Source organism: Pelobates fuscus, chromosome 4 (assembly GCF_036172605.1).
Source record: "Pelobates fuscus isolate aPelFus1 chromosome 4, aPelFus1.pri, whole genome shotgun sequence".
NCBI lineage: Eukaryota > Metazoa > Chordata > Amphibia > Anura > Pelobatidae > Pelobates > Pelobates fuscus.
In genome coordinates this window covers 220783132-220927310 of record NC_086320.1, presented here as the reverse complement: position 1 = coordinate 220927310, position 144179 = coordinate 220783132, and the positions used below count along the sequence as shown (strand labels likewise).

General features: G+C 41.6%; 1 protein-coding gene across 1 annotated transcript; it reads right to left on the bottom strand.

The window, feature by feature from the left end:
• Nucleotides 1-38803: 38803 nt before the first annotated feature.
• On the bottom strand, nt 38804-136624 carry ICE1 (interactor of little elongation complex ELL subunit 1). Its single transcript, XM_063453085.1, has 24 exons — nt 136545-136624; nt 134881-135026; nt 133876-133934; nt 126842-126876; nt 126558-126576; nt 126150-126261; nt 125120-125196; nt 121354-121391; nt 117702-117784; nt 117487-117526; nt 117307-117366; nt 114392-114475; nt 112598-112639; nt 105854-106086; nt 101047-101290; nt 100031-100195; nt 95600-95970; nt 90189-94442; nt 66923-67091; nt 63566-63726; nt 54463-54653; nt 47642-47748; nt 42761-42859; nt 38804-39924 (listed from the first exon to the last, which is right to left on the bottom strand). Exons 2-24 carry the CDS (start codon nt 134965-134967, stop codon nt 39755-39757), a joined length of 6900 nt encoding a protein of 2299 aa, XP_063309155.1. The 5' UTR covers nt 134968-135026; nt 136545-136624; the 3' UTR covers nt 38804-39754.
• Between the last annotated feature and the right edge of the window lie 7555 nt (nt 136625-144179).

Sequence of the window (144179 nt, the reverse complement as noted above, 5' to 3'; positions counted from 1 at the left end):
CACAGGAGTTTAAATAACTCCTAATTACACAAACAAAACAACAGTACAATTGAAATACAGTGCATGCATCACAGTTCAAATGAAATCAACAATAATCCCTTTCCTTTACTCGTGTGCTTACTCCAAAGTCACCTCCCTCAATCCCGTAGTATCTTACTACCAGCGGCCAAGGATAACAGCTAACACCGGTCCGAAATCCATATGCCTCCCTCGTCACAGCAGCCCACTAATAGTGTCTGCGCTACCCTCACTCTTGTAGTGCCCCTATAAAGACCCACTTTATAAGTCCCACTACTCCGTGGTGATGAAGACAGCAATGCCTGCCCGAATTCACACACCACCAAATAAAAATTGGAATGGCTCCAGCTCAGCGCTCAAAGCTGGAGGGTACCACCACTCTGCAAGCAGAGTAACGTGCACAGAGAAGCTAGCTAGGCTATCAAAGTGACACAAGAAGGATCCCCAGGAAACTATGAGTCTACACAATCTCCACAGATCCAACACACCTCTTTTTCCCTACAGCCCCAGCCACGAGGCTCCTAAAAGAGTTAAACAGGAAAAGATGACCCCCAGGAACACATCCACAGGTCAACCCCCCTTTTTCCCTACAACCACAGCACCGTGGTTCCTAAAAGGGGTAAAACAGGCAACAGAAGACCCAGGCAAATCCCCTCAGGTCCACCCCCCTTTATCCCAAAAGGGGTAAAATACAAACAGATAGACAGATATACTGAAGACCCAGGCAAGTCCCCTCAGGTCCACCCCCCTTTATCCCAAAAAGGGGAAAACAAGCAAGACAGAACCCCAGGCAAAACCCCTGCAGGTCCACGCCCCCTTTATCTCAAAATGGGGAAACAGGCAAACAATTCAAACACACCCAGGCAACAGATAGACTAAAATGCAGGTAAACAAGTGAGTAACGAGACACCGGGCAAGATATTACCTGTCTTTGATGTCCTCCCGGGAAGCAGTCACAGACACGTGGACGGGTCAATCAAAGGGGCCGGAACATACCGGTGGCTCTGCAGAAGTCTCTACCGTGTACTTGGAGGTGATCAGTCTCCCTTCCTACCCCCAGGATTCCCCCGTCCAACAGCATCTTCCTTAGGACGGCTCACCGGCCAGAGGCCATAGCCCGATGCCCCACGTTGGGCGCCAAATTGATGTAGATTAATTTAGAAATAAACAAATATGTTTAAATGTCTATCTGTTCCTGTCCAAATCTGAGATGATTAAATTGCGTATACGCAGAAGTAAGCTCACACTGACACATGGAGTTCAGGTTAAAAGCACTTCAGAAAATTTAATACAATCTGGTTGGAAAACAGTTGTGCAGATCTTTTTAAAAGCAAAATGACATCATCATTGAATATCAGATAATAACTAATAAACATCATTGATTGGATTAAACATTATGTGACTAACTTCGTGTCCACCCACCAATATTATTAATTGGCTCAGGGGTTTGAGTGACCAGCTAGGTGTCCTCCCACCGGGAGGTGGTATTGTTCTGGGCAAGGGTGTGGACAGAAGGCTCAGGCGCCATCTTTCCCAGCATGAGGTTTACTCGGTGGAAAGGGGGGCTTGAGCGTCATTTTACACAGTCAGTGATATCAGGCCTCATGTCCAGGTGCAAGGTCTCTTATGAATAGAACATTTCATTACTACTGTGTTCTCGTGGCCTTCAAACTATACTATCTTACAAGTCCTAAGGAGTAGCCGGCAAGTCTTAAGGAGTAGCCAGCACCTCCTGGTACTTGTCCTTGTAGGAAACACGGTCTTTGTCTACTGTATTAATTGGGTTGGGAAATTCAGTCACGTAAGGTAGTTTTAAAATGAACAAGTTAAGTCATGAGGACAAAATGGAGGATTTGAAGAAGTCAGGTTAGGAGGACAAAATGGAGGATTGTCACAATATAAGGTTAAAATGGAGTTAGTACAATAATTCAATACAAGTACAATAATAATTTTTAATAATTCCACATCAATACTTACCTTAAGGTTGTCTTCCAGAAGGAGCTCCTCGAATGCCCTAGGTGACCCAGGGTCTGCCCCTCTGTGAGAAGAATGCTGGTGTAGCTCTGTGTTCTTGGAATCCAGCTTGCCCTGAATAGGAGCCTTGGTTCTATCTGTAAGAACCGCTTTGTATATGGCCAGACAGACGGCTCCTTCCTCTTCCTGCCTTTAACAATAATGTTTGGGTTAAAAATTTTCCTCATATTACTTTGGGCTTTATCCAATGCCATAAACTTGTGTACAAATGACCCCAACTCTTTAACAAGAGTCACCGAAAAGAAACCCTTTGACCTGGGCACCAGGATCATTAAGAGCTAAATTGGCCAGCTTTGGTAAAATTTTGAGAAAGATGGACTTGCAGCGCTCAGTAGCCAGCACAGTATTTACATTGCCAACCAGGCAGATAATTCATTGGATCCAACCATGGATGGTGTCTCAGTCCAAATGCAGGTCGTCTTCGCAGCAGGGCCTAAAATGTCCAGGACGTTACCCTGACAGTGGGTCGATGAGAAATCCAAACCCTTTCTGGGTTTTCATCCAGTTTTCCCCAAAAACGGAACAATATTTGGATCTACAATTGGCGTTTTACACACATCATCAGGGACAGTAGGGCGAGGGCATTCTGACCGTAACTTGTTCCATGTGGCCTTGTCCAAGGGCTTACGGACTTTAGAGGTGATGTATTTCGCATGTTCAGAAGGGCACCACTCAGCTGAACACGGATGTCTTAATTCCTCTGAATCAAACAGGGGTCAAACATTGTCGCAAAAGCCACGAAAGGACGCAAAATAAAAGTAACCGAGAAAATAAACCGGGCAAATACATAAGATATAAAACTGAGTAATTAAAGGAGAACCCCTCAGTCCCCAAATGGTTTTACTTAAAGGGACCAGGGTCAAAGACAAAAGCATAGAAAACAAAACTAATTACATAATTAAAATTAATAATACTGAATAAATATAAAACATGATAAAAATAGGAAGAGGAAGTGATCTAATGGTTACAGCCTAATATGCCAAGGACTGGATGCTGATTGGCTGTTCCGGTTACTAGGAAGATTGACCTCTGATGTTATATATATGTTGTTTGATGTTTTAATGTTATATCTCTTTGCTGCTGAGGGAAATAAAGAAAGCGTGCAGCATAATAGGAGCCTCAGTGTCTTAATAAAAACACAGTCCTAGGCACAGCCTTCCATATATATCTCAAAATACACATAATGTAATCATATACATGCATAATTATTATAAAATGCTTTAATTATTTTATAATATATTGTACATATATAGGAAATAAAAGTGTTTGTATGTATATATATATATATATATATATATATATATATATATATATATATTATATATAGGGGGGCGGGGCCTGATAGCCAAGATGGCCGGCCGCATAATCTCAGAGCTCCTGCTACATTAGACCAAAGAGCGGAGATACTGAGCGATCCGACACACGGTGACCAGCAAAGGGCACGGGACGACATAAGCTTTACAACGATGCCAACCCGGCACGCCGAAGAAAGGCTGAAACCAGCCATGCGGCCTATGCCAGAGCGGGACCTGTGGTCCGGGGGAAGTGGCCGGTCCCACGGCCCGGGACACGCTCACCAGCGAGAAAGCATAGCAGCCCTACCACCCCCCCCTATGGACCGGCGGGGGATATCCCGGTCCTCGCCGGGGGCGAATACCCCCATATCGCAGAGAACCCAAGCGACGAAAACCTCAAGCACCCAGAACCATCAGGGCCTAACCAAAATAGCGGCTCAGCGGCAGACTCAGACAAGGCACACACTCACCAAGCCGACCAAGCATATCCCGGAATTTTATAACCAGGTCTGTACCTACCTCTGGACGAAGCTGTGTGCATGGAGACAACTCTTCAGATAGGCAATAAGGGATGTGGAGGCATGCATCCGCCCAGCTTCCAGGCGCAGTCTGCGGTAAAATCTTACCCGCGACTATGGAGCAGCATCCCGACCGAAATGGAGCCGTAAAACTACAAATCGGGAAACGGCGCCATGCTCCCCAGGCAGCACTAGTCCTGTTTCCGGGCCTCAAAGCCAGACGCACTGCTGCACGCGACATGCTAATCACGCGGCAACCCCAGCAACTGCTAAACGGCAAGGCACTAACCCACATGGGGGAACGCATGGATCATACCGTGACATCGCTCGCGACACAGCAGGGTTGCTGACCAGAGAACTGGAAAGGCAAAGAGCTCATCCACGACCGGCCAGGGAAGGAACCGATGGACTTTGGTTACTCAATAGGACTGGTGCGGTGAGAGTGGGAATAGGGTGATCTGCACAAGGGAGACTCAGGCTGATGCCACTTTTGTCCCTTGCCACACCTGACAACACAGCCTGACTTGTGTCCCGATTGCCAGCCGTTGACACTCACTGCTTGTATACTCTACCACACATATGATACTCATATTCTCAGACCTGTTTATACTTTGTTTTTATGTTAAGCACTGCCTCTTGCCCCTATACCAGGCATAGTATACGCTGTAACCCAGCCTCAAATGCCCCAAATGGACCCACTCGAACCTCGGTTCCAATGTTTTTTGTGTTTTTTTTTTCCTTGTTGTTTCAATTACTGCCCATTTTTATGTTACCGGAGGCCTGACTAACACTCAAACGCAGCCATGAGTGACCCTGATGACATCCAACCTATCACTCACTAATCTATTATTGCCTTGCATCTGATACATGTCCTCTGTTTTATTCGTCTAAGTGAATCATCCCCAACCTGGTGGGGTAGTACTGTTAACATAGCTTATTTTACTTAAAAGCCTCTGTAACGCTAATGACCACTAGTAATCAGAGAGCTCTGCCCTAGCATGAATAACAACAGCTATTCTGCATTAGACTTTGGCCTCTATCTTAAATAACAAGGTCGTCACTTGGCATAGACTCCCTGCAAAGCTGTAGTGCATTTGCTGGATTACTGCCTCAGGGGGCTTCAGGTGTTCCCTTTAATGGCAGCACTGAGGGCAGGCCTGCTTCTCAGACCCCAGCAATATTAACTCCCCAGATACCACTGCAGAAAAAGATAACTGTTAATCTACTTTAGCTTTAACGTATTATTTAATAAGCCAGCATACATAATAAACGACGCACAACATCCATCATACCCAAACCATGTTAAATTCTAGCTCTGTGTTCATAGTGAGCATGTTATGTTAACCCCTTTCAGCTAGTCTAGCCTGTGTTTAATGGCTTGCAGTTCGTCAGCCCACTTTGAGGAAGTATAACTGGTACCCCCTCTCGGATAAGCAATGTCATGTGCCTCAGCATAATCTTAAGCGTAATTAACTTTACCGCATGCATGTCTAGCGTAGAATGTTTCCTATGTCTACTAATGTCACAAAGCCTGTTATTCTGCAGTTAACCAATAAGCCTGTTTAACCTTTAACGAACACTCGACTTGTATTAGCCTGTTAGACTCATACCAAATAGACGAAGCGGATTCTCAATCTTACGATTAACTATTAATATGCCTAAATACTTTAGCATGTTATATTATATATGCAATGGTTGCTAGCCTGTTATATTCGTTTTTAACAAAAAATGTGCAAATGTACAAAGCCACGAACATGTCTGCATGAACCTGCCTGTGTCTGCTGTCGTGGCTACACGGGCCTGCATGTAAAATCTTTTGCACCAAAAATAAAGAATAAAAAAAAATATATATATATATATATATATATATATATCTCAAAATCCAAATAGGTTATGGTGGGGAGAAATTGTGATTGAAAACCCCTTCCACCTGAAGTCTGTGAATCTGCACACCAGTCAAGCCATAAGACTTGCTTTTTCAACATATTTTTCTCATTTACCTAAATAATTGATGTAAATAACAGTCAGCATAATTCTCATGTTATCAACTATTAAGATTTCTATGGGAAAAGCAAGTCTTATGGCTTGACTGGTGTGCAGATTTTTGTTTAACATTGTATTAACTATATATACATATGCTAAGTTGTTGGCTACACTCACGGTCTTTCAATACAAAATTAACTTTTATTCCAAATATGTTAAAAACAGGATCAGTGTTTCAGTCCCCCTTAGAGACTTTCTTCAGGTTTATGATCATGAAGAAAGTCCCTGAGGGGGACTGAAGCGTTGATCCTGTTTTTAATGTATTTGGAATAAAAGTACATTTTTATTGAAAGGCTATAAGGGCAGCAATCTACTTAGCATTTTTGGATATTGCAGCCATGGTAGTGCACCAAGCCACATAGTTTTGCAGCCTGAGTGACAGATTGTGTCGGGTCCTCAGTCAGTGACCGAGGACCCGACACCAGTAGGGGGCCCGGCGGCTTGCTCAGTATGTCGCCGGGTGCGAGGCCCCTCCTGTCTGCCCGGCCAGCAATCACAGACACTGGTCTGCAGCTCCGCAGTGTGCAGAGCTACAGACCATGTGTCTCGCCAGAACTGGCCAATCAGAGCATTGCTGCAGGTTACCACGGCAACGCTCTGACAGGCCTCTCGAGATACATGGTCTTCAGCTCTGCGGAGCTGCAGACGGATATAATGGCCACCAGGCAGCCCACACTGGACCACCAGGGAATAAAAAAAAGGTATTTAGTCCCCCCATCACCCCTCTCTCCCCCACACTCATGGGCGTCCGCAGGAGGGGGCATGGGGGGGCACTTGCCCCCCCCTGGATTTTTCAGCTTGTTCTGCTAATTTTCGTGTAAGATTTAAAATGAACTGCAATACCGGCGCCGGCCAGTAGGTGGCGCTGTGTATGGAGAGAGACAGGGATAGGAAGCTGCATCTATCCCTGCTTCTCTCTGACTGACTGAAACCGCAGGGGAGCAACACATGCAGGCAACAGAGACAGACTACAGATCAGGTAAGTGAGGGATTGATACCGGAGAAACTGACGGAAGCCAAGCACAGAGAGATGGACACAGGTTTCTTCAGGAAGGAAGAGCTTCTTTATTCGATTCACCGACCGGGACTCAGAGGGACTAATGTCACCAAAAAACAGCAAAGTCTGAGTCCTGATCATACAGTGTAGGTCCCTTATATAGGCATGTAGCTCCTCCCATAATCAGTTCAACCTACACATACTCTTATCTAATCAACCGAATAGAGACTAAATTCCTGTTTGACCACATGGCTTGCCCAGCACAATGGAGGAGGGGAAATACTCGTATATCCTGTATTCCTACATATGCTCCTTACACTACTGATTGTATCTTAGCTACGTGTAACTGACTAACTGATACATCAACATATGCAAGTGCACATACCACGTGGCAATCTTGTCCTAGTAAAAAAATTTTTTACTGAGATTCCACCACATTCCCCCCTTTGATGCTTCTGATATTTCACAATTCTAGATGCATCACTTAACCATAGTTTGCTTACACCTCAAGTTGCCATGAACCAGACCAGACTTTGCGACTCCCTAAGGACATGAATCTCTCAACATTCCTCTTCCTGTACTAGTTCTCCCTGATTTAGAGCCTCATACCTATATATAGCCATTATCTGTGCAGCAGCCTTTCTCTCTGCTATATTTTCTATAATGCTCTGCACAGACCTAACTACCAAAGGAATAAGACATGGTAGGAGAAGACACCGCATCAAGATTAGCATGACTCCACCTACCAATGCCTTAAGTCCTCCAAACTGCTCATACCAATTACCAAACCAACTACTTGGATTATACCCTTTCCATACCTGAGTAGGCACATGCGCTAGTTTAACCATATGGCTAGTAAGCTCAGCTATTGCTTGCCCTTCATCATCTATTTGAAGACAACAATTGCTTAGGTTAAACTTCCCACATACACCTCCCTCTACTGCCAATAGGTAATCCAAGGCTAATCTATTTTGGTAAACGGCTGTCCTCATCCTAGTATTATGTTTCGCTAGGAGATTGAGCGCTTGCGATGTCTCGTTGGTAATTATCTCAACCACTGCCTGTAACCTTATAATACGGTTGAGCATATATATTGGGGTTCTATAACCAAAAGTACCATCCTCTGCCCACGTAGCTGGCCCATAATAATCTATAATACGTTGGGGAGGCCACTCATTATCTTCCCAGGTACCTATCTCTAGGGGTCCCCTTTTCTTCCTATGATTTACATCATATACCTTAACTCCCAAAGTCTCTATTGTTTCAATAGGCAACAAGAAGAAGGATGGTTTGAGCATACCTAACACACATGCCCCTTCCCAGTCCTGTGGTAACTCCGAATAGGCTTTCTTACCACAGATCCAGTACAAATTTGCTGGGGCTTTCCAACTAGATGTAGTAGATAGGTCAAACCAAACGTCCTTTAAATTGGTATAACTTGCAAACGGGTTAGGTGATTCTGAGACATTTGAAGCTGACCACCAAGTTGTATTCTTTGTATTATCATCATAAGCTTTTTGCCCTAGACAAGTCAATTCTCCTACAGATGTATTAAACATTATTCCTTTCCTTGCTATGCAAACATAACCTATAATGGAGGTCTTTAATCGCCACTCAGATTTACCTCTAACACTCATTTGATAATCGGCTTGAGAAGATGTTATCTGTTCAATTGTCTCAGAACCAGAATACATTACCTCCTTTGCTTCCCAGGGCCATTGGTCTCCCATATTATATGGTCTCCACACATAGCAGTTGGTCACATTAAGACTACCAGCAATACTCTCGGCTAGATCAATAAACAGGTTCTTAGCATTATGGGGGATCTTATTTTCTACACTCATCTCTTCATAAAAAGAATGGAAAACCTGATGAGTTTGGGATGCTACGGTATCGGTCTCTATCCCTATAAATAATATTGTCCCAGGATCCAAACCCGTCCCATATATCTGGAACCCAAATAAGTTTCCGAACCTATCTATAAACTGTTCAGGATTATTAATAAGTATATGGACTGGGTTACACTCCATAGACTTACAATATGGTTTGGTAGGCAACTTAGTAACAATCATATCCTTATCTACTGTCTGTCCCCAAGTTGCCCACCCTACACAAGACCAATATAGACAATAATTATAATTCTTATTTGGGCATTTTGGATCTATATACTTGTTCTTACTACTGGGGCAAATATACCTATCATTAGACCCATACGTTCTTTCCCATTTAAGATCCCCGCATACATTCCACGGTTTTCCATGCATCAAATAGCAGAACACCCGAAGAATGTATGGTTTCTAGTATTGTCTTATTTATTAGGGTCCCCTGTGAGTCTCCATTCCGAAGGGTCAACCAAATTGTACGGGGTTGATACTCTGGATTGAAGCACTTAGGTTCTCCTACTCCTAAATGGCATACACTATAATCTATACCTAAGTATCTACACCTAGATACATATCCTTTACACTCATATTGTGAATGCCAAATAAGGGTCTGGGAAATGTGATTACCTGTTTTAGTAGTCTTAATGCAAACCTCACAGCCAGGTGTGTCGGTACCTCTACCTTCCTGAATAATTAAAAACACAAATATATACACTATCAAATACATTTCTCCTGACATCTTTATCCTAATTCTTCGTCCGTGCGATGGCACCTCAGCTTCCAGGATGTAAGGGCTGCAAGGAATGGAGTCCTTCAAGTCCTCTCTTCCCTTCACAGAGGTCCCTTCAAGACACACTGGCTATGTAATGTGGGTAGGTGGTCAGGCTTTATTATGGCCGTCAAAACACCCACTTGCTGATCTCTTTGATTACTCTAGAAGTAATCTAATATCTCCTCGTCACTCCAACTGAGTTACATGCTTTAACCGGATCTTGCAGGAATTCTCTGGATCTGGTGTAGCTTGCCAAGAATCTACTGCTGCTGGTTTAACCCTGGAGTGATGAATCCACGGAGTCACTTCAGCCACCTTTATAGCTGTAGGGGTAGACAAAAGAACAACATAAGGACCCCTCCACTTTGGCCCTAACGGTACACTGTTCCACTCCTTTATCCAAACTTGATCTCCTGGATGATAACAATGGACAGGTGGATAAATATTCACAGGTAATCTATCTTGTACCCATTTCTGTACCTCCTCCATAGTTTTACCCAACTCTACAACCTGCTGCCGGGTAATTCCTTCTCCCAACTGACTTAAATCCCCCCTTAAGTTACCAAGTACAGGAGGTGGACGCCCATACATAATTTCAAAAGGTGAGAGACCCATCCTTCTGGTAGGTGTACTACGAATGCGTAACAGAGCTATTGGCAAAAGAACATTCCATGTAAGTTGAGTTTCTTGACACATCTTTGCCAATTGGTTCTTAATAGTTCTGTTCATCCTTTCCACTTTCCCAGAACTCTGAGGTCTATATGCCGTATGAAGCTTCCACTTAATACCAAGTATATGAGTCAGTTGTTGTAGGCACTGGTGAACGAAGGCTGGACCATTATCCGATCCTATAGAACATGGTAGTCCATATCGGGGTATTATTTCTCGCAACAGAAATCGCACAACTTCTCCTGCTTTCTCTGTACGAGTAGGACATGCTTCTACTCATCCTGAGTAGGTACACACAACTACTAGTAGGTAGCGATGTCCGCCGGATTTAGGCATTACCGTATAGTCTATTTGAAGATCGGACATAGGGAGTCCCCCCATATACTGGACTCCCGGTGGTTTCACTGGTCCTTGCCTTGCGTTATTCTTGGCACATATCACACATCTTCGTACAATGGCTTGAGTCAAGTTGGACAATCTTGGTATGTAGAAATGCTTCCTAAGAGATTCTTCCATACTATCTCTCCCGGAATGTGTCCCGTTATGATAATTCTGGACAATTTCTACAGCTAGCGATGCTGGAATAACTATTCTTCCATCTTCTAACTGATACCAATTGTTTTCCAGGTACTTCCCAGTTTCGGTCTTTAACCACTCTTCTTCTTGAGCAGTATAAACTGGAGTCCATTGAGACAGAGGGGTCGGTATGAGAGCAGCTATACGTTCCACATACTCCTGTTTTCCTGATTCAGCGGCACGCTTGGCTGCATTATCTGCCATCCGATTTCCTTTTGTTACATCACCATCACCTTTCAGATGCGCTCGACAATGTATGATACCAACTTCTTTCGGTTCCCACACGGCTTCCAGTAGTTGTAATATCTCAGCTGCGTACTTGATTTCTTTACCCTCTGAGTTCAGTAGTCCTCTTTCTTTATACAAAGCTCCATGGGCATGAGTGGTTAAAAACGCATACTTGGAGTCCGTGTAGATGTTCACCCTCAAACCTTCAGCCAATTGTAACGCTCGTGTGAGTGCAATTAGTTCTGCCTTCTGTGCCGATGTTCCTTTTGACAATGGCCGAGCTTCTATCACCTTGTCTATGGTTGTCACTGCATATCCTGCATAGCGAATCCCTTCTTTCACATAACTACTGCCGTCCGTATAGTACTGGACATCAGGGTTCTGGATGGGAAAATCACGAAGGTCCGGTCTACTTGAAAACACTTCATCCATCACCTCCAGGCAATCATGTTGACTCTCAGTAGGTTGTGGCAAAAGGGTAGCTGGATTCAAGGTGTTAACAGTCTCTAGATGCACTCTCGGGTTTTCACATAATATAGCTTGATACTTAGTCATGCGGCTATTGCTAAACCAATGATTGCCTTTATTGTCTAGCAACGTCTGTACTGCGTGCAGGACTCGCACGTAGAGTTCCTGACCCAGAGTGAGCTTATCAGCTTCGGCTACCAGCAGGGCGGCGGCAGCTACAGCTCTTAGACAAGGTGGAAGACCACTGGCCACTGCATCCAGTTGTTTGGACATATATGCAACAGGTCGTTGCCATAATCCCAAGTACTGTGTCAATACTCCCACAGCCATTCTTTTTTGCTCGTGTACATATAAGTAGAATGGGCATGTATGATCAGGTAGACCTAATGCTGGGGCGCACATCAATGCCTTCTTCACATCTTCAAATGCCTTCTGCTGTTCGGGGGTCCACAGGAAGGGATCGTGTTCTGTACCTTTTATAGCTGCATAAAGAGGTTTCGCCAATATCGCATAACTGGGAATCCATATCCTACAGAAGCCTGCTGCCCCCAAGAACTCTCGCACTTGTCTTCTATTCTTGGGTATTGATATTTGGCATACAGCTTCTTTTCTCTCTGGCCCCATTATCCTTTGACCTTCAGAGATATGGAATCCCAGATACTTGACAGTTGGCTGACACAACTGGGCTTTCTTCCTGGACACCTTGTATCCTGCCTTCCAAAGAATGTGCAGTAGATCATGTGTTGCTTGCTGACATATCTCTCTTGTAACTGCCGCTATTAACAAATCATCTACGTATTGTAATAGTACACATTCTCCTGGGATGGACTTGAAATCCAGTAAGTCTTGACTTAAAGCTGATCCAAATAGGGTAGGTGAATTCTTAAACCCTTGGGGCAATCTTGTCCAAGTCATCTGACGTTTCGTTTGCATGGGGGAAGTACAGAATTTTAGGATACCATACCTTATGAACTTATCCAAATAAGATTGTATGTTCTTCTTGGCCTTTTGTGGAATATGATATTGTCTCAGGCTTACTGGATAAACCCCAAGCTTTAGTTCAATATGAATTGGTGGGATATTACGAGAAAGTCCTGGTGGGTTATTCTCTGCCCACACTCCTGGTATATTGAACAAGGATTCATCACTCTTAGGGTTTTGGCTAGTCAACACTGTATAAAGTCGTCACTCTTCTTCCTTTGGTACAGATATTGTCATTATACCTGAGCGTCCATTGAACTTCAAAGATGTTGTTCCGTTAGGTAGAAATGTTATCTGTGCTTGTAATTTCGACAACAAATCACGTCCTAGCAGTTGGACTGGACATTCAGGCATATAAAGGAACTGGTGTTTCACTATGTGGCCTCCCAATGTACAGAGTCGACTTTTAAGAACCGGTTTAGCGGCACTCCTTCCAGTTGCTCCTATTACGGTGATAGTTCTTCCTGAAGGAGGAGCGACTAGGTCAGTCACCACCGAATGTTCAGCACCAGTGTCAATCATGAAAGCACTCCTTTTTCCCCCTATTGCTACATTGACCATAGGCTCCGCTCGGCCAAGGGGGATGGAGCCCGGTCGGTATCAATAGTCCTCCATGACTGTGTCAGCCAAACCCACAAAGTCCCTATCCTCTCTCTCGCGGGGTCTCTGCGCTGCTGGGTAATATCTATCTCCACTAACACTTCCTATATTATTCCCACTATTTCCTCCAGGACCTCCTCTACCTCTCGCTCTACCTCTATAATTACTGCTATATCCTGCCCTAGGTCTGTCTCTCTCATACCGTGGACACTCGTGGAACTCACTTCTCCAATGCCCTTCTTCCCTACAGTACGCGCATTGGTTCCTACTCAAAGGTTCCCCATTCCACTTACTCTCGCCTTTATCCGTTCCCCTATACACTTTCTTTTCCCTTCTATCTATGCCTGCGATAGCTACCGCTATCATATCTGCTTTCCTACGCATCTTTCGCTCTTCCTCCTTCTTCGTCTCTGTCTCCCTATTCATATATACCTTATTTGCTATTTCCATTAGTTGGGTTATAGACATCCCTACAAACCCTTCTAACTTCTGTAGCTTGCGCTTTATATCTCCGTAGGCCTGGCTGACAAAGGCAGAGTTAACCATTCGGGAATTCTCAGGAGCCTCTGAATTAAAGGGGGTATACAAACGGTATGCCTCCAATAATCGGTCATAAAAGACACTGGGCGATTCATCACATTTCTGTAATACCTCAGCCGTCTTAGACATATTAATCGCCTTTTTTCCTCCGGCTTTCATGCCAACAATAATAGCGTCCCTGTATGCTTTTAAATGGGCCATATCTGCGCCATTGACATTCCACTCCGGATCAGTATTTGGATAATGTGCTGCGGCCCATGCTGCTGGGTTGGCCTGATTTTGTGTACGGGCCACTTCTTCCAGCGCTTTAATTGCCGCTTGGTTTATCCTTGTCCTTTCCTCGTTATTAAACAATGTCATAAGCAGTTGCTGGCAATCAGCCCAAGTGGGATTATGTGTCTGGACTATGGAGGTAAACAAATCCGTCATGGCTTGAGGCTTTTCGGTGTATGAGGAGTTATGGGTCTTCCAATTAAATAGATCAGTAGTTGTGAAGGGAACATAGACGAATACTGGATCAGCATATTGTATCTGGCCGTCACCGTTAATGTGTGTCGGGCCAGGTGTCAGTCGAAGAGGCATTTGATAATGTCAGGGTTGGAGGGTACCGGTCAGTTGTCGGGTTAGTATGGGGCTTCGTTTAGGAATGTCAGTTAGGGGTTCTGGTCAGGGGTAGTAAGACAAGGGGATGGGGACGCTTTACTGAGGGGGAGATCAGTGAGTAAAATATTCCGGGCCGGGCTAGGAGGAGCCTGACCAGGAACTAGAAATGGCACCAAATCTGGGTAGGTGGAGTTAACAGAGGTAGGTACTGAAAGGGGAGGGTTTAAAACAAGAGGGCTGGGCTCTGAGCTAGAGGAGGGGGTAGGTGGGGACAACGGGGCAAGGGGAGTAGCATTACCAACAGCACCTCCTCTTCCTCTTCCGGTGGAGGAGGAGTAAGGGGGCGGCATTCAGGAGGCACTCAGGAGGCGTGTCCAAAATGGGCGTGATTACGGCCTTAGTGGACAGGCGAGTTCTGGCCACCATGAGGCGACATTGTTCCTCGTGGCATACCCGGATCCATTTTGGCAAGTCATTTACGGCCTGCTTCCAACAGTCAATATACGGAAACTGGCCGTAAAGTTCAGGCCTACCTGATACAGCCACGTGTACACGCTGTACCAGATTAGGATCCAAACTGCCACGTGGTGGCCATGCAGCAACCAAAGTAGGCCATTCCCTACTACATAAAGTAGTCAGGCGTGTTGGAGACATCTTTACCCCAAAATCATATACAGTGTATCCCTTTTTAAAGTTTTTCAACATACATCCTAAGGGATCCATCACCGTTGAATCTGACGCACCCATACCAACAATGAAGCGTCATCTCCAACAGAAACTAAACAAACACACTTCCAACAGTCACACCCGTTCCCTCGGCAACAGCACCACGTGGTACAGTTACTAAGCGAAATGCACACAACAAAACACTCAGGGAATTCCCTTACTCACACAGCTGTTACACCAATCACTAAATAACTAATACTGTGCCCTTTGGCGAAACTATACAGTCACCCAAGCTATAATTCCCTATATCTGAATTACCCGTCTATAACATACCCCAGTAACATCGTCTTTACAAACAGTAGTTATAGTACGGTTAGCATTGGTTAGAGTACAATTTAAAGTCACAGTTCAATTAGTAGTGGTTATGGTGTTAAACATACAACATAGACGACAGTTATTAGTAGTTATTTACAGTATCAGTAATTATATATGGTTATGGTACCGTGCGCTATAATACAGTTATACACTATTCACACTCTCGCTAGATGGCAGAGCTCACGCTATCTAGCAAGATATACACGCTACTACAACAATCTTTAACACATTTACAATTCCCAACTAATCTATTGGCCAGTACCTTGATGGACTACCTAAAACTATCTACATCCATTTTGGTTAGCCACACTACCCAAGCACCACATATAGCGAACTAGAGGGCGGAATTTACACAGAACCCTCTTAGTCTATATACTCTATCAAAAATCTAGTGGGTTCCAAATTTACACGCCTTCCCACTTAGCCAAGATAGGTTGAGATCTAGCGGACCGAATTTACACAGACACCGCTTAGTCTCCCTGTCCCTCCGACCTAGCGAACATAATATACACCCTAGAACGCTAGTCTAGACAAGACACCGGTGTCCGTCTTGGGCTATTTACACAGAACCCAGCCTGACTCCAAACCAAAATTAAACGGGCTGACTACATGGCGTTTAATTGAGCGGTGTGCCTTCGCTCCTTCCCTCCACTGGAGGGGGCAGATTCCATACACAAATAACCCCTTATGGGCCTACCGCACAATCGGTATCCAATACCCCTAGTGGGTCCACCGTCTAAAACAGTAGTCGTCTTACCTCCTCGTTCCTGAACCTGGGTTCACACTCATCGACGGGGGCACCCCAGCACTTACTACATAGAGGCCGATGATCTCCTGGACAACAGACCAGTGGCGCCAAGACGAAGGGAGGTCCACGCAGAAGTTCAGGGGTGCAGCCGTAGAGAGCGTGGGCAAAGATAGACCGTCTCACGCCTCTTCTTCTCAGCTACCGTTGAACGATGAGCTTCCCGGCCAATCGCACCAAATGATACCGGAGAAACTGACGGAAGCCAAGCACAGAGAGATGGACACAGGTTTCTTCAGGAAGGAAGAGATTCTTTATTCGATTCACCGACCGGGACTCAGAGGGACTAATGTCACCAAAAAACAGCAAAGTCTGAGTCCTGATCATACAGTGTAGGTCCCTTATATAGGCATGTAGCTCCTCCCATAATCAGTTCAACCTACACATACTCTTATCTAATCAACCGAATAGAGACTAAATTCCTGTTTGACCACATGGCTTGCCCAGCACAATGGAGGAGGGGAAATACTCGTATATCCTGTATTCCTACATATGCTCCTTACACTACTGATTGTATCTTAGCTACGTGTAACTGACTAACTTATACATCAACATATGCAAGTGCACATACCACGTGGCAATCTTGTCCTAGTCAATGTATTTTTACTGAGACTCCACCACAGGATGGGGGGTTTAAAATAGCCTATAGATTAGGGGAGTGAGGGATGGGGGGGGGGCAGCCTATATATTAGGGGAGTAAGGCATGGGGGGGCAGCCTATATATTAGGGGAGTAAGGCATGGGGGGGACAGCCTATATTAGGGGAGTAAGGCATGGGGGGGCAGCCTATATATTAGGGGAGTGAGGGATGGGGGCAACCTATATATTAGGGGAGTAAGGCATGGGGGGGCAGCCTATATATTAGGGGAGTAAGGCATGGGGGGCAGCCTATACATTAGGGGAGTAAGCCATGGGGGGGCAGCCTATATATTAGGGGAGTAAGGCATGGGGGGCAGCCTATATATTAGGGGAGTAAGGCATGGGGCGGCAGCCTATATATTAGGGGAGTAAGGCATGGGGGGCAGCCTATATATTAGGGGAGTAAGGCATGGGGGGGCAGCCTATATATTAGGGGAGAAAGGCATGGGGAGGGGGAGCCTATATATTAGGGGAGTAAGGCAAGGGGAGGCAGCCTATATATTAGGGGAGTAAGGCATGGGGGGCAGCCTATATATTAGGGGAGTAAGGCATGGGGGGTAGTCTATATATTAGGGGAGTAAGGCATGGGGGCAGCCTATATATTAGGGGAGTAAGGCACGGGGGGCAGCCTATATATTAGGGGAGTAAGGCATGGGGGGGCAGCCTATATATTAGGGGAGTAAGGCATGGGGGGCAGCCTATATATTAGGGGAGTAAGGCATGGGGCGGCAGCCTATATATTAGGGGAGTATGGCATGTGGGGGCAGCCTATATATTAGGGGAGTAAGGCATGGGGGGCAGCCTATATATTAGGGGAGTAAGGCATGGGGCGGCAGCCTATATATTAGGGGAGTATGGCATGGGGGGCAGCCTATATATTAGGGGAGTAAGGCATGGGGGGCAGCCTATATATCAGGGGAGTAAGGCATGGGGGGGCAGCCTATATATTAGGGGAGTAAGGCATGGGGGGCAGCCTATATATTAGGGGAGTAAGGCATGGGGGGCAGCCTATATATTAGGGGAGTAAGGCATGGGGGGGGGCAGCCTATATATTAGGGGAGTAAGGCATGGGGGGCAGCCTATATATTAGGGGAGTAAGGCATTGGGGGGGCAGCCTATAGATTAGGCCAGTGAGGCATGGGGGGCAGCCTATAGATTAGGCCAGTGAGGCATGGGGGGGAGGGGCTATAGATTAGGCAAGTGAGGCATGGGGGAGTATAGATTAGGCAAGTGAGGCATGGGGGGGAGCCTATAGATTAGGCAAGTGAGGCATGGGGGTGGGGGGGGGCTAAATGAAGAGTTAGCAAGGAGCCGGAAGGGTCTGCAAGGAGCAGGGGCAGCAAGGAGCCGGAAGGGTCTGCAAGGAACAGGGGCAGCAAGGAGCAGGAAGGGTCTGCAAGGAGCAGGGGCAGCAAGGAGCAGGAAGGGTATGCAAGGAGCAGGGGCAGAAAGGGACAGAAGGAGCACAAAGGTAAAGGAGCCAGAACGAATCAGAAGGAGCACAAAGGTAAAGTTGAAGAAGGAGCAGAAAGGGACAGCAAGGAGCACAAAGCTAAAGTAGGAGAAGGAGCAGAAAGGGTCTGCAAGGAGCAGAAAGGGCCTGCAAGTAGCACAAAGGAATCAGAATGAGAAAGGAGCAGAAGGGCGCAAAATAAGCAGAAAGGTAAAGGAGCAGAAGGAGCCAAATATAGAAGTGAACCCTCCACTTTATTCTGGACACCACATCATAAGGCTTTGGTACCAGGGGCTGGCAGGGAAACTCTGGACCTTCTCATCTCCCCAGGTAAAAAAAAATATCAGTGTTAATGTGTTCACTTTTATTTACTGAGTGTCAGGAAGCACAGAATGCCGCTGGGTAGGGGTGTTGCTGATTGGCTAGAGCGGTCAGCTGGCACTTTAAGCCAATCAGTAGCTCCCCATTCATAAAAAAGTAAAAAAAAAAAATATGAACTGGGAACTAGCGATTGGCTTAGAGCGTCAACTGTCAACTCTAGCCAATCAGCGGCACCCATGCCTGACGTAAGTCTGCACTTCCTGACACTCCGTTTCAGATGCCGAATACCACTGAGGGACCTAGAGCTGGAGGAAGCCTTTGGGGTTAAACCATTTGAGAGCCTTTTAACCCCTTCAAGAAAAGAGCACCCAGGGGCTTCCTGGCATCATAGCATTTTCATTTAGATGAAGTTGTTATGGTGACCAGAATGTTCCTTTAATTTGCTTAAAGGAACACTATAGTGCCAGGAATACAAACGTGTATTCCTGACACCATAGTTGTGAAAACGCTATTCACCCTGGCTTTATGTGATAATGACTATGCTCCTCCCCTTCATGACACTGTCAAAAAGGGGCCAAGCATAGATGTCATTACAATTATGCCCCCCCTGGAAAAATTTCTGCGGACGCCCATGCCCACACTGTGTGTTTCTGGACTTAAATCTGGACACATTGTTGCTGTGATACAAGTATTATTACTGTATCCATATTGAATTGATTTAATTTGCTTTTATATGTTTAATAAATATATTTTGTATATTTATACACTTATCTAGACTATCCCAGAGTTATTTATCTGATCTATATCAGTTGTGCTCAGCAGCTGCTGTTTTGGAGTACAGTGTTTAAGTGGTCATGATTTATCATTTGGAGCGCTCACATACCTTTGCTTGTTAATATCATATTTAGTAGTTTAGTTGCTCATCTGTATGTGACACAGCCCCCTACTTGTTCCTTCCTCCATCCACAGATTTATTGCTTATCCCACTTTCAGTTTCTTTTTATCTTAATTTCACTTGTGAGACCCCCATACACACAACACACTTCAAGCAGCTACCCCATACACATACGATCCCAGACAAAAACGAAGAGATACTCACAGAGACATACATTCACACACACAAGGATACTCTCTGTCAGACACACTCTCAGGCACATACACAGGTAAACTGTGCATCAATGTGTATATGTGACAGTGTGCTTCTTTAGGTGCTAAAAATTAAATTTGGTGCCTGCACTTCATATCTGAGAGTCAAATAGAACCGTCAAATACTGTGGTTACATCGCACTTTTTAAAATGCTAAATTTTTTGGTGCTAAATAGTACATTTGCTGCCTGTGGTGCATTTGCAGTAAAATAAACTAAAAAAAATAAAAATAATTTTGACTATTGGCGGTTACATTGTGGCCTGACATAAAACATCTGTTAGTTTGGTGGGTGAACGCAAAGAATGAGGAGAGCGTCAAATAAGGGATGTGGCACTGGTTGTGGTGCTGCTGGTGTTGGTGGAGCTCCTGTTGCAAGGAGAGGACGAGGTCGATCTGTGCCAGCTACACGCACAAGTGAAACACCTTCCTCAAGTGCGAGTACGCGACAGATCCTTCAGCGTTATATGGTAGGCCCGAATGCTGCTCTACGAATGGTGAGGCCAGAACAAGTACAGATGATAGTAGATTAGATGGCTGACAGTGCCTCCAGTTCCTTCACATTGTCTCCCACGCGGTCCCCTGCTGAAAGCTCAGAGTTGGCACCTGCAGCCCATGGCCATCTATCTTTAACCTCACCCCCTTGCAAATCAGCCAAGCAGTCTGAGCCACAAGTCATGCATCAGTCTCTTTTGCTTTTTGATGACTCTGCTGGTGGGGTTTCCGTGGGCCATCCACCTAGCCTTGCCCAAGAAGTGGAAGACATTGAGTGCACTGATGCACAACCACTTATGTGTCAGGATGTGGACATGCAAGGACCACCGCAGCACGTCTTTGATGATGACGAAACACAGGTGCCAACTACTGTGGCTTTCTGCAGTGTGCAGACCGGCAAGGAAGGCAGGGTTGAGGAGTGGGTGGAAGATGATGTGGAGGATGATGAAGTCCTAGACCCCACATGGAATGAAGGTCATGCGAGTGACGTGTGCAGTTTGGAGGAAGAGGCGGTGGTCGCACAGAGGCACCAGCACAGCATAAGAGGGAGCAGGGTGCTAAAACGGAGCGGCCGTCCCCTAGACAGTACACCTGCTACTGCCCACCGCACCTAGGGACCGAGCACACCAAAGCCAGCTCCAAGGAGTTCCCTGGCGTGGCAGTTCTTCAGACAATGTGCTGATGACAAGACATGAGTGGTATGCACGCTGTGCAATCAGTGCCTGAAGCAAGGCATAGACGTGCTAAACCTGAGCACAACCTGCATGACCAGGCATCTACATGCAAAGCATGAGCTGCAGTGGAGTAAGCACCTCAAAAACCAAGAAAGGTCTCAGGCTCCTCCTGCTTCCTCTTCTGCTGCTGTCTCGGCCTCTTCCTCCACCTCTGGAGTCACATTGGCACCTGCCACCCTGCAAACAGAGGATGTGGCAGCAACGCCACTACGTCCGCCACCGTCCCCAAGCATCTCCACACTGTCCCAAGGAAGCGTTCAGCTGTCCATCTCCCAAACACTGGAGAGAAAGAGGAAGTACCCCCCTAGACACCCGCGATCCCTGGCCCTGAATGCCAACATTTCAAAATCCGTGGCCTTTGAAATGCTGTCATTCCATCTGGTGGAGACGGACAGTTTTAAAAACCTGATGGCGGTGGCTGTCCCACAGTACGTGGTTCCCAGCCGCCACTACTTTTCCAGGCGAGCCATCCCTTTCCTGCGAAACCAATTGGCGGACAAAATCAGGTGTGCACTGCGCAACTCCATCTGTGGCAAGGTCCACATAACCACAGATACGTGGACCAGTAAGCACGGGCAGGGAAGCTATATCTCCCTAACTGCACACTGGGCAAATGTAGTGGTGGCTGGGCCTGAGGCGGATAGCAGTTTGGTGCATGTCCTTCCGCCACTGAGGATTGCAGGGCATTTCTCTTTGCCTCCTGTTGCCTCCTCCTCCTCCTACTACGCTTCCTTCTCCTCTACCACCACCTCATCCAGGCAGCGTAACACCTTCACCACCAACTTCAGCACAGCCAGGGGGAAACGACAGCAGGCTGTTTTAAAACTCATATGTTTTTGGGAAAAACGCCACACCGCGCAGGAACTGTGGACGGGCATGGAACAACAGACCGATGAGTGGTTGTTGCCACTGAGCCTCAAGCCCGGCCCGGTGATGTGCGATAATGGGCGAAATCTCGTAGCAGCTCTGGGCCTAGCCGTTTTGCCGCACATAACAACAAAACACCAAAAAGATGGCAATCTACAATACAGAAATAATAGAGACGGACATAGCGCAATACTGTTGCAAAATAATTATAATCGTAGTTATAAATAATTGCACTCACAAAACCAATTTGATTGAAGGCATATCAAAATGTGATGATGTGGATAATTCAAGACTTGTGGAGCATCAGAATCATGTATAGGAGGAAAAAGACAAATAATAGTGCAGAGTATCCAAGTAAAAAATGACACACTTTATTCACAGGTACACTTACAAAATTGCAGTGTCAAATAGGCACATCAAGGTTCAGGTGGAGTCACACATCCCAATGGAGAAATCCAGTGGAGCAGAGGAACCAGATGCATAAAAATAAATAAATAAATAAAACCAATAATGAAAATAAAAATGCTAATACTCTAGCACTAAAAACAAAGCCCTACGCGTTTCGTTCAGAAATGAACTTCCTCAGGGGCATCGAGCATACAATCATCCATATGCAAGCATGAAAATCAAGTCCAGAAACCTCCCTTTTAAATCCGTCCGGTTTGGCGCGAAAACGCCGGCTCAGCCGCTCACTTCCGGGTTCGGGCTACTTCCAGTTACGTCATGCGTTCCGGAGTTGCTGTCCAAGCCTCAATTTGATTTCGTTTATCAGTGCAGAGGTGGCACAGAGGGAGAGTTCCGTTTTATTCAATCGTTCATAAACACAAGTCCATGGTATAAAAAAACAAATATAGTACATGAATTAACAGCATATCATATATATAGCCAGAAACAATAAGGATAACATTATGAAGCCTATGACTGATGTGAAAACACCTTAGGGGGAATGGAACAAAAAGAAACATAAGTAAAATAAAAATAAAAATAAAATAAAATTAAAAATAAAGGTAAAGAATATAAAATAAAGGTAAAAATAAAAATAAATACAAATAAATAAATAAAAATAAATAAAAATAATATATTTTTTTATTTATTTATTTTTATTTATTTTTATTTATTTATTTTTTTTTTTTTTAATTTATTTTTTTATTTATTTATTTGTATTTATTTTTATTTTTACCTTTATTTTATATTCTTTACCTTTATTTTTAATTTTATTTTTATTTTACTTATGTTTCCTTTTGTTCCATTCCCCCTATGGTGTTTTCACATCAGTCATAGGCTTCATAATGTTATCCTTATTGTTTCTGGCTATATATATGATATGCTGTTAATTCATGTACTATATTTGTTTTTTTATACCATGGACTTGTGTTTATGAACGATTGAATAAAACGGAACTCTCCCTCTGTGCCACCTCTGCACTGATAAACGAAATCAAATTGAGCCTTGGACAGCAACTCCGGAATGCATGACGTAACCGGAAGTAGCCCGAACCCGGAAGTGAGCGGCTGAGCCGGCGTTTTCGCGCCAAACCGGACGGATTTAAAAGGGAGGTTTCTGGACTTGATTTTCATGCTTGCATATGGATGATTGTATGCTCGATGCCCCTGAGGAAGTTCATTTCTGAACGAAACACGTAGGGCTTTGTTTTTAGTGCTAGAGTATTAGCATTTTTATTTTCATTATTGGTTTTATTTATTTATTTATTTTTATGCATCTGGTTCCTCTGCTCCACTGGATTTCTCCATTGGGATGTGTGACTCCACCTGAACCTTGATGTGCCTATTTGACACTGCAATTTTGTAAGTGTACCTGTGAATAAAGTGTGTCATTTTTTACTTGGATACTCTGCACTATTATTTGTCTTTTTCCTCCTATACATGATTCTGATGCTCCACAAGTCTTGAATTATCCACATCATCACATTTTGATATGCCTTCAATCAAATTGGTTTTGTGAGTGCAATTATTTATAACTACGATTATAATTATTTTGCAACAGTATTGCGCTATGTCCGTCTCTATTATTTCTGTATTGTAGATTGCCATCTTTTTGGTGTTTTGTTGTTATTGTCTTGAGGATATAAGAGGAATCCTTTATCTACGATACAGTTAACTAAGGGTAATTTGTGTGTTTTTGTTTCACCTAATACCCACTAAGTGTGTCTGCTATCTACACACAGGTGAATGTACATTGTCTGTTTATTGATCATTGTTTTGCCGCACATCCCTTGCCTGGCGCATGTGCTGAATTTGGTGGTGCAGAAATTCCTGAAAAACTGTGAAGATTTTTCGCACAGGGTGCACAAAGGCCTAAGGCCGGCCCTGTGCGCAATGACTGCCGAGTTGCCCACATTCTAACTTGTGCTAAATACTGGGTGGCCACCCTGCTGGATCCCCGTTAGAAGGACAACATGCCGTCCTTAATTCCCTCACTGGAGCGTGATCGGAAGATGCACGACTACAAGCGCACGCTGGTAGACACGCTGCTGAGAGCATTCCCACCTGACACCAGGGGCTCAGTGGAAGCACAAGGCGAAGGCAGAGGAGGAAGAAGAGGTCGCCAATGCAGCTGGGGCACTGCCAGCACCTCAGAAGGCAGGGTTAGCATGGCTGAAATGTGGATAAGCTTTGTCAGCACGCCACAACAACCAGCACCACCATCTGATATGGAACTTCTTAGCAGGAGGCAGCATTTCAGCAACATGGTGGAACAGTACGTGTGCACACGCCTACACGTACTGACTGATGGGTCTGCCCCATTCAACTTCTGGGTCTCCAAATTGGGCACATGGCCTGAGCTTGCCCTTTATGCCTTGGAGGCCTGCCCTGCAGCCAGTGTATTGTCTGAACGTGTGTTTAGCACGGCAGGGGGCGTTATCACAGACAAGCGCAGCCGCCTGTCCAAAGCCAACGTGGACAAGCTCATGTTTATTAAAATGAACCAGGCATGGATCCCACCAGACTTGTCTGTACCTTGTGCAGAATAGACATTTATACCGGCTTCACCCAGCCATTGTTATACTCAAGTGCACTTATTCTTTGTTTTCTTTTTTTATACGGTATGTCCCAATATTTTGGGGGCTACTCCAATAAAAAAAAACTAAAAACTAAAAAACAGTGTTGGCTACCTTCTCCTCCTCCACTGCCACTTCCACTTCCACCTACACCGCCACAGTCACTGCCTCCTCAACCTATGGGTCATTTAGTATAAACCAATCAGAGAGTTATGAGTCAAATTACACAGTGTGGGAAAATTCCAAAGAACTTTCCCATGCTGTGTAAAATGACACAGAGCACTCTGATTGGTGGATTTCAAGCCAACAAATCAGAGTGCTGTGACAGGTAAATGTAGAGACTTACCTGTCACTCTCTTCATTTACCTGTGAGAGCACTCTGATTGGATGGCTTAAACCCACCAATCAGAGTGCTCTGAGCCTAATTGCAGGGCGGGGCAAGGCTTTATAAGCCTTCCCCTGCCCTGCAGCGCTCAGTCTGTGCAGAGCCCTCGCCGGGTGAAGATGGATTTTTTTTTGCGCTTGTTTTTTTTTTTTTATTGCGTTGGTTATTATGGATTTTTATTTGACCTTTTTTGGGGCTGAAACGATTTTAGAAGAAAGAAAACATTGAATGGTAATTTTTTTTTTTTTTTTTACAGGTACTTAGTTAAAGGTCCCCCCCTCATTATTTTTAGGGTGAGGGGGGTTGGTAGGGGGTTAATTTTTTTTTGGGGGGAGGGGGTAACTAGGGGTTTGGGGACCCCTAGTCACCTGGGGGGTAACATTTTTTTTAGGGCCCCCACCCGCCGCTCAGGGGTGGGGGCCAGGGGGGAGGACATTAGGTCCCCCCCCTTATTAGTATTTAGGGCCCCCACACACCGCGCAGGGGTGGAGGCCAGGGGGAGGACATTAGGTTTCCCCCCCTTATTAGTATTTAGGGCCCCAACCCCCACCGCTCAGGGGTGGGGGCCAGGGGGGAGGACATTAGGTCCCCCCCCTTAGTCCAATTTAGGGCCCCCACCCGCCGCTGGGTGGGGGCCAGGAGGGAGGACATACCATGAGAATTAGGGAGTTATCTACTAAGCGGCTGCAAGAGAAGTCCCGAAGTGCCAAAGTCCTGAAATGCCGAATTTCCGAAGTGTCGAAGTGCAAAAGTCCCGAATTTTGGAATGCCGAACCGAAAATTTTCACCATGCACATGCCTATTGTTTAGCACATGTGGAGGTTGAATGGTTGTTTGCAAAGTACTCACTCTACTATGTCTTCAGCAGTCATAGTACCCTCCTATTATTTCACTGATACACATTAAAATACCAGTATAATTGTGCAATGTTAAGAAATGGCAGATTTCCATCAGTTCTCAAACATCATAGAATAAAACATAATAAAATGACAAACATAGCAATTTCTTTGCCATTAGTATATGAGTAGAATATAGATTTCAGGGATGTGTAAATTATTTAGTCGAAGAGTTTAGTTAATTACCCTGCCAATGTCCAGGTCTAAGAAGGATCCCCAAACTTTGTAATTTTAAATTATTAAATGTGATATCCAATGGACTAAACTGGTAGTCTAATCTACTGGACAAGTACATTTTTTGTTTACATCTCCACACTCCACTCCTGGATGTATATGCGATACAAACGTACACAGGTATTAGACTGGATGTTGCCCATAGATCAAGTTGGTAAAAACAAAAGTAGATTTGACCTTTTGCTCAAGGTGGAATCTAAAGTATTGATATAAGGAAGCAAAGACCTAGAAGAACTTATTTATGAAGGGATGACTTGATACAGTCCATGCAGAATAAGAAATAGAACTGGGGCAAAAAAATCAGTGTGGCCTTTGTAAGGGGAGGTAAAATACCAAATAGGGCTACCTCCTGTACTATATGCAAGCCTGTTCCCAGTAATCACTTAACCAATAGTCAGACATCAGAATATACTTTTGTTTTTATAATTAATCACGTCTTGATTTATTTTTTTTCTCGTACAAATGTGCTATTTGTTCCCATTGATACTGCGATCTAGAGAGCATTAGGCAAATGTGAGATGCAACCTAGTTGGTTTGTGAACTAATTACAATATTTAAATTGCTTTACAGAATGGTAGTTTATTCCATCAATTAACAGAAAAGTGTGTGCAAGCTGAGCGAAACTCCAAAAATGGAAACTCAGAACCTGTATTACGACCCTGCGACACAGACTACCAGAAATGCTTTTTTCCAGGAGATGAGTTGAGATAAAAAGAGAATCAGGGGGGCGGGGCCTGGCCAGCATGGCGGATTGTCGCAACTCACAGGAGCTCCCAAGCACAATGCTCACCCAAGCGACGAATCGAGACTCCTGCCTCTCACAACCGGTCCCAAAATGGGTTATACCCGCCACAGACGACGACTGGAGTGTTCCGGTCCGGAAAAACGGAATGCCGGTTGCCAAAAGCATTAAAGAGCGGGTGCGTCCTAGCGAGGGTTATGGGTGGGAGTGGCGGCCGACCTCCTGTCCCGGACTCCCTCTCCCAGCAGGACCACACAGAGCTCCGTCCCCCCCCCCCGGACCGGGGGGGACATCCCGGTCCGTACTCCACTGCCTACAGAGTTGATCTCCCGGACCCCACTAGAGCCCTCACTTAGGCGGACTTTAACAAGCACCAGAAACTCCGGTAATTGCGGCCTACCAGGCAAGATGCCTACCTTATGAGTAAACGCCCCCACGCGGGCTCCCCGCCAGGAACCTATGGAAGCAGAGCCATGGCTAATAGAATGTGATAAAATCTGCGCCCGATTCTGGGCCAAGATGGAGAGGAGGCAAGCGGATACCATACCATGGGACCCACACGTCCAGGCTCAACTCAGGCCTAAGGGTAGCAAAGACCAAAGGAAGCACCCGACACAAACCTCACGCAGAGCCCAGACAGAGAAGAGGGTGCCACTGGTCCAACGACCAAAGCGGCAACGCCGACAGCCCAACAAGCCTCTCCACAGTAGCAACGAAAGACAGCACTCTGGTGAGCGCCGCTGCTCCAAGCGCAGATCACGCCACAGGAGGGTTCTTGTTCAGAGATGTCAGCCGCAAACGCCGCAGAGAGCCAGAAGCCACAACCCCGGCGAAGACAGGTACCGAAACCCGGACAGAACAACACGAGAGTACAGCGGTACCAGTAACTGGAGGGGCATCCACACGGGGCTAAACAGACTCTGGCTGTTATGCACCTGCAGCCTCCAAGCTCTTGGCATTGGCTAAGCAGCCCCCAAATACGCTCAAAACACGCATGCAATGCTTGCGGTACCCATATGTTGACACGACTAGCAACCCAGTGGTTATTTTTGGGTTTTTTTGTTACTTTTTCTGGGTTCTATGGCGAGTACCTAAAATTAACCAATGAGCCATGCTATAATTTATGTTTATGGTGCAATGGTGCAAGTCTCATTAAGTGCCCCCACCCTGTTTAGATGCATTATAGGCTATGCTGGTCTGTTGCCGGGTAGTGGGACATGACTAGCCTGCTTATATCAATATTGATCGCTTGCAATGTATGACCAACAACAGTAATAGGATCTCAAGCTAAATTGTTTTAAGCAGCATTTATAGCCAGACTGTTACTCCTATTTTGCTAAGCCTGTCCAAGCTTACCCTTGAATTTATCTATGCACTCTATTCTAATGACAAAACTGTTTAGCCAAGCTGATGATTGGTATAACTATATATATATATATAAAACTGCGCAATACTCAATACTGTTTATAAAACAAAAATGTGCTCGTTCTATCGTGTACCTCTATGTTTAACTGTTTTAATGCGCTGGAGGATTGCCTCTGGGGTACCTCACAAGCGAATGTTATAAGCTTACGCACAACAAAAATAAAGAATGGGGAAAAAAAGAGAATCAGAAATTTAAACTACTCACTGGGTGATTTGATTATATATATTTTATGGTGTTGCTGGAAAAAAAGTTAACTTTTTATTAGAATAAATGTTGGGATTATTACATTTGTTTATTTCCATGCTCACATCAGTGTCATTTAAATAGATCAGGAGGTTGAAGGCTTTAACAAGTCATGTTTATGTTCATAACAAGCTTCTAGTTAATTTTAAAAAAATATCTAAACTAATTTATATGAACCAGTTTATAGGATTTATTTATTCATTTAGGTGTAATATGCCAGCTTCGCCCTCTACTCACCAACTTCTAACTAGACAAGCATGGTTAGCCTGTTTAATTTTATTCTTATATATTTTATTCTACTGAAGCAATGTCCGTTAGGTTAGCCAAACAGCTAATTCTTGACACCATACTGATGTATTAACCATTCTGTTTATTGATCAGCGTGAATTTACTTTAACAAAACAAAAAACAACTGTGCAGTTATCTCCTTTACCATGTCAAAGTTATAAATGCTATGTAATTGAAATTGCTTGCCAATACTGTTGTGGTATCGCAGGTCTATTTGTAATCACATGCACCAAAAAATAAAAAAATAACTTGAGACGTTACAGGTTGCTCACTTAACTGTAAATTGGTTATTTTAGAATAAATTATATAAGAAACAAACTCTAAGAAACGAAATCCACTTCTGAAAACACCATATGCTTGGGTAAATCAGTACCACAGTTTTAAGGCAAAGCTGTTTTTGTAGTTAGGTTTTATATGCCTTAAATTGTATTTACTCTTAGTTTGTTTATATACATATTTAAAAGAATATATGATCTAGAGTTGAATAAGTATTCTTTATAAGAAAGCAAACATTGAAAGATCCTACTGAGGACCCAGGTGTAGAAGTTCTGAATCTGTTGCAGGTATTTGTGTCATGAACTACAGGGCTCTATCCTGTCCAATTTGTATTTCTAAATGACATATTAAACAGTGCAGCGTGTAACTTTATAAGCAGATTCATCATGATGAAGACTGATTCAAAGCATTTTTTCTAACAATTTCCACTACATCTTACTTTTTTCTCAAATTCCCATTGAAAGTGGTGATGCATATTTTGTCTATTTATATACACTGTCACCGCCAAGTATACATGTAAACCATATATTTTTTTTTTTTTAGAAAATACTATTTAAAAGAATTATTTTGATAAAAAGTATCCTAAAATTGTCAGCATATAAATTTTTATAATATTGCTCAAGAATGATCATAATCTAAAATACCAACACCCAATATGCAGCTAAGAAAGTGTTTCTGATGAACACCAGGGTCTATGTCCATGTAGAAGAAAAGAAAGATTTAGACTGTACAAAATTATGTAGATAGCAAATGCTCACTATGTGGACAACATACCGATGACCTTTTTCCACTAAATCTATTGATTTAAATTGCATGCATTGAATTTATATAAGTAGCACTTCCATCTCACTGGCTGGATGAGAATTGAAAAAAAAACTGTTGAGTGTTGGGAGGGGAAAAAAAAAATCCCCAACACAAAACAAAGACATTCTATTTATTGTTGTACCTAATGTGCATTAAATAAAACCAATATCTTTCTTTTAGGAAATAGATCCATTTTATGTAAATACAAGTAATACTACACTAAAAAAAAGTATATTTCTATGCCCCTCTTACCATTCGATTATTTGTGCGATCTCATAGGTAGATTTTCATTTTAACATTTTTAGATTACAGTACACTATGTATATATACACACATTGTGGATTTTATATGTACGTATTGCTGCATCTTTATCAGTTGCAAATGTATATATGATAAACTGCTAAAAAGAAACCATAACACTTAACGATAAAGAGTGCTTTCATTGATGCGGAGTTCAGGTCAGATCTTGCGCCAGGACCACTAATTGATCCGAGTTGAATAGTGCAAGGCTTAGGTACTATATATAAGCATTATTATGGGAAAATAATATCATTGGGGGGTTCTGGAGACTACAAAATTCATTACACTACTGAAATTCAAACTGTATCCAAAACTCAGAGATGATAGATATATACATATATATCTTTTTAACTTTGTAGGGATATGGTTGCTTTACCCTTAGGGCCGACCTAAGGAATAAATGTCTTGGTCTACTCAAGATTGTTGGGGGTTGTACTTGTTGGTAGCAGCTGCCATTTGGAGCTTAGTTATATGGTGGGAGAGGAGGTAGAGAGTAACTCAATTCCTATCTCCCCATACAAAATTAAAGACAGAAATAGCCCTGAGAAACAGGGACTATAGAGTGTGTCCTAAAAATATCCAGTAGAAAGGGGTAACCCTATATATAAACTTGAAAAAGAAACAAAGAAAAGAGATCCTAAGACACAACCATAATTTTATTAAGACATCATAGACATAAACAAAAATAAATAAAAAACACACACCCAGATTCCCAAAAAGAGGAAAGAATAATACAGCTCAATTAGCTAGGAAGGGAGAGCCGGAATATATTGGAGAAAAAGGGAAAAAGAGGTAAGTTGCTCCTATTTGATAACTAGGGCATATGCGGAGTGGTTGACGCGGCCGGTCTCCCAGCTCCGAAGTCCTGCAGGACATCGCGGATCCCCCCCCACAAAACAAGCAATGTGCTTTTATCTGTTATTTCATTGTATGATGCAGCTGCTAGTAAGCATGTGCTTCTCGGTGTGATTACTTGCCACTGAGCTCCAAAGTTAATGCCGGGCACCTCTTCCCACTGAGGGGGATGTGTGTAGAGTAAAATCCCACTATCACAGATACTGAAGTCTTACAAAAATCTTGCTCTCCAAATATATATGCGCTTAACTACCTAGAATGCTATAATCTGCGACCCATCACCTCAGGTTTAGGCCTGTAGTCAGTAACCCTCTCACTTAAGCAATGTTTAGCTTAAATATGCTAATTTATGATACTGTACTGTCAGGATATTACTAGAACTGCTAAGCTACGCTAAAACCATACACTACTAGTATCACCATCATTATGCTTAAACATGATCATCTTAACTAACTAAAAAAGTGCAAGTTATCCTGTATACCCCATTGTTATAATTGCTGAAAATCAGCATGAGGAATGCCGTTGGGGTACCTCACGCATGTTTTATTTCTTTGCACCGCCAAAAAAAAAAAAAAAACTTTAGTTTTCATAGAAACATAGGTTTATTTAGAAAAGTACCATATATAAAAAGTTGCCAGACACTGGACATCCTCATATTCGTAGGGCTTCAGAGTAAACAAAAGAGTGAATTTTATGGAGATGTGCATTTTCATATAATCAATGTGTCAGTCCAACTACCTTGACATATTAAGAAAAGTTTGGTAATGAAATGGTGAATGTACGCTATTGCACAGCTGTAAAAAACAAAAAACAAATGACTTGTTGATTTTGAAGTCCTATGAATATGTTCTTCACTTTGGCTGAGATCATCAAACTTGATATCATCAGCCAATCCGAGGCTATTGTGCATGTGTGGCAAAAAGCTGTGCGGCTAATCAGCAACTCCACAGGGAACGTTCAGTGTCTCAATGCAGACCCAGTGTAATACACTGCCCTCAAATTTAATACACTCCCCACTCTAATTGAATACAATGTCCGGCCCCCTCCCACCACTCTAATACACTGCCCAATCCTTGCCCCCAAATTAATAATGTGCCCCCTCCCTCTCTCCCCAATTTAACACTCTACACAGGAAGGTCCCCCAAGTACCCTCTTCTACCTTAAAAGGGACACTATAGTCATCAGAACAACTACAGCTTAATGTAGTTAAGGGGAGCAAGTCACCTAAATGGTGGGTTAAACACTATAGGGTCAGGAATACATGTTTGCGTTCCTGACCCTGTAGTGTTCCTTTAAGATGATCTGTCTGTCCTCCAGTTCTGCTCAAGCAGGCCAGCCTCTCATCTGGCACTGCGAGCATGAAGGAAGGGGAAGTGGCTGGACTGCTCTGCAGACAGAGCCACTCTTCTATCGTGTCCATAGAAGGGAAGACAAGGAGCAGACAGGAAATATCTTTCCGATCTTGCAGCTGGTTGCAGCCACAGTACAAAGCGCCCCCAAGGCAGGCCGCAAATATAAACATAAAACTCCTTAAACTTAAGTGCACTAGTAGTTAAGGCAATCTGTTAAGGACCATTAGCTGCAAAATTAATTTGGGTAGGGGCAATAATGATTATACTGAAAATGTAGAGCAACAATAGATAACAAGCAGCAACTTAAAATGTAAACGCACATGCAAAGGTAGCAATGATTTGGTCAACATAATGAAATTACCGTAGATTTTTCCAGAGGAAACAGACAAACACGGTGAACAGGACCTGCCTAAATAATCTTTGGTGAGTTTCTATTATAAGGAATATTCCTTATTATTGTAAGTCAATCTTTCTTTTATTAAGGCATGTGCAATAGGGTACAGAATAATAAGAGGGGAAATGCAATGGTAATATACAGATAAGGGTTAATACAGCGTTAATTACATTTCCTGCTGAACAATGCCTAATTTTTCTTTTATGTGTTGGTTAACGGGAGTAGGTTCACGTTTGGTTTTAAATACGGTTGGACAAACATGTTTAAAACAGAGTTATAACATTATTCTAGCCCAATTACGTCGTGGCATAGGTGTTGGGGCAGGTAGCCCCTGCCTTGACTTGTCGTCTGATTGTCAGCTGGTCAGTGCTGATCTATGGGCTATACCGATGTACATGTTCATTAGAGGACTAGATTTGAACACCTTTAAACTTAAATGCAGTATGACAGCAAAAAACGTTACTACGGGAACGAGGCATGCTTTAAGCATTATGGCTGGCAGCGCTTCTCTTACATGGATATGTCCATGATTATGCAAAAATGTAGACAGCCTAACGAAGCCTGTGCAGTTGAGTTTGCAGTAACTAAATAGATTACATATAGAAGTTAAACCAAAAAGCTGTAGTAAGGAGCTCCAAACGGCAGTTATCAGTGCTAGATGCAGCCTATAGTGTGTAGTCATGTGCTATACTCTCCAAGTATAGAGATGCCCTGCATAAAATCTAGGGTGGGACGCTTAGAGGAACTCGAGTGGGTCATTAAGTATAACTTTTGAAAGCGGTCAGTAGAGTCCACACATTGTCAAATACAGCGCTTATTTGCATGAGGGTACAATTGCATTGGGTATAAAACCGCTATGTGTTCAGTGGCTAACGAGCTAGTCGCCTGCGGTAAGTATATTGTATGGTATGCTGCACTGCTGCTACATGGAACGAATATTCTCTGCTGCGCGGGAACACTCATGAGTTCTGTAAATTAGTTAGACAACAATCTGGATACTCATCAGTAAGACGAATAAATTGCAAGGAGACACCTATATGAGACAAGCAAACCGTGGGGGCTGTACTCAAGTCTAACTATATATGGCTGTGTGAATTCACTAGGTGCCTACATGTACAATTCACTGAGCATACGAGAGGTGCATACATAGAGATTAATATACAACATTTACGTAAAGTTATACCAGTGGGCATCACGGTAAGTATAGTTAAAAGCAAAAATGACAGGCAGTTCGCGGTGGTCAGAGCCTCACGTTGGAAGCCCGATTCAGGTATGCCCCGGTGTGCCCTGCTTGTGCATTAACCACTGTCTCCTAGGTCCTAACTTGTATGGTTGTCTCTGGTACTCTTACTGTCGTTGTTGTCCCCATGAGGCGGCCGCCTACACGGAATAAGTTCCGGAAAAGAAAAACATGAAATGCATAACACAATATAAACATCCAAACTAGTGGCGTTGCCTGAGTCCCTAAGTCGTGATCGCAGCGTATGTCTCCGGCGTGGAACTCAGGGGGACGAATGGGACACTCTTGTCCGGGTCCCATACATGGGTGCGGTTGGGGGAGCTGCGACTGTCTGTTGTAGTTGGGTTTGCCGAGGTCATCAACTCTTGCGGCAAGTCCAGGAGCTGGAGGAACGCCGGGGTGTCTTTGGCGTCCTGTATAGTGTGATGTTCCGTTCCTCGTGCAACAGATAGTGTCCTGTGGGGTCGCCAGCGGTACTCCACCTTGTGGGCACGCAGTACCGTGGTAAGTGGCCTCATCGTTCTTCGCCAAGCTAGAGTGCTGTTCGAGAGATCCGGGTAGAGCGATATGTCCATATTCTCAAATCGGAAGGGGGATTTGGTTCGAAAAGCGGACAGAATCGCCGTCCTGTGCCCACTGCTGCGGAGGCTCAGAATAATATCCCGTGTGGCCGTAGCCGGTGCTGTCGTTGGTTTAGGGATTCTGAAAACCCTTTCTGGGGTGATCTTTGCCCGGTTCCCTTGCGGAAGAATTGCGAGCAGCAGCCGATCGATTAAAGGAGGTAGATCTGCCTCGGCAATGTTCTCACTTACTCCCCTTACTTTTACGTTGGACGCCCGTTTAGCGTCCTCAAGCGCCGCGAGGCGCTGGTCGAGTTGCCGGTTCAGTGTATCCAGGCCTAGTAATGCGTGTTGTACCGTTGTCAGGTCTTGAGTATGGGTCATGGACGAGCCCTCCAGTTTAGCGATGCGGCCTGTCAGGCCCTGCAGGTCTGCTCGGAGCGTCTTAATCTCTTCATGGAAGCTGACTTTTAAATCCGCCATGAGCGCTTTCATGACCGAAACCGTGACCGGCCCTTCATCCTCCGCGGTGCCCCTTTGTCGTGCCTTCTGAGGCGGGTTTGGGGTCATCAGATATCCCTCTTCGTTGTCGGAGATGTCGTCGGAAAAATCCGAGCACCCGCCATGCTGGGCCGCCATGTTGGCCTCGGTTGCGCCTCGTGTCTGCAGCCACATCTCTCCGATTGTGAGACTCGTTGGGGGTTTGTGTGGCACCGATTTCTTCCCCTTTCTCCCCATGTTGTCTCGGGGTGTCTGCTGGCAGGTAAGGGTAGAAATGGGGCAGATTTGGGGAAGTTTGTCCCGCTTTTTCGCCGTTTTGAGAGCGGAGCTCCCTGTGTATGCGACTAGCCTCTTCAGCGTCCAGGCTCCGCCCCCCTTATTATTGTAAGTCAACCCTATTTGCTCCATCCTTGACTCTAGTCACCTCAGCGATTCAAACAAGAATATCAGTGAGTTTGATCTTCAATTTTCACCACAAATCCACTGTATTTGTGCATCTTCATGGTTTTTAATCAATCCTTACATTTTTTTTTTTTATTCTTTATTTTTGTTGTGCAGGTTGGTACATAACATTGGCAAACGCCACAACAGCGTACATAAACACATTCACAAAAGCTTGGCAGTGGCTTGTGTGTGTGCACATTTTTGTAGTAATAACAAGCTCAATTATAGGCTAAACCTTGTTGAAGCTCTACTGCAGTGTAGTGTAGTTTGTGAGTAGCTTGGCGTTGTTTTGCCATAATAAACAGCAATCCTTACATTTAAAAAAAAAAAATCTCAAAAGGAATTTGCCCATTAAAGCAACACTCCAAGCACCATAACCACTACAGCCAACTGTATTGGTAATGGTACCAGGAGTGTCCTGTTCCGAATGGTTTTACAACTTACCTGGGGTCCACTGGGCACCAGTCACTGCTTCCTGCATTAAGCTAACTCAGCTGACGGTCTCAGGCAATCCTGCACACCTAGGAGTAACTCAATGGGGCTTACAGGTCCAGAGGACTGGCAGACCCCAGGTAATTTATCAAACCATTCTTATACAGTTTGACTATGCACACTGGAAGGGATCTAGGGATTTCTAACCAGCCTGCTTTAGTCAGTTTCAGTGTGGTTAGAGTGTTCCTCCAAATTTAAAGATCAACCTGGGTAAAATGAACCAATCCTTTTCACTATAGTTAAAGCCACACTCCACTACCCAAATACAAAATAAATAAAAAAACACTAGCAGATTTAACTCAAATGTAAAAACGTGCATGCATTTATTTTTCCATTCGGGGGGGGGGGGGGGGTATTTCTAAAAACAGCTTACAAAATCTGTAGTTCTCTAGTCTGTGGTCTTTGCAAACCCTTCCCTTCTTACTCCGCCCAGACTTTGTGGCTGTCCAATCCAAGACTTCCCAATGCAGCTCAATGAGAACTTTGTGCAAGACAGGTGCTCTGAGCAGTTACCTCCCTCTTTAGTTTAGCACCACTGAGCTAACCAAACCAGGAAGTAACAGGACCAGCTGTCCACTTGAAAACTATGGGGTGTTTCTAAGTTAATTTATAAAAGTGTCAATTTCGCACAAATGTCCCCACAACTTATGGAGCAAACAGCCTTCCTTAATTTGGGTTACCTTGTGCTTTACTTTGATACTTGAAGAGGTCTAATCAGTGACTCACCTGTCCCTTTAAAGTAGTTTCTAAATTTGCAAAATAATTCTAAAATCTAGTGGTGAATGAAAAATGGGAAATTCAATTTTTGCTAATGCAAAACCCCCCACCCCCCTTTTTTCTCCAAATTCCTTTTATTACTGTTGTTTTGTCCGCATGGCTGAGTCTTGCTGTGTCTTAATTCCACAGATACAGTTTGGAGAAGCTAATGGGACACTGTCACACCTCCCCCCCCCCCCCCCCCCCCCCCACATTACACAGCGTCAGGTCAGCGTCCTAATGCACAGACAGGGTATGGGTGAGCAATGTATTTTTTTGTGGTGGTGGGGGGGTAACAAAGCAAATTCAGCAGATTAGAGACTTCATTCCTCGCGACACAGTCATTTATTTCATGCACAATGTTCACCAAATAAGACACAGCTTTTGGTCAGGTTTCAGTTTTATTACAAAGCATCTTAGATGCATACCAAACAAATCAAAAGCAAGTAGTTACACATTAGTCTCTATGTACAGAAACTAAAATTCCCAAAGTGGAATAACATAAAATGTGAATCACATTATAGACCTATACTATAAATACATTCATTCATAGGGATTCCCCAGTCATCTCTATGAATATTTTTCTGGTTTTCATTTTTTTTTAATTAAAAACTGTACAAAGAGATAATGCCCATTTACACGAGCAGCAGTAACCAAGAAAAGGAAAGGTTCGTAATAATGAAAAATAAAGATATTTTAACAGTTACATGTTTATTTTTAAACATACACCAGCAGGACTTTAAACACAATGCTGGATTGTGTAAAACAAAATGGTTAGTATTATGGGACATTTGATTATATGAGCTTAAGTCTTTAACTGAAGGCTTTAAATGAAACAGTTTTGACATGATAAAACAGAACAAAAGAATTAATATATTATTCTACATTTATATATATTAAAATGCAATCTACATCGGAAAATGTTGGTTGATATAATATGTGCACTGAAATTGTGAACTCAGCTTCAGTTAATTTGTTCCACTCATCTTTTTCCAGTGCAAAACTGCACACATTGGGTTCATATTATACAGCTTCTAGAATAATGTATTCTTTTAATATTTTAACTATGTGTAGAGTTTTAGTGCTTGTAAACAGCATTTAACCTAAATCCAAAACAGTACAGAATCTTGATTGTTTGTTTAGATAATAAAGCTAAACTGCTTTTATATACCGGTATTTATAAGTACTACATTGATGTAATTGGCAGAATACCTCCAGTAATGAAACCTGCTTAAGGTAGTCAAAGTTTCATTGCTTCTTTATCAGGAAACTGTGATAAAGAATAAACAAAATATTTGTATCTGTAAAATGAATTTGGAAGCTGCTATTTAGCTGCCATTGTCCCACTTACTCCACTAACCTTAGAAAACATATGCCTTTGTCTATTTGCCCTTTCGTAGTATGCCCTTTGCAATGATGACCAGCTAAATATGAAAGATGCAAGACAGTGTTTTATATATTTACCATATTCTAGCTAAAGCTGCTCAAGCTATATACAAAGGGTTGCATTAATCATATTTTAAGATTTTTGCAGTTGAGAATGTGTTTTCTTCCCCATACTCGAGAGTAGGAAGAACAGCATTTGAAGGATTATGGACAAATGACTGTCACCCTACAAAAAACTAAATATGAGCCAGATTTCAACGAAGGAATTGGTATTTAGGCGCCTTCACATGCAATAGCTGAATGATTATATACCATTGTTCTAAGAAATAGCCAAAAGAAGTAAGAGTGAAGCAGTTAATGAATGCAACTTAAAATTCATTCAAACAATCAAAAGCATATCTGGGAGTTTTGATCAAAATACAAAGAAAAAATATTTTGTTAGCAAAGTAATTTATAAAAATTTCCAGTAAAAAAAATAAATAAAAAACTATACATTTGTTTGTACGGATTGTATTTTAATTACAGGGAGGGAGTGGGTTGGGGGTGCTCTGATCAGCTTTGAATATCTGAGTAAATGTTAAGTTGCATTTATTAGCGGCTTTGTTCCTATCCCTTTTGGTTGTACGTCTCTACAAGGCTCATATCTGTTATGGTTAAACTCTTATATAGAACGTTCATTTTTTTGTTCTCTCAGCTCTAGCTTAATATATATATAAAAGTTTTGTAGAATAACAATCTTTGTTCTGTGTTTACATTTAGAAAAAGCTTGCACCAAGTGAAAATACATCAGTTAAGGCCTGTAGCTAAAAAAATCAGGATCAAAGAATATTCAATTAATTGTCCCCAATTGCAGAATCAGAGACTTTGTTAGTCCTTTTCTTCTGAAACTGCTTGCCATTCAAAATGTGATTATGAAGTCACTAAACAAGCATATACCCAATGTAAGGAAGAAATAAAAATACACAGAAAAATATATAGTGTCTCTATCAGGAGTTTTCAACAACCATAATCTACAGATATATTCTATAAGAAGTAAACTGAAAGATCATATTGTTAATAACAGATGTCAAAAACAACCTTCTATGGATTCCCTTTTCAACACAAGAACCTACCCTGCTTCTGGTAAGGAACTCTTAGGAAATAATTTTAACACAAATTATTCTACAAAACATTTACAAGACATATTACAATTTACACATTTACAATGTAGCCCTGAAGTGTGTGCTAAAGTAGTAAAATTGTATAACCAGTTAATGGCTCTTTTCCTTGTACTGCAAAAAGGTGCAAACATAAAAAACAAAAACAAACAAAAAAAAACAACCCCCCTCATCCAAAAACAAAACAAGCAATGAAGGCACTTATATCCATTTGTACAACAGAACCCGCAGATTAGGTACCATTTGCACTTTGGTGAACAATACGAAAATAAAGATTCCTTTTATTTGCACAGAGATGCAACCTGTGCTAGGCTCTTTGTGATGGCAGGCGGCATGTCATTGGTGGTTGTCTCTCTCCATGATTGTAGTGTCTTGTATATGACAGCAGGGTCACTTGGGGCGACATCACAAAGCATGTACACAGAAGCCAACTGAACACCCCAGGGTATATCTAAAATAAAAACAAACCAATACTTTAGATGCAACGTAAGTCAGAGAACATATTATAAACACCAAAGGGTGATATATGTAAATACCGTATATACTCGAGTATAAGCAGAGTTTTTCAGCCCATTTTTTGGGCTGAAAAACCCCAACTCGGCTTATACTCTAGTCACTGTCTGTATTATGGCAATTTGCATTGCCATAATACAGACCGGGGGAGAGGGGGGCTGGCAGAGCTGTAACTTACCTGTTCTGCAGCTCCTGTCAGCTCTCTCCTCCTCTGCGCCGTCCGTTCAGCACCTCGGTCAGCTCCCAGTGTAAGTCTCGCGAGAGCCGCGGCTCTCGCGAGACTTACAGTGTGAGCTGATAGAAGGAGCTGCACAGACGGCGCAGAGGAGGAGAGAGCTGACAGGAGCTGCAGAACAGGTAAGTTACAGCTCTGCCAGCCCCCTCTCCCCCCCACTGAACTGCCACTGGACCACCAGGGAAGGAGCCCCCCTCCCTGCCATATATCAAGCAGGGAGGGGGGACGAAAAAAAAATATATATAAATAAAATAAAAAATAATAATAAAAAAATAATAATAATAAAAAAAAAAATTAATAACAAAAAAAGGGGGATAAGGACCACTATGGGAGGGAGGGGGGGGGGGGGGATAAGGACCACTATTGGAGGGAGGGGGGTATAAGGACCACTATGGGAGGGAGGGGGGGGGGTATAAGGACCACTATGGGAGTGGGTGGGATAAGGACCACTATGGGAGGGAGGGGGGGGGGTATAAGGACCACTATGGGAGTGGGTGGGATAAGGACCACTATGGGAGGGAGGGGGGTATAAGGACCACTATGGGAGGGAGGGGGGGGGGGTATATGGACCACTATGGGAGGGATGGGGGGGGATAAGGAACACTATGGGAGGGAGAAGGGGGATAAGGACCACTATGAGAGGGAGGGGGTGGGATAAGGACCACTATGAGAGGGAGGGGGTGGGATAAGGACCACTAGGGGAGGGGAGGGGGAAGTAAGGACCACTAGGGGAGGGGAGGGTAAGGACCACTAGGGGAGGGGAGGGTGAAGGACCACTAGGGGAGGGGTGAGTCAGGACCACTGGGGGGGGGGGGTGAAGGAACACGGGGGTGGGGAGGTAAGGACCACTGAGGGAGGAGGAGGGGAAGTCAGGACATATGGGGGGGGAGGGGGCGGCAAATTTTTTTTTGCCTACGGCGGCAAATATCCTTGCACCGGCCCTGCACACACTGCATTCACACACTGCATTCACACACTGCATTCACACACTGCATTCACACACTGCATTCACGCACACACACACTGCACTCATACACACACATACGCACACACTGCATTCATTATACACACACTGTAAATAAATATTCAATTAATATATTTTTTTTAGGATCTAATTTTATTTAGAAATTTACCAGTAGCTGCTGCATTTCCCACCCTAGTCTTATACTCGAGTCAATAAGTTTTCCCAGTTTTTTTGGATAAAATTAGGGGCCTCGGCTTATATTCGGGTCGGCTTATACTCGAGTATATACGGTATGTATATAAGCTGTATAAATTCTGCAAAACTGGTAGTGGATACATAAATCGCTTTCGTGTATATAAGGAAAAGGACAGCCACCACGATTCCCCCAGGTTGCCCATAAATTATAGGGACAAGTGGAAAAATGGTATGGGACCTTTTGAACTCCATTTTAAACAAGGGATATCACCTGTACAACAATAAATTTCTATAATAGTATCCCACTATTAAAAGTACTTCACGGTTTTGAAACTGTGGCACATTAGGAAAAACACACATTTGCTTCCCATAAGGACTAGCACAAAAGAGACTGAAATGGGGCAAATAGTTGCTTTATGCCAGAAGAATTGGTGGCAGTGAAGTTTAAGGACAACAAGGAGGTGTACATGCTGACCACCATCCATGAACAGCAAAGTCACAGGGTGACAGTCCACGGCAGAGGGGAGACCAGGCAAGTACCAGCCTGTACTAAACCGTGTAACAGGCAAATTAGGGGGGAGCAGACGGGTCAGATCAGTTAATGAAGCCGTACCTGACCATGAGGTAAACACGGCATGATATTAAAAAAGTGGGCATTTATTTAATGCAGATGGCAACCCAAAATACCTATATTCTATACCATAAGGCAAATGCTGAACCGAAATATACATTCCTAACTTAACAGCTTCAGGTGATTTCAGGATTGTGAACAGAGAGCTAAAGTGGGGGTCCATCATTAGATTTGGCAAGTGAAATAATTGGGGCAGCTCATTTCATGCTACACAATTCTGCAAAGCCCCAGAAAAAAAGCCCCACAGAGGAGATGCAGGGTCTGTTATCAGGGGGGCATAAGGACAGAAACCAGCTTATACTGCCCTGGCAGCCCCTCTCAGCCTGATTCAATGCATCTCTATAAGGAGATGCTGATTGGCTAGGTTTGCGTTTGGCGCTGCCCTCCTTGGCGGAGATCATCAGAATCCTGTGATGAATGGATATACATTATGAAAATGATGTCTTTGCAGTAAGCGGTGATTCACTTTTGGGGGTTCTTTTTTTTTTTTTTTTTACAGCTTGAAGATTCCTAAGATACAGTGGCAAAACTGCTGAATAATATGGCAAGATGAAGCCCCATTTCCACAGAAAACACAGTACACTGAATTTAAATAAGACATTTAGACATTTACGAATATCTGCTATCCTTAACCAATCAGCGGTGCAGTGGTAATCCGAATTAGGTTTTTGTTCATACTTAGTTTATTTCTGGTGTGTTATATTAAAGAACATACGGGTACATTTTAATATTTTAAACACAAATATTACCTTCTTCTTTTGCATGTTGAATAAAGGCGATAATAACAGAAGCAATGTTTTTCACAGTCGTGACATACCCTTCTTTCAAGCCAATCTGACACAAACGGCCTGTAATACAGACATCACAGTTTACTATAACAAAAGCAAATTACATTACAAAATATAAATATCATATATACGTAAAGTATTGTTCGACAAAGCTCCAAATATACAACAAAGAATTTCTATACATGCATTATACCAGTTAACATATGGAAGAGAAAATTACTTTTACTTTAAATAAAAACAAAAAATGAATGAACACAAAGCAGTCAATGTTTTGTATTAAAATGTTCCACTTCCCCATGGCGAGTTAAAATCCACTCCTGATTGTTGTGCCATGGACACTCCACACTCCTCTCAATGTAGAGGAAGGGACATCCTGGAGGACAACCTGAGAGGAGAACTTGGATGCACTCAACAAAAGGCTTTTGTGACCAATAGTAGTACAAAAAAAAAAAAAAGTGGTAAAATACAATCACTGAAGAAAAGTGGCTCGTAAGTCAGACATGTGGGTTAATATACATTTTTAGAAGCCTAGGAAACTATCCTAAGTAGAAAAATTATGTGTAGTATCCCGTTGTCACTGATCCACAGATTGTTAAATCAGTGACTAGGATAGGAGGTCAGGATGGTGGTACCAGGTCCACCTAAGAATGGGCTTGGACCCTGTGTTAACATGAACTTTATAAAAAAGAATAGATGGATTGGGTAGCGTCTCCCCCTTAGAAACTAGAAAAAAGGGGGAAAGAAGCTCCCAATCAACCTGGTATAGAGTAAAGAAGGACTGTTATAATGATATACCTATAGATGTGTCCAAGTAAGAATAAAGGTATCTAAAAATAAAGCATTCTTGTATTGGGAAACTAATGAGATATGTACCCTAGCAAAAACAGTGAGACACTGTAACTTTATTAAATCAACTATAAAGAGGATACAAAATATCAATTCCCAAGGAATGCTTAGTTACCGAAAAAAATTCCCTGTGGATATATCTTAATGTCCAGTTAAACAATAAGGCATATTAAACACTGGAAACTTCAAGTGTGCCTTTTGGACAATCCACAGAGGAAAGACAAAAAGTAAGGGGTGATACCTTTAAATCTTATAGAGGTTCAGCAGATGGGACAGAGACAGAGTTGCACAGTGTGGAAAAGGACACAAGAGTGTCCATAAATAAATGTCTGAAGGATAGGCTCTAAACTATCAAAAAAATGACAGGATAGAGTATATGGAAAAATATATATATGGAGGGTAAACAGGAGACTGTTAATAAGTGAAAGGTTAGATTGATATTAGAGTAAGGGGTAGAATTCCCACAAATAAACACTGTTTCTAATCTTTCCTATACACTCCCCCCAACACCTTCGTGGGTGTTCTATCCTTATTCAATTGCTAAGCTCTGTCCCATAGACACTGCCGTTACTACACTAGTGCTGCTTCTTAGGACAAGTACATGAACACAAATCAAGACAACGAAAAAAAGAAAAAATAATAAATAATGAGTGGTAAATCAAAAAAGGAATCCCTCGTGCATAGTGCTGGGTGAGTGCTCAGTGAGAGAGGGATCTCCTGTTGAAAAACCGGGGTTTTCAACAAGGGATCCCTCTCTCACTGAGCACTCACCCAGCACTATGCACGAGGGATTCCTTTTTTGATTTACCACTCATTATTTATTATTTTTTCTTTTTTTCGTTGTCTTGATTTGTGTTCATGTACTTGTCCTAAGAAGCAGCACTAGTGTAGTAACGGCAGTGTCTATGGGACAGAGCTTAGCAATTGAATAAGGATAGAACACCCACGAAGGTGTTGGGGGGAGTGTATAGGAAAGATTAGAAACAGTGTTTATTTGTGGGAATTCTACCCCTTACTCTAATATCAATCTAACCTTTCACTTATTAACAGTCTCCTGTTTACCCTCCATATATATATTTTCCATATACTCTATCCTGTCATTTTTTTGATAGTTTAGAGCCTATCCTTCAGACATTTATTTATGGACACTCGTGTCCTTTTCCACACTGTGCAACTCTGTCTCTGTCCCATCTGCTGAACCTCTATAAGATTTAAAGGTATCACCCCTTACTTTTTGTCTTTCCTCTGTGGATTGTCCAAAAGGCACACTTGAAGTTTCCAGTGTTTAATATGCCTTATTGTTTAACTGGACATTAAGATATATCCACAGGGAATTTTTTTCGGTAACTAAGCATTCCTTGGGAATTGATATTTTGTATCCTCTTTATAGTTGATTTAATAAAGTTACAGTGTCTCACTGTTTTTGCTAGGGTACATATCTCATTAGTTTCCCAATACAAGAATGCTTTATTTTTAGATACCTTTATTCTTACTTGGACACATCTATAGGTATATCATTATAACAGTCCTTCTTTACTCTATACCAGGTTGATAGGGAGCTTCCTTCCCCCTTTTTTCTAGTTTCTAAGGGGGAGACGCTACCCAATCCATCTATTCTTTTTTATAAAACTATCCTAAGTATACAGAGATGCAAACAGCTGTAGATATTACAAATATGGACGAAAAAAATCCATTGAGTGTACAACGATCCGATTAGTAATCAGTTTACAGAGTAAATCAATGAAATTGAGGAAGATAAACCAGTAATGCTACACAACTCAAAATAAATACAAATAAGAAAATGGGAAAAAAAGGGGGAAAACAATGCTCCAATATGAGAAGTGAAAATAATAGGGTTAATTTTGCTAAAAACAAAAACAACAAAGTAAGATGATTTGCAAAAGAACAATTGGAAGGATAGGTAACAAGAGAGAAAGAACAGAGGAAAGCAAGAGAAGGAAAGCAAAGTCCTAGGTAAACTCTTGAAAAGGAAAGGAAAAAAAAAAAATTCAAGGAAAGACTAGCGCCCACAAAGAGCGAAATTCACAGCTAAGGCAGTAATGTTGGACATGTTGGAAAAGATGCCTGGGTGGTGTGAAATGGATTTTTGTAACCATGGTCCCCAGATTTTATGAACACATTTATAAGACTCAGGAACCAATGCCGTGACTCTATCCATCTCCACTGCAGTGAGAATAAGATGGAACCACAAAATTCAGCAATTGCTCGGCTGGTGGAAAGGGCTACCTTAGACACTAGTTTATTTTGGGACCTAGTAAGCTCTTCAAATAGCTTACTGAATAACCAAGTCCAAGGCGACAGGGCCTCATGGCAGCTAGACGCATCTTCAGAGAGCTCCCCATCTTGTACACTTTTAAGCAAACTAATTGCTCCATCCGAGTTTATAATTGACCCTATTTGTGACTTATCTGCTCCTGATACAGAGTGTGAATTCCTGACCTGATGCCACCCAGTGTCAGCCTCTGGTTTCTCGGAGGGGCACGGTGTGGCCTGGTGAAAGCGCCAGGCGGGGAGGCGGCCGATCCCCCTGTCTCACGCTATGATACTTGCAGTGACTCTGCAAAGCCTTTGCTATTCTATATATAGTCTTATCAAGAGGGCATTCTGATAATCCTACATTTTCCTTCTTATTATAACAGTTATCACTCGTCTAGAAAGCCTACCTAGCTGATCAGCTTAGATTCTAAATTAAAGTATCACTATAGTGTCAGGAAAACAAACCAGTTTTCCTGACACTATAGTGCCCTAAAGGTGCCCCCACCCTCAGGGTCCCCCTCCCTTGGCGCTGAAGGGGTTAAAACCCCTTCAGTTACTTACCTTAATCCAGCACCAGGCTCCCTCAGCGCTGGTGACCTCTCCTCCCTCGCCGACGTCAGCTCCTGAGTGGAGCGGAATGTGCATGCGCGGCAAGTGCCGTGCATGCATTTAAACAGTCCATAGGAAAGCATTTCTCAATGCTTTCCTATGGACGTTTTGCACGTTGGATGCAAATTTCGCATCCAGCATCGCTGATGCGCCTCTAGCGGCTGCCAGGCTATGTTTACATGTGAAGGGTTAAAACCTGAGGGACCTGGCACCCAGACCACTTCATTGAGTTGAAGTGGGTTAGGTGACTATGGTGTCCCTTTAATTGTAGACAGGTCAGACTAGCCTGAATATATTTAATACAATTGTGCAGTTATTCCCACATGCCTTACAACTGTATTGTCTTGTGCAATGTTAATTCTTGCTGTTGGGGCTTTGCAGGACTGCATGTTTATTGCATACACCACAAAAATAAAGAAATAATAATATATATATATATATATATATATATATTTTGACGCAATAAATAACAACCCTGTATCATAAAATTTGGACACCATGGTTTAAAACCGTTGTTGATCATTAGTCCCTAATGGGATTGATGCTCGCCACAACAGGCTTTTGACCTTTTTACGGATTTGAGGCTGGGGATGGACGATATGTCAAATTGTTGCATCAGATAGCTTTGCCCATGTCACTCAATACATAATATAAAGCGTTTCTGAATCTCCGAGGTTTTAGGTTCAATACGTTTTGAACAATGTATGAATGAAAGTATGGATGAACGAATGCTGGAGAAGATTTTTTCATATTGATTAATTTATATTTCAAGCTCTAGTATATCTATAACAAAAATATCTGGGACAGAAATATTTATATAATCTTTATTGTATAACTTGGATGCCAGTTTAAGAATTTTCTACCATGACTAATGCATTTGCTGTATTCCGAACTGTGCAGAGTATAATCTTCACCTGGTTGTATAGTATTGTTTGTATCTATGTTATATATTATATAAATATCCAATAAAGTATCTAAAAAATTACTCCTTCAGAAGGATTAAGGAAAAACAAAAAAAATACAATCTGCCACAAAGCATTTAACCTAGGCTTCAGGCATTAATGGTTATCACTCATTCACATATCAAATTTGCTCAGTGAAAGACCTTACCAATAAGTCGAAGCACAGTAGCAACAATGATGTCCGGGACACATGGGATTGTCACACGACCTTTCTTGTATTTCACATACCTATCCAGAACAGGCCAGAGTTCTTTTCTAAATTAGAAAGCAAAAAATTAAAGAAATTAGTGGTTTTATTCACTACAAAGAAATGTTTGGTTTCCAACAACAAAGTATGGTAATATTAAAAAGATGCACAGTTGGTTCAGTTCGCAAAAAACACAGCATCTGGGTGAATCTTGCAATGCCATAAGTTCCCATTCATCAAGGAACAACAGGATTAACACAGGGCTAGTTTTTTTAAAGTGTCACGCAAACCCTTTGACACAGTTTGCCTTTTTAGGCTTAGAATTCGCTATTGGGCATTGCTAATAAATACCCCCCCATCGAGAAATGTTGTTTGAATGCCAGGCGAAACTCCTGTAACTACTGTACATAATGTGAGAACTCCTTCACTGTCTCCTGTAATAAAATGAAATTGCCATAATTTTCATGTGTCTGGCTTTTGTTTATTATTAATATACAATAATGGAGGGAGCATACACTGTTGCTTGGACTTAAATTTTCTTTTCTTAAGTTTTTCCATAAGTTGTGGCCGTGTGACCAATGTGATGTAACAAACTGAAACAGCAAATGGAAGGAGTATAAGAAAACTGCTGTCTTATGGGCTTTACTTCTGTAGCTGGCATCTTCAGAGGCAACAACACTGAACCTGTCATGTTTTGAAAAGGTATGCAAAGAATTAAATGTAAAAACCAAAAAAAACAGACTTATGAGTGAACAGGCGCACAAAATATATAAGAATTATTTTATAAATACACGCAGCTGTGAACACACAGTGTCTTTCCAAACAAACCAGGAATATACTAAATAAAGATACTTTCCACATTGAGGTGAAAGGTATTTGTTTTATACATCTCTCCCAGTGCACCTTTTATCCGGTTAAAGGAGGGTGGTGTGAACCCTTAAAGGGATTCTATAGTGCCAGGAAAACACTATAGAATTCTAAGGTGCCCCCTCCCTCACGCCTCCCGCAGCGCTTAAGGGATTGAAACCCATTTAATCACTTTCCTAAATCCATCACCGATGTCCCTCAGGGCTGGGTCAGGCTCCGCCCATGCTCCTCCCCCGCCGGCTGACCTAATGCGCATGCGTGGCCATGCTTGCATTAGTTTCTCCCCATAGGAAAGCATTATTCAATGTTTATCTATTGGGAAAAATCTGATGCTGGAAGTCCTCATGCAGAGCGTGAGGACATCCAGCGCCCTATACCTGACCAAAGTTCTATTTCAATTCAGGAAGTCCCTCTAGTGGCGGTCATGTAGACAGCCACTAGAGGTGGAGTTAACCCGCAAAGGTAATTAATGCAGTTTCTCAGAAACTACAATAATTACCACTGTAGGGTTAAGGAATATGGGACATTGCACCCAGACCACTTAAATGAGTTGAAGTGGTATGGGTGCCTACAGTGTCCCTTTCAGCGGACACAAAATCTACATACTTTGAGCCAGTTCTTAAGGGAATACTATAGTGCCAGGAATACAAAGTTGTATTTCTGCCACTATCCCTCCCCCTGCCTCACCCTTCCTTTGAGCACCCCCTCCCCTGTAAATAATGGGTTAAAAGCACTTTGCTTACCTTATCCCAACACCAATGTCCCTATGCGCTGGGTTTACGTCCGTCGACGAGCGGTCTCTAATGACCATTAGACCTCCCCACAGGAAAGCATTGAATCAATGCTGTCCTATGGGTGAAAAAAAATCCACTGTCAGATACCAGACCAAAGGTCCATTTCAATACAGGAAGTCCTGTAGGCAGCCACTGGAGGCAGACTTAGAGCTGCAATGTAAAGACAGTACACCCAGACCATGTCAATGAGCTGAAGTGATTATGCTTATGATGCTTATTATGCTGCACCCAGATACTGGTTTTCATTAGATTTGTTTTCTGCATATGAATACCTGATGTACATCACTAAGTTCGGAGCTCCAGAGGTTTGGTTGCCACCTAAAAAGTGCACAAATATCTACTGTTTAGAGGCTACATCTTGAAAAGGCTCTATACCATGTGAGTTCATAATATAAGTGTTTAGTTATCCAACAAGACAATATTACCCTATTGTATTTTTTTTTTTAATATATGGTACACCCGCTGGAATTTGTTTGAAGGGGTAATTGTCTGTATATCACTTTTGTAGCACTGCACTCTCACTCTTACTGTTGGATGGTGGATTGTATCAACTCAATGTGGGGAGTATCTTTATAATGAATTAAATGTAACAGCAGCAGACATTTGTTCTGGAGTTGAAGTTCTGGCTGTCCAAGATGTAGAAATTACTCCTGTAAAATGTGCTATACCCAAAACAACTTCAGCTCAATGAAGCAGTTTTTGTATATAGATCATGCCCCTGAAGTTTCACTTCTCAATTTACTGCCATTTAGGAGTTAAATCACTTTGTTTCTGTTTATGCAGCCCTAGTCACACCTCCCCTGGCTGTGACTGGCATAGTCTCCATGAAACAAATATGGTTTCATTATAATCAGATGTAATTTACTTTTAGGTTTTTGTCTTTTTTTTTTTTATATTTTTGATCTGTAAATTTAACTTTAATTACATAAAGCAGGAGAAAAATTCTAAATCAAGCAACATTTGCAATAAAGTATAAACATTAGATGACTCTTTACAGAAGTGTTTAGTAAGGGTTTGTAAGCACATGCGGGAAGGTGTTGCTAGGGCTGCATAAACAAAGTGAATTAACTCCTAAATGGCAGAGAATTGAGCAGTGAGACTGTGGGGGCATGATCTATACACCAAAACTGCTTTATTAAGCTAAAGTTGTTTTGGTGACTATAGAGTCCTTTTAAGCCACCTAGCAATTGAATCGAATTTCTACAATTATTTTTTTGCAGAAATAAATCTTTTTCAGTTAGCAATTGAAGAAATGGCTTCAAGAGGTTTAAATAAACCTGATAAAACAAGGTTAAAGTCCTATGGACGAAAGAGTTACCATATTCTGGGTTTTATGTTTGAAATGACCAACACATTTTTTAATACAAATGTTGTCAACAATATTACATAGTTACCATGTTTCCCCCAAAATAAGTCCGGGTCTTATATAAAATCCCCCCTAAAAAACACACTAGGGCTTATTTTCGGAGGATGTTTCATATCTGGGAAAAACCATGGCAAGCATGTGCTAGAAAGCAGGTCTATGTTTGCGGGAAACTTCCCTGAACATAGATTAGCTTACTAGCGAATGGAACCCCACACATTACCCTTAACATAGATTAGCGAACTTTCGACTAGCAACTAGCACTTATCCCCTGGTGGATGCTTGTGATATAAGCCCTACCCGGAAAATGTCTTATTTTGGGGGGGGGGGAAACGGTATAATGAATCAACTGCAGAGATCTGTCCTGTAATGGAACGTTGGCTGAGAAGCTTCTTGAAGCAAGAAATCAGAAACTGCAAAATAGAAGTAATGCGTGCAAAAAGGGATTAACTTTGTATAATGCAAAACCTTCCTAGAAGGTTTTTTAGCTTGTAGCAAAACTGAAATAAATCATTTAACTATGCCTCTGGCAGACAGGATATCTTGTTCCGAAGCCAAGCTTGTGAACTGGATCATCATCAACTCTTTGATTGAGGCTCCTTGTTCCATGAGATCTAGAGAAAGAGGCACGGGTCCGGTAACAAACTCTTGACATGAGAGACAGGAAAACCAGAGTTTTCTTGGCCAAAAGGGGATCAATACAGATGCCTTTTCCTGTTGAATTTTCTTCATGACTTTGGGAATCATTGTAACGGGTGGAAATATAAATGCTATATTAAAGCCCCAATTAACAGATAAGGCATCTAGAATGCACAGATAATCATGAGGCAGGTGAACCAGACCTGAATTTGGTTGTCTTGTTATTTGATCTAATTGCCATGAGATTGATAGAATATATATGAATTTAGTGGAAGGAAAAAGTTCACTTAAAGGATCACTATAGGGCAGTGATGGCGAACCTTTTTGAGCCCAAGTGCCCAACTTTTTTCCCTTAAAGTGCCAACACGGCAATTAAACCTGAATACTGAGGTTTAAGTTTAGAAAAACTGTGGGGGTGCTGTGTGGGGATGGGGAGTAGGGGTGCTGTGTGTGGGGGGTAAAGGTGTTTAAATAAAAAAAAAAAAAAAAAAAAAGATCCTCCCCCTCCCTCCTTCTTACCTTTAATGAAGGAGGGGGGGGGACACAGCCATCCCTGGTGGTCCGGTGGTGGCAAGTACTGCTTCCGGGTCGGGAGGCAGGGGGAGGGATCTGTGAAGCAGCTCCCCTGTCCTCCTGCGCGATGCTGTGTGGAGCGTTGCCATGGTAACGCGCGGCAACGCTCCACACAGCTTGCTCGCGGGAGGACAGGGAAGCTGCTTCACAGATCCCTCCCCCTGCCTCCCGACCCGGAAGAAGAGCAGGCACCTGCCGTTTCGGGCAGGCGCCTACTCTGCATTGATGGCAACCTGTGGCCGCGTGCCCACAGAGAGGGCCCGGTGTGCCACCTGTGGCACACGTGCCATAGGTTCGCCATCACTGCTATAGGGTCAGGAACACAAACATGTATTCCTGACCATATAGTGTTAAAACCAACATCTAGCCCCCCTGGGCCCATCATGCCTCCATAAATATAGCAACATCTTACTGTATTCAAGCTGAAACTCTGCATGCTGTTTGCCTCAGAAAAACAAACAGTCTTCTGACATCATCAGAAGTGGTGGCCTAACACTTACTTTAAGCTACTGAGTCAAAAGTGTTTAGAATGATAATTACACTGAATACTTAAATGATTACGCTACTCGAGAACCTAAACAACTACTAATTTGTTACTTTAACTAAAAAATGTGCCTGACAATCAATTACCACAACCTGTAATGCAAATGTTCAATATTGTACCCTGTTGTCGCTGTTGTGGTGCACTAAAGCTTGTAATTACTCTTGTGCACACCAAAAATAAAGAATTAAAAAAAAAAAAAAAATAGAAGTGGTGGCCTGATCCAATTCACAATGCTTCCCCATAGGATTGGCTGAGACTGACAAAGGCAGACCAGGGGCCAATCAACATCTCTTCATAGAGATAAATTGAATCAATGCATCTCTATGAGGAAAGTTCAGTGTCTGCATGCAGAGGGAGGAGACAATGAATGTTTGGATGCATTTTAGGCAGCCATGACCCAGGAAGGATCTCTAACAGCCATCTAAGGAGTGACTAGTGAAGTTACCACTAAGCTGTAATGTAAACACTGCATTTTCTCTGAAAAGACAGTGTTTACAGCAAAAAGCCTGAAGGTAATGATTCTACTCACCAGAACAAATTCAATACGCTGTAGTTGTTCTGGTTACTATAGTGTCCCTTTAAACAGCGAACAGTCCTTTTGGGTCCAATTCCCTTGACACAATTTGTGTGCTACTATTTTCTGAGCCTCTGATGTACTGAATTGAGGAGCATCTCTGCCCATTCTATTATTTGTGAAAAAAATTCATCCTGACGATTCAGGTTGGCCACAGCTGTAATATTGTCTGGTCTGATGCAGACATTCATGCCCCTAATTTTTGTTGCAAATTCTAGGATAGCCTGCCAAACCGCACTTCACTACTGAAGACTGAATGTTACTTATCTGTTCCATATCCCCTAAGCAGTGTCTTGTCAGTCATAATTATGGTTTGCTGAGAATTTGCAATAAATAAATAAAATAAAAATTGCCTAGGACCAAAAAAAGAGATTTGATCCACTATTTTATGGAATTAATATTCTGGAATATGCCTGTTCCACAGTTTTAAAATGTGTGCTGGAAGGTGTCTTAAATGAGCTTTTGCCCACTATGCTGCCATGTATCCAAGAAATTTCACAGAAAAAAAAATTGCAGACTGGAGCCCAATTCTTTTTGCTGGGAAAAAAAAAAATCCTTCATGAAATCTGTGTTTATTAGATTACCTAGAAGTTCTTTGAGGGTGATAAAAATGAACACCCCCCCCCAGTTTAGAATCAACTGTATTCTAAGATTTCAATAAAGACGTCTAGATGATTCTAAAGACATTCTGTTGAAGAGCATTTTATAAACCATACACCTTGGTATCTGCATGCTTTTGAAGAGAAGAACATTTTTTCCATTTGTCATTTTTCTTTTCCCGTCAGTTTAAAAAAAAAAACAATGTTATTAGTTTTCATCCATCTGCTTGATAAGTTATTCCAGAGCTTTGCCTGGAATGAATCTTCAAATGGGAGTTTACACAGAACTCTTAAAAGCTGAATCCGTTGACCATGAATTTAACTACACTGCTTTGTAAGCCACCGTTGATAAAGTCAGAGGTCTAGAAGCAGACCATAGGCTTTCCAATGAGGCATTTCATGTTTTTCATTTCATGAGATTTCATGTTTTAACAGTTTAAGCGTTAGATTGTTTTCAAAATGAATCCAGTATCCCCAACAACCAGATGTGCTGAGTAAGAGCTTCTTTTCTCAGAATATTTTCCACTACTTTTTGATATCTTGTTTCAAGAAATGGTAGAAAGAAAATGCACAAGACTTTTTGTCCCTTTACCTTTGCTCTAGATAAGTTATAGCAAATATGATTTTGGGGGGAGGGGGACAGATAAAACAATAGTACAATTTCTTTCAAGTTGGAAAATGTCATGGTGTCATGTCATTGTGAAAAACATGCTAACATTCATTGCACACCAATTATTAGGACTGAGTAATAAAACAGCAGAAATTGTAACTATTTGACTTTTGGACAATATAAATCATCCCAGTAATATCAAGAAGTAAGCAACATTACCGTATAACTTGATCATGTGTCCACATCCATTTACTGTGACAGCACAACAGATCTACGGCAAACACATACTCCCAGATGGGCTCAGTCAGATCTTCTCCAAATTCCTTGCTTGCTTGAAATTTGACATCAGGACAAAGTTGTATAGCCATCAGAACACTGGACAAAATAGTTGCCACAGGCATGGGAGGATTCTGAAAATAGAATATAATTATCCATTATAGAAATATCTTATTATTGAAGTATCCCTCCTGTCAAACAATCCATTGTGTTTCAAATCTGTATATTACAAAGTCTCCATGCTGTTGCAGGACATGAAACCATAATTAGTAGGCCCAGTGCAATATTAAAATATTTGAAAAAGCACATCTGTCAGAGATAAATCAATCTGAATTACGTAAGACAGATGTGCAAGGGTCATTGCTTCTAACAGAATAATATTTTATGTATTTTTTTTTCCATTTAGAACAATCATAAAATTCCTCTCACTTTGCCAGACACTTTCTTGGAAAACACAAACTGGCGGAACTGGTGCTGGGCAAGTAAATCAACTTCCAATTTGTTCACTTTAGTTATGTGGAGAGAACCATACCCAATTATGCCAACATTAGGCTATTCAACTTTATGTAATTGAAGTAACCTGGAAATTAATAAATTAAATTTAAGACATCGGAATAAATCATATAGGGCTCCGTGCTGCAAGCTGTCATTTTAGTTTCTATCTGTATATATCAATAAGGACAAAACTCATGAAAATGGCTTTTAAAACTCAAGAAACCAGGCTTTGTGAACGCTTTAGTGGCTGACACGAATTCCAAGGTAGGATTTCTTTAGACCTATTATAGTCCGAAAGCATCCATCCAACACATTCTGCTGCACTGGGTAAAGTCATCTTGAAGGTTTAAACTCAAATTTCTAAATTGCCTAAATGAATCACCTCCAACCAAACACCCCACCCAGTTTTTGGTTTACAGGGCTAGATTAATATCCTTATTTAGCATCTCCTGAGAAAATTGGTAAATTACAGCATGTGCATGTACAGAGTGTTTGTACAGTACAAATAAAAAACAAACAAAACACACTGCAATTAAATCCTACGTGCTTCATCTGCAGACTTTAGAGTTGACTGTTAGTTTAAAGTCTGTACATGGAGGTGAAATGTGTAGGAATTATTGCAGTGTGTTTTAGATTTGTTCTGGCTTGTACTTTATTGCTTAGGGCTGACATACCCGAAAAAACAGCAATTTTACTTACCGTAAATTCCTTTTTTCTTTGTATAGTGGCAGTACTCACAGTTGGGATGTTCCTTCCAATCTGGGACAAGAAGCTCCCCCTTCTTCCGGTTTTTATGCCTGTGCTCCGCCTGCTGCCTCCATAAATCCTGTATGCCCTGAACACACGCCAGTAATAAAAAAGAACCCAAACGGAGACTGAATCATGCAAAATTCATTTAATCTATACAAAAAAGTGGAGGGAAAGCCAGTACTGCCACTATACAAAGAAAAAAGGAATTTACGGTAAGTAAAATTGCTGTTTTTCCCTTCGTATAGTGGCAGTACTCACAGTTGGGATATATCAAGATCCCCGTAAAAACGAAAGGGTGGGAACTCAGCAGGCCACAGCTTGCAACACCTTACGCCCAAATTCAGCCTCAGATGATGAGAATATGTCCAGCCTATAATGCTTGATAAAGGTATGCAATGAAGACCAGGTAGCCGCTTTGCAGATGTCTTCAGGCGAAGCCGCAGCTCTTTCAGCCCATGAGGTAGCCATAGCCCTAGTTGAATGAGCCCTCAATGGAAATTTTAGGGGAATCCCTTTGGAGCGATAGGCCAACCTGATGGTATTTGTCAGCCATCTAGCTAATGAGGGTCCAGAGACAGCATTACCCACACATTTGCCTTGAAAGTAGATGAAAAGATGATCTGAGGATCTAAACTCCCGAGTTTTATGAAGGTAGCATTTCAGGGATCTCCTAACATCAAGGAGATGCCATTTATTTTCCAGCTCAGATGTGGGTGATTGACAAAAGGCTGGCAGAATAGGCTGGTTGATCGTAGCACTTGAAATAACCTTAGGCAAAAATGAAGGTCTGGGATGTAGAACTACTTTTTCTTGATGAAAAATGGTGAATTCCGGCGAAGATGATAGAGCTCGGATTTCACCAATTCTCCTAGCGGAGGTAACCGCCACCAGGAAGGCCGTCTTGAAGGTAAGGAATTTGATGGAGACTTGAAACAAAGGTTCAAATGGTGGTTCACAAAGGGCCTGAAGAACCAGAGACAAATCCCATGTAGGAAAGGAAACCAGCCTGGGAGGCCTCTTCAACCGTATGGACTTAATAAACCTTCGAACAAGAGGGTTAGATGCAATATCCTGAACCAGGAAGTGACTAAGCGCAGAAATCTGGCCCTTGAGTGTAGACACCCCTAGGCCGGCTTCAAACCCATCTTGCAAAAAAGAAAGAATTTTCGGAACTGAGGCTTTGGCCGGATCAGAATTCCGGAGATAACACCAGGTTCTGAACTTCATCCAAACCCTGAAATAGATTCTTGAGGTGGACGAGCGGACAGATGACAGCAAAACGTCACATAGACGGTCAGAAAGACCCTGACCTTGGAGTATCATCCTTGCAGCAACCATGCCGTCAGGTGAAACATTGCTAGGGTTTCTTCTGGAAGCTTCACGTTCTCTAAAATGTGAGAAGAGACCGGGAGGTGCCAACGAGAGATGGCCATGTTTTCCACTTCCGAAAACCAACTTCTGTTCGGCCAGAAGGGAAGGACTGCCAGAATTCTTGCCTTTTCCCATCGTATTTTCTGAACAATTCGTGGGATAAGGGCTATAGGAGGGAAGACATAAGCCAGATCGAAAACCCAAGGGAACGATAGACCGTCTAGGACATCTGGGTAATCTTTTGAATGAAGTGACGCAAATCTCTGCACCTTTCTGTTCCTCCTTGTTGCCAACAAGTCCATCTCTGGCCTGCCGAAGCGTGCAACCAGCTCCAGAAAAACCTCGTTTGATAGAGCCCAGTCCGCTTGAGACCAATGGCTTCTGCTGAGGTCGTCTGCAATAACGTTTAGAGACCCTTTGATATGGGTAGCTGATATTGCGCAAAGATTCGCTTGGGCCCAAGTCATTATGTGGTAGCAAAGATCTTGAAGAGCTTTTACCTTTGTGCCCCCTTGGCGATTCAAGTAGGCCACCGTAGTGGCGTTGTCCGACTGAATCCTTACCGACTGATTGGCGATGAGAGAACTGAAGGAAATTAGGGCTTCCCAAACCGCTTTTAATTCCCTGAAATTCGAGGAAGCGCATGCCTCTTCTTTGTTCCAAAGCCCTTGATGGAAATGAGAGCCTATATGAGCGCCCCAACCCGTCTGGGAGGCATCTGTGGTTATCGTAATCCACCGTTTTAGTGCGAACGACAGGCCTTTTGAAATGTTGTCTCTTACTTTCCACCAGTTCAGTTGTCTTTTCACCGTGTCGGATAGACGGAAGGGAGCGTCCAGATCTTCCTGTTTTCGCGTCCACTGGGACAGAATGTCCCACTGTAACGGTTTGGATTCCGCTTTTGCCCAGGCGACGGCAGGTATTGTAGCCGTTAGGAAGCCTAGCAACCTCATAGCACCTCTGATTGAGCTTAGGTTTCTTTGTAGCTTTGATACTGCTTTGAAAATCCCCACTTGTTTCTTTTTTGGAAGAAAAAGAGATAGGGACTGGGAATCTATCCGAAGCCCCAAGAATACTAAACTCCGAGACGGGGTTAATTCGGACTTTTCCAGGTTCAGGATCCAACCGTGATCTTTTAAAACCTTCCTTGCAACCTCTAGATGAAGTTCTAGTAGTTGTCCTGACTGTGCTTTCAGGAACCAATCGTCCAGGTATGGAACAATCGCAATACCTTTCAGACGTAAAACTGCTGCCACGGGTGCCAGAATTTTTTTAAAAACTCGAGGAGCTGAAGATAGGCCAAAGGGAAGAGCCTTGAACTTCAAATGGAGAATCCTTCGCCTTCTCGTTAGAACTGCAAATCTAAGAAACTTCCTGGAAGATTCTGCCACTGGAATATGCAGATAGGCGTCTTTTAAATCCAACTTTGCCATGAAATCTCCCTTTTGTAATATGTGTGTTACAGACAGAATGCTCTCCATACGGAACTTCTGGTATGGTATGCAGGTGTTGACTTGCTTTAGGTCTAGGATCGGACGAAAAGATCCATCTGGTTTTTGCACCAGGAAAAGGCGTGAGTAGACTCCTTGAAATTCCCAACCTTTGGGTACCTTCTCCACCACATTTTTTCTTAAAAGGATGAGTGCTTCCGTAAGCAGGGCCTCTGTTTTTACCTTTGAAGGATAGCTTGACAGAAGGAAGGATGGCCGAGGACTTGACGAAAACTTTATCCTGTAACCTTCTGAAACGGTTCTTAAAATCCACCCATTTGAAGTACTCTTTCTCCATTCGTGGGTGAAGAACCGAAGGCGTCCTCCCACTCTTTTGGCGTCAAAACTTCCTCTTTTTGTCTTGCCTGTTGGATTCATGCCTAGACCACTGGCTGTTGTTGCCACCCTGTTTGTGGAACCTGCGAAACCGCCCCTGGTAACGAAAGGGCCGCTGGCTCTTGTACTGGAATCTCTTATATCCCTGGGCTCTTGGTTCCAGCGGAAGGGCTTTCTTTGTATCTGACATTTGTTTAATAATGTCTTCCAACGGGGTACCAAACAGCTTGTTCCTCTCGAAGGGTAATTCACATAAAGCTGCTTTCGATGCTGAATCAGCTGTCCATGTTCGAAGCCAAAGAGCCCTCCTGGCTACTGATGATAACCCCATAATTCTTGCTGATAAACGAAGAAACTCCTCAGCAGTATCCGAAAGGAATTCATTGGATAGCTTCAGCAGGAACATGAGATGGGAAGGGTCCGTATCGGATTTTCCCATGAGGGAATCTTCCAGTGCTTGAAGCCAAACACTCTGGGCTCTGAGCACTGCTGAACCCGCAATTTCAGCTCTGCACTGAAAGCCTGCGGCCTGGTATATTCTTCTACATGAAGTTTCGGCTCTTTTGTCCATAGGATCTTTGAGGCCAGAGACTTCGCCAATGGGTATAGTGGTTTTCTTAGATAGTTGGGCAATCTGATTATCTACTTTAGGAAGATCTTCCCACTTTTCCTCAGACTGTAGTTTGAACAGTAGTTTAAAATGTTTTGAAATGAACGCCAGTCTTTCAGGATTCTTCCATTCCCTGTGAAGGAGATCCAATATTTTTGGAGACATAGGGAAACCTTTAACCTTCACATTGGTAGGTTCCGTCTCTTGAAAAGCCGCACTCACTTCTTTAATGAATCTTTTCAACTCTTCTGGTGGAAAACCCTCCTCCACACTAGAAGTTAAGCTGGAAATATCCGAAGGGGAAGAAAAGGAACAGTCTCCAGAAGAGACGTCAGACTCAGAAGGGGATCTATTCCTCCTACGTTTTTTAGGCAATTTCTCCTGAATTGCAGGGTCTTTCTTCATCGTATCTTTAAAAGACTCAAATGTCTGGGACAAATTTTCCTGAAACCAGCCCAGGAAGGATGCCATATCCGACTGTTTTGTTTTTTCCAGTAATTCAGAAGCGCACTGGTTACATGTCTTTTTGCGACATCCGTCAGGTAGAGGAACAGCACATTCCAGACAACATAAGTGCTTAGACTTGCTTGTGGCTTTTTTGGGCACAGAAATAGACATCTTGTCCTTATCTGCCTTGTCCGGAGCTATAGGGCTGGACATATCTGTGAATCAGAAAAAGGAATGAAATAAATAAAATTTTAAAGAAAATAAAAATTTTTAAAAAAAGAAAATAAACGCATGCATAATAATAGGTGATAAAGAGGAGAGTTTAAATAGTTAAACCTCACCTTTAGCCACCTGAGGTCCGTGTAGGAGGGCTGGTGACACGGAAGAACCGAACTGCACACCCACCCTTGGGGTCAGAAGGGTTCAGCACAGCTTAAATACCGTTTTATGAAATTTTGCGCCAAAACTCCGGATCGCGCATGCGCAGTAGCGCGATACCGGGTTTGGTGGAACGCAACGTCACCCGGGCGTGCGTTCCACTGCTGTGCGCATGCGTAAAGAACCACGAGGAGGACCGCCCGGGAACTCCTGCGGAAGAGCCACATAAATTGCCCTACCTGGTCGCGTTCCGTAACGCTGGACCGGAAACCTCTGCCTCTCAGCTCCCACCCGGGGAGCTATCGGGCGTACACCTCCCCGATCAGCAGCCTGTGCTGATCGCACCTTCTCCACCAGACTGGGGAACCTGTCCGTCCCGTTTGCCGGGACAAGAAGAACTGGCGTGTGTTCAGGGCATACAGGATTTATGGAGGCAGCAGGCGGAGCACAGGCATAAAAACCGGAAGAAGGGGGAGCTTCTTGTCCCAGATTGGAAGGAACATCCCAACTGTGAGTACTGCCACTATACGAAAGGAAAATATGGTTTTGCCGGGAAAGGAGAGTCTGTGCCTTTGAATTATTGCGATATGCTTTTTATTTACATATTTTTGAATATATATGTTGACATATTTGCTAGGTGAATGTACAAGATCACACGATGGTGGCCATTCTTTCTACGTATGCCATTGCCCTCTACCATAAGGAAACATGTGGATAAATTCAGTGGTAGATTTTATCATGTTAAGTTGTGCCCTAGTTACCACTGACAGATGGTGACACGCTCTACTATACTTGTTTAGGGAGTACAATTTAAGCTTTGTCAATTTGTTATTAAATAAATCCATATGAGATCAGTTTTTTCCACCACTATACAATAGGTATTTAGTAGTACTTGTAAACACATCTGTCATGGAATCTTATTATTTATTTTTTTAACTTCTATAGGTGTGTTTTGTACGATGGGACAGAGAAGGTCAGTCTAAATCTAAAGGATTCTTCAGGGGTGTCTTCTAATCTACTTATAACAATATCACTCAATTTGGAGGCTTTAGTAGAAGTTAATCTCCACCAAAAAAAAATATCTAAATTGGACTTCGTGACTGTGTGAATCAGGACATAGATAATGAAGAACAACGAACTTCTGAGACTCTGTACTGCCTCATCATCCTGACTTTGAACAGCTGTGAGTGTTTGACAGTCTGCTAATCTACCAATTGTACCAAATAAAAATATAAATGGCAAAAATTTACCAAAATAGATCTGGAAAAATCCTGCTTCGATTTAGTCTCTATATAAAAGAATAAATAACAAAATAAAATAATAAAAACAATGCTGTGTGTACTGTTTACATTTTTGAGAGCACACAGGATTGAGAATGGTTGCATTTCTTTGAGACTATTAATTATGGATAAAGTAAGAGGAGGAGACTTTTGCAAGACAGCTACTATCTACTAGAGCAGTTAATACTTTTCTAACAACCTATTTCTTTACCCCTACTTATACCCTTTGTGTCACTTTACCCCACTCCCTCTAACATGTAAGCTCATTGAGCAGGGCTCTCAACCCCTCTGTTCCTGTGCATCCATTTGTCTGGTTAAAATTACATGACGCATTACATGCAAAGCAAGATAGTTCAAGACGTGATTTGTCGTAAGTGCGATGATTATAGCTCACAGTTCATGAAAACCCCAAATCCATAATCTCAGTAAAGTGGAATATTTTGAAAAGGTGCAATATTCTAGGCTCACAGTGTCCCACTCTAATCAGCTAAGTAAGCCATAACACCTGCAAATGTTTTCTGAGCCTTTAAATAGTCTCAGTCTGGTTCAGTAGGAATCACAATCATGGGGAAGACCTGACAGTTGTGCAGAAACCCATCATTGACACCCTCCATAAGGAGGGAAAGCCTCAAAAGGTAATTGCAAAGGAAGTTGGATGTTCCCAAAGTGCTGTATCAAAGCACATTAAAAGATAGTCATGTGGAAGGGAAAAGTGTGGAAGGAAAAGGTGCACAAGCAGCAGGGATGACCGCAGCCTGGAGAGGATTGACAGGAAAAGGCAATTCAAGTGTTGGGGACTTTCACAAGGAGTGGACAGAGGCTGGAGTCAGTGCATCAAGAGCCACCACACACAGACTGACCCTGGACATGGGCTTCAGATGTCGTATTGCTCTTGTCAAGCCACTCCTGAACAAACAAACAACGTCAGAAGCATCTTACCTGGGCTAAAGAAAAAACAGACCTGGTCTGTTGCGCAGTGGTCCAAAGTCCTCTTTTCTGATGAGAGCAACTTTTTGCATCTCATTTGGAAACCAAGGACCCAGAGCCTGGAGGAAGAATGGAGAGGCACACACTGCAAGATGCTTGAAGTCCAGTGTGAAGTTTCCACAGTCTGTGTTGATTTGGGGAGCCATGTCATCTGTTGGTGTTGGTCCACTGTGCTTCATTAAGTCCAAGGTCAACGCAGCAGTCTACCAGGAGATTTTGGAGCATTTCATGCTTTCTTCCGCAGATGAACTTTATGGGGATGCGGACTACATTTTCCAGCAGGATTTGGCACCTGCCCACACTGCCAAAAGCACCAAAGCCTGTTTTAATGACCGTGGGATTACTGTGCTTGATTGGCCAGCAAACTCCCCTGACCTGCACCCCATAGAGAATCTATGGGGCATTGCCAAGAGAAAGATGAGAGACATGAAACCGAACAATGCAGAAGAGCTGTAGGCCTCTATTGAAGCATCCTGGTCTAATTTACTGAGATAGTGGATTTGGGGTTTTCATGAGCTGTAAGCCATAATCATCGCACTTATGACAAATCACAGCTTGAACTATCTTGCTTTGCATGTAATGCGTTTATATCATATTAGTTTCCCCTTTTACGTTGCATTAGTGAAATAAATGAACTTTTGCACGATATTCTAATTTTTCGAATATCACCTGTAAATAATAATAAAGGATGAAACATTTGTATGTAATGTAGTGTAATCGTGGCTCAAATGTGGCTATGATACTAAACAAATTAAAATACATAGCAAAGGCTCTAGGAGTTCACAAATATAACAAAGACCAATAAAAGAACGCTTTATCAAAGAGTTAACATAAGCACACTTGATGGGCCAAAAAGTCAACAATGATCAAATGCATGGAAACTGAATATTGGCAGTACTCACCTTTTCCCAGTTTAGGTAAGCACTAAGACAAATGAAAACTTCGTCTTTTGCCAGTTGTTTAAGAAGTGCCTGCACAGCTTTGTTGATTATTCCAGGTAAAGAAAACATATCATTCCATGTACTTATAATAAACAGGAGCAATTTGTCTGGCTCTTGAAAATCTAGATAAAAATGTTTTGAGATGTTAGAACAATTTAATTGTTTATAACAAGCATTTAAGTGATCAACACTGAGGTCTGGAAAAATTACCATGCAGTCTTGTTTTGCTTGAATGACAATCATTGATTAAATTTTTCTAGTTGATTTTTTTAGATCTGGCATTACTTCCAACATGTAATGAGCCACAGTTTAATATTTAAGGGACACTAAGCATGTTAACAATTTTAGCTTGAAGGGGTTTTGATGTACAGATTATTTTATCTCAAGCTCTGTTAATTACCTGCTAGAGCCTGCAGCAGTATCCTGTGTGTGACTAAAGTTAAATTAACAGAATAGAAGATGGGATCATCTAAAATAAACACACTGTGCAATAGGATCTGATTGAAAATAAAAAAAAAACATTTATTATGAAGGCTGTGTGAGTCAAAGCCAGGGAAGGTGTCACTAGGTTTGCATAAACAAAGTTATTTTACTCCTAATTAGGCAAAGAATTGAGCAGTGAGGATGCAGGTACATGATCTATACAGCACGGATGATTAACCTTTTAAGGACTGCAGCAGTTGTAATCAGAAGAAAACTTAAACAAAACCTTGAATTTACGCGATATGTCTGTTCAGGCGTAATTCACCTCTTTCATATTATGTGCATCCACACTAATAAATAGTTTTTTTTTCAGGAGAAACAGTGCTTTCATGTCACAAATATTTTTATATTAAACATAATTTAATATAAATAAAATATTTTTAAAAATTTAGTTTTTTCAGTTTATATATATATACACACACACACACACACACACACACACACACACACACACACACACACACACACACACACGGCAGAGGGGGGTCTGTCTGAGCTCCCAGATAGACCCCAGGATCGCGACTGCCGGAGTGGGATCGGCAGGAAACCAGTAAGTATGAAGCCCACACAACTTGGATATTCGTCTCTATTAAGAACCTTGTCTAATGCAGCACACATGCCTATTCTATGTCTCTAGAGCAGCGTTTCCCAATTGGGGTTCCGCCAAAATTTCTGGAAACAAAATTGCCACGGGCGGCAAGGGAGCAGTGATCTCCCTGCTCAGCTCACTTGTGCGCACAGCACAGATGTTGGAGGAATATAACGTTACTCCGGCATCATTAAGAGGATCACTGCTCCCTCGCCCGCCCGCACACCAGCTGCTGAGCAGCCCCACTGGACCCCACACTCAGCCCAGCAGCCCCACAGGGACATAGAAACTCCATGCCAGCACTCCCAAAGGTAGGGAGGCTGGGTGGAGTAAAGTTTAAAAAAAAAAATAAAAAAAATTATAAATTGTATGTGTGTGTGTGTGTGTGTCAGGGAGTTTGTATGTGTGTGTGTGCGTCTGTCAAAGAGTATGTGCGTGTGTCAGTGAGCGTATATGTACTTGTCAGTGTGTGTCAGTGAGTGTATCTGTGTGTCAAAGAATATGTGTCTCAGTGTGTCAAGGTTTGTTTATGTCACTGTGTGTATCCGAGTGTGTGGTGTCAGTGTATATCAGTGTGTTTGTATGTGCCCATACGAGTGTGTGTATCCGAGTGTGTCAGTGGGTGCATACAACACTGTATCTGTTGGTGCAAGAGTGTGTGTATGTGTTTCTGAGTGTGTATGTATGTGTATCTGAGCGTTTGCCTGTGTGTCAGTGTGTATGTGAGATACACACAGGCACATACAAACAGATAGATACACATACACCGGCACATACAAATACAGACACATACTGTGTCAAGGTGTATCTGTGTCAATGTGTGTATGTGTGCCACTGTGTGAGTGTGTGTGTGTGTGTGTGTGTGTGTGTGTGTGTGTCAGATTCACACACACTGGCACAAACACAAATACACACACATTGATACACAGATACATACTGTGTGTATCTTTGTCAGTGTGCATCTGTGTGTCAGATTCATACACACATGAACATACAAACACAGATACACACCTTGACACACATATACACACACGGACACAGATACATACTGTGTGTCAAGGTGTGTTATCTGTATCTGTGTGCGTCAGATTCATACACACTTGCACATACAAACACAGATACACACCTTGATACATAGACCGTGTGTGTATCAGGGTGTGTGTATCTGTGTATCTGATGCGCACACACACCTTGACACAGATACATACACACATACACACTGTGTGTGTGTGTGTGTGTGTGTGTGTGTGTATGTATCTGTGTGCCACTATGTGTCAGTCTGTATGAAGATACATACACACAGATACACACTGGCACAGTTATTCATTTATTTTTTTAACTGGGTGCTACATTTGCTAATGGATCAGGGCTGTACAGAGCAGTTACATACTAGCACAGTGTCTTAATGAACTGGATTGTGATCCCTAAAAGGGACAGTCTTGGCATCACACCCTCTTCAAAAAAAAATAATTGGTGCCTAGAGTCATTGGGCACCCAGGTTTTGCATTCTACTAAATGGTTAAATCACCGTTTAGTAGAGATACTCTTACACCAGCAGCCCAGGTCTCCAATAATGAAATGGCAGAAGCTAACAGGTGTTGCTGTTCCTGATCGGCTGAGAGTGTCAGCTTCCCTAATCTCTGGTACGAATTGGTAATGCGCAAGACAAAAGCATATGGTCATTGAAGGCACCAAGCATCTCTGCTAAATGGTTATCAAACCTTTCAGCAGTGATGTGGGATCCAATGACTCCAGGCACCATAACCATTTTTGTTGTGTGGTTATGGTGCCTACCGTATGAGATCCCTAAAGTGTACCCGTCACCAAAAATAAAATTACTTTAATCTGCTTCTACGTAGCTCCGTATCAGAGTATCTTTTTTTTTTCCTGAGTACTCTAGTTTTTATAAAACACAAAAAAAAGCAGGGACTACTTTTCCTTATGTGTTCCAGTCAAGCTGACCTTGGCAATAGCCAGAACTTAAAGGAACACTAACCAAATGAAAAATTAAATGACATGTCCACTTTAAGTCGTTAATGCATTAGCTATATAGTTATGTAGTAGTTATTCGTTATTTATTAAAAGTGCACAGATTGTTTTAAGATGTCACGCAGTCATGAAGTTCCCAGGATCTAATTTGGTACACTGATCATTTGTCTGTTTTTCTTCACCAAGTATGAAGTAAACATATCAAATGCAAAGTAAAACGAAATGTGTAAAAGTTTAATGCGCTAGCAAACACTTACCTTCTTTAAGTATGCTGTAACACAGGACACGGGCTTTTTCCATATCACCAAGCTGACGGCATAATCCAACATAAACTCTGCAAAAAGCTTGAAGATATTTGCTGTCTAAAGAAGCCTTCTCAGCCTTCAGTGTCTTTAAAATAGCATGTAGTAAAAGGTCTGACAAATGCTGGAAAAATGAAAACGTGTAGATTACATATCTAAAAAGACAATGGAAGCAAAACATAAAATAAAAAATTCCAAATTAAAATCAAAGAATAAAAAAAAAAAAAAAAAATAGTTGCTGTAATTTAGGGAAAATAAAACTAGCCAATAAACATTTACCGCAATGCAGTGGATTTTTTATTTCAATTTGAGGTTTATTGTATTTTCCAACAGGAAATATAAGGTGAGTGGTTAAGGAAATTAAGTAGTGGATTTTAACAATAATCAATTATGTAAAATATATTAGTCTAGTTAAATAACTGGTCATGGGCACAGTGGTGCTTAAAGAGACACTATAGTCACCAGAACAACTACAGTTTAATGTAGTGGTTCTGGTGTCTATAGCCTGTTCCTACATTCTTTTTAATGTAAACAAGCTGCCTTTTCAGGGAAAAGACACTGGGCAGCAAAAATCCTTGCACCGGCCCTATTCACAAGGCTTATTCTGTTTGGAAATCAAAACATTAATTTTAGTATTTATACCATAATTTATAGTATTTTATTATATTGCATACTACCACTGACACATTTTGATACAGGGAATAAACTGAATAATTTGCTTCAATACTTATTGTTTTTCTGTCTATGCACCACATTCCTGGAAGTCCTGAATATAGCAAGAATCCTTGGTCTATGGTTGTAGGGAGCCATTTAAAGGTTTGATTGGTATACGGTAGTTATACCAAAGGGAGAAAGGGGTGCAAGGGTAGATTACTTCTGATATATAACTATTATAGATGCCTTGTTGTACTAATGTCTCTGTGGTTATGCTACAGGAGTTCCATGCTTTGTAGGTATGTACATAATGTGTTTTGCAGAGTATAATCAGTTCCTTCAGGCATTTGCAGTAAACACTGTCTTGTCAGAGAAAATGCAGTGTTTACGTTACAGCTTAGGGACACCTCTACTGGTCACTCCTGGCTACTGTGTGCAGCGCTGCCATTCAGTGTCTCCACCCTCTGCATACAGACACTGCACTTTCCTTATAGAGATGCATTGATTCATTGCATCTCTATGAGGAGATGCTGATTGGCCAGGCCAGTGTTTGTCAATAATCCAGGTCAGAGGTAGAGGCAATCTTATCCAATCCAATGCTTTCCTACATGAAAGCATTGTGATTGGCTCAGATCATCAGTTCGGATGTCAACCAAGGAAGCACATCAGAGGCCGAGCCAGCAGCAGCACACTGGAATAAAGGCAAGATTTTACTCTATGAGGAGGGGATAAGGGGACACACACGACAAGATGGTGTTTTTAACACTATAGGTCAGGAATACATGTTTGTGTTCCTACCCTATAGTGTTCCTTTAATGAAGCAGTTTTTGTATATAGGTCATGCTTCTGAATATTCACTGTTTAAGTCACTGCCATTAAGGAGTTAAATCACTTGTTTGTTTATGCAGCCCTAGCCACACCTCCCTCTCTAACTCTGTAAAATGAACAGTAATTACACACAGGAGGCGACTGCAGGGTCAAGCAAGCTATTAATGGTGTAGGACAGGGGAAGCAACCTTCGGCTCTACAGATGTTTTGGACTACATCTCCCATAATGCTTTTACAGCCATATTGCTGGCAAAGCATCAAGGGAGATGTAGTCCACAACATCTGTAGAGCCGAAGGTTGCCTACCCCTGGTGTAGGAGATAAATTCTAAATTAAAGATTGAAATAAAGTGTAAACATTAGATGACTATTTACAGGAAGTTTTAGAAGGCTGTGAAAGTCACATGCAGGGAGATGTGTTTGGGGTTGCATAAACAAAGTTATTTAGCTCCTAAATGGCAGATAATTTAGCAGTGAGAATGCAAGGGCAATATATATACACCAAAACTCCTTTATTAAGCTAAAAGTTGTTTAGGTGACTATTGTGTCCATCTAACCTTGTAGCACCTCCAATTATACCCTGTTAACATGTGAAATGATTGCTCCCTCACTTAACATATTTTGTGATTGACAAAAGAAAGCTGCTGTCAACTTTTATCAACTCTAGCGCCTCTTAAGTTACTACTTTGGTAAAATGCTTCATCTTGTGCATCATACGAGTAGTTCTATGGAGAATCCTTTGGTCTCACTGGATATTGCATATACCTTTTCATTGTACTCTGGCCAAGACATCACAGCACAACAGTGACAGTCTTCATGTACACAAAGTGCCAGGAGATGAATATAGATCCCAAAAGATTCGTGGAGGCCCACAAAGGAGTGTTTCACGTAAGTATGTTCCTGTGCTCCCCCTCCTCCCCACACAGACCTGCTGCTCACCAAGCTGGTGTCACTTTTGAGAGGCATTGCAAAATATGGAAGTATACCAGAAAGTGACAGATTTGCTTTAAATAGTTAGTGTAAGCCCTATAAGTGCACACTTTTTCATTTAAAAAAATGCATGGTGCTTTTAACTAAACTTGCTGCCAATATATGACAGCTCACGAGGGTTAACATTTCAGACATAAACATAGAATGTGACGGCAGATAAGAAAGAACCATTGGGTCCATCAATTCTGCCCAATATTTCAAAATACTTTTAATTAGTCCCTGGCCTTATCTTAAGTCTAGGATAGCCTTATGCCTATCCCACACATGCTTAAACTCCCTCACTGTGTTAGCCTCTACCACACTATCAGCTGGAAGGCTATTCCATTTTTATTCCAAGTTTTATCCTGCAATTCATGAACCAGTTTAGTAGCCCTTCTCTGAACTCTTTCTAAAGTATCAATATCCTTCTGAAGATACGGTCTCCAGTACTGCGTGCAATACTCCAAGTGAGGTCTCACCAGTGTTCTGTAAAAGGGCATGAGCACTTCCCTCTTTCTACTGCTAATACCTCTCCCTATACAACCAAGCATTCTACTAGCATTTCCAGCTGCTCTATTACATTTAAAAAATAATTTTAGTGGAGCGCTGATTCAATGTAGATAAAAGAGATTGGGGTAAATAGATAGGAGACCTAACAACCTATATAATAAACGGCAGATGCATAAAAATAAAAATAAAATAAACCCCTCTCTTAAAATGACTTGGAACTGACCTTTTATACACTCAAATAGAGTAAAAAATACATTTATTGAAAAAATACAGACAAATATATCACAGAAAAGAAAATAACTTTTGCGGATGAAAAATATGTCTATGAAAAAATATAGCTAAAAAAAACAGCCACATAAAAAATTATAAAATTAAAGTCCAGACCTTATTTGAATGCTCGGCGTCCCGAGTTAGCAAAGATGAATACTGCTGAAAAAAATATCAAATAACGGTCCTCTTTATAATCCAGATGCTGGCTGATATCCGACCTCTCCAAACGCGTTTCTCCGCTTCGGCGGCTTTTTCAATGGATGAGGTCTGTGTCTCTGTGTTCTCTTTATATAGCAGTTTTTGCCGACAATCATTTGCACACGGCAAATCCAAAACTCCGATGTGTAATAAGGTCTGGACTTTAATTTTATAATTTTTTATGTGGCTGTTTTTTTTAGCTATATTTTTTCATAGACATATTTTTCATCCGCAAAAGTTATTTTCTTTTCTGTGATATATTTGTCTGTATTTTTTCAATAAATGTATTTTTTACTCTATTTGAGTGTATAAAAGGTCAGTTCCAAGTCATTTTAAGAGAGGGGTTTATTTTATTTTTATTTTTATGCTCTATTACATTGTCTGCCTACCTTTAAAGGACCACTCTAGGCACCCAGACCACTTCAGCTTAATGAAGTGGTCTGGGTGCCAGGTCCTTCTAGGGTTAACCCATTTTTTCATAAACCTAGCAGTTTCAGAGAAACTGCTATGTTTGTGAATGGGTTAAGCCGCTAGAGGCGCTTGCGTGATTCTCATTATGAATGCTTTCCTATGTGACCGGCTGAATGCGCGCACAGCTCTTGCCGCGCGTGTGCATTCAGCCGACAGGGAGGAGAAGAGGAGGATCGGAGGAGAAGAGCTCTCCGCCCACCGCTGGAAAAAGGTAAGTTTTTACCCCTTTCCCCTTTCCAGAACCGGGCGGGAGTGGGACCCTGAGGGTGGGGGCACCCTCAGGGCACTCTAGTGCCAGGAAAACGAGTATGTTTTCCTGGCACTAGAGTGGTCCTTTAAGTCATCTGAAATAATTACTCCTAAATCCCATTTCCTCAGATGTTGAGGTTAGTAGTGTATCAAACATCCTATACTCTGCCCTTGGATTACACCCAAGGTGCATTATCTTGCACTTATTTACATTAAATGTCAGTTGCCACAGCTCTGACCATTTTTCTAATTTTTCTAAATCTTTTTTTTTTTTGACTTGTACATCAACCCTGTTGCAAATTTAAGAATCATCAGCAAAAAGACATACCTTACCATCAAGACCTTCTGCAATATCACTAATAAAAATATTAAAGAGAATGGGTCCAAGTATAGATCCCAGAGGACAGTCCAGAACATTGAATGTCTAGAGAGATGTGCGTGCATTTGTGATTTGTGGCTCAGCTGACAAAATGCAGGGAGTTTCAATAAAAACATGTATAAAATGGTAACAGACAGGGTAAGTCTGTAATCATTTAAAGGTCCAACTATTCAATCTGATGATCAGAACTGCTGTTTGGATATTAGATACCCATCCCATAATCTGTTGGACAGGTCATTATCCTATAAAATCAACTCCTTAATTGGAAAGACTCATTCCTAGTGCCTGCCTGCACTTGCAGGAAGCTCAACTAAGCAGTATTTTTGCCATAATGCATTCAGAACTATAGGGAGTATTCTATTTAAGCTGGATGGATAAATCTAATCAGTAAGATGGTATGAACCCTCAATGCACACATTCTACAATAATTTAAAAGGGTTATTGCAATCCATGGCAATGCCCCGCTCTCGTGAGAGTGAACTCTAGCGTCACCAGCTGCAGGCTAGAGTTCACTCTCACCACTGGGACCTCCTGGGATGGAAAGCAATGTCTCGCCCTCCCTTGTTACATGTAAGGAGGGGGGGGGGGGGGGGAGGAGGGGGATATACAATATTATTGTATATATTTGCATTGATCTGCCTCCCTCCCCACACACAGTAACACCCTACACACTGCAACACACACTCCCACACTGCCCCCTCCCCCCCCCATACACAAAGCAACACTCACACTGCACCCTTTACACACACGCCACTGCTCCTATGACCTACTACAGCCCCATATTCAAGCAGACCCCAGGAAAGTTGTCAAACTGTTATTAAACGGTTTGACCCCTTACTCTGAAAGGGGCTGTAGTGGTTATTGTGCCTGGATTATTTCTTTAAAGATCAGGCTCTTGATCCGCCCCTGCTAGCAGTGCTGAGTACATCAAATTCAAGCTGAATGGTATATGACTAGGTTGCTCAAAATCAAGAGTGGCATAAAGTAATAGATTTGTTTTAAGAATGTAAATCTTTGTATATAAGAAACACACAACCCATTATTTGATAATGTTTAAATTAAAAGGGGCATTTTAAGCAACTACATCATTATGTGCATTCCTTAACCCCTTCAGGACGGAGTCAATAGTGCACGTTCTGATCAAAACAAAACGTAAACAAAAACTGGTATTTGCGCTATATGTCTGTTCACCCGTAGTTCCCATCTTTCATATTAAATGCACCCACACTTATTATATATCATTTTGTTCAGGAGAAACAGGGCTTTCATTCCATATCAAATATTTATATATGAAACCTAATTTATTATGAATAAAATTAAAAAAACTGTGAGAAATGTTACATTTTTTAAAAAATTTGTAGTTCCGCCTCACATTTTAGCTGTAAATGTCATAATACTGTTAAGTTTTACTGCAAAAAAATGCACATATTTGTAATCAGCGATGTCTCACGAGTACAACAGTACCCCCCATTAACAGGTTTTATGGTGTTTTGGAAAGTTACAGGGTCAAATATAGAACGTTTACTTTACTAGGAGTGCAGCTCATACCACGGGTCTGCCCATCCCAGGACTCACAGAAGTGACTGCGGCACGCCATTGGGGTGTGCTAACATAGTGGAGCTTGGTTAAGCATATAGATATCTCTACCTGTTCATACCATTGCTAGCCCACCGCTGATTCTCTTATTTTTGCCTATTGAGCCTTTGGCTACTGTATGGTCCCCCTAGAATATACTTTATACTTAGTATATTTTCTCTGAAGGGTATACCTATGTGACCTTTATTTATCTTAATTTACGATTGAGACCTAGTGTGTGTAGCACGTTTTTCCTACATACATACCCCCTGTTTCCCCTCCCCCCCCCCCTTTTTTTTTTTTTTTTTTTTTTTTTTTCCTTTTTTATGCACAGTTTGTTTGTACCTTCTTGGGTTACCAATTCTTGGTTTTTAGTAATTTAACTTAATAAAGACTTTTTTATTTTCCATTATTTTTTGGGTGTACTTCATGTACTCAGCCATGGGACTCTAGTGAGTTACGTACCCCCCTGTATGGGCACACCCTCGATTAGTGGTCTTTGGAAGCAGGACCCATGCTCTTCCTTCCATCTACCCTAATTCTTGGGATCCTCTTGTTTCCTTAGTCAAATATAGAACGTTCCATTTTTAAATTGAAATTTGCCAGATTAGTAATGTTACCTTTGAGACGGTGTGGTAGCCCAGGAATGAGAATTACCCCCATAATGGCATACCATGTGAAAAAGTAGACAACCCAAGGTATTGCATGTGGGGTATGTTTAGTCTTTGTTAGTAGCCACTTAGTCACAAACACTGGCCAAAGTTAGCGTTCATATTTGTTTTTGTGTGAAAAAAGCAAAAAACTAATATTTGGCCAGTGTTTGTGACTAAGTGGCTACTAAAAATGACTGGACATACCCCATTTGCAATACCTTGGGTTGTCTACTTTTGCAAATGGTATGCCATCATGGGGGTAATTCTTATTCCTGGGCTACCATACGGTCTCAAAGGCAACATAACTAATCTGGCAAATTTCAATGTGAAAAAAATGAAATGCAAGCCTTATATGTGACTCTCTAACTTTCCAAAACACCATAAAACGTGTACATGGGAGGTACTGTTATTCTCGGGAGACTTCACTAAACACAAATATTAGTGTTTTAAAACAGTAAAACATATTACAACAATAATATAGTCCATAAAAGTGCAGTTTGTTTGTAAAAAATGCAAAAAACTCACTTTTACTTAAAATATCATCGTTGTAATATAATTTACCAGTTTTAAACAGTAATATTTGAGTTCAGCGAAGTCTCCTGAGTAAAACAGTATCCCATATGTAGAGGTTTTATGATGTCTTGGAGAGTTACAGGGTCAAATATAGTGCTTGCGAATTAAATTCTCTGCACTTTCTCCCTGTGTTGTCAGGCATGTCAATCAAATTTTAATTAATCAAAAGACATAATTATGTTAAAAGATTAATTAAATATACACGTAGAATTTTAATATATATGCATTTATAGGTATTTAAATTCTACGTGTATACTAATGTAATCTATTATGTAATTATATGTATTCATCTCTCTATATATATTTGCGGTTATTTGTATTTTATATATAGATATATATATATATAGAATGTCATTCTAAGTGTATTTTGTTACCAATATATATTTTTTAATAACAAAATACAGTTAGAATAAAATTACATATGAATATATAATTTATTTTAAATTTTGTTTCAATATTTTATTTATTTATTTAATAATTTTATTTATGTATTATTGTAATTATATGTATATATATATAATATATGTGTATATATCTATTATATATATAATATATATACATATTATATATATGTAACGTCACTCTAAGTGTATTTTAATACTAATATATATACTAATATTACTATTAAAATACATTACGCATGACGTTACATATATATAATATGTATATATATTATATATATAATATATATACATATATTATATATATAAAAATGCATTTATTTTAATTTTACAATTTTACACATTTTTTATTCTTCCCACCAGCAGGGGGACTGTCTGATATTTCAGACAGCCCCCCTGCTGGCAGATCCACAGCCAGCTATAGGGGGCCATGTGATCGCTCTTTGAGAGCGATCACATGGCCCCCGGGGGCCTGATTTGCCGTGGGGGGGCTGCCTGGGCTCTGAGGCAGCCCCCCAGAAGAGGATCGCGGCGGAGGTGAGTACCGCCGGACCTCCTGGGCTGCAAGCCGTTACGGCGTTCTATGCCGCCGCAACGGCTTTAAAGCCCTTTAAAGCCGCGACGGCATAGAACGCCGTAACGGCGTTAAGGGGTTAAAGCGGCACTGTCATGCCGAATCCCGTTTTTTTTTAACCCCCCTCCCGCCTCCACTACATCCAATTGACCCCCTAGTCACCCCCAAATGCCCCTAAGCCCCCCAAATTACCTATTTTTAAATCTGTATCTTCTGCCCCGATCTTTATTCAGGGCGCCGCCATCTTTGTGTGGGTAGGTGAAGTCCCTGTGGGACACGTCATCTACCCACACTACACAGACTGAGATTCCCGCACATGCCCAGTGAAACACCTGGACATGCGAACGGGAATTTCATCTATTCATTCATTCATCAGACAGACGAATGAATGAATAGAAAAAATCAGACGAACAAACTAACACTGAGTATCAGTGTTCGTTTGTTCGATCAGTTTATTACAAGGAGGGAGCTACAGACGTGCAACTCCCTCCTTGTAATATGTAAAGACAGAAGCCGTGGGGAGCTGTGCTCCCCACCACTTCATAAGCCCCCCAGGTCCCCCCCTCACTCTATGGGGGTCAATATGACCCCCATAATAGCACAAGGGAGATTAAAATCTCCCCAATGCCCCTACTCGCTATACCGCGAGTAGGGGCATTTCCACTAAACAGTGAGCAGCCTGTGGCTGCTCACTGTAAAAACATAAATGGTAATAAGGGGGGGGGGACCTACTGTCCTCCCCCCTGGCCCCCACCCCTGCGCGGTGGGTGGGGGCCCTAATAAAACAATAAGGGGGGGGGGACCTACTTTCCTCCCCCCCCCGGCCCCCACTCCTGCGTGGTGGGTGGGGGCCCTAATAAAACAATAAGGGGGGGGGGACCTACTGTCCTCCCCCCTGGCCCCCACCCCTGAGCGCTGGGTGGGGGCCCTAAATAAAGATATGGGGGGGGGGGGACCTACTGTCCTCCCCCCCGGCCCCCACCCCTGCGCGGTGGGTGGGGGCCCTAATAAAATAATAAGGGGGGGGGGACCTACTGTCCTCCCCCCTTGCCCCCACCCCTGAGCGCTGGGTGGGGGCCCTAAATAAAGATAGGGGGGGGGGGACCTACTGTCCTCCCCCCTGGCCCCCACCCCTGAGCGGTGGGTGGGGGCCCTAATAAAATAATAAGGGGGGGGGGACCTACTGTCCTCCCCCCTGGCCCCCACCCCTGAGCGCTGGGTGGGGGCCCTAAATAAAGATAGGGGGGGGGGAACCTACTGTCCTCCCCCCTGGCCCCCACCCCTGAGCGGTGGGTGGGGGCCCTAAATAAAGATAGGGGGGGGACCTACTGTCCTCCCCCCTGGCCCCCACCCCTGCGCGGTGGGTGGGGGCCCTAATAAAACAATAAGGGGGGGGGACCTACTGTCCTCCCCCCTGGCCCCCACCCCTGAGCGGTGGGTGGGGGCCCTAAATGAACCCCCCCCCCATCAAGGTGACTAGGGGTCCCAAGCCCCTAGTCACCCCCCCCCCCCCCCACCCCAAAACATTCTAACCCCTACCTACCCCCCTCACCCTAAAAATAGTGAGGGGGGAATAAAATAACTAACCTGTAAAAAAAATAATTAAACTTACCATTTGACGTCTTCTTTTTTCTAAATTCTTCTTTCTTCAGCCCCCAAAAAGGCCAAATAAAAATCCATCATACCAGTCGCACTTTAAAAAAAAAAAAAACACGAGCGCAAAAAAAAATTAATCCATGTTCACCCATGGAGGGCACGCCGCGTACTGAGCTCCGCAGGGCGGGTCAAGGCTTATATAGCCTTGCCCCGCCCTGCAATTAGGCTTAGAACACACTGATTGGTTGGTTTAAGCCAATCAGAGTGCTCGGTGTCATTTTACAAGCGTGGGAAAATTCCAAAGAACTTTCCCACGCTTGTAAAATGACACAGAGCACTGTGATAGGATGGTTTTCAAGCCATCCAATCACAGTGCTCTGTGTAATTTTCCCACGCTTGGGAAAGTTCTTTGGAATTTTCCCACGCTTGTAAAATGACACAGAGCACTGTGATTGGATGGCTTGAAATCCATCCTATCACAGTGCTCTGTGTCATTTTACAAGCGTGGGAAAGTTCTTTGGAATTTTCCCACGCTTGTAAAATGACACAGAGCACTGTGATTGGATGGCTTGAAAACCATCCAATCACAGTGATCTGTCATTTTACACAGCGTGGGAAAGTTCTTTTGAATTTTCCCACGCTGTGTAAAATGACACAGAGCACTCTGATTGGCTTAAACCAACCAATCAGTGTGTTCTAAGCCTAATTGCAAGTGAACATGGATTAAATTTTTTTTTTGCGCTCGTTTTTTTTTTTTTTTTTTTTTTTTAAAGTGCGACGGGTATCATGGATTTTTATTTGGCTTTTTTGGGGGCTGAAGAAAGAAGAATTTAGAAAAAAGAAGACGTCAAATGGTAAGTTTAATTTTTTTTTTTTTTTACAGGTTATTTTATTCCCCCCTCACTATTTTTAGGGTGAGGGGGGTAGGTAGGGGATAGAATGTTTTGGGTGGGGGGGGGGGGGGGTGACTAGGGGCTTGGGACCCCTAGTCACCTTGATGGGGGGGGTTCATTTAGGGCCCCCACCCACCGCTCAGGGGTGGGGGCCAGGGGGGAGGACAGTAGGTCCCCCCCCTTATTGTTTTATTAGGGCCCCCACCCACCGCTCAGGGGTGGGGGCCAGGGGCCAGGACAGTAGGTCCCCCCCTTATTATTTTATTAGGGCCCCCACCCACAGCGCAGGGGTGGGGGCCAGGGGGGGAGGGCAGTAGGTCCCCCCCCCTTATTATTTTATTAGGGCCCCCACCCACAGCGCAGGGGTGGGGGCCAGGGGGGGAGGACAGTAGGTCCCCCCCCCTTATTATTTTATTAGGGCCCCCACCCACAGCGCAGGGGTGGGGGCCAGGGGGGGAGGACAGTAGGTCCCCCCCCTTATTATTTTATTAGGGCCCCCACCCACCGCGCAGGGGTGGGGGCCAGGGGGGGAGGACAGTAGGTCCCCCCCTTATTATTTTATTAGGGCCCCCACCCACAGCGCAGGGGTGGGGGCCAGGGGGGAGGACAGTAGGTCCCCCCCCCTTATTATTTTATTAGGGCCCCCACCCACAGCGCAGGGGTGGGGGCCAGGGGGGGAGGACAGTAGGTCCCCCCCCTTATTATTTTATTAGGGCCCCCACCCACCGCGCAGGGGTGGGGGCCAGGGGGGGAGGACAGTAGGTCCCCCCCTTATTATTTTATTAGGGCCCCCACCCACCGCGCAGGGGTGGGGGCCAGGGGGGGAGGACAGTAGGTCCCCCCCCTTATTATTTTATTAGGGCCCCCACCCACAGCGCAGGGGTGGGGGCCAGGGGGGGGGGGAGGACAGTAGGTCCCCCCCCTTATAATTTTATTAGGGCCCCCACCCACAGCGCAGGGGTGGGGGCCAGGGGGGGAGGACAGTAGGTCCCCCCCCTTATTATTTTATTAGGGCCCCCACCCACAGCGCAGGGGTGGGGGCCAGGGGGGGAGGACAGTAGGTCCCCCCCCTTATTATTTTATTAGGGCCCCCACCCACAACGCAGGGGTGGGGGCCAGGGGGGGAGGACAGTAGGTCCCCCCCCCTTATTATTTTATTAGGGCCCCCACCCACAGCGCAGGGGTGGGGGCCAGGGGGGGGAGGACAGTAGGTCCCCCCCTTATTATTTTATTAGGGCCCCCACCCACAGCGCAGGGGTGGGGGCCAGGGGGGGAGGACAGTAGGTCCCCCCCCTTATTATTTTATTAGGGCCCCCACCCACAGCGCAGGGGTGGGGGCCAGGGGGGAGGACAGTAGGTCCCCCCCCTTATTATTTTATTAGGGCCCCCACCCACAGCGCAGGGGTGGCGGCCAGTAGGTCCCCCCCCATCTTTAACCCCCGCGCAGGGGGGGGGGGTTTATTAGGTTTTTTTTTTTTTACAGTGAGCAGCCACAGGCTGCTCACTGCTTACTAGACATGCCCCTACTCGCGGTATAGCGAGTAGGGGCAGATTATTTACTAATACTAAGTAATCTTTACTTAGTATTAGTACATTTGGCTTCAAGACCAATTCAGGTCTTTCAGCCTTTTAGTAGATAGCTCCCTGATACCGTGGGAATTAGGGAGTTATCTACTAAGCGGCTGCAAGATGCAGCCACAGCAATGAATAGGATCGGAGTTTCATTCATTAGAATGAAATTCCGATACGAACAAAGTACCGAATTGCATCCTAACACCAATGGAGAAACTCTTCTCATTCTGTTAGGATGCAATTCGGCAGTTTTGCCGGCGTTCTGTCTAAGTGACAGGACTTTCGGCAATACTGACAGGAAGTATTGTGGGAACTGGGAGGAAAGCTAGGGATCATGGGAAAATTGCTCTGACCAGCGGAAATGAAGCACACTTTGCTCCTCCGCTGGTCAGAGCTGGTCAAGCGGAGGAATCCTTCATAAGGCAAAGAGTCCCTACTTTGTCTTATGATTTTAAAGAAAACTAAAGAAGAATGGAAGAAAAGAATAACAGATCCTGAGAGAGGGGGAGAAGAGGAAGAGATTGAGGAAAGGTAAGTTCGGCATGACAGTGCCGCTTTAAGGATATGACAAATTTGGTGCTTTCTTGTATCTGATATGTAGCAATTGTATGTCTATGATACTTGCTCTAAACACCTGGTTAAAAATTAGCTGCAATCTCTTGAAAATTTAAAGGACACTGAAATACCATACAAATATCCATGCATCTTATTATATTTGTGTTGTCATTCATCTTAATGTCTCAGTCTTCATACCTGGTAATTTGACAGTGATTTTCTGGGCCTACGTCCCCATTTGAGAGAGTATGTCAGCCTGGTAATAATATTTCCACCATTATGACATATCATTTTGAAAAGCAGGCAACCCAGAGTATTGCAAAAGTGGCATTTTGAGATGATTGGTCTAGCCACTTTATCACAAAAGCAGGACCTATTTAGTAGTTATACTTTTATTTGTGTTTTGTCACACACACAAATTCCATTTTCACATGAAATATCATAGTTCTTATAACTGTTAGCGCAATAAAGTCTCCATGTACTGGCTTTCCAGGTTTTATTGGTAATTCACAGGGTCAAAAACATTAGATTCCCTTTTTATCTTGGACATTTGACAAAGTGGTTTTCAGAGCCTTTGTTGCCATTTAGGCTGAATGGCAGCTCAGGAAAGAAAATTACCTACATGATGGCATATATTTAAAAGTAGACATCCCAGGGCATTCCAAATGGGCCATTTTGAGTTTTGGTCTAGCCACTTTATAATGGCTGAGCATAACAAACATGGACAGGCCGAGGTCAGGGAATTCAGAAATCAGATTCATCGATAAAACAAGCCAATAAGTCTGTTCAGACAGATGACAAAGAGTAAGCATGACAAGCTGAGGGTCAGGAATCCAGAATTACAGAGTCACAAGCAGAGTGTCCGAAATTAATAGTTTGAGGAAGGCATTAGAGGCTGGGAAAATAAAATATCGGAAAATGTTTCAGGGTGTACTCCAGGAAAGTGTATTGCTTTCCTGTGGATGCTTTTATGTACATTATCTAGCAATTATATATTTTTTTCTCATCATGAATTGTGGACAACATGTACAAGTCTTTTAGATAAGAGAAAGTAACAGTATACAGGGATATCCTATTTCTAAGTGAGAAATTAAGATTAGTATGTATGCGGACGACATATTGGTGACACTTACTGATCCTTATAAATCCCTGCCTGCCTTAAAGGACCACTCTAGTGCCAGGAAAACATACTCTTTTTCCTGGCACTAGAGTGCCCTGAAGGTGCCCCCACCCTCAGGGTCCCCCTCCCGCCCGGCTCTGGAAAGGGGAAAAGGGTTAAAACTTACCTTTTTCCAGCGCTGGGCGGGGAGCTCTCCTCCTCCTCTCCGCCCCGTCGGCTGAATGCGCACGCGCGGCAAGAGCTGCTCGCGCATTCAGCCGGTCTCATAGGAAAGCATTTACAATGCTTTCCTATGGACGCTTGCGTGCTCTCACTGTGATTTTCACAGTGAGAATCACGTAAGCGCCTCTAGCGGCTGTCAATGAGACAGCCACTAGAGGATTAGGGGGAAGGCTTAACCAATTTATAAACATAGCAGTTTCTCTGAAACTGCTATGTTTATAAAAAAATGGGTTAACCCTAGCTGGACCTGGCACCCAGACCACTTCATTAAGCTGAAGTGGTCTGGGTGCCTAGAGTGGTCCTTTAATGGAAGTGATTAATGCTTACTCAATATTCTCTAATTACAAATTAAACACAGATAAAACGGTGATCATGGGTATCAATCTAGATGAGTCATCTAAAGCAGTTATGCAGCAAAATTATGATTTTTTTGTGGACAGAGATTGAATTTAATTATTTGGGAATTAAAATTTCACCGGATGTTAATAATATAATGGAAATAAATTGTATGGCCGTATTGAAAGAGATGAATTATACACTTAAAGGGTGGAATACTATGTTTATATCATGGATTGGTAGGATTAATGTGATAAAGGCTGAAAAATTCTGAAAAATTATTATTATGCAAATATGATTAGCCACATTTATTTAATGCAAATTCCAGAGGCTGCAGATGAAAGTTGGTATCAAATTGAGAGCCAACTCCGATAAAAGATCTCTCCTGCCTATTATGGAATATTCATTATCCAAATTGGAGGGAAATAGGTGAGAATTGTTTTATTATTGGGCATCTCGGAAAGTTTTGGACTATGTTTAAGAGCAAGATGGGAGGAAAGAATAAAATTATTAATAGCCTTAGTATTAAGGCTTTGGAAAATAATATAAAAGACCTATCATTAACTACGTGGAAGAGCTGTGGTATTGAGAAGGTCTCAGATTTATATAAAGAAGGGATGTTGAAAACCTTCCCAAACCTGAATTCAGAATATAATTTGCCTTGTAAGGAGGTGTTTTCTTATTTTAGGGTAAAAGGCTTTTTACAAAATTCTGTTTTGAAAGGAGAGGATCAGGTAATGACTATTCTAAATAAATTATTTTGTGAACATACTCCAAAGGTAATGGCCAAAACATATGCAACTCTTACAGACTCATATTTACGAGAAAGATTGGCTGGCGGCAATAAGGAGATTTAGTCGAGACATACATTGTTTGAATATAATGGAGAATCAATATAAAGTGATACATTTTTGGTATCTGGACCCCAAATTTTTTTCCAAGTTCTCTCATAATAAAGATACCAAATGTTGGAGGTGTGACAAAGATGAGGCAGACTATATACATATGAGGTGGAAATGTGAAGTTGCAGTTAAATTATGGAATATGACTTATGAAACGCTTCAGGCTCTAGGGAAATCTAAAATAGACAAAAGAATTGAAATAGCAACATTACATCTTGACTGGCCGGATTTACACCCTAGACAAGCTTTAATGCTAACTCACTTTTTTTGGCCACAAAACTACTATTGGGCAGAAATTGGAAACTGGATGTTTGTTAGTTGGCCAATATTAAAAAAGCAAATTGTATTCCAGTGTAAAATGGAACAGGGCCTTAAGTGGATTAATAAAAAGGCTGAGCAGAATAGTAGGTGGATAGCTGAATGGATAGACAAACTGATAGATCTTGAGTGATCATGATATTATTCTGTTTTTGTTTTTCTGATATTTTAGACCTACTCATGGTTTTGATGAATTTTGATGTTAACTTTAGTAAATTTGATTGGCAGGGTCTATTAATATTTATTGTATATGTATGTTTGTAATGTATATGTGTTTATAAATTATAATGAAATAAAAAGTATTAAAACAACAAAAAAAAAAAAACATGTACAAGTCTTTTCTGGCCGTGTACGCAAGGGCCAGCACCTTATCACGGAGCAAACCAGTCGGTGCGCCTTTGTGGGTTTTTTTTTTCCCAACTGTAAACTTCTGGTTCTTCTACACGGTGCCACAGGCTGGGATATCAAAGTAAAATTCCTTTTTTAAATAAATCTGCTCTAGTAAAAAAAATTACAAAGCCATATGTGATATCCGTTATTCATTAATGAGAGTAATTCCTATAGTTTTGCGGTTTGTCCCCAAAGAATCAGGGCAGCCTGGTGGATCTAGTAGAACAACTTTTCCTGCATAAATGTGAATGATGGGATACAGCCGACTCATTACTTAATTACCGATAATAGCCAATAATGGCTTAAAATAGATGATACCATAGGACCCGGGACTACATGGACTTCCTCACTAAAACATCCTTGAACCTAACTTGGGACTCCACCACATCACACTCAACCCGCCTCAGAAGAGTCACACAACAAAGTTAGTGTAAGGGCTTGATACATTTAAGATAAGAGGTCTTGACAATTTTCTATATCAATTGCCGAACAAAAATATAACACTCTGTAATATGATTTAATGGTATAGTAAAATAAATCAAAGTACAGTACCATTCTCATCTTAAAGGACCACTATAGGCACCCAGACCACTTTAGCTCAATGAAGTGGTCTGCGTGCCAGGTCCCACTAGTTTTAACCCTGCAGCTGTAAACATAGCAGTTTCAGAGAATTCACTCAGGGTTAATCCAGCCTCTAGTGGCTGTCTCACTGACAGCCGCTAGAGGCGCTTCTAACTGCGAAATTCACAGTGAGAAGACGCTGACGCCTATAGGAAAGCATTGAGTAATGCTTTCATATGGGCTGTTTGAAAGCATGCACATTCAGTGCTGACGTCGGCAGGAGGAGGAGAGTTCCCCAGCGCCAAGGGAGCCCGGTGCTGGAGAAAGACAAGTGGCTGAATGGGTTTAAATCCCAATGCTGTTGGGGTATTGCAGGACTGTGTTTCTTTCATACACAAAAAAAAAATTAAAACAAATTGAAATGCCAGGTATAACTATGTAACATTACATCAAAGCAGGCTTACTATAGATACAGCTTTATGTGCGAATACATCACGTATTCGCACATAAAGCTGTATCTATAGTAAGTCTGCTTTGATGTAATGTTACATAGTTACATAGCTACATAGCTGAAAAGAGACTTGTGTCCATCAAGTTCAGCCTTCCTCACATATGCTTTTGCTGTTGATTCAAAAGAAGGCAAAAAAAAACCTAGTCTGAAGAGCTTCCAATTTTGCAACAAACTAGGAAAACATTCCTTCTTGACCGAAAAATAGCAGTCAGATGTCTCCTTGGATCAAGCAGCTATTACCCCACTAATTAGAAATTATATCCCTGTATGCAAGTATTTATCCAATTGCAGTTTTAAACATCTGGACTCTGATAAAACCACCTCTTCAGGTAGAAAATTCCATATCCTTATTGCTTTAAAAAAAAACAAAAAAAAACAAAACACTTTTCTTTGCCTTAGATGAAATCTCCTTTCTTCCAGCCTAAATATGTGACCTCATGTCCTATATATAGCCCTGTTTATGAATAGATTTCCAGATAATGGTTTGTACTGGCCCCGAATATATTTGTATATTGTTATCATATCCCCTCTCAGGCGCAGTTTTTCCCAAACTAAACAGATTTAAAATGTTTAACCTTTCTTCATAACTAAAATGCTCCATTCCTTTTATCAATTTTGTAGCTCGTCTCTGCACTTTTTCTAGTGCCATGATATCTTTCTTTAGAACAGGTGCCCAAAATGGCACAGCATATTTAAAGTATGGTCTTACCAGCGATTTATAGAGGCAAAATTATATTTTCATCCCAAGAATTAATGCCCCTATTTATACATGACAAAACCTTACTGGCCTTAGCAACTGCAGACTGACATTGCATATTGCTGCCTAATTTGTTGTCTATAACAATTCCCAAATCCTTCTCGTGTGTGGTTCTCTAGTTCACTACCATTTAGGGTGTAAATTGATTGTACATTCTTAACCCTGAAGTGCATAACTTTGCATTTCTCTACGTTAAATTTCATCTGCCATTTTAGTGCCCAGTCCCCCAATCTATCCAAATCCCTCCGCAGCAAAGCAATATCCTGCTCACATTTTATTACTTTACAAAGTTTTGTGTCATCTGCAAACACTGATACATGGCTTTCAATGCCTATTTCAAGATCATTTATAAATATGTTAAATAGAAGAAGTCCCAAAACAGAACCCTGAGGGACACCACTTACCACTTTTGTCCAGCCTGAAAATGTACCATTAATGACAACTCGTTGTACTCTATCCTTAAGCCAATGTTCTACCCAAGAACAAGAATATTCATCTAGACCAATTTATTTTAGTTTGAAGACTAACCTATTGTGAGGAACCGTATCAAATGCCTTGGCAAAATCCAAGTAGATCACATCCACTGCAACACCCTTCTACTTACTTCTCCGTAGAATACAATTAGGTTAGTTTGACATAAAACCATGCTGATTATTGCTAATAAAGTTATTCCCAATGAATTCCTGAATATTATCTGTTAATAGCCCTTCAAATATTTCCCCAGTCACAGAAGTTAAGCTCACAGGTCTTTAATTTCCAGGCAATTTCCAGGCAAGGATTTTGAACCCTTTTTAGATATAGGAATATAGGAGGATTGGAGGAGCAAACCACCTAAATGGTGGCTTTAACACTATAGAGTCAGGAATGCATGTTTGTCATCCTGACCTTATAGTGTTCCTTAAGAGAAAAAAAAAAGTTGACAGATCAGGGTCAGATTAAAAGGGGCACAAACCTTAAAATGCACCAACTTTGCTAAAGCCCATGCAGTCAAAGACCTAATGACATGTCCTATCTGCACAAATGGGTTAAGGTTGGCATGTTTATTTTTATTTATTTTTTTTGACAAACTTTAAGAAGGTAGTGACACACATTTTAATGCATCGGGGCTAAGCCAGCAAGCTGAGCAGACGTCTGAAAGCTGAGCTCCCGGGTGAATCAACGATAACTCGCAAACAGTGTCACAAACTAAGCCGGTAGTCAATGCCTGCATAACGGAAGACCTGGTGACTCGTTTGACACTTTTCCAGAGCGTTTAGGTGACCGGGAACACAAGATGGCTAGCTGGGGCCTGCAAGTGACGAAGACAGGGAGAGACGGCCGCTCTCCCAGTCGACGAACCGGAGACACAGACCCGTGGGCACCATGCCCCCCCCCCAGTCCAGAGGGGGTTATCCCGGTCCAGCTTTAAGAGAACACACTCTGGGGCACTAAATCTAAATAAAGAAGCATGGGAGCAGAGAGATGAGGTACGGCCCCGCAAAATGGCCGTCGCCACGTGGGCTCACAACGAAGAAAGACCCGACCTAATGACCAAGCTTGAAGCAATATTGTCTGCGTTCTGGGAGAAAATGGAGGCTAAGGAGAGACAAGCGGAGACACGCAAGAGGGCCACAAGCTTGCCCAAGGTACTGCCGACAAACCCCTACTGCAGACGCACACTCCCTCCCACAGCCGGAGCCAGAAACTGGCACCAACATGGACGGGACTGACCTTGCCACAAATGGAGCACCGCCAGAACAGCCGCCCTAAACACTCAGATTCACAAACCTGGCAAACAAAGGGGCCCCTCCGAGCCCTACACCCAGCTCAGCAAAGGGAATCGGCACTCACAAAGAGACTCAGGCGGCACACTCCAAGTGCCCTCCGACTACCCCATACAGTCTCTATCTCCCCCTCATCCATGCTGCTGTCCCCCCCCCCCCCCCGCATCACAAGCGACTGTGCGGCTGCACACTGCACAAGGCACCGCCAGAGCCGCCCCCCAACGCAGAGACAGTAAACTCGGAGGCCACAATAGAAAGAACGAGGAGGACAACGTCCGAGAGGTACCAACGCTGGGTATCGGATGAAACGCCCATCACACCACCTCATATGGGTATTTGTAGCATGGACTGCACCGAGCACTCTTAATAGTTAAATACCCAGCCCAAGACCTCTACCACACATACTATGCTCCCAAGCAAACGCTAACCTGCGATTATAATGTTATTTAAGCTGAAACCCGCTTCTAGCGATATAACAGTTAAGCAACGGCACAGCAGAGCATTGATATGCTCAGGGAGAATAGCGATATGATTATACAACGTAGGCAAAACCTTAACAATGCTATCTGCTATATAATGTCTCCTAGCTTATACAAGCACAGTACAACTTTTATGTGTATTACTTTAACTGGCTAATGCTGCACTACAAAACGTGTTTATATATCTACAGATTATGACTATGACAGCATAGCAAACTTGGTATCGATAAAATTACTTTACTTAATTGAACTTTAGTTTATCTTACTTCATTAACTTAGCTGTTTAGTTAAGCATGTTCGCCCTTATTCAATTGAAAAATGTGCACTGTTTATCCATGCCATACAAATGTCTTTCTATGATGATGGAAACTCTGGCATATGCTATTGTGGCATTACTGTAATTTGTCTAATCTATGCACGACAAAATAAAGAATTTAAAAAAAATTCAAAAATAAACATGTCTCCTTTAAAATCACAGAAAGGGGGACGTTTTACAGCTGCACTCACTTCTGGAGATTGCTACAATTATGATCCACTCAAGATTAGAAATCATAAGCAGGACACTTGCTGCCACATAATCAACAATGACACAGTGATTTCCCTTGGAGATTAGCACACATTAGCACTCTAATGAATCAGTGAAACAATGTGTTATACGAAGGAGAGCATATGCCCACTAACCCATCAATATGAGGTTATATAATCCTATCAATTTAGGAGTAATTTATGTACCACTGAACAAGGGTATTCTATTTTACTGGAAATGTATTTCCTTTTTATCCCTATAAAGGAAACTTTGACTAGGAAAACTTGAACAACATAGGCACCCAGACCACTTCAACTCAATGAAGTGGTCTGGGTGCCAGGTCCCTCTAGTTTTAACCCTGCAGCTGAAAACATAGCAGTTTCAGAAAACATGCTATGTTTTTACTGCAAGGTTAATCCAGCCTCTAGTGGCTGTCTCACTGACAACCACTAGAGGCCGCTTCTGCGATTCTCACTGCGAAAATCACAGTGAGACGACGCTTACGTCCATAGGAAAGCATTGAGTAATGCTTTCCTATGGGCGGTTTGAATGTGTGCGCGTCGGCAGGAGGAGGAGAGTTCCCCAGCGCCGAGGGAGCCTGGCGCTGGAGAAAGGTAAGTGGCTGACGGGGTTTGAACCCCTTCAGCCCAGCAGGGGAGGGGAGAGAGAGGAACACCCAAGGACTACATAGTGCCAGGAAAACTAGTTTGTTTTCCTGGCACTATAGTGGTCCTTTAAGGGGACATTATAGTCACCAAAACAACTTTAAACTTAATCAAGCAGTTTTGGTGCATAGATTGTACACCTGCAGTCTCACTGCTCAATTCTCTGCCATTTAGCAGATCCTTTTGTCTATGCAGCCCCAGGCACACCATCCCTGCATGTGACACACAGTCATTCTAAACACTTTCTGTAAGTAAGATGTAATGTTTGTACTTCCTTCATTGCAAATTGTTTAATTTTTATAATTTCTTATCTCTTGCACTGTTAATGACTTGCTAGATCTTGCAGGAGCCTGCCATGTGTAATTAAAGGAACAAACTTACCCCATTAAAACTGTACATGGGGGTACTGTTATACTCGGGAGACTTCACTGAACACAAATATTAGTGTTTCAAAACAGTAAAACGTATCACAAAAATAATATCGTCAGTGAAAGTGCCATTTGTCTGTGAAAAATGCAAAAAAAAGTCACTTTCACTGACAATATCATTGTAATACAATTCACCATTTTGAAAGACATATTTAAACGTATATAGACATATCAAATATATGCAACTTCATTCTAAGTTTATTTTAATATTAATATATGTACTTGTATTATTAAAATACACTAAGTATGAAGTTACATATACACAGGGGCTCAAAGCTGTTACGGCGTTCTATGCTGCTGCAATGGCATTAAAGCCCAACTAATGTAGGATAGCATAGAACGCCGTAACAGCATTAAGGGATTAAGCTAATGTTTTGGTTACTATAGTGTCATTTTAATATACCAAAACCAGTACAACCCTTTGTAGTGGTAAGTGATTTAAGGTTTACAAATACCATCCCCTGGTTCGCTGTTAAACCATTGGGGGTTTCACAGAGAACCACCCTAGCTCTTTGCTTCCCTTTATAGTTCATTTAGAAGTTCCACTTCAGCATTAGCAAGGTCAATATTTTTACAACATTTAGCATATCAGCAGACTCACTCGACCAATCAAAGCCAGGGAAAATTGAACAAAATTGTTATTGCTAATGTGTAAGTGGAACTTTTGCCTCAGCAATATTGTGAGTGAGGGGCCAAGCCACAGGAACCTGGGGCATCCTCAGTATATGTCAAACTTCAAGAAAAACCTTTCCAGAGACCTGTAGGATGGATCAGTTCAGACTCTTAATTGCAACGTGACCAGCAAAGGTGAACTCTTTCAATAGCAGCTTAAAGTGGCACTGCCATGCCAAACTTACCTTTCTCCTATTGTTTCCTCTTCTCTTTCTCTGTTTTCTTTAAAACATTAAACAAGGTAGGGACTATTTTGTTTCATGTATTTTTCCTACATTTGACTTTCTTTGACCAAAGGAGGAGCTTAAGACAGCTTAATTTCCTGTGTCAAAGAAAGTACTCACCCTTCTTCATACAGGAAATGGAGCAGACTTAAACTCCTCATTGGTTCATTAATGTCAGGCATAAGAAAAATACATGAGTGAATAGTCTCTACTTTATCTTATGTTTTAAAGAAAACTAGATCAGACATGAAGAAAAGAAGAACAGATTGTGAGAATGGAAAAGAAAACAATAGGAAAAAGGTAGGTTCTGCATGATACTGACACTTTAAACTCACATTTAAACATACCCAAACTGACCAAAATAAAAGTCAATAACATTTTTGTCACTAGAACTTTGAGAGAGTTATTGGTTGTATGGGGCAAACTTACCTTTCTAGTTCTGCTGAATTCATAGATTACTTCCTTTTCCTCATTTCTCATCACTGGTATGTTGGGAATAGTCCCCACAAACACATGACTCCGGATCACAGGAAAAAGATCAAAGCACAATTCCTCTATTTTCTTGAGGGCGTTCGACACAGCATCATCAACTTGCTGGTCCTTTGCGGTTTCTTTTTGTGACTTAGAATTACAATAGCCAATGTTGAAAGACTCTACTTGTTTTTTTCCTACTGGAACCTTATTTGCTGGAATTGGGAAACAGTCTTTAATACTTTCTGTGCCAGGAGATTCGCTGTCAAGACGCAAACGTTTGGCACTTTTTGGCATTGGAACACAAGCAGTAGTTCTTTTATTACAAGACAGTTGAGGACTTTCACTAGCACGTTGTTTGTCTTTGCCATTCGTTTTAGAGTTGCTTCCAGTTTTAATGAATGCTGTTGAACTGGATGTAATTGCTTTGAACCCAGTTATCTGGTTCACAGGCACACTTTTGCAATCTCCAGGTAAACACCTGTTGAGTTGAACATTACCTTTAAGAATGTTCAATGTTCTTGCCCGGGCAGACAACTCTGGATACATGGTATCCAAGATTTTTACAGAGTTCTCTTGAACACTGGATATTGAACCTCCAGCTGCAGAAGGTGGCAACCTGCCTGGGACAGGAAGTGCATGTTTTGGGGTAGCTGCACAAAACTGCAAAGGTGAAGACAAAATCCTACTGTCTTCTTTCTCTGAAGGGGACGGTGTAGTAAAAATAGGTGATTTGCGTCTACGGTTATCAGATAAAGGAGACACGAGTGGAGGAATAGGAGTTGCCCGCAAAGGGGAAATAAAGTCATCAAGAGGAGATGGCAAGGATGAACGACTTGAGGAGGAAAACCCAGGGGATAATGGTTTTAAGCTTCTAGGAGGAGTTGGTAGCAAAGGGCCCAGTAATGGTGGAAGTGGTGGACCCATTTCAAACCTCACCTTATTTAACATTTCAGGTGAAAGATCGGTTTTGGTGGATGTATCTGCATTAGCCAAAATGGTTTGTCCTACAGAAGCATTTTGTGAATGAGATCTACCATTTGAAATTCTGTGTGAGGGACAGTTTTCTGTTGTACTTGCTAGAGTCTCAGGGACAGATTGTGTCAAAATATTAAGATGCTTTGAATCTGATTGTGTATTTATACTACACTGTTCTTGTGAGCTAGATCTTGAACTAATAGACTTTCTTTCCATATTTGTGTTATGATGCTTTAAAGGAATGTAAACTGTTTCACAACCAAAATCTGACCTATCAAAATTCCATATGAGGTTTTTACCAGGAATATTTTTTCTACAATTTTCTGCATCTGTAGTGCACTGTCCAGCAAGATTAGCACTTGGAGTTTGTAATTTGCAAGAAGATGCATTAAAACATTTTGCTTCTGATTTCTTGGAAACAGTGCTTTCACCATCTATCAAGTCTTTAGATAAAGGTGCAGGGATTGAATTACCTAGCTGTACAAATGTGCTAACTTTAAGTTCAATAGCATCTGGTTTCAGCATCTCAGGAGTAGGACTTGCTGCAGGAAACTTGGGTTCTTTTATTCGGTTTTGATTTGGATTACTCACACACTCTTCATTGGATTGTATATTTGAACTACAAAACACAGGGGGAATGAATGCCTCTCTCAGAATACTCTTACTTGGTGTACCTTTGTCTAAGTCAGCTCCTTTTTTCAAGTAATCCACTAATTTATCAGCTTCAAATATCTTTGACTGATTTTCGTATCCACTCGGATGGTTGTTATCAGTATGATCATCTACAACAGTACATGAATTCATTTCAATGCTGGTTTTAGAGAGATTGGTTGAGCAAATATTTTTGAAGCTGACTTTACGCACAAGAACATCATCATCTGATTCATCATCATCACTTGCAAGGCATGTATTTGTATCTTGGATGTTTAAATTACCTTTGGTAGTTTGACTTATTTGGCTGCCTTCTAAATATTTCAATTTAATATCAGGATTTACTTTCAATTGATTTTCTTCCAAGGGGCATAGTACGGTGCTTATCTTTTTCACAACTGGTTCACAACTGGTATGTACATGAAGATAAACTTTTCCTGTTGAAATATCAGAATCCAATTCATCAGGAGACGCTTTAGGACTTTTATTGGAGTTGCTTACATAAGAATTCATTACATTATTCTTTGGATCAGCCTTTAGTGTACTAATGGATTCAAGGGCCGCTAACTTTGAAACATGATCGCTAGCAACAGAAAGCACTGCTTTCATAGAAGTGTCTTTCAAAATTAGCTTGTTATTAGAATCAACACCTTTAACAGATCGCAAAGTATTTGCCTTCCTTGTGCATTCAACGTTCATGTTTAAAGATTCTGGTTGATTTTGAAAGACATTAACTTGTGAACACAATTTAACCTTACAGTCATTTCCTAATGAAATATTAACCGTTTCAAGAACATGAGATGTAGGTTTGCAAACACTCTCCTTCCTTTCCTTACAAATGTCATCTGCTGTTACTTTTATGTCCTTTTCCACTGTGGCAATACTGGGTGTATTTGAAAATGTAAGAGAAGTCTTGAGTTTGTCATTTTCTTTTAATTTTACATTGCTTTCCTTTTGCTGTATTACATTGTTCATACTAGCAGCAATAAGCCCCTGTGATTTTTTGTTGGGGTTTATGGACATCTCGGATAGGATTCCAGTAAGTGATGAATTAATGAAATTCAATATGTCAACCATTTTCCCGTTTTGTTCTGTATGCAGCTTTATATCAGAAAAATCATCCTGGGTCTGTGGATGATGATTCTTAAGATCGCCTAGTTCTTGCAAAGTTATTTTAGAAAGAGGTCTTTCAATTTTCGGTAACAAATTATAACCAGATTGTTTACACTGTTCATTTTCAGGTTTAGTTAAGCCCTCTAATTCTTTTGTGTTTATTTTTAATTCCTCAGTAATCTTGCTTCCATTGCTTTCCACATTCAAGCTATCGCACTTGCTGCTGCTTGTGAAGTCAGCTTTCACTGCATCACTCTTCTCTCTTGATGCCACTTTACTCTTGTCTTCAGGTTTGTAACCTTTATTAAAGATGCCAGTGTTTAGCTCTTGATTAGCAATTGGCAATATGGCAGAACTCTGTTTTGGTAAAATCACCGGTTCCAAATTATCTTTTGCTTCTGTTGAATTCAAATGTACAGGATCTTGATCTTTATTATTCACTGACAGACACACCGGCAGAACTGCAGAGTTGTCAAACTGTTCTAGAGAATCTTTGAACAAGTTCGTTACATTACCACTAGCAAAATGACCATTTAAAACCAGTTCATCTTTGCTCTCTGAACACTTTTTTACAGATTCACAAGGTTTTATATCTTCAGTATGTGCGTGTTCTTTATTTCCATAAGTTTCCATTTCAGATGGAGTTTTTCCAGTGTTAGTTAGGCCTGTATTTTCACAGGCAGTTGATCTGTGTGACTCCTGCATGTGGGGATTGTTAGAATGGTCTTTTAATTTAGTTACACTGGAATGTTCCTCCAAAGTTATGTCTTCCGGAATATCCATTAAGTTTGCTCCATCAACTAAACCCTCTACCTCATCAAAATGGCTCTTCTGTAGACAACCAACATTTTTTGGCATTTCAGCATCATACTTGCTTGCAGATGATGTTCTGGAATTATTTGATGCAAGTAAACCGGAGGACATAGTGCATGGGAAATCCACATGATTTTTAATTGTGTCCTTTGCTTCCTGTACTGTATTTGAGAGATCTTCCTGAACAGTCAAATCCATTTCAACAGACACTTCACTGCTGTCTGTATGTTCAACTTCACTCACTGCAGATGCCCTTAACGGGTAGTCTTGACCTAGGCCACAGGATTGCATACACGTTTCCTTAATCAATGCAGGTATTTCAAAATTGTCTGGACACTGCAAATGTTGATGGCAACTAAATGTTTCCTGTACTTCAGCAGTGATAGGAACGTGGTTGGAACTCTCAAAGTCTGAGTCTGTTTTGTCTTTCAAACTCTCTATAACAGCAACTTCATGTTTTTCTTTACTTCTCTTAGAATCAAAATAAATGTCAGCACTTTTATCAAAAACAGGCAAATTTAAGGGCACAGAGCATATCTGATCTTTAACACTGGCTGGAATTTCATCTGATTTCAGACATTCTATGGGATTTAAGAATGACTCTGCACAGGCACGTTCGTCTCCATCACTGGACTCTGTCAACTCTCCAAATAAATCCTTAGGAGGAAAAAGGGAAAACAAAAACTGGACTGTTATCAAACTATTTTAGAAACAGAAGGAAAAATGAACAAGGATGGTTTAACTTTTCTATGTACTAATATATTAGCCAAATGTTATAGCAGTTAAAATATATGGCAACAAAAATATATTGCATTAAATTAACGCTTCATTGCAATGTCACTTATTTCTCCTCTATTTGTAGGTGGATACAAAAGTACTCTAAGCTTACCAGTACGATATAGTATGCAAATTTTGATTATCAGATAGGTTAATTTAAAGGGTCCTTTTAATGACTGATAGCTGCTATATGTAAACGTTTTGTTCAACTTTTAGTTTTTTGAAAAGCACTCCAAATGAAACTGCTTCTTTCCTTATGCAGGGCATTTTTTCCCTATGTGGATCAGTATCAGCCTGTAAGAAAAGGTTTCTAAATTAGGATGTCTCAGACTCATGTCCAGGGTAGTTAAGGAATTCTGATATAGCCATGGAAAACATTGCTCAAGATTATGCTTCTGCTCTCTGTGAAAAGGAGAGTGAATAACTTAATTTTCGTGCTCTGAAACATCTACCTTGACTAAAACTCCCAAATTACTTTTTTGAACTTGGAATCTTTGACATTTGCTCCTCCTCTACCAAAAAAGTTTACAAAGGGATTTTGGAGAAGAAGAGAAGAGGAAATGTCCCCCTAATACACTTTCTTGAAATATTTATTTAAATAGTATAATTAAAGGGACACTGTAGGCCCCCTGATCACTTCAGCTAATTGAAGTAGTCTGGATGCTGTTACTCTTTTGCACTTAGTGCTGCAATGTAAAACATTGCAGTTCCAGAGAACTGCAATGTTTACATTGCAGCTCTAAGTCTGCCCTCTGTGGCTGTTTAACAGACAGCCCCTGGGGCGCTTCCAGAATACAAACAAACTTTTGGTCCGTTATCTGGTGCTGGACGTTCTCACAGACCTCCAGCGTCAGATTTTCCCATAGGAAAGCATTGAATAAGAATTTCCTATGGGGAGGTCTAATGTGCATGCGGAGCCAAACCCAGCGCCGAGGAACATCGGCGCTGGATTCAGGTAAGTGGGATGGGGAAACTCCAGGATTCTCTAGTGCCAGGAAAAAAAATTTTTCTCTTTTGTTTTAGAGTCCTTAACTCACCTGTGTGATTGAAGGATAAAAGTGTATAGGAGACAAAAGGGCTGGAAGAGGTTTGACCCACTGAAGCATTTGTAGTAATTCACTGGTGTAACGAATGTGATCAGGACTTGAATATTCATCAATAAGATCTCTAGTAACAAAGTCTGTCGTTTTATCTTCATAAAAGGCACTATCACCATTGCAGTCCACAACAGCTTCCACTGAACGTTTACTCTCCTTTTGACATACTTCAGGTGTGTGTAAAGTTTGGGTAACAGGTAATTGTATTGGATTCAGGTGCATCTGATTTAACGCCAGAGGACTGCTGTGGCTAGGAGGCACTGAACTATCATCCAAATTCTTCACATTCAGATGTCTTTTTCCATTCTTTTCTGGGAAGGAGAAAATAAAATCAAAAATCATACTTTTTCATGCAGCATTTTCTTTGTGCAACTACAAATTGCAATCAAGTTTTTTTTTTCCCCCTAAATCATGAATTGTTTGGAAGACCTCAGGGAATGAAAACTTTTAGGCCAAAATTGTCAAGTTGGAAAAATTTGGTAATTCGGTTAGGTTTCCAGCACTACCATTATAGTATTACATTTCCAATTCCAAGGTACATTTCAGAAAACTTACAATTAAGGAAACAATCCTGATAATATGTGAACGTTATGCTACAGAGTTATGTTTCAAAAGGGACGCAAACATCTCAATGAAGTGGTCTCTGTGCATTGCAGGGGTCATTTTAGCCCTGCAATGTAAAACATTGCCAGTTTAAGATTTCCATTATAGGGCTAAACACACCCGTAGTGGCTGTTTTCCTAACAGCCACTAAGACCACTTCTGCTTTAAGAATAGAGTCAAACTCAGTTCTCACAGGTTACTTACTCTAAATGCTTCTTATAGAGAGCATTTGACTGGAAGACAGCAGTGGTCACACTATTAATCCCTAGTTCTTCACTGGATTGAACAAAAAGACAAAGCAATGCCTGCATGATATTGCAGGAGAAAAAGGGGGCGACTGCATTTTTTATGTTTAATATGGGAAGGAGAGGGTACACTAAATCAAAATAGCGAGAACACTACAGCATTAGGTATACATGTTTAGATACCTAACACCATAATGCTCCTTGAAAATACAACCGCAAATGGATCTTATTTTAAAAAAAATAAAAAAAATAAATACCCTTACTAGTTGTACAGCTGTAGTCAAAGCTTGGCTATTTCAGGTTAGATCTAAAAATCAGGAGTTAAATTCACAAAAGAAAATTGTGTTTAGCGAATAAGTTACATACAAACACAGCGTGGCGCAAAAAGTATGTGAACCCTTTAGAAATGACTGCATTTATGTATACATTTGTTCTAAAATCTGGTTTGATGTTCATCTAAGTTACAGTAACTACCAACCTGTTTTAACCAATACATTATGCTATTGCTCTACATATTGAAGGTGTTAAAAATAAAACAAAAGCGAATAAGAAATTAATTGAGATTAAAGGTGTGGGTTAGAGTTACTTTGACTTCTAAAAAGCAAACATTTTGAGTTTTCTATTCACAAAAAGCATCCGAACCATGCATGATGTGAACCATGCCACACAAAAAAGAGCTCGCAGAATATAAAGAATTGTTGTGTTGCATAAAGGTAAAAATCATTACAAAGTTATCGCAAAAAGCTTAGATATTCATTTGCCCACTGTCAGACAAATTATTATTACTACTGGTATTTATAAAGCGCCAACAGATTCCGCAACACTATACAATTAGTGGAGAATGTACAATACAAAGTATTGTAAGTGGAGATGATTGCACAATACATAGGGTTACTGCCAAAGAACACCCCCATATGTGTTCAGCAACATCTCCCGAGTACCGTTATACTCCCCCATGTATAGGTATGTTGGGTTCTCTGGGGGCTAAAATACCTTATTTGCAGGGTGCGCATTCCAGTTTTCCAACTTGGAATTTTCACAGCTGGTTATAAGGCACCCATGTCCCATTTGGGACATTTTTGAAAGCAAGCCAATGTAATTTAGCTCCAAATATTTTTGAAAAGTAGACACCGTAGGGTATTTCAAATGGTGGTATTTTAACACTTTTCATGCACTAATTCTACCACCAAACTTTTGGGTACATTTTATTTTGTGTTTTTTTTCTCACATTGTACTTTAGGCATGGATTCTCAGTTCCTGTAATGTGTTACTGACAAAGAACACCCCAATATGTGTTCAGCAACATCTCTCGAGTACAACAGGATTTACAGGTTTTATGGGTTTCTGCAAACTTACAGGGGTTAAATGTAGGGCTTTACCCTTTTCCATGTGTGCACATTGAAATTGGCCAGATTGGTTTGCTGGGCCTATGTTGCCTTTAAGACAGTATAGCAGCCCAGGAATGAAAATTAACCCCATCATGGCATACCCATTTGTAAAAGTAGACAAACCAGGATATTTAAAATGGGGTATGTCCAGTATTTTGTCACATACGCTGGCCAAAGTTAGCATTTTGATTGGTGTTTTTGCATTTTCTTTACACAAAACTGGTGATTTCATAGTTATGATCAGCTTTACTGTTTTAAACACTCAATTGTGTTCAGCGAAGTCTCCAGAGTATAACAATACCCCCCATGTACAGTTTTTATGGTGCTTTGGAAAGTTACAAGGTCAATTTAGGGCTTGCTCAATTCAGTTTGCCAGTTTGGTTTGCTGGGTCTGTGTTACCTTTTGAGACCATATGGTAGCCCAGGAATATGAATTAACCCCATCATGACATACCATTTTCAAATGTAGACAACCCAAGTTATTAAAAATGGGGTATGTCAAGTCTTTTGTAGTAGCCACTCAGTCACAAACGCGGGCCAAAGTTAGCATTTTTTTTTTAATATATATATATGTGTGTTCAGTGGTACATCGGTTATGATGGAAGTAAGATTGGTGAACAGAACTGGTGATAAAGAAAGTCGGTTGAGATGCGCCGAAACAAACGTATGCTCTAAGCCAGTAATATAAGTGGGCTTACACTAGTAGAGTATGTTGCATAAGGGGAGTGGAGGGTGGGGTAGCAGATCGTCAGACCGATCATGGTAGGTTAGCAAAGGGGGGGGGGGGGGGGGGGGAGTGCTTTTAAAGGTTCAAAGGTTCGGGGCTACATTGGTTAAGATAGTAAGATTGGTGAACAGAACTTGTGATAGAGAAAGTCGGTTGAAGTGTACCGAAACCGACGTTTGCTGTAGGCCAGTAAAAAAAGTGGGCAAAAAGGAAGACATAATATGTTCAAAATACATTTATTGAGAAAGAACATAATAAAACGTAGGTACAATTAAGAAGAATTTTTTTCGAATTTCCTGTACTGGTTGAGGTATGTATGTTGTATAGGCTCATTTAGGCAGAGTTAATGATATGGACTGGAATGTCCTGGCTCAATGCCATAGAGGCGGCCCCTAATTTAAAAGTGTCCTGAATAATTGCTAGGGTTCATTCCTTGCCTTGTTAACAATAAGCGTATGTATAACATGAATTTGGACGTAGTGAGGATAGCCCCATGAAGTGACAAAAGAGGTGTGATTTGGTATAGTGAGGAGGTAGGAATCAAAAACCTTCACCGGGCACCAGCTGTTGTTCATGGGATAATACAGTATGTGGACAGGTTGACCCATTTGGCTTGTTTTGGTCACGGGTAGAATAAGTATATAAATGATCTAGCTGTTTGTTTAGATAGAAGACCCAGAGGCAAATGTGAATTCCTGTGGCTCCAGGAATCCTTAAGAAGTCAGGTACATGGCGGTTTTTATGACTGATTTAGTGAGGGGTTCAAAAGGGGCTGAATCTATTAGATCAAACATATCTTTGAATAACTGTTTGCTGATGGGTAGCCTTTGTTGTGGTGTAGGACCGTTAGCCTTTGATATGCCCTTAAGTATGGCCCTGATAGGGTATGAGGAGAGGAAACCAGAGTTGTTGGGGAAAGTAGAGTACATATGATGCTGGATGCCTGTCCGGTATAATTTTATTGTGTTGTGTGATAACTAACTTGAGGTGGCAAAAGCCACCAGGGATGTTATTTTAAATATGCTATGCAGGTGATATTCTGCCATAAACTTATTCTATAAGGAAAACACCCTATCATATGCTTTACATGTGTTAGAAGAGGGCCAGTTTTGTTAAGATCTGGCTATATTGTAGTAATTTGTCTAATCCATGAATAGGTCCTGGAACACGGGGGGGAGGCTGCTGTGGCCAGACTTGAAGCCGTGGGCAGGAATTCTCGGAAAGCCTGAAATTGAAAGCGGGACAAGCAATCAGCTGCAGTGTTTAAACATGCTTCTCCCATTCCAGTTAAAGAGAAATGTGTGCCACATAAGGAGGTCCGCCATGGCTGGGGCTTGAGGGGAGGTACGGCTTTGGTCATCAGGGAATGTGGTGAGTAAGCGGAGGAGCCTGGAGATGAAAGCTCTACCCTGAAGGATGACTCTCATAGCTAAGTTCAGGAAGCCTAACAACAACTGCAATTCTTTCCGGTTACAGGAGCCAGTAAGCATGTTATGGTTGATATCGTGGCGGATGCTAGTGACTTTCTCCTGTGGAAGGCTAGCTTCCATGGTCACAGAATCCAGGTGTATCCCTAAGAAATTAATAAAGGTGTCAGGACCATCTGTTTTCTTTGGTGAGACTGGTACCCCCAGTGTGTTGAACGACGTGACTGCTTTGTCCAAGTTGCTCGAGGGGGAAGAATTGCTTTCAATGAATATAAAAGTGGCAGGTGCCATAAAGACGGGTGAATGGGCAATAACTTGAAGGCATTGACGGTTTTGCTGAGCCAGGCCCCCATGCCCGCAGTCAAGATAGCGTTTATGGCATTGTCAATTGTTGTGTACTGTAGAAAGAATTCTTCTGACGGGATCAGCGAGTTTAGACTTGGGACCCCTGAGAAGTGTGGTGCTGAGAGATCTATGATCAGTCTTTCTTTGCCTGAGTTTTCTCCCGGAGACTAGGCCAATGGGATTAGTTCTCCAGCTGGAAAAAGGAGGCTCCGTGAAAGGCCCTAAGTAAGAACCCTTGCTCAACCTCTAGCTTTAATAGCACCTCTACTGCCTTGGTATAGGCCATGGCTGATGGAAGATTGTTACATTCCAATATCCCTGTTGGCATGTGGATAAGGCCCGTGTGGGAACCCCGAGTAAAACCAGTTATCAAGAAATCCACAAGGTGTTTTGAAGGACGTGTGGACAGTAGTCTAGCTAGCATACAAACATTAACCGAGGTCAAGTAAGGTTTATAATGCATTTTATTAGGACACATGGTTTTCACATATGCCCTGAAACAGTGAGAGCACACATGCAACAGACGACAGGCACTATAACCACATGATCCTTCATTAAAATAAAAAATCTGACTTCCCAAGGTACACGATTGGGCGCCCTAGTGTATCTTTTCCCTGTTTATCAACCCTCGAGGTGCTCAGGGTTGCCGTACTGGGGGTGAAGTCAGGTGAAACTGGTGAGAAATTGGCAGAATGTGCGTCAGAAGAGCAAAATGTACAAGCTGGAGTCTTTACCATAAGTGTCTGCAAAAAAGCTGTGTCCAGTTGGCTCCAACCCGTGCTGACGTTGTACTGGGCCAGAGCTGCAGACGCCCTAGCGGAGAATGACTGGTTGTAGTCATAAAAGGACGTACCCCTGTAACCAGCTTGTGCATATAGATATCCAGCTCTTGCCTTCTATGTGGATGAATCGAACACAAAACATCCCTATAGATAACAAAAGCGATAAAATCTGGTATCGATTGGGGCGGGGACTAACCATCATGGCGGAGAGTTGTGTTTTCCATGAGCTCCAGCACAATCTCCACAAAACGAGCCAAAAACGACTCAAAACAAGCGACACATCCGGCAGTATCGAACACCCACGATAAAGGGCACACAGCGGGCCACTCTGCTATCTGACTGGAGCCAGATGGAGCCACAAACGCCATCGCGGCCTAGTGTACGCCGGGCGGGGGAGGCGGCTGCTGCCCAGATCCGGAGGCGCCCTGGAGCTGCCAACCGCACAAATCAACCCTGCTCCCCCCCGCCTTTGCTGGAATATTTAGACTAGCTAACGTACAGATATAACCTGTCTATACCTCAACACTAGCCTGAATATCCACCCACACTCTGCTTACAGTATTTTCTTGTAAATAAGAAAACCAATATGCAAGGCAGCCCTGTAACTACATTGTAAAAGAAAATCTAAAATTACAAAAAATTTGCATATTTAAATATAAGCTAATGTGGTTCATTGAAGCTTATACTGCATGATGTTACTCCCCTACAAGACTCAATAAGCCTGCTTATAATGCCTACACAAATTGTACACTAGCTTGGTAGAATAAAAATTTGGACAACTATGAAAGCATACCTAGCCTAGCACTGTTAAGCGTTGACCTTTTCACTTTCTTCTAATGACTTCACTGTTTAGCCAATCTGATGATTGTAATAATTATATAAAACTGTGCAATTCCTCATGCCACTGTTCAATTTAAGTACATTCTCAGACACGCTGTTGTGGTGTTTGTCATTGCTATGTATAACGTGCACAACAAAAATAAAGAATTAAAAAAATCTGGTATCGATAGCTTCTTGCCGAGTCTAGGGTCTCGTGATTTAAGAACTACCTAGATATCCCCCACACGCGTACGTGCGATTCTCGACGACATCCTGGGAAGCAATCAGAAGGGAGAGATTAGCGTCTTTGCCTTCCAGGATGTCCTTTTTAAGATTTGCTGGTACCATGTGAGCCGGATTTATAACATGTGATCTGGAAAAAACAGGCACACCATTACCCGGTTGTAACTAGGGCGTTTGGAAGTACATCCGTGGGGGGCCCTGTTGCCGCAATGGGAAGACTACAAGCTTCCAGTCTTTCTAGCCTATTGTTGATTTGCCCCATGGAGGACACCAGTGAGGCGATCACTGTGTGGAGGTTGGAGTCGTTAGAGATATTTGTGCCCTTCCCTGCGTCCATATCGGTCCGCAGCTGGGGAAGGGATGCTGCTCTTGCATAGCTCGGCCGTAATGCGGGGGGATAGTCAATGACCTGATGGAGGTTGGGCTACCCGTGTCGCCCTTGCATTTAGGGATAGTGGACCTGGCCTGAGTCGGAGTCTAGCCAACTCTTTGGTTTTGCAGCCCTCCCTGTCACAGGTGCCTCATCCCAGGGACCTATTTAGCCTTGTACTGCAGAGAGCACCAGATGGAATTTTTCCCCCCAAGTAAGTGGGTTAATCTCATAAGAGCAGACATTAGGCTGTTCGAGTAGGACCTTTCAAAGATGGGGTACATTGACATTGTGGCAGGCTTATGCAATGTATGATCATATAATGTAACTAAATCCCCATTATTTTTGCCTAGATTAGATGTTTAAAAAAAATAAAAAAATAATACAATCTGTTAACATTGAAGTTGCTGTTTAGTGGATAGGTGAGAGCACTGGATCTTGTGTAATATATCTATCCCGTATTTTTCACTCCATAAGACGCACCTGACCATAGCTCATACAGCAGCTTGACCTCATCTTTACCAATCTCTGTACCACCTCTAATCTCTCCACTGTTCCATTTCCTTTGTCTGATCACCATCTGCTAACATTTGCCATCAACATACCACGTACCCAAATCTCACCACCCTCAACTCTCCAATCTCGCAGAAACCTCAACTGCCTTGATCTCCAGCATGTCTCCACCAAACTCCAAACTCCTTTTACCCATCTCAAATCTAACTTACCCTAACTCTGCAATCTCATTTTTCAACTCAACTCTCTCCTCTCAACTCAACATCATGGCACCTCCTACAATTAAATGTAGCAAGCGCCCCCAATTACAACCCTGGCACACCAAGCGGACCCGTTACCTCCAAAAATGTTCTAGAACGGCTGGAGACAGTCTCACTTTGCATCTGACTTTCTCCACTATAAAATGTATGCTGGCTCCTACAGCCTGGCTCTTTCCACTGCAAAAGTAAATTACTTTGACACCCTCATAAGTACACTGTCCCATCAACCCAAACACCTATTTCACACTTTTGATGCTCTTTGCCCTTTTACTCCCCCTCCTTCTACCAACTTGTCCGCCACAAACTTTGTCTCTCACTTCACTGAGATGTCTACAATCAGAGATCTCTCCCTTTCCTCTGGCACATTTCCCTCACACTTCAAACATGCAACTGTAACCCCAATTCTGAAAGCCCAGCCTTGACCCCAAGTCCCCATCCAACTATCGCCCTATCTCGCTACTGCTATTTGCCTCCAAGATCCTCGCGACTTTCTCGAATCCAACTCTCTGCTTGACCCCCTTCAGTCTGGATTCCGCGCTGGTCATTCTGTCGAAACGGCTGTGACCAAAGTATCCAACAATTTAATTACTAAATCCCACGGCCATTACTCGATCCTAATTCTCCTTGATCTTTCTGCTGCCTTTGACACTATTGATCAACAGCTTCTTCGCATTCTCTGTAATTTTGGTCTACAGGATACTGCTCTCTCCTGGTGCTCCTCCTACCTCTCCCAGCACTCTTTCAGAGTTTCTTTCTCTGACTCTGCCTCTGCCTCTTCCCCCCAACCACTCTCTGTCGGCATCCCCCAAGGTTCTGTCTTGGTCCCCTACTGTTCTCTATCTATACCGCCTCCCTTGGTAAACTCATCAGCTCCTTTGACTTCTGTTATCGTTTCTATGCGGATGACACGCAAATCTACCTGTCCTCTCCTGATCTCTCTCCGCCCATCTTGACTTGTGTCTCTGACTGCCTCTCTTCGATTTCCAACTGGATGGCTGCTCACTTCCTTAAACTCAACCTGTCCAAAACAGAACTTCTGGTCTTTCCTCCCTCAAGTGTTACTACTCCTGTGTCTGTCTCCCTCCAAGTCAGTGCTACCATCACCTCTACCCTGCAGGCTCGCTGCCTGGGTGTTCTTTTTGACTCCAACCTATCCTTTACCCCTCATATCCAATCAATCGCCAAATCCTGTCGCTTCCATCTCAAAAACATAGCGCGCATCCTCCCCTATTTAACCCGGATGCGGCTAAGGTGCTGGTCCATGCCCTTGTTCTCTCGCCTTGACTAATGCAATACCCTTTTCAGTGGTCTTACGTGTTCCCAGATTGCACCGCTGCAATCTATAATGAATGCGGCAGCGAGGCTCATTTTCCTGTCCGCTCGCACCTCCCACGCCTCCCCGCTCGGTCAGTCCCTGCATTGGCTTCCCGTTAGATATAGGGCTCAATTTAAAATTCTTGTGCTTGCTTACAAGTCCCTACATAATGCTGCTCCAACCTACCTATCCTCCCTAACACACAAGTAAGTCCTGTTGAGGCCCCTACGCTGTGCCAAAGACCTACGTATATCCTCTGTCTGTACTCCCACCTCTAATGCTCGCCTCCAAAATTGTTTCCAGGGCTGCATCTCTTCTGTGGAACTCCCTTCCCTTCTCCGTAAGAATTTCACCCAGTTTCCACTCTTTCAAAAAAATCATTGAAAACTCACTTCAAGAAAGCATATCAATTAAACTGTTAGCAGGTTATTAAGCCCTCAGTAAATACTTTTCCAACAACCTACTTCGTACCCAAGCTTTTACCCTTTGTGTCACTATGCCCCACTCCCTCTAGAATGTAAGCTCATTGAGCAGGGCCCTAAACCTCTCTGTTCCTGTATGTCCATTGTCTGGTTACAATTACATGTCTGTTAGTCCACCCATTGTACAGCGCTACGGAATCTGATGGAGTTATATAAATAATAATAAGACGCACCTAGATTTTTTTAGAGGAGGAAAACAAGGAAACAAATATTCTGAATCAAAACTATTGTACTAGTGTACTAAACTATTTAATAAACTACCGGTATCTCAGAATAATATTTCAACCATGTAAAGAAAACAGCAGTCAACAGTGGCATTAAGAACCATCAACAGTGGCATTAAGAACCATCAACAGTGGCATTAAGAACCATCAACAGTGGCATTAAGAACCATCAACAGTGGCATTAAGAACCATCAACAGTGGCATTAACAAATGAAGAGAGACTTTAAGGTTTGAATACATATAGGTGTGAACCCCAATAACTCATTATTGCTTGAGTCAGAATTTATGAAGCTCAGTTGCTCACAATCACTGACATCACTTTCTTCACTATCTTCATTTAAGATAACATCTGTTTCCATCCAAAGCATTGCTAATGCCACATTTTTTTGAATGACTGTACAATGATTTCCTTCTTCACTGAGTGCCATGATGTTTTCACCCATTCACTAACTTGAGTGATAGTGGGCCTCTTCATTCGCCCAATAGGTATCAGATCAGGATTACCAGCAGCCATCCACTTGATGCGCTCTTCTCGCATAAAGACCTTAAATGGTTTGCTGATGGAAACGTCGAGAGGTTGCAATTGGCTGGTAAGACCTCCAGGAATTACAGCTAGATTAGTCTTCACTTCTTTAAAGCACTTTTTTGTAGTTTCACCAATACGTGCTCTAAACTGGTCAAGTACTAATAAGGCAGGTTTTTTTCAGAAGCCCTCCAAGACGTTTGGATCACACTTTTTCAACCCATACTCTCATTCCATTTTCGTCCATCCATCCTTTTTCATGAACATGTACAACTCCTCCTCTTGGAACTCTTCTATTGGAAATGTTCTCCTTTTGAAAATTAACATGGGTGGCAATTTGGTGCCATCTGCACAGCAAGACAACACACACAGTGATAGCTGTGGCATAAGTTCAACTGTCCTATTACATAGCGCATCAAAGCATCAATTACAAATTTATGAAAAGACAATCTTCGATTCATATTCTTTTTGCATTTTTTGCGCAATTCTAGTTTTGGTGCGCATAGCAAGGCCACATCGCCTCATAAATTTGTAGCACCACGATGGTGATACAGTACTAGTTAACGAGTGGTGGAAGCAGCGCGCTGCCGGACAGACCCGACACAGGAACCCCCAACAGCCTCCTCTCTGCAGCCTTCCCTCGTCTATGCCGCACGATCTCCAGGACCTGCTTTTCGCCCCTGCGCTCTGGCTCCAGGGACCACACATTCGCACCATAAGACGCACAGACATTTTCCCTTACTTTTAAAGAGGAAAGAATTGCATCATATGGAGCGAAAAATACAGTGTGTGTGTGTGTGTGTGTGTGTGTATATATATATATATATATATATATATAAAAATAATATATATATATATATATACACACACCACCACCACCACCACACACACACCACCACCACCACCACACACAAAGTACTTTTATTTACTTTTTAATAGTTTTTTGCAGGCATAAGGGGGACTGCCTGAGAGCTCAGACAAGCCCCCTGCAGGCACTGCACAAGCCGGCTATTCCGGCCATGTAATCGCGAGGACCCCGCGATCACATGGCACAAGAGGCCCTGATTGGGTAGAGGGGGTCTGCCTCAGCTCCCATACAGACCTCAGGATCGCAAACGCTGGTGGGGAATCGCAAGCTTTCAGGTAAGTGTGGATTTACTATCAGACGTACCTGGTAAGTTCGAGGTCGGGAAGGGGTTAAATCGCAGACAAGGTCACCAAAGGCAGCATTTCTTTAGTTGGGGTGGAAGGTCCAGAAGGCTTTTGGCCAGTATAGTTAATCCAGCATCTAGATTTAAACCTATTGCCTCCACTGTATCACCATAAATAATCAAAATAATATATCATACTAAGATTAATAGATTGTATATAATACAAAAGAACAATCACTTTTTGCCCTTAAAACAAAAAGATGAATATACAACACTTATCTTAGCAATAATCCCTCCAATATAGAATAGATATATGCAAATGAGGATAGAGCTGTAGATCTATAAAGTATAAAATAAAACAATAGTGCAACACTGTATGATAGTTCTATTCTACTTAGCTCACTCATATTTTATCATACAGTGTTGCACTATTGTTTTATTTTATTCTTTGTAGATCTACAGCTGTATCCTCATTTTGCATATATCTATTCTAAGATCAATAGTTTGTTTTACACCAACTTTAAAGCCCTATACACCTCGACACCAGATGACTGTCCGAGAGTTCTAGCCTTCCTATAAAGCTGCAACCCCACATAGATAAGGAATTCTGTTCACTCTTGAATAATCCAGGGCTTGCCCAATTTGTTTGGAATCTAGAAACCAGCTAAAAACGTTGAGAGCCAGTTTTATTGAAACTAGCAAAGTTTATTTTGTTTACGTTTACGAGAGTAATTTAGTTAGACTGATTATAGCTGGATGGGTGTTCCATATGAATAGGCATACTTGTTTGTTCAAGGCATTCTAGTCTTTCTTAAATAGTAAGAGTGAGAGAACTTGGAAAAAGTATAGTAGTTTTGTGAAAAAAATAAATAAATTATATATATATATATATATATATATATATATATATATATATATATATATATATTTATTCTACCCAGGATGGATGGAAAGGGGAAGGGACTGCCATCTACTCAACTCTGGGCATATAAATTGCATTAAAACTGATATGTTTAATATAATGTTAAATAATTTCTAGGAATATTAACTCCTATGTATTTTAATTAAATTAAACCCTGTCCCAGATTGAAGGTGCGCAGTATCTTTTATTAAGCATCTCCCAGTTTTGCATGGAGATGCTGAATGTTACTCAAAGAACATGCGCACTATCCTCCTAAGGGAAATAATTAGTTTAGCTGAGAGTTTATAAAGATTGATGATCTCAGCCATGAATGCAGGACAAGCCGTGGCGAAACCAGTCGACGTGGAAAAAAAGGGGAGTAAAAACACCTCTCTAATGTGATCAGAGGTGGGCAGTTACACACACACACACAGTTTTATGTTAAGCTAAGTAAAGAAGGAAAAATGGTAATTCAGGTTAGCTGAAATTATCAGTAAATCATCGTCAAAGGTCAAGACCGCTAATATAAAATTCCTTTCCGGTTTGGGTGCATGAATGGTTCGAGCGTGGTTAAGGGAGTCAACTGATAGGCCATCTAGATAAATTTGATTGAATAGTGGGGTGTTAGAACAGTGCCAAGATGGGGCCTCAGGATTTAAAAAACTTTGGGACAGGCTGTTCCAGTAATATTTGTATCTCCTAAATCTGTAATGGGAGGCGCCAGGTCGCCACAGAGCCCAGCTGAGGGAACAATGGAGCCAACTGGTTGCCCTGGCCTGCATGGGGGCGGCCGACTTGGGCTGCATGGGGGCAATGTGTGAGGCTGTGGTAATCTTCCTGCAGCTCCCCTCTATTCCCTCAAGCTGCATAGAGATGCCAGGAGCTGGAATATGAGGTCATTCCTGCCCCATAAGTGTAGCTTGATAAAGGCCTCTGCGTAGACAGAAACATTGTACTTTTTGTTCCAATAAACCTGCCTTCCTGCAGCAATCCTGAGTGCCTGGATCTAATTTATATTTAACCATCCAGCTATAATCAGTCTAACTAAATGACACCAAATACTCAGGAGGTTTGAACCTACCTAATGCAGAAGCAAAAATATGTCCTGAATTGGAAAGTAAACTGCTCAAAATTCACTACAACTGAACTGGAGGCAGCACTGGCTCAACCCATAGAATTACTGGCTTAACTGAACTGGCCCCAACACATAACCACAATAAAAGCATGGACGCTGGCAAGGCTGAAACTAGGTGAACATCAACATCCAAATCACTGCATCTTCCCTTCCTTAAAAGTTTAATGTACCGGAGGCCGGAGAGGGGGGGGGGGATTAAACGGATATAACACATTATACCAAATTCATAAATAAGTCAACTAGGTTGATATACTCAGAGCTGAGAGATTGCCTTTTGGCCTTCCACATCCCTGGCACGTATCTACAACTCTTCTCTTATATCTTCCAAATTCTGAGGATCTATCCGACACGGATTGGTACAGCTTCCTTGATCACATCCTCACTACCGTGCCACGTCAACTTATAGCACATTCACACACAAGTCAGTATATGATTTATTTGAAAATCCAACGCTATTTGACCACACACACACACACACACTGTGCAGAGTCTCCCCTCATACCGTAATTCATAATACAGGTTCCTGTCCACCACTACCCCAATAAAAAGATTTAGAAAAACAGAGGCGGCAGTGGGCCTCAAGACCACATTGCAGTTCTGGAGTCAACCTGACCCTCCTCCCCTTTTTCATGCTTCCTGACAAAAATTACTACATTTACACTACGGATTGGCTCCACATCAACTAACAGACAATGGCAAAACCTTTTTTCGAAACTTGAAGAAAAAAAAAAAGTTAACTGTAGATCACACCTTCCAAAAAAAAAAAAAAAGTGCACACCATGCTTAATACAGTTGTATTCCTCTGAGGTTGGTTGCAGGCCGCACACCCTTACCCACTTCAACATAAATTATTGCGGTCCTACTTCAAGTGTAGTTAATAAGAAAGATCCCCTCAGTAGAGCTAATGTAAGCTCCTACCAGTAGTTTCTGGCTTTCATTGGAGGAAGTGCCCTCCATGTACCAACCACTACAGCACACTTTGTGAAGCAATGAATGCATTCTGCAAAAACTGTGAAGGGGTTGTCAAACTACTAGCAGCCATGGTATGGTTGTTTGCTCATTCAGCAGTTTCACTCATATGTGATAAACACAACTGCTAATGCAAGTAAACCAGCTATTTGCTAAGAAGGTCAAATAAAAGGTGATTATGCATGTAATGGGAGTGCCAACATAACTGCCTCAACCTAAATGAAATAATAAACAAATACTTTATTAGTATGCAACCAGGCGGGAGAAAATAGGGGAAGCACATGAAGGAGGGAACTAAAGCATAGGTGAACTGGTCAGGAAGGGTGTCCCTGCTGTTTTCCTGTGCAAATACAGCAATTGCATGGTGTGACTGACACCGCAATGTGGGCCACAAACCTCAGGAAAGCACCAGAACCAAACATATCCTAATCTACCAGATACTGGTGAAAATTACTCCCCCAAACACCAGCTACGAACATTAAGTCTCCCGACCGTTACTGCTATGCAGGGATGAGGGATTGGTGAGGTGGTACATTTCTCTTTGTCCATCACCTCTTCCAGCATATCCAAAATAACTCCATCAATAATAAGCTTTGAAGTAGCTGGGAATAAAGAAATACAGTCACCCCAGTTTCTCTTCAAACATAACCGAATTAAGGACCGTAGCTACTACCTTGTTGGTTTAACACCCATTAATCTTGGGCAGAATGTTATGCAAGACCCACACAGCTCTAAGATTGACGGAATCCTAGTGAACAGATTGATAACCCGAGGGGTGCTGTAAGAACCATAACCCCAACCCTGTACCAACTAAACAAAAAAATGAATAACTGTACTAGAACTTGCTAGATGTTTTAATCAACACTTTGACAATTCAATATAATGTAATGCATATGCAAGAGTGGCCAAAAATGTACTAATATCTAGGAACAGAAAAAGGGGGGTAACCCAAAAATATAATATACTACAAAAACAGGGGGGGGGGGGGGGGGGGGGGAGGGGAGATGGAGAAGAAAATAGAGTCTGTTCCTAATAATGGGCGATAAAAAGTCCTATAATAGTAAATACTGGGACATCAGAATAAACTATCCCGGCAGTGACTTACTGACAAAAAAAGAATGTCAGTTAGGCAGTCAAAAAACCGAGAACACAAAATATATTGATATACAGAAAAAACTATCATAGAGACCGATTTATGTATCATGCTTTAAACATCATATATTGAACATTTCATTCTAGTTCCTCTCCCTCATTGTTTTTGGGATTGGTGAAGGTTAATTCTCTGCTTTTGATTTTTGTTTTTTAGACTTATCAAATTTGATCGCATCTGACACCTGCCCAGTATCGTTCAAAAGACTTTGCATGTATTTTTGAACCCTATGAGCCACCGTACCCGCCCTTGCCGTTTGATCCCCTCTGTAACCAATGAGATTGCAAGGCGGGGGTTTTTAAACTCAGTGAACCCGACGAATCAGTTCCCCCGGATGAGCCGCAGTAATAGGCGAAATACGCGTCGGGGCGCGACACCTACTCTTCTTGTTTGTGCTCCTGGGGGCGCGACACCTCCTCTTCTTGTTGTTGTTTGTGCTCCTGGACCCTTATACAGTATTCGCTAGGTTGATCACTTAGCCTATACTTTAGACGGCAGTTAACCGTTATCGGCAGTACTGTCTACAACTATCTACTCAGACTATCGTTGCGGCTTTGTACTTGCCTCACTGGTTCTCTGATTTAGGTTATCATGCCGACGACCATACACTACAATTAGTGTATGTTCTTAATTCTGAGATTTTGACGGCACCCTGCCGTCTAGGGGCACTATTTATGATATTCTTACCATTGTTTATCATGCACTGATCAGGGTCTATTACTACAACAAATATTTATTTTTCCATAACTGGGTTGGTTCATAATTATTTTTCCAGTATAAGGATAGACCTCTTTCAGACATTTGTCTGTATCTTTCCTGTACCAGGTGCCCTTGAAGGCACCTTTCCTTCCTTTTATACCGATATACTGTACTCTTGATTTTTTTCTACCAACATCTCTCTATGAATCTGTAGCCTGACATTTTTTCCGCTATTATCCGATACACAGAGTTCCACGGCTTACTTAGGCACCTTAGGTGCGCTAAATCACTCTGTACTATAGAAGGGAAGCCACCCGCTCTACATGAGCGTTCTGATACTTTGATTGTGACGATTTGATACTATGAACCCTATATCATATTTAGGTACTTTAAGTGAGCCTAGTCACCTTGTATATTAGCAAGGAAATTATTCGCTCCACCTTAGCGTTTGGATACTGTGTATTCATAATTGTTTACCATCTCCCCTCTATTGGTTACTTTGTATCACCTTACATCAGATTATGGTACAAACGCTCTCTATCAGCTCCCCGTTTGGGAAGTCTAATAGTCTAGATGTCGGCACAGCTAGGAACAGACTATTTTCTTCTCCATCTCCATGCATAGTAACATACTTCTCGTCTTGCATTTCTTATATTTGGATACTTACTCTCTCTGACTTTGTGCTCTCTGGCTCTGTGTTGATGAGCATCTAAAACACAAATTTAGAGCAAACAAATGGTAGATTAGCAATCAGAGATTATAAAGCATGCATTGGATCCCTGCATGACAAATTCTAAACAGATCATTATTTTAACACTGAATACATTGGATCATGTGTATAAAATGAATGACTGCAAATGTTCTTATTGTCAAGTAATTAGTAACTTCAAAGGTAACATTCACATTAACCACCTAGGTTGTAAAGCATTCTAAATGATGAGCACTGTATCCTCTTGCTATGTGGAAAAAAAAGAAAATCATCCAATAGTAATAATTTGCAGTCACTGGTAATATGCTAGTTATCAGTAAGATATTAACACAAAATGTATAAATTATTCAAGAAAAACCATAATGTTAAGACAAATGTGTGATTTTCAATGTTTTATTCAATGGTGTAATGCGAAGTGACTGTTTCCCTTTAACATGTTATATACTTTTTGTTTACATGCAATATGCAAACATTAAAACCATAAACACCTTTTTTAGGTTTTCAAATATGTAAATATAGATTACTCCACTACACTCAGACATCTAATTTTGTCTTAAAGGCCAACATAAATGTATTGCTTGTTATGTAGTCTGTCATGTGTTTCACTATGAAAATGAATGTGACCCGCTTTTCCATGCACAGTACAGCCACAATCGATTTCTTCAATTATATAGGAAAAGCACTGATTGTGCAGAGGGATACCACAAAAGAAGAGTATGGAATTATGGTGGAGGCTATGCAATTTTGCTGCAAGTGTAAACTAATCAATGTAGTAGGTTAGAATCTTATCTATTTAAGTGATAATCAGGTGCCACCAAGTCCTTTAAATATAGACAACAAAAAACAACAACCATGTTACTACTGCCCTTGACAGTAATTATCAACATTTCAAGGTCAGCGATAACTTCCTCCTGACAAAGAGATACATAGAATCCCAGTGAATGCTATTCCAAAAACAAAACAAAAAAAACAAAGCAAAAAAAAAAAAAAAATCCAACCTGGGGCCACATACAAAATCAATAGATGAATCAACAAGACACTTATCAAACTGACCTCAAAAGGCTGATAATGGATTGCTGCAAAACTTTGTGGTGCAGAATATATTTTCTCTTGTTTGCAAGTGCAAACCCTGTGGAATACAAGTTATGGGTTTGTTGTTCAGCTCTAAAGGTTTTATAAATTTTAAAAAAGTTAATTTTATAGGACGGTCACTTCCCAGGATTTTTTAAATTAAGTTTACTTATCCTCTTAAATATGTATTTGTGTAGTGTGAAAACTAAAATTTAAGGAAGAAATGGCATCCCTGTATTCTAAAATTGGGCACATCCATCTTCCCGGTCAATTATTGTTATGATGTGTTCTTTGGATCTGGCAATCAGCACAAAGAAAGCACACAGAGAACAGAAGAAATGAATCAGAATTTATATTTTAACTTCTTATTTGCAATGCATGTCCTCGCAGTAAAGGGACTGAACTGGATTGTGATGTTTGTAATTAATGTAATAAATTTAAAAGGTGAAAAAAACAAACAATATCTTTCTTCCATAAATGTTGTAATATTTCATATTACATTGACCAGCTTACTGTATACAGTGAGCAATAAGAATAAAATACACTTGTGCAAAACCCTATGTTTTAGTCTTCAAATGTTTACATTTTAAATTAAAGGGCTAGGATCAAATTATTATTAATTTTGTTTAATATCCTGCAAAAGAAAATAGAAGAACTTATTGTTGTAAGTAAACTTCTCACCTAAAGTCTGTAGCTCAATATGGCTTTTTTCTGTTGAAGAATCAATACAATCCCATAGTTGTTCAAGAAGCAGCTTAATTTTTTCTGGGGAGGAAAGAAAATGTAATAAAAATAAAAATATATATTTGTGGTCCAAGGGAGTAAAATTCATACATGTGTGTTTTATGGAGTTTAAAGGACCACTATAGGCACCCAGACCACTTTAGCTCAATGAAGTGGTCTGGGTGCCAGGTCCTTCTAGTGTTAACCCTGCAGCTGTAAACATAGCAGTTTCAGAGAAGGGTTAATCCAGCCTCTAGTGCCTGTCTCACAAGTGTCTCAAAAGTGAATTTTCATGAAGGGTTTTGATGTGTTAGTGTCCCACTTTGGAGCACTTGAGCAGGCTACATATTACAACTACACCATAAAGGCATACCATTTCTTAAAGAACACATCCCAGGGTATTTCAAAAGGCATATTTTGAACCTTGGCGTGTGATCATTTTCCACTAGCTTGTACCAAGTGCAGTGGTAATAAGCATTTTTCTGCCTTTTTGACACACAAAGTTTGCAGTATATTTTGCAAACCTTATGTGTGCTACGACTGTATACTACTACATATGTTGCTCAGCTATGTCGTCTGAGTACAGAAATACCCCTGTATGTACCGTTGCCAGGTATATATGAAGGTTGAAAGGGCACATTTGAGACGCAGCCATTTTTGTTCTAACTTTGAAGTTTTACGCTGTGTCCATGTACCATTTCGGAGTAGTTTAGCTGGTTGGTTATTCAAACTTCCCCACAAACACATACTATTTATTAAAGAATACACCCCGGGGTAATTCAAAAGGCATATTTTGAACCTTAGCGTGGGATCATTTTTTCTCTAGTTTGTTCCAGGTGTAGTGATAATGAGCATTTTAAAAAGTATTTTTTTTACTTTTAAAATTCGTTTTTAAACTTTTTTGGCTTTTTAAATTTTTCTTTCTTTCTTAAAAACTTTTTTTTCCCCCCACATTTATTTTTTTTTATAAACTTTACCGTTAACCCCTAACTAGCAGTAAGCTGCACTAACAGTAAATTCCCAAATTTCCCATAACTCCCACCCACCCCAGCTAGCAAAATAAAGAATTGTAAAATATTAATTAACAAAATAAAATGAGCCCCTGAGGGTTAAAAAAAAAAAAAAAGTTAACCCTAAGGAGTTTAAAATTAAATAAATCAGATTACAGTATAATACTGTGATCTGCATTTTGATCACTGTAGGAAGTGATCAACTGGCAGGAAAGGGATTAGTTTTTATTAGGACAGGGTAAAGGGGGGGTGGGATTTTTGTAACTTTTTTTTTTAAGTTATTGAAACCTTTTTTTTTTTTTTTTTTAAACGTTAACCCCTAGCTAGCCTAACACCAAATTCCCCAATTCCCCACTAACTTCCACCCACCCCAGCTAGCTAAATATATAATTTTAATATATTTAAATTAATTTATAAAATAAATGTAACCCCTGAGGGTTACAAAAAATAAAAGTTGACCCTCAGGGGTCAAAAATAAATAAATCAAATGTAGTCTCTGCCAATTGATCACTGTAGTCAGTGATCAATTGGCAGGGAAGGGGTAACTTTTTATTTAAAATGGGCAAAGGGGGGGGGGTGGGATTCATCTCCCTGCACTTCACACAGAACGCGGAAGAGCAGGGAGGCAGATTGTGAGTCCCTGAAGCATATGTGCTCGCTCTGGCAGCCTTTCAGAGCGATCACTGCTGCAAGGACAGGTGCTCCCAGTCTGCCTAGGAGGAGCGTTAACCCCGCGATTGGGGCGATCTGGGGGTTAACTTTAGCGCATGACGGACCCGGTCCGTCATTAAGTGCTTTCCCGGCATGATTGACCGGATCCGTCAATAAGGGATTAATCTGTTTTTATAACGGTTTACATTTTTTTTTTAGTTGGCTTATGCTATAACTCTTGGGCTACCCTGTTTGATATATAGTGTTTAATTTGAAGGAAACACATGCTATTTAATACTTAATTGTTATTTCAGAGAGTCTCCCGAAAATTATCAATGTTTAAAGTAATCAAGTAATTGGGCAATCAAACCGCAACATATATATGAAACGAGTCATGTGGAGGAGGACATAACTTTTCAGAGGGAAGAAGCAGCTGAGAAGGGAGCGTGTTTGCTGGAGAGCTTGACATGCTAAGTGCGCAATCCTGTCACTATTAGGCTATATTTCCTTTGTTTTTAATACCTTGTTATTGGGCTTAATATATAGCCATCTATCCCAATAAGAGAACGGTCCGTATTTCCAGTCCTATATAGTCAATTAGATCCAAACACTTAAATTGAGACTGGCACTCCAGTCACTCGGATGCAGTGAGATTAACACTAAGTGCCTGTCTGTTTTTAATGTTAAACTAAATAGAGGCTCTGCACTACAAGGTTTTCATTTGTGATAAAGGTGCAGTGCAAGAACATTCAAGGCACTTGCAACCAATAAGTATTTTTAAGTTTTTGTTTTTTGTTTGCACACTAGCTTTTGAGTAAACTCAAAAGCTTGTATGCCAAAAAAACAAACTTTTTTTTTTTTTTAATATACTTATTGCTTGCAATTGCCTTGAATGTTCTTGAACTGCACCTTTATCACAAATGAAAACATTGTAGTGCAGAACATCTATTTAGTTTACAATTAAAAACAGACAGGCACTTATAGTTAGGATTTTATATATTATTCGACTGATGGTTAGCTATACATATCTATATACAGATAACCATCAGTAGAATATATCAAATCCCATGTCTATATGCCTCTAATTACCCATAATTTCAAAAAGTGCCTTGATGAAATACAGACTTACTCATGTTCAATCACAGCACTTATGTAACCGTTATTTTGCAAATCCAACTTGTTCTTTTAACGTGATTAAATGTACAGACTTACGTGTGTCCAGCTTTACAACAGGGGTTTCACTTCCAATCTGGGTTTGTGCATTTTTCATTTCTAAAAACGTATTAAATAGGATTTGGTTTTTTTAAACACGTTCAACAAAACATATGGAAACAGAAAGCAAGCCACACTGCATTGCAATTAAAAAAAAAAAACAAAAAAAAAAAACCCTACCTTTTTTGCTCTTTCCTTTCTGAAAAACGCTGATCTTTTTCTATAATGAATAATAAAAAAAGTAAATTATATATACATATACATACATACACACGAGAATATATAAATGTCTATATATTTAGAGAAAGACAGATCAGTCTTAACGCAGATATTGTGCATTTTCACATTTGAATGCGTGGAATGCATGCACTAAATACTCAGTAAAAGAATCATACCTGCATTTTATGCAATTGTTTCTCAAGTCTCTTCTTTTCCAACTTTAGCTTTTTGAATTCCTTCATTTGATTTACAGCAGAATCTGGTATGGAGGATACAGTATGATGTAAATGTGTATGCAACAATCACCAACTATTAAACTGCAACTGAATTTACATCAAAAAGTTAACAGATATGGGTATAATACAGACCTGAACAAGGAACATGCCAAACAGCATAACAACTACAGCATGCTATAGGAGTTATTGTGCCAGGAGTGCCCTGGAGACCCCCCCAAATGTAAGTAGTCAAAATGTTTGCTTACAGTGCTTCTGTTAGTGCTCCTGAGCTTAGCCCCGAGGTGTAGGGCCCGCTCGTTGGCTGATCCCTCTCAGTCAATAAGCTATTCCAGCTATCGACGGAGGAGGTGACCAGCACTTAGCTGACCCCAGATAAGTTGCCAAACAGTTATCAAATGATCTGACTTCTTACTCTAAGAGAGTTACCAGGGCAAATGGCCACTACATTGGGCTTCAGTTATGATGTTTGGAAAGTATATATATATATATATATATATATATATATATATATATATATATATATATATATTAAAACTCCAGCTTAAGGGGTAAATGTTATTTTTCTTTTATGCCCTTGCATCTATAAGTTTACTTATGTCACATGAGACCTGTGAATGTCAAACTGCAATATTAAATGGTCACACCAGACCCATAAACAATTTTAGCTTGCTGAAAAGTTTTATGTGTAAAGAGTGTGTGTTCCTCATTTTGCAAAAAGTGCAAATTTCAATAGAAATTGACACTTTTATAAATTAACCTGGTTACACCCCCTTGGCTTTCAAGCAGACAAAAAGTAATGTTACTTGCAGATTTTGGCAAGAGTTAGCAATTACTCTGCAGCAATTAAGCTGCATTGGGAAGTCTGTGACTGAAGTCTGTGACAGCCACAGAAAGTCTGGGCGTGGTTAGGGTGGGAGAACTTGCAAAGGCAGCAGACAAAAGAACTGCAGGTTTTGCAAGCCGATTTTATATCAGCCCATCCCATGTGTTCCCTATTAAAGGGACTCTCCAGTGCCAGGAAAACAAACCCCGTTTTCCTGGCACTGCAGGTCCCCTCTCCCTCCCACCTCCCATCCCATGTTGCTGAAGGGGTTAAAACCCCTTCAGTGACTTACCTGTATCCAGCACCGATGTCCCTCGGCGCTGGATCAGGGTCCACCCACGTCATCCGGCGGGGGAGACCTATTGAGCATGCACGGCAGGTGGCGGGGGAGACCTATTGAGCATGCGCGGCCGGTGGCGGGGGAGACCTAATGCGCATGCGGGCAATGCCGGGCACGCGCATTAGACCTTCCCATAGGAAAGCATTGAATAATGCTTTCAATGCTTTCCTATGGGGATTTCAGCGACACTGGAGGTCCTCACATAGCGTGAGGAAGTCCAGCGACCTTATAACACTTTTCGTGTTCTATGAACACGATAGTGTCCTCTAGTGGCTGTCTAGTAGACAGCCACTAGATGAGGACTTAACCCTTCAAGGTAAATATTGCAGTTTATGAAAACTGCAATTATTACACTTGCAGGGTTAAGGGTAGTGGGAGTTGGCACCCAGACCACTCCAATGAACAGAAGTGGTCTGGGTGCCTAGAGTGTCCCGTTAAGAGTTAATAAGCATGTAGGGATGAATATAAAAAACAAAATACCCTTTTCTGTCTCTCAGAAGCTTAAAGGGAAACTCCAGTGCCAGGACTGCAGGTCCCCTCTCCCTCCCACCCCCGGTAGCTGAAGGGGTGAAAACCCCTTCAGGTCACTTACCTGAGACCCCGCCGATGTCCCTCGGCGGTGGTTTCGGGTCGGCGTTGCTCCTCCCTGTAATCAAGTCAGCCGGTGGGCGAGACTGATCCCGCCCGCCGGCTGAGGTAACCCAATGCCGCGCACGCGCATAAGGTCTCCCCATAGGAAAGCATTGAAAAAGATTTTCAATGCTTTCCTATGGGGAATTGAGCGACGCTGGAGGTCCTCACACAGCGCGAGGACGTCCAGCGACGCTCTAGCAAAGAAAATCTTTGCTATCAACGCGGAAGTGCCCTCTAGTGGCTGTCTAGTAGACAGCCACTAGAGGTGGAGTTACCCTGCAATGTTATTATTGCAGTTTATAAAAGAATTGCACTAATTACAACTGCAGGGTTAAGAGTAGTGGGAGTTGGCACCCAGACCACTCCAATGAGCAGAAGTGGTCTGGGTGCCTGGAGTGTCCCTTTAAGGAAACAAGGTGAATGGTTAGAGTTAGGACCCACCTAAGAGGTCTGCCTTGACGTGGCAGGTGGGTATACCCTTTCAAGGCTATTGGAGGCAACTAAAAACCTCCATTTGTTTAATTATACATAGGGATTTGGGAAAGAGTGCAGGTAACTTTTTTTCTTTGTTTTTTACTGTATGTATTCGGGTTAATGTGTACTATGATCATTGCTGCCGCCCAGGAGTAATGTGAGTTTGAGCGCAGGACTTGTTTTTTGTATTTGTATTCACTTTGGTATCACACAGCTATGTTACAATGCTGCTGCCCATCCCATGTGTTTCCTATTAAGGGTTAATAAGCATGTAGGGATCTATATAAAAAAAATACCCCTTTCTGTCTTAGAGACATCTTTGCCAGAAGCTTAAGGAAGCAAGGTGAATGGTAAGAGTTAGGACCCAATTAAGAGGACTGCCTTGACGTGGCAGATGGGCATACCCTCTCATTGCCATTGGTGGTAATTAAAAACCTCCATTTGTTTAAATATACATAGTGATTTGGGAAAGAGCGCAGGTAACTTTTCTTTGATTTCAGATTTATCCCCAATAAAATAATTATTAAATGCATGCAAGTTTTTATTTGGGGTATATCTACTAAACAATGTTTTTATTTGGGCAGTGGAGTGTCCCTTTAATTGACCATGTATTAAATGGACACTATATTCACCATAAACAACTTTAGCTTAATAAAAGTAGTTTTGGTGTAAAGATCATGCCTCTTGCCCACTTAGAATTTAAATCTCTTTGCTTATGCAACCTCAGGGACAACTCCCGGCATGTGCCTTCCTAAACACTTCCTATAAAGAGAGTCATCTAATGTTTACATTTCCTTTATTGCAAATTCTATTTAATTTGGAAATTCTAGCCTCCCGCTCTGTTAATACCTTGCTGGACCCTGCAGGAGCTTCCTGTGTGTGATTCATGTTCAATTTACAGAGCAAGAGATACAAAGAACTGATTGGAAGTGAAACCATTTTCATGCAGGCTATCAGTCACATGCTGGGAGGTGTGGCTAGGGCTGCATAGGCAGAAACAAAAGTGATTTAATAATACTAAATGGCAGAGAATTGAGCAGTGAGATTTCAGAGGCATGATTTATACATTTAAACTAAGTCATAAAGCTCAATATGTTTTGGAGACTATAGAGTTCCTTTAATGCTGGGTCCAGCAAGATCTCTCTTTCTAGCAATTGCTGGACCTGCAAGTCCAATCATACCTATTGCAACAGATTTGTCTACGGGAGGCTTTGATAATACCACTGATTATGCAATGACGTGCTCAACATAATAAAGATATTATATTCACACAAAAACAAACTATTTAGTAAATCGAAATAAAAGTGATAATTCCCAATTACCTTCCACTTTCTTTAACTTTGCTTCCAGTTTCTTTTTTCTAAAAAGTAATAAAACATACATAAACATTAACTTCAGAGAATTTAAAGCTTAGAAAAATTAAACCCAAGCCTTCTTTGTCAGGTGTATATGTATCAGGAGGTGCAGTGTTGCCAATTCTTAGCAATTAAGACATATGTAAATACAGAATTAGCACATGCTTTAATTTGAGCTTATCCCTTTGGAATTATGGTGAATTACCAATACAGTACCAGTTTAAAGATAACATACCTGACTAACTGAATGTATGTGTGTTGCAATCTAAAAGGGAAACTTCACACATGAAGCTCTCCAGCAAGTGAGTGTTTTAGGTGTGTGGAGTATGTGGAGTATGCATACATAATTACATAGCTGAAAAGAGACTTGCGTCCATCAAGTTCAGCCTTCCTCACACACATTTTTTGCTGTTGATCCAAGAGAAGGCATTAAAAAAACAAAAACAAAAAAAAAAACACAAAAAAAAAAAACAAAAAAAAAACCCAGTTTGATGCACTTCCAATTTTGCAACAAGCTAGGAAAAAAATTCCTTCTTGACCCCAGAATGGCAGTCAGATTTATCCTTGGATCAAGCAGTTATTACCCTACATTGAAAGATTATATCCTTGAATATTCTGTTTTTGCAAGACATGTGTGTGTCTAATGAAGTAACATGACTGGAATGCGTGTGATATGGTATGGATAACTTCTTGGCAATGTGACAATACATATCATACTTATACAATATGTATATATTTATTTACAACATTGTTTCCTTGTCTTTAACTTAATTTGGCAAATTATTTTAAGTGTCTGTCCAACCAAAAATTTGGCTTCCGTTAAACAATGTGCTATATGTGCATACTAACACGAAAGATATTTCCCAAGACACCCAAAATACTCTGAATGTTTTTTGCAAACTGTTGGTTGTGAAGACATAATTCTCAGTTCATCAAGTTCTACATTGTGTGCTGCCACATTTATAAGTGCCAGTATAGCTTTTTCAAGTGGGACTAATATTAGAGGACACAGAAATGTAACTAGGTGACAGAATACTAGCCAAATTAGAAGACTTTCTAGCTACAGTGCAAACCCAAGTATGTGCTAATTGTTCGACGCACTTGTTTCACTATAAAAAGACATCCACAATTTTATAAGAAATATTAATGACAGTAAAAAGTGCTTAAAAAAAAAAAAAAAAAAAAAAAAGGAATTATCTTAAAGAGGTACATGACTTACATGGATAAAGGTGCACCATGCCCATAGTATACAACCACTTTACTGCAAAGACATGCTTAGTGTTGAAATTATAAGAGTGGAGCCACAAGACAAGAGTCTGGAGAAATGCATCTACATATTCACTATGTTCATTGTGGGACTTGATGCCAGCAATGATTGATCTGCCAAAAGGTGGAATATTGTGTATGTGTACTTTAGGAAAGTGATGAAAATAGGCATAACTGGATGTTCAACTTTCAAATATTCCGCAGTCTCTAGTGTCAGTGTTCCACTACAAACTGCTTGCTTAACTACAGTAATAAACGGAAAGAAGAAATGGTTGCCACAAACTCTGAGACTACCAGAAAAAAACCTTCCACTCCAAATGGAAAGAGTGCATAGAGTATTTCTGGAGTTACAGTGCCCTTCAATATATCTCAAGGCAGTGAAATTTTGCTTTCCGAAAGTCACAGATAAAACCAAAGTGTAAGCTGCCTCACAATGATGCTTTTCCTTGAATCACTAGAATCCAAATTACTCATCTCAGTTGATGCAAAATATAGAACTTTCTCCAAGATTTTTTTTTCCCTCTGATGTATCCAGACTACCTGCAAGTTTCACAGGAAGACAAAAATACCCAATAGTACACCTAAGCAGAGTAAACTTGCTTTGAAAAATGTTTTGATTCCTGACAGAGAGGACAAATATGACCATTATGGTTGGCTGAGGAATTGAAAAGTTATCACAGAACATTTGACAAAATGGACCAGAATACTCTGGAAATACAAACCGCTCAACACTAAGCCAATGTCCCAAAAACCTACACCTGAAGAGAGGAAAATGCCAACTTAACCAATCACTGAGAATGAAATTGCATCTTACATGGGCAAGTGAGAAGGTAAATTACATTATCGCTATTGCACATTATTCAGGATTCCATTTTAAAAAAGTTTATTCGTTACTGTGGATTTAAATTACTATATTTTAGTTAGCTTTGATTATTTACAGGCAAAGTAATTACCACAATTGTAAAAGCCCTTATTTACATTAAAGAATAAGTTAAGGCAATTAAAAAAAAAATCTCTTCAATGAAACTTTTTGTCATTAGTCCTTGGTTTAAACTGAACATTGAATAATGTTTTAGCAATTTTTGATTATATATGGTTAATCATGGAGAATTAATTTTTCTGATTTATAGATTTTCACTGCCTTATCTTATGTGTATATCCAAACAATTATATTAAATAAGTTTTTTATATAATGAGATGGAATTTGAACATAAGAAAAACTACAGAAATATGGCGGTTTTGTGTGGTCCCATATTAATTTAAATGCTTTAGAATGGGATGTATACAGTTACGCTAAACTCGGCTGACAGACCGGGATATAGATATATTGCTAAATAGATAGATAGAACAAAGGACAGCGTTCATTAAGAATGACCTGAGGAAAAAATGTAAAAACGCATTGTGCCATTGCAGTTTTTACCAATGCTGCTTACTATTTGAAAAATATGTCTTCTTACTTATATGCAAGATTTGATAAAATTTTATTTGAAAAACCAAAAAATATTATTATTGTATAATTTTTGTGCATTTCTACTTTCTTTGGAGGACCGGTGAAGCATTGTTTCCAGAGCGTTGGGGGATCCTCAGACAAATGCGGTTTTAATTTGAGCCGGTTCATATAGGCTCAAGGAAATGTGAGTGTCCCAAAATTTGTGATTTCAGCATATGCTGATTTGCCTTGATATACATATACATACATACATACATGCATTTACATATATATAGTTTATAAGTATGTAGGGGCAGCACCCCTTCCTGTCTCAGAGAAATTTGCCTTTTAGCTGATATCAGCAAGGTGATTTGTATGTGTTATAGCCCTATTCAGGGCTAAGTATGTAGGGGGTTTAAAAAACAAAACAAACAAAAAAAAACCCTTCAGGTCTCATTAGAGATGTTTACACTTTGTCTGATACCAGCAAAGTTTACTGTATGTGTATAAGCCCTATAAAGGGTTAAATGTTAACGGGTTTATAAAGCACCCCTTTCTGTCTTACTGGAGATTCTTGGCTGGTATCAGCAAATCTAATGGCTAGTGTAGGAACTCACCTATTGAGGCTTGCCTTGACGTGGCAGGTGAGCTTATATATTCAAATGGGCATTGGAATAAAACTAAAGAGCCTCCATTTTGTTTAAATGTACATGGGGATTTAGGCCAGAGCGGGGGGGTGTGTGTGTGTGTGTGTGTGTGTGCGTGCGTGTGCATATATATATATATATATATATATATATACACCCCCCCCCCCCCTCTCTGGCCTAAATCCCCATTGGGGGGGGGGGGGGGAGCGATTGTGTGATTGTTCCATGGGTGAATTTGTTGCCATTGTTTCAACTTACACAATATATATTTCTTCACAATTTTAAAGATTTAATTGTATTTGTAAAAACCAAGGGTATTTAACAGGACACCTTTAAGGGGCTACTATAACAATGGCAAGTTGTAATCATTTTCAATCAAACTGTCACTTACGCTACATCATTTTTCACACATTCTTCTTTGATGCGGTTATATTCCAGTTGTGTTTGCTGGTAAATCTTGAGAGAAGACTGAAAAATAAAACAAACCAAATAAACATTAAAATCAAACATTCCGACCAAGAAAATGTGATTACAATAATAAAATGAATGCATTTTAATGTGAAAGTTAGCTGTGAGTTGCATAAATTTGCTTAGTGGCCAACCCACTATGATTACTGAGAAGATCAAAAGATTGTTTTCTTGTTTTCTTCTCAAAACCATAATATTTCCATATCACAGTGCTGAAAACAAAACTGTTTTGATGTGTTCACTAATAACATCTCCTAGTCAAAGAATATATCAAAATGAATACTTTAAGATATATTAAGGCATTACTCACCGCCTTCCCACACTTCCCACAATGCATGAGCCACTATAAAAAGTTGTGTCCATGGGCATTTATAATACCCCTGCATCCATCATCTCCCATGTGACCAGCCCCGATTGTAAATTAAACAATTGCCTTTATACGACATACAACCCTCATGATGCCAACATACAGAATTACTCAGCCCATGTCATGTGGAGTTACTAGCAGTGATAAGCTAAGTTCTCGAAGTTCCCTACCCCAGCACTCTGTCTTTCACTGCCATCCAAAGCTTGACAGCCAATATGGTAGTTAACACTCACATTAGCCATGGAGCATTACTGTGCTTTAGTTGCTAGGAGAGCTTTATCTCAATCTGTGCAAAAATGGTTTGAAACAAAACAGGGTGAATGTATCCACAGACTCTCTGCACTAAAAACTGTATAATAAGCGGTACTGATTCTGGAGCACCTTTAACCCCTTAAGGACACATGACATGTGTGACATGTCATGATTCCCTTTTATTCCAGAAGTTTGGTCCTTAAGGGGTTAAAATGTTTACTTTTTTGGATGTATAAAAACACAACATTGTCTTTGTTTTTTCATCACTGGAATACTGAAAACAAACCGTTTTATCTATGGAAAAAAATATATATATTTTTTTTTACAAACTTACCGTCTTCTCTTCTAACTCTGCTTTTAGGTATTTCAACTCTTCCAGGTTTTTTTCTTGAGGTGTAATTGTTTGCAACATTTGTTCCAGTTGACATCTTAGGGTGTCGTTCTCTCTAAAAGAACATTGTTTTATATTATTCAAATCATGAAATATAAACTAGCAGTATAAACAAAACAAGAGCTTTCTTTATTAACTATACATTTTCAATTCAGATATAAAGATCTTCTTAATATATACAAGAAATTACATGACAGGGTGATATGGGTTAAAATATTCATACTATAGTGAAATATTTAAAGATTAGAACCCAGACATACAAGAACTAAAATGTTAAACATATTGTGTTAATGAAAAACAAAAATCACATCCAAACTCTATCCCCACCAAACAAAGGAAATAAAGACTAACCTTTCTGTAAACTGAAGCTGTATTTTTTTAGTAAAGGAATATATTCTACTTCAAGTAACATGAAAGATAATTTTTGTAAAAACAAACACGCACACATAGAATTAAAAAATGACACTCGTCAATACAAAGAAAGATGCAGGCTATATAATTCAGAGTGGTGTACAGATACACATCTTGTAATAAATATTTTTTTTTTGCCACTAATTCGAGTGTGTCTGAACCATTAACATAACCATGTGCACAGTAAAAATTTAAATGAATTTTAAATATTTTGTAAAGGATATCATCACACTTCTGTTGATATTCTGCCAGCAAGTGACTGTAAGGGAAAAAAAAAAAAAAAAAAAGAAAGAAAAATGTTAAAGATATGGAATATATGTATCAGGGTGAATGTCTCCTGTGTGAGACTAAAACGTTGAAGTCTGTGTGACTATGTGCTATGAAATATTGTACAGCAAATCTATTGAGTGTGAATATATATATATATATATATATATATATATATATATATATATATATATATATATATTTTCACATACATACACACAAAGAAAGTACACCCTGTTTGAATTCTATTATTTTACACATCAGGAATAACAATAATAATCATTTATTTCTTAGCAGGTCTTAACCTCTTTCATATTAAATGCACCCACCTTTATTATATATCATTTTATTCAGGGGAAACAGGGCTTTCATTTAATATCAAATATTTAGCTATGAAACATAATTTAATATGAAAAAAATGGGAGAAAATAAGATTTTTTTTATTTTTTTAGTTCTACATGATATTTTAACTGTCAATGTCATAATACTGTTTGCTTTTACTGCAATAAAATACACATTTGTATTCGGCAAAGTCTCACGTGTAAAACAGTACCCCCTATGCACAGGTTTTATGATGTTTTGGGAAGTTACAGGGTCAAATATAGCAGAATTCGCCAGATTGGTTACGTTGCCTTTGGGACTGTATAGTAACCCAGGAATAAAATTTACACCCATAATGGCATACCATTTGCAATAGTAGACAACCCAAGGTATTGCAAATGGGGTATGTCCAGTCTTTTTTAGTAGCAATTTGGTCACAAACACTGGCCAAAGTTAGCGTTCGTATTTGTTTGTGTGTGAAAAATGCAAAAAACGCCAATTTTTGCCAGTGTTTGTGACTAAGTGGCTACTAAAAAAAAGACTGGACATACCCCGTTTGCAATACCTTGGGTTGTCTACTATTGCAAATGGCACGCCATCATAGGGGTAATTTTCATTCTTGGGCTACCATAGGGTCTCAAAGGCAACGTAACCAATCTGGCGAATTTTAATGTGAAAAAAATTAAACACAAGCCTTATATTTGACTCTAACTTTTGAAAACACCATAAAACCTGTACATGAGGGGTACTGTTGTACTCGGGAGACTTCACTGAACACAAATATTTGTGTTTCAAAACAGTAAAAAGTATCGCAGCAGCAGGGGGACTACCTGTCATTACAGTTAGTCCCCCTGCTGGCAATGCCTCAGCCAGCTAACCCGGCCATGCGATTGTGAGGTCCTCACAAGGACCTCACTCTCACATGGCCGGGGGGCCCCCAGGAGGACGGACGTGCCGCGGGGGGCTTCCTGGGAGTCCCCCCAAACGCGATCACCATCGATCCTGGGTAAGTGAAAAATAAAAAAAAAAGGCGTACTATTACGCCCGGCGGCGTTTAGAGCCGCTTAAAATAGGACGTAATAGTACGCTCTCCGGTCTTAAGGGGTTATTCTGCTAGGTCCAGAAGTAACCCAACCATACTTGCAACCCCTTAAGAGGAGAATCGGTTTACCCAGGTACGCATCACTTTGAACAAATATTAAACGCTCACACATTGAGGGTGAAGTTACCAACCATAGGTCTTGGTAATCAACAGGTGGTACATACTAATAAATCAGGCAACCCTTCAAGCCATAAGACCCCTTCAAAAAAGCTAACAGGTATGCTAGATCCTTCATACCTTTTACCCCAAGCATCGTTATCTGGCAGTTAGGATAATGGAACGGCCCCGTATACAGGTTAAGGTACTGTAGAAGTTTCCGCAAGACCAACACCCATCCTCAGAGGTATTTTCGCACATCGGTCCAAATCATAGATATAGTCTCGCGACACTGTGCTCAGATGTTTAGAAAGGGAGTCCCTTTCCTTATCCATTTACCGCTTATCAAATTCCCCAGAGGCCTACACCCTGCCTCTGTTTTAATGGCACAGCACAGAGGCAAAACATAGACAGCGCCTCTATCAGCCACTTGGCAATTAGCAGGGCCTCACCATCTTACAAGTAGTTAACTTCTTCGCCACCCGGCATTTATAGAGACGCCAGTTAACACAAGTCACAAATAACCATATCGGGATAAGTCTCATGTTTAAATTTCATTATAACATGTCTCACGTGTCAGACCAAGAGGCGGACATCTACCTACCCAGCACGCCAGCTAGACCACCCACTCTAACTACGGCCCCTACATCAGGCAAGAACCAAGACCCCTGTTCTTTAAGATCATGGATGAGCTCAAAGATCGCCGCAGAACTGAGGCGTAGGGGGATACCTTATCCTGCTACCGCCAGGAAGGCACAGTTATACAGAATTCTGATGACCAGTACAGATAATCCACAGCCAGGGTCCAGTACTCAAGATAACATTAATGACACCCTTACAGAGATTCAGACCACAATGACAGCCATGCTATCATCCATCAATAATTTGAACAAAAGAAAGGAAAAGTTGGAATCTCCAGCACCAGCTACCGTGTGTCCCTCGAATATCCATCCTACACAAATCAGCAAAACTGTCAGGGTAATGTCACAGGTACACAATTCACAGGATTTCACTACACATATCATCACACCAGCACATATGGTCCCTCCAAACATCAAGAAAGACATATTGGAGGGAAAGGATGTAAAACTCATATCATTACTGATTGCATCACAAGACATAGTAGAAAACAAGACATACAGCTACAGTGACCTGTAAGTGGTGCTCAAAGCCAAAGATCCAAAGTTAGGTAAAAAGTTTCCCACACCAGACTTTGTACTAGTCTTCGGGTTATATAGAGAGACGCAATATGCTTCAATTTTCCCCAACATAGAGAGGAACTGGACTTGTACATGCACAAGTTGTTAGATCTGGGGAACAAGTACGGTGGTACTAATTTTTACGATCACAAATCATTTTCAGCCAAGGCAGCAGTTCAACATCAGGATAGATTGGAGTTACATAGACACTGAATTGTTCTGTCGACACTTTGCTGGGCTAGTACCACCGACTTGTGCAATCTTCAAACTCTCATTCTACCAATTTGTGCTCCAACGAGCCAAGTCTACCCACCACTAGCTACCCCTAGCACAAGTAGAGTCGAACACAAAGGGTTAAAAGACAAGCTGTGGAGACCTATTGTTGGGCAAGACACAGATATGCAATAACAAACACAGGAGGCTGGAATTTCAGCCCATGCAAGTTGTTGCATGTCTGCTCCATCTGTTACCGAGCCCATGCTAAGACCATGTGCCCAAACCAACTCTTCCCCAGGAAATGACTGACCGAAGTCCAGGTCGACACGTTGTCTTTTTAACTTAACTCTCACCCTTCACGGTATTTAGTACAATTCCTAATCACGGGTTTCACAGAGGGGTCCCACACAGGGTTAATCACACTACCAACAGGTACACTTGAGTGTAACTACCTACAATCAGCCACTATAGAACCAACCTGTTACCAACAGAAGTAGAGAAAGGCTTCATGCTTGAGCCATTTAAAATTCCACCGTTCACATGTTGGCAGACCAACCCCATGGGTATTGCAACCAGAAAATATAACAATAAAAATGATTGGTAATTGACCTGTCTGCTCCCCATTCTGTTGTTGTATCAAGCCCAAACTCACTGATACCTTCTGAGGAATTTTCATTGCAATATGCCACGGTAGACAATGCCATAGAGGCAATTTTGGAGGCTGGGATAGCAGCTTGGCAAAATCGACATTTCCAATGCCTTTAAGCTGCTTCCGATATAACTGTCACTGTGGCATTTGCAGGGAATAAAATGGAATGGTCTTTATTATTTTGCCAGCGGGATAACTTTCGGGGCTAAGAGTAGCCCCAAACAATTCAATCTTTTTGCAGAAACACTGTGCTGGCTCCTGCTGAAAGTCAGCGGTTGTCCAATCGTAGTACATTACTTGGACGACTTTCTGACAGTAGAAAACCCCAATACCACACCTTAGAGTATAGCCAAGACAGTAGCACTATTTTTCCTGCTGGGAGTGCCGGTACCGACTGAGAAACTGTAGGTCCCACCACCAAACTGACGTTTCTAGGGATATGCCTAAACTCAGTTGCAGTGCAAGCTAGTCTCCCCAGCGACAAAGTTCAGAGAATCAAGGCAGAGGTCGAATAGTTCCTCATCAGAGGGATCACTTTTCGGAAAGACCTGCAATCTCTCCTGGGTTCTCTGAACTTTGCCATGAAGATAATTCCACAAGGTCGCGCGTTTATTTCAAAGACAAGTCTATTACCAAACCTACCACACGACGACAGTATAATCACACTGGACGGACAGGCTAGGGCAGATTTGACTATGTGGAGCCAATTCTTAGCGCACTGGAATGGGGTAAACATGTTCATCCCACCTTTAACAGAAAACTCCCCAGTGTTATGGAAAGACGCAGCAGCCCACTCAGGGTTTGTATCCATTTTCGGTGACGAATGGTTCATTGACATATGGCCAATAGAGACAGCAACTCTGCCATCATTCAACAGTGCCTCTGCCCTGTTCGAAATCTACCCGATAGTGTAAGTGTTCACACAATCCACTTAACAGTGGAAGGGAACGACCATAAAATGCTTTACAGATAACACGGCGGCACACAAAATAATTAACAAAGGCAGATACTCTTCCCTGACAATCATAAGTCTCGTCAGGAGACTCACGTGGTTGGCAGCAACCCAAAACTTTCTCCTGATCTGTGAACATACACCAGGCAATCAACAGCAGCTGATGCCCTCTCTCGTTCCAACCTACATGTTTTCTTCCAAGAACATCCCACAGCCAAGAGAATCCCAAACAGACCACTGCTATTCCAGGAACTCATTCTGGACTAGCAATACTAATAGCACACTGGAAAATGCTGGCACAAACAGCACTTCACCTAATACCAGACATTCATACAGCCGTGCTCTCATCATATTCAACAGATTAATCACCGAATATCGAATCAAAAACCCGTTGACATTAGATACTATGGTGGCATTTAACTCTTTTCGCCACCTAAATCTAAAACTGCACATAATACGATAAAACGATATCCAACAGGCATACAATACCACATCATAAAAAAATACTCCAGTCACAGTACCTTTAAGTCATCAAACCCAATAAAAAACATCTTAAAAGGCATCCTACAGTTAGGTCACAAACCCATGAAACGATAACCAATAGACGATAAAAAGTTTAGAGCATTATCTGATGTATTGGACACGCAACCGTTCGAAACAAACAATACTATCAAAACCCCTAAATTATTGGCCTTCTACGGCCTAATGAATTTACAGTCGAAAATACAAACAATACTACCAACATGCTCAAAATAGCAGACCTAAACAAAGTAGAGGAACACTAGGTGTTGACAATACACCAATCAAAAAAATATGGGACCACCTGTAGACATACAACTATTCCACACAGGTAACAGATGGTGCCCAGTTCAGTTGCTCGACCACTTGCATCCGACCATCATAGGTCAGGACAAAACCGCTCCCCTATTGCGATTACACGGTAACCCACTGACATCATCAAAATTCATGGTATACGTTAGAACTCTATTTACCAAAATAGGGTGCGATCCAACAGCCTTCACGGGCCATTCATTTTGGATAGGGGCAGCGCTGCCTCAAGTCAAAACGTATCAGTACACATAAATCAAAGGACTGGGACGATGGAAATTGTCTGCATACAATCGGTACATACCACAACTGGAAAAAGAACTAAGACAAGCTTTTCAAGAGTTAGCTACTTAAATTAAACTGATTTATTATATATTCAAGTTTGCATTGCTAAATCTCTTTTTGCCCTCTTTATTTACCATCCGGCCCGAACCATTCGGCACACCACAACCGACTGTAGTAAATATAATGGTTAACACTTACTCAGCTTTTTTTTTTTAATAACTATATTTACATTTTTATTTGCATCCTAAAACCAAGTCCCTGGAGTGCTGTCATATAAATCAGCCTATAATGATACCGATAGTGCAGATAATGCAGGTGGTGGCGAGGCCCACCACAAGCTCTCTCTAACTCATAGCTCCAACTCTCTTGAATCACTAGCAACGCTCTAGGCGGCATACCAAGCTCTCAAGAGTTGAAGAAAGATCTGCTGGAAATAGATATTGTATGCTGCATCCAGCCGTCTCCTTTACAATGTGAAACCCCCTGGCAGCCGGCACAAAGCCACTTACCACCAGGGAGTGTAATGTCCACCTCCCTGGCCACAGGTAAATGGCAGGGAGAATATCAGTACCAGTTATCGTATCAATGGCCACCACTAAATTGGCATGGGCCCATAAAAGTATATATTGGTCGATTCCTAACACACATACCTAGTGGTTTATTCACTCAACAGTGAATTATGGTAAACTGAAAACTAAACAGTAAAATTCATGCCAATAACCAGTGACAATAGCAGAGTTTGTGATATTTTTTGTAACAACTACTTTGCAAGCCTTTTTCCCCATGCTACTCAAACTGTTTAGTGAATAAACCCTCTTATTTTGAGGTGATTTTATATTCTTTGTACAGACAAACTTGGAAAATTAATTCAAACCATAATAGTGAGATTTATCTTGGAAAAATGTGTTCTTTATTTTACTCAAAATGCTAAATTTTATAAACTTCAAGTTTCAAAAAAATAAAAATAAACTTCAAGTTTCAAAAAAAAAAAAATGCTAAATTTTAAGAATGGTTCTATTGGTTTCCAAGGCGGATGGTCCTTACTTCTAATTTTGCCTCAGAATAGCACCTGTTTTGCATTGTTAAATTCCCTCAATGTTTTAAAACAAATGAACTGTTGATTACAACAGCAACTTGCAATCAAAACCAGTGACTGCAGCATATGCAAGTATGTACACACACACACACTACAACTTTTGTAAATTACCATAAAAAATAAAAAGGATATATTGAAGTGTTGTGGAATACTAAAATGTAAACAAGTAAACCATGCTAAAACAAACATTTATAAATTTAAATTAAAAAAAAAAAAAAAAAAAAAAAAAAAAAAAAAAAAAACTTACTCTGAATCAATTATCTTTTGCTTGAGAACAATCAAAGCTGCTACATATTCATTTAAATTCTGAAAATTTCAAAAGAGGAGCATATATTATTAATTTGTTTAAAAATACAATATATCACCAAAACGCAAAAAACAACAAATATATTGGTAACCAATTGATAAAAAGTGCTTTTATCCAACGATAGTAAGAGTGATAAAACAAATTTCACTAACTCCTTTTCTGCCTAAATCAGAAAAGATTATTGTCCTAAACTCTGTTCTCACTGTTAACATTGCAGTACCAAGCTTAACTGTCGTATATCTCAAGGTTAGCGTAAAAATAAATAAAATACACTTTTGTAGAGTATATGATTACATCAAAGGTTGACAGTCACGGAAAGTCAAGTGCATTGATGATGCTCATAAGAAACAGGTATCTTATTGACCCATTTGTTTTATTTTTATTCTTTTAGAGGTAACGCTAAACAGACCTCTCAGGAGTTTTGCACAAGTGAATTTGTTATGTTTATTTATATCTTATTTAGTCCTTTAATTAGTGTAACTGATAAAGTGTAGTTCGTTCACATTGCTTGTATGTCAGGGGATCAACACTTAAGAGGTTGCGATTAGTGTGTATAAAAAAAAAAAAAAAAAAAGTGTTGCAAAGCTGCAGATCTCATTTGCAGCCTTGCAAGTTCTCTCCTAACCCAGACCCAACTTCCAAAAGCAGCTGGGTTAGAACTTTTTGGAAAGCAGGTGCTCTGGGCAATTGCCTGCCTCTCAAGTTTAGGCCCACTGAACTAAACAACCAGGAAGGAACAGGGCCAGTTGCCTGAGTTGCCTGATTGACAGCCAAGGGAGTGTAAAATGGTTAATTTATGAAAGTGCAAATTTCTACTGAAAAAAAAAAAATGTCTCATTTACCGTAATTATCATTAAAAAAAAGTCTTAAATACTATAGGTTCACACAAGTATCCCATGAATGGAGTAAGATTCCACTCATAGAACAAGTTCTGTTTTGCTCTACCTGTTGCATGGCAGTACAATTCTGACAGGTTCCTGTTGCCTCAGAGGCAATGCCAGCTGGCTTGGAATGAGTCTCCCCGGGCATCATGATGATGATGATGATCACTAAACCCTCCTAAGCAGAGGTGAAGGCCGGAATCAACTACACTGAAAAATAGAAACAAAGGCTTTAAAAATATGGTATTGTGAAGATTATAAAGATAACAGAGTGTTAAAGGACCACTCTAGGCACCCAGACCACTTCAACTTAATGAAGTGGTCTGGGTGCCAGGTCCAGCTAGGGTTAACTAATTGTTTTATAAACATAGCAGTTTCAGAGAAACTGCTATGTTTATCAATTAGTTAAGCCTTCCCCTATTTCCTCTAGTGGCTGTCTCACTGACAATCACAGTGAGAGCACGCAAGCGTCCATAGGAAAGCATCATTCAGATAACACTTATAAATTGCATATATAAAGAATTAAAAGGTTACCATAATTTTGCACAACTCAAAAGCTAACTTAAAAAGTTCACTATGGCGTGTATTTTTTTTTTTTAAACACTAATAATCCAATGTTTTTATTATACATTGTATTAAAGCATATGCCAATCATTTAGATGGTGGCTTATCATTCATTTTATATGAGCAAAATGCATTACCTGTACAAATGTTTTCTATGCAGATGGACAACAAGTGAGACAAGTAAACTAAGTGCTATCTGGCATTGTGGTTAGAAATTTCACGTTTTATTTTACATGAAAACTAGTTGTGGGATGTTATTAAAGTAGAATTGTTTTAAGACTATAATGGAAAGGTTATTGAATACCTCACAGTAACATATTTGCAGAGGTAGACAATTTTATGTCACATTCCTTCTCCAGTTCTCTATTTTGCTTTTATAAAGCTGAGAGAATAATCCAGGCTACTGCAACATTTTCAAATGAACCATAAGCCATTCTACATGAAAATAGCAGCTACTGTAGGTCTTAAATAAAAAAAGAACCCCAAAGGTAACATCTCCGCTTAGGGTTTAGTGGCCATGCGGTGCAGTGGAAGGTGTCTGACAGCCCCTGGAGGCGTGTTCTCTTCCAAATGTAAACAGTGTTGCCTCTCAGAAATGACTGTTTATATTTGTCAGAAAGCAAGGATAGAATGCGATGAGGAAGAAAGTGACTCTGGTGGCAGTCTGACACTCACTAGATGAGTGTGTGTTCTATTCCAAATGTAAACATTGACTTTTCTTAGGAACAACTTACATTGTGCGAGAAAAGAGGGGACGAATCCGATAACAATGAAGTGGTGTAGTTACTTAAACCAATCTGAGGTTAACAATGCATCATGACACTCTCTTTCTGCAACAGCCCAGACCCAGACACACACGCACTATTCAGGGAAACAGCATGAAAGCCAGAGAAACAGCACAGCAGAGACTATGTATAGCCGGTAGGCAGTGCAACCCTCCCCCAGCCGGGTACCCCCGCACACCCAGTGTCCATGTAACATACCGGCATGTAGCAAGCAGTCCTGTCTAGCACACAGAGATCGCACACTGCATGTCTACTCTCATAGCACCCACATAACGCCATAACAAAGCGCACAGGGAGGCGGCCCGCGGGCCGGGTATATCTATGAGCGGATAGAATAAAGCCAGGCAGAAACATGTGAATATTAACCCGTGATACTCACTCCGCAGCTCTTCCCTTCCTGTTTAGGAAGCCATTCCACACTCACAGTGCGCATGCTGGGGGCGGGGCGGCAGGACACACTAACACTGCGACTGCGCGTCACCGAGCCGGTCGGCCCCCAGTCCTGACACTGCGCATGCGGGGGGCGGGGCTGTCAGCCGCACTGTTACTGCGCCTGCGCAGGCTGGAATCTCCCGCCACACCGAGTACGCGCAGAGTAATGACGTCACATGACAAGTCTTCACTAATAATACGCATGCGCACTGACTGCTCTATGTGGGCTGGTGTCTGTCAAGGGGTGGGGGAAATTATGTAAACAATTATAATTTTCTATATTTATTGTTTCCACAAATTGTCCACACTTTCTATTAACATATACCAAATGGAAGTTAACAGCTTAAGGACAGAACAAAAATTGTGCAAGTTCTGATCAAAACAAAACCTGGAATTTGATTATAAGTCTGGCTAATCGTTATTCACCTCTTTCATATTAAGTGCACCCACACATATATCATTTTGTTCAGCAGAAACAAGGCTTTCATTTCACATAAAATATTCATATATATTAAACAATTTAATATGAATTAAATGTAAAGAATGTGAGAAATTAACCCTTTAGTAACCAGACCGATTTTAAATAATCTTACCGTTAAAGGGAAACTATAGTGCCAGGAAAACAAACTGGCGCAGCAATGGACGCGCACGCATTAGACCTCCCCATAGGAAAGCATTATTAAATGCTTTCCTATAGAGATTCCAGTGACGTTCTCTCTATAGAGAGCGCTCAGGCGGCTGCCGCACTGCCTCTCTCCTCATCACCCCTTCCCTGTAGCGTGGCCGAGCTCCGGTCTGCGGCTCCGGCCGGACTGATAGGAAGTGCACGCTCAATGTGCACTTCCTGTTGTGGTGGAATCTCAGTAAAAATAAATTTACTAGGACAAGATTGCCACGTGGTATGTGCACTTGCATATGTTGATGTACCAGTTAAGTCAGTTACACGTAGCTAAGATACAATCAGTAGTGTAAGGAGCATAAGTAGGAATACAGGATATACGAGTATTTCCCCTCCTCCATTGTGCTGGGCAAGCCATGTGGTCAAACAGGATTTTAGTCTCTATTCGGTTGATTAGATAGGAGTATGTGTAGGTTGAACTGATTATGGGAGGAGCTACATGCCTATATAAGGGACCTACACTGTATGATCAGGACTCAGACTTTGCTGTTTTTTGGTGACATTAGTCCCTCTGAGTCCCGATCAGTGAATCGAATAAAGAATCTCTTCCTTCCTGAAGAAACCTGTGTCCATCTCTCTGTGCTTGGCTTCCGTCAGTTTCTCCGGTATCACTGTCAGTCCGGCCGGGTACAGGAAACAGAAACTCCTGTACCGCGGACCGGAGAGGAGCTCGGACACGCTACAGGGAAAGGGAGGTGAGAACACAAGGGGGGGGGAGTAAGAAGAAGAGGGGAGGGGGAGTAAGAAGAAGAGGGAAGGGGGGAGTGAGAAGAAGAGGGGATGGAGGGTGTAAGAAGAAGAGGGGGTGTAAGAAGGGGAGGGGGGAGTAAGAAGAACACGGGGGGGGTGAGGAGAAGGGGAGATGAGAACACAGGGAGGGGGAAGGTGAGGAGAACACAGGGAGGGGGGGAGTGAGAAGAACACAGGGTGGGTGGGTGTGAGAAGTGACCGCTAGGGGAAGGTGGGGGGAGAGGAGAGACCACTAAGGGGCAGGGGAGAGCTCTAAGGGACAGAAGGGAGAGCTCTATAGGACGGGGCAGGACAGGGAGCTCTTTCACACTACGCGCACACACAGTGCATCCCTATACATACACAGAAACACACAATGCATCCCTACACACACAGAAACACAACATGCTTCCCTTACACACAGAGAAACACACAATGCATCCATTACACACACACACACACACACACAATGCAACCCTTACACACAAAGACAATGCATCCTTTGCACACATACACAGAAACACACAATGCATCCCTTACACACACAGAAACACAACATGCTTCCCTTACACACAGAGAAACACACAATGCATCCATTACACACACACACACAATGCGACCCTTACACACAAAGACAATGCATCCTTTGCACACATACACAGAAACACACAATGCATCCCTTACACACACATGCAAACACACACACTGCTTCTCTTACATACACAGAGAAACACAATTAATTTCTTTTACACACTCAATGCACACACTTACAGACACACACCTTGCATCCTTTATGCATACAAACAAAGATTCACACAATGCATCCCTTACACACAACCTGAAACACACAATACCTCCCTTATTCACAAACACACACTGCTTCTACTACACACAAACACACTGCATCACCTACACAAACTGGTATCCCTATACACTACATTCCATAAGCATACACATTAGATCCTCTACAATAACACATAACACATCCCCTACACACTCCACTCCCTGTGAGCGAACAAATAGGTGGACTTATGGGTGGGCCTTATGGGCATACTCACCGTCAGGCCCTGGGGCCCAGACCTTAAACTGTGTAACCGGCCCCCAAAAATGGAGCTACTTCCCGTTCTCCCAGAACATTGAATTTTGTGACCACAGTTACAAACAGCCTCCAGAGATCCTGTTCTACACCAGACCAGTGGAGCCAAACTGCAGCCAGAGCCCATCACCATCCTCATCTGGTTGTAAGTAGGCAATCTAGTATATTATTAGTGACACTAATCTCTAATTTACCTCACATTAAAGGGACACTATAGTCCCCAGAACCACTGCAGCTTAATGAAGTGGCTCCGGTGTCTATAGCCTGTCCCTGCAGGCTTTTAAATGTAAACACACACTGTGTGTAGCACTAGCGTTAGTTCATATGGCAGATCATATGGTTGGGGCATTGTGATGTCGCATGGGTTGTGGGGGGGCAAAATTTTTCTTTTGCCTAGGGCGGCAAAAATCCTTGCACCGGCTCTGCATCTAGCCTGTAATCAATACACTGCGGTTTCTCCAAAAGAGAGAAAAAAAATAGAGGGACAAGGCACCCAGACCACTCCAATAGGCAGGAGTGGGTGCCTGCAGTGTCCCTTTAAGGACCAGGGCTGTTTTTACATTTCTGCAGTGTTTGTGTTTAGCTGTACTTTTCCTCTTACTCATTTACTGTACCCACACATATTATTACAGTTTTTCTCGCCATTAAATGGCCTTTTTAAAGATACCATTATTTTCATCATATCATATAATTTACTATAAGAAAAGTTATATATGAAAATGTTTTAAAGAACACACTTTTTCTAACTTTGACCCCCAAAATCTGTTACGCATCTACAACCACCAAAAAACACCTGTGCTAAATAGTTTCTAAATTTTGTCCTGAGTTTAAAAATACCCAATGTTAACATGTTCTTAGCTTTCTTTGCAAGTTATAGTGTTATAGGAATGCAAGGCTAAGAGGCACATAAGAGAATGGACACAGATTCCAGGAAGCAAACATTGATTTATTTTTGCAGCTGTAAATGTTCCAGTGCCATTATCAATGACACGATGCACTGGACCCAGATCAGTTTCCAAACAAAGAATATAGACTGCAAATGATGTATTCCATACGTATACAGAGAACACAAAAATGACATCAAATTATTAAACTAAAGCTTATCTCTTACATATGTTATCTAATAGTGGGTGTTCATGACATTCCACACATGCGCCCTGGTCCAAGATAGTTGCACAGTAGTTTTAACCATGTGAGTACTGAACTTTTCTTGAACATCCAGTAGCTTCTACCACATTCCCCCCTTTGATGCTTCTACACCTGGAGACAGGTGGCCGATATGCATCATAACCGGAAATACCATACCAATCTACTATTGGGTTCTAGGAAACTGATGTTACACAATCTTATTGATTAAGGGGTGTATATCTACAAAGGGCAAGGACATGAACTGCTGTTTACCTTTCTATAGTAGCGTCAATTATACTATGGAGGGAACAGAGCAGCAACGGAATCAAACATGGGAGTAGCATACAAAGTGCCATCAGGAGTAGAACTCTCCCACTAGAGTTTTCAGATCCCCAAATTAATCAAACCATTCTGTGAACCAACAACTAAGGTTTTAGTCCATTCCATGTCTGTACTGGTACGTGGGCCTTATTTTGTCAACATTGTCACTTATGGCCTTCCCTTCATCATTAATCTTAAGGCAACAATTAGACAAGTTAAACTTTCCGTATACACCCCTTTCAGTGGCTAACAAACAGTCTAATGCTAGGCGGTTCTGATAGATAGCAGACCACATTCTGGTATTCTGTTTGGTCACAATTTGAACTATATCTTGTAACCTGATTGTTTGATTCAACATGTAGATAGGGGTATGATAACCATAAGTTACATCCTCAGCCCATGTAGCTGGACCATAATAATACATTATACATTCAGGGGCAACTCATTATCCTTCCATTGACCTATCGTCAGTGTTCTTTGCTGCCTTAAGAGCTATTCATACACCAAGGATCCAAGTATCTTGCCCTCCCTTAGGGGAAGCAAGAAGAAGGAAGATTTCAAAGTTCCTAGAACACAGGCTCCCGACCAATCTCTGGGGAGTTCAGAGTAGGCCTTACATATTATTGGGTGCTATCCAGGTGGACCTTGCAGACAAATCGGTCCATACATCTTTTAGATATGGGTAATTACCATGGGGACTAGGGTGTGGTTCAATTGCATTGGCTGCGGATCACCAGGAGGTAGTCCTACCAGAAGAATTATATGTTTGCTGCTCTATACACGTGAAAGTACATCCAAAAGCCTCCAATTCTGGACCAGATCCACTCATCCACCCATTCTCAATTAGGGGGTTCTTTAACAACCCTTCAGATTTGTACTATCCTATCTCTTCATAAAGAGATTGAAAAACCTGGTGGGTTTTATTATTGAATACTTCAATTTCAATATTCAACTATAGTATGGTTCCCGGGCCATATATCTGCAAACTATCAATGGTGCCCAATTTGTCAAGTTCAAGGGGTTACAAGTGCCGGGACCACAAATAGATATGGCCATTATTGTCTGCAGACTCGCAGGTAGGGTATCTGATCTATAGGTTGCCCAACCCACATGACTCCAGTAGGAGCAATAGTTATACTCACCATTTATGCAATCCCTATTCTTAGGGCACATTTACCTATTGTTTATCATATAGGTCCTGTCCCATGCTACCTCAGTACAGGTGGACTCAGATCTTTTATTCAATATTAATATCACCACAAACTCAAGATGCGCAGATGATCCTGAAGAAGCTTCGACCGTGCGTCGGCACCTCAGCTTCCGGATGTGAGGGCTGCAGGGTAAGAAGTAATTCTGATTCTCTTCGACTTCATGAGGTCTCCTCTTGGGGTCCTCGGCTTTCCTGGCAGGTGGTCAGGCATTATTATGGCCATCAAAACACCTACTGATATTTTCTCCAACAGGTATCTTTATTTTCTTAAAATGGAGTTTCAGAAGGTTATCAGGGTCGACAGGCAATACTTCCCAGGGAGCAGAAGCAGGCTTGATTCTGGAATGGTGGATCAACGGGGTCTCAGAAACTTTCACGGTGTACTACTTGGCATGTGATCTCTCCTCCTATTTGGTATATATCCCCTTATTGGCCCTGGATAATCAGTGGTGGTCAACTGTACATGACTTCGAAGGGGAGAGAGAGGCTGATGAGTTTTGTGGGGGCGCTCCTGATCCGGAACAAGGCAATAAGGAGCAAGGCAACCCACTTCAGGTTGGTTTCTTGGCACATTTTAGCCAGATGTAGCTTCAGTCTTCGGTTTAGTCGCTTAACTTTTCCTGAGCTTTGAGGCCTTTAGGCAATGTGCAGTTTCCATTTCAGACTGAGGCTGGTGGCTAATTCCTGCAGGCACTTGTGTACAAAAGTTAAGCTATTGTCAGATCCAACCATCCATCAGGATTCCATATTTTGGCATTATTTCAGTAAGCAGGAAACGGACCACTCTTTTTCTTTTGTTGTTTCTTCTTTTTTTTATTCTGGTGGGCCAGGTTTCCAGCCAGACTAAGAGCATACATTGACAAGGATATAGCAGAATGAACCAAATTCTGACATAACAGTAAAGTCAATGAGCAAATCAGATATAGGTAATGCTCCAACAGTTTGATTCCCTGGTTGTTGGCTTGGTCCTTGTCGGGGCTATTTTGGCACATTCCATGCATCCTCTGGCCACTGCTTGTGTTACTATAGACAGGCAATGTTTTCAGCCAGTGAAGTAGATACAACTATTCTCCCAACTTTTAATTGGTACCACTTGTTGTTCAGGGAGTGGCCTGGTTCTGTTTTCCAGCCTTTTTTGTTCAGCTAGGCTATATAGGGGTGCATGGCCGCCATCAGGGCATGACAACCGCAACGGTTGTCATGGGCCCGGCGGTCCTGGGGGGCCCGGACTGCTCAGGTAGTCCGGGCCCCACATTCAGTGGGTACATACCGGGTCGCAGGGGGAAATTTGAATGAGTGGGGGGGAGAGGGAGGGAAGGGAGGACATTTGAGGGAGTGGGGGGGGGGGAGAGGGAGGGAGGAAATTTGGGGGGGGAGAGGAAGGGAGGAAATTTGAAGGGGGAGAGGAAGGAAATTTGGGGGGGGAGGAAGGTAGGAAATTTGAAGGGGGAGAGGAAGGAAATTTGGGGGGGGAGGAAGGGAGGAAATTTGAAGGGGGGGAGAGGAAGGAAATTTGAGGGAGGGGAGGGAGAGGTAGGAATTTGTGGGGGAGAGGAAGGGAGGAAATTTGAGGGAGGGGGAGAGGAAGGGAGGAAATTTGAGGGAGGGGGAGAGGAAGGGAGGAAATTTGAGGGAGGGGGAGAGAAAGGGAGTAAATTTGAGGTAGGGGGAGAGGAAGGGAGGACATTTGAGGGGGGGAGAGGAAGGGAGGAAATTTGAGGGGGGGAGGAAGGAAATTTGAGGGAGGGGGGAGAGGAAGGAAGGAAATTTGAGGGAGGGGGGAGAGGAAGGGAGGAAATTTGAGGGGGGAGAGGAAGGAAATTTGAGGGAGGGGGAGAGGAAGGAAATTTGAGGGGGGGAGGGAGGAAGGAAATTTGAGGGGGGAGGGGGGAAGGAAATTGGAGGGGGGGAGAGGAAGGACATTGGAGGGGGAGGAAGGAAATTGGAGGGGGGAAGGAAATTGGAGGGGGGGAGAAGGAAGGAAATGAGATGGAGGGGGAGAAGAAGGAAATTGGAGAGGGGGTGAGAAGAAGGAAATTGACGGGGGTAGGGGGAGAGATTGACATCCATCACACACACACAATGCACCCCTTGCACACAGAAAAACACACAATGCATTACACACAGACACACATACACAAGCAATGCATCCCTTACACACAGCAACACACAATGCACCCCTTACACACACTCAGTGCATCCCTTACAGACACACACACTGCATCCCATACATACACAAACTCACCTTGCAGCCCTTACACATACAAACACAGATTCACACAATGCATTCCTTACACACATCAGGACATCCCCCCCCCCCCCCCACACACACACACCCCTGTGAACAAACTCATTGGTGGAACATGAAGGTGGACCCTGGGACCCAGACCTTGAGCTGTGTAAAGGGCCCTCAAAAAAT

What these genes read in the sequence shown, in the direction of transcription:
- ICE1 (XM_063453085.1), bottom strand. Translation starts at nt 134,967, where the DNA reads ATGATGCCCGGGGAGACTCATTCCAAGCCAGCTGGCATTGCCTCTGAG. An exon ending in ATTGTACTGCCATGCAACAG is followed by an intron (nt 133,935 to 134,880) that starts GTAGAGCAAAAC and finishes TGAAATTTTCAG; the next exon opens with AATTTAAATGAATATGTAGC. An exon ending in AACAATTGCATAAAATGCAG is followed by an intron (nt 117,527 to 117,701) that starts GTATGATTCTTT and finishes TATTCATTATAG; the next exon opens with AAAAAGATCAGCGTTTTTCA.